The 121,073-nt window shown below is 39.3% G+C and overlaps 1 protein-coding gene across 6 annotated transcripts; it reads right to left on the bottom strand.

Moving 5' to 3' along the window:
• Window positions 1-19,775: 19,775 nt before the first annotated feature.
• LOC129771129 (G-protein coupled receptor 52) lies at window positions 19,776-116,645 on the bottom strand. 6 transcript variants are annotated; one of them, XR_008742293.1, is made up of 5 exons: window positions 87,556-88,142; window positions 42,566-42,946; window positions 42,249-42,507; window positions 26,954-27,727; window positions 19,776-26,242 (listed from the first exon to the last, which is right to left on the bottom strand). XR_008742293.1 is itself a non-coding variant. In XM_055774499.1 (5 exons), exons 3-5 carry the CDS (start codon window positions 42,696-42,698, stop codon window positions 27,151-27,153), a joined length of 969 nt encoding a protein of 322 aa, XP_055630474.1. In that variant the 5' UTR covers window positions 42,699-42,706; window positions 42,784-42,946; window positions 87,556-88,142; the 3' UTR covers window positions 19,776-27,150. The 6 variants fall into 6 exon arrangements, 5 of the variants coding, with proteins under 5 accessions (XP_055630474.1, XP_055630473.1, XP_055630471.1 ...); XM_055774499.1 differs by having other exon boundaries at window positions 19,776-27,727; window positions 42,566-42,706; window positions 42,784-42,946; XM_055774498.1 differs by having other exon boundaries at window positions 19,776-27,727; window positions 42,566-42,706; window positions 42,796-42,946.
• Window positions 116,646-121,073: the final 4,428 nt, after the last annotated feature.

Genomic DNA, 121,073 nt, shown 5'->3' with positions numbered 1-121,073 from the left:
CGGCAGTTGCAGCCCGGGGGTCTTCCAACTTGCTATAGAAGGCAAGTATCGTGACATTTCAGTCTCTCCGTCGCCTGATATCGCTTTGAGTTCTAGCTGCATATCTGCCACTCCAACTTTTACGCCTGCTCGGGCTTTGATGACGAATCTACTACCTCAGCAAACATCCGATCCGGGACGCATAATGAACAGCATCTTGGAAGCCCCCGTCTCCTCTGCCTCAGTCGTGTCTATTCCAGTCAACGTTCATCATAGTCGTCTCGGACCTGATGGCAGAAGTAGACCGGGGTTTTCCAGTCTGCTGCAGCCTGATACCGCCTTGAATTCTAGTTCCATAACCGTGATCTCGACATCTGCGTCTACTACTTCGCATTCCAACGTTCACTCGTTCAGCCGCCACCAGGAAATCGTCATATATTACCAGAATATCGGCGGCATCAACAGCAATATCGACGATTTTCGACTAGCTGTATCGGATCAATGTCACGATATCGTTGTGCTTACGGAGACTTGGTTAGATTCACGTACCCTCTCGCATCAGGTGTTCGGCCACGATTATGAAGTTTTTCGTTGTGATAGGGACGGTGATAATAGTCGTAAGACTAGGGGCGTAGGTGTCTGTAGAGGCGAGGTCTGTAGTAAACCAAAAATGGACTTGCCTAGAGCAGGTATGGACAGCGATCACACTTGGTGACCGTACTTTATACCTATGTGCGTTGTACATTCCTCCCGACCGAATACGAGAACGCGAGCTTTTCGAGATCCACTGCGAATCGGTTTTCTGTGTTTCGGGAACCGCTAAAGCAACAGACGAAGTCATCTTGCTGGGCGATTTTAATCTCCCGAGAATTTCGTGGAAGAAATCTCGCAACGGCTTTCTTTATCCGGACTTGGGTCATTCGGCTATCCACCCCAACGCTTCTTTCCTGCTTGATAACTACAGCTTAGCCACGTTCTCGCAAATTAATTACGTCACTAATCAGAATGACCGTAGTCTGGATCTTTGTTTTGTGAGTGCGCAGGACATAGCCCCATTCTTATGCGAGGCCCCTGCTCCTCTTGTGAAACATACCCTTCATCATCCACCTCTGCTGGTTACCGTTGATATAAATGGGTTACAGGATTTTGATATATCATATATATTTTATAGACTTTCGTAATGCCGACCATCGCGGTATCAGCCAGTTGTTCTCTAGCTTCAACTGGGGCGACATATTAGACACCGTTAACGTCGAATCTGCAGCTTTAACATTCTCCAATGTCCTGGCTTATGTTATCGACAGATATGTGCCGAAGAAGAAGTGTCACAATGCGTCCCGCAAACCTTGGCAAACCCGCTTACTACGACGACTGAAATCCATAAAAAGGACTGCATTGAGAAATTTCACAAGACACCGCACACAATTTCTTCAATGTCAATATGCGAGAATTAACCACGAATATAAACGTATCGCGAAGCAATCTTTCTTGCATTACCAACGTCTAGTACAAAGGAAAGTTAAATCACGTCCCAAACAGTTTTGGAAATTTGTCAACGAGCAGCGCCATGAAGCTGGTCTGCCATCGTCTATGACGTTCAACGGAAGCGTGGCCTCAACTCAACAGGATATCTGCAACCTTTTCTCAAAAAAATTTGCGTTTTTACCGATGAGAGATTGAGCGATGACCGTATCAGGCGTGCCGCTAGTTACTTTCCTCTTTCCAACAAAACCCTGAGTAGAGTTGACATCAGTACAGAGATGATTTCCAGTTCATTCCTAAAGCTGAAAACTTCATTCAAACCGGGACCTGACGGAATCCCATTAGTCTTCCTCAAAATGCACATGAATGACTTGTTGACCCCGCTGCTCCATATATTCCAACTTTCCGTGGCCACTGGTGTCTTACCGACCTGTTGGAAGCTCTCGCATATGTCCCAGTCCATAAAAAGGGCAACAGACGAGATGTTGATAATTATCGTGGCATCACTTCGCTTTGCGCTTTGGCGAAACTGTTTGAGCTCGTTATCATCGAACCGCTAGTCGCTCTCAGCAAGCCGTACATTAGTACTGACCAACACGGATTCACGACGGGCCGCTCTACTATCACAAATTTACTGGGGCTCACCTCTTACATTACCGACAGTATGTTGAAGCACTCTCAAGCGGACACCATCTGTACTGATTTGACTGAAGCTTTTGATACACTGAACCACCGTATAGTTGTCGCTAAACTGGACAAGCTTGGGATTAACGGCAATCTTCTGCAATGGTTCCTGTCATAACGCACCGGTCGCCGACTAGCCGTCGTAATTGGCGATTGTCAATCCTCCTTTTTCGCTGCGACGTCTGGCATACCACAGGGTAGCCATCTGGGTCCGCTGATTTTCTTGATTTACTTCAACGACATAAATATGGTAATTGAAGAACCACGACTGTCATATGCTGATGATCTGAAAATTCACCTTCGGGTTTGCTCAATTGAAGATTGTCGTTTCCTCCAAAGACAGCTGGATGCTTTCGCCGACTGGAGTACCCTTAACCGAATGGATGTGAACCCCGCTAAATGCTCAGTTATCTCGATTTCGCGCACGAGACATACCATACTGTATAAATACGTCCTGCACGACACAGAAATCGAGCGCGTTAATGAAGTTAAGGACCTGGGAGTAATCTTGGACACGCAACTCTCATTCAAACCGCACATCTTGTTCATGATTAATAAAGCATCTAGAACTCTGGGGTTCATCTTCAGGATTGCCAGAAACTTCGCGGACATCTACTGCCTCAAATCACTTTACTGTTCTCTGACTCGTTCTGTTTTAGAGTATGGCTCAGCAGTTTGGACTCCTCATTACAACAACGGTGTCGAGAGAATTGAATCAGTTCAACGACGGTTCGTAAGATACGCACTTCGTAAATTGCCATGGACAGACCCCTTCCGATTGCCGAGTTATGGGAGTCGCTGCCAGCTGATCAACTTGGAATCTTTGTCGGTCCGAAGAGACACCGCCAGAGCTTTGCTGATAGCTTTGCAAGGACGCATCGACTGTCCCGTTCTATTGGGGAACATAAATATCAACGCTCGACCTCGAGCTCTCCGAAATAATGCGATGCTACGATTACCCGTGCAACGTACGAACTACAGTATGTTCAGAGGATTCAGTGGTTTGCAAAGACTATTCAACCGAGTGGCCTTTCTGTTCGATTTTCAGTTAACCCGAACGCTTCTTCGCCGTAGATTTAGTTCTTTTTTCTCAGAACCAGCTTAGTTTGCCTTATAATTTTAGTTTTAATGTTAGTTTTAGTATGTGATAATTTTTCTATGTGATGACTTTATGTAGTGTACCATTCATGTTCAGATTTAAGTTCTATCATTGGGACTTTCACAGCCTGTTGATAAATTGACAATAAAATCATTGCCATCCGGATTTTATGAACCAATTATCACGATGGCTTTGTTGCAAAAAACTGCAGTAAATGGTTATGAAGTACTTCGTTGTACTCCTGACGGTTCATTCGTGTTGGTGAACAGCTATTGGAACCAGGCCTTTCTGAGAAAATTCTCCCAAACCGTAAAAAATCCATCTCCAATCGAGATATCATGAGAAGTGATCGTACAAAGAGTAGATATAAATAACAAGCAATTTGAAGTTTTGAAGAGCTGAAACGAGTATCTTGCGTGGAATGAGATACAAACTACAACATGCCGCTTCCTAGTCGAAATCACCCTGAATAGGTTGTTTGAACTGATTGAGAACTAAAGACGACCTACGAATTAGAAACTTATTGTACTTCAGTCGAAATAGATGTAAATTATATAAATTCTATAAAATATATCCTAGACTATATACTTCATTCCAATCGAGATCTTACATCTCTGGAATCTCAAAACAGTTGTGTGGTTCTAATGCTATGACACGTAGTGTACAACAGGGGGAGGGGTATAGTAAATGTCCACGCTTGTCCACGGAGGGGGAGGGGGGAGTCTAAAGTCATGCTTTTTGTGTCTACGTGGTATGTGGACAGCCCCTAATATCACACGAATGATTGGACGTTTTTGCCTCTAAGGAGCTGTCCACATACCACATGGTCAACTTTAGGGGGTTATGGTGTACAAAAGTGTCCACGTTTATCCACGACGAGAGAGGTGGGAGTATAGATATTGTTCACGTGGACACATTAGATAAAACTTTCTAAATTATCACATTTATATTCAAAAACGAAAGACATTTGTTCTACATTTTCAATAATGTTTATACTTTTGAACATTTTGGGTATGTGTTCTGCATTTAATACCTTGTCGAGCTTTTCGGTCGAAGACTCATATCGTTTTTCATATCGTTAAACTTCTATACTGAAATATGTATTCTTAAAGCAACGCACAAAAATCAAGGGCGATCGATTTGTTTTCATTCACAGTAAAGCATCATTCATTCCGCCAAGGTGAAGATACGACCAAATGATGGTACTCAACTAGTTTCGTAACATCGCGTGAATAAATTCATCTATAGCTATAGATCTCCCTAATGTAAACCTGCCAAAAAAAATGCACGATATTGTTTCCTTGAATGCAGGTTTCGATTCATCTCCCTCTTTAGTTTAAAACCACATGATGCCTATTTGTCGGCAACTCTCCTGGATTTGCAAAAATGGAAGTCGAAAAACAAATTCTTACACAGGTGCACGCACTGAATCTCTGAAGAAGTGTTCATAGAGGTTTGCTTTATCTTCATTCAAATGATTTCAGATTTTAAGAATTTAAAGCTGTCTTTGGGCCAGCTAATCTGATCTGGTGAGAGTAGTAAGCCTCTAATTTTGTATCCAGATATCAACATTGTATCGTTGTCATCGCGGATACACTTCATTTCGTTTTCACCGTGAAGTGTATACGGAAATAAGGTCTTATAATTCAACTCTGACATCGTTTAAATACTAACAGCACTGTACAATGTTTCCCTCTCTTTGGGAATTGATCACAGAACGTAACAGAAACGAAAATACGAAATATGAATGCCACTATTAGTCAATTTTGAATATATTTGGCAACACTGTAAAAATGTTGGAAATCCTATTTTTGTATATTTATCTTTGTCAACTGTTTTCCTCATAAGTCAATCAGGAGTCGAGTTGTAAGTGGTCCGATTTTGACAGAAAAAGTGGTCCGGAATCGGCCCCCCTATTGTCATGTCTCGTCTCAGGATCAGATAACTGGCTTCTTACTTTTCTTCGTCGTCCACAACCGAAGCCATGACACGAAGATGCCAGAATTGCCAAATATTATAAAATTTCGGATTTTTTTAGTTTCTGTTTTAATAAATCGTAACATGTGGTTGGTGCGAATTTAATGATTTTGCAAATTTTCAATTAGGCAAAAATATGTTTAAAAATGATAAAATAAGTCTTTTAAATATCCATATCTATAATATAATAATGATATCCATAAAGAACATCTTTTTGGATTGATGGTCTTACTATCAAAGCGGCGAGAAGAATGTTCAGCCCAGAAATTGATGGACAGTGAAGCAGCATCGACATCATATCGAATTTCAGCTTCATCTAATTTTAGTGAGAATGTGGATGACATAAATATTGAATTCGAGTACAATATTCAGAACAGAACAAAATTCATTGCCAAATTAAGCTTCTGAATGGGTATTCATGCACCGTCTGGTCGCTAGAAGAATGACTGATAAATCTTGAATGACTAATCGGTGACTTTTGACGATCGATCAATTAATTTTCGTGAATTCAAGCATTGTGTCCGGGTTGAATGTGGCGTCAATTTGCAGCTAATTTAAATCCGAATGTGAGGAAGGTATTTTTCAGCTGTGAGATCTCTGTTATTCGATGAAAAACTGGAAGAGAAAATGTGTTCATCAGCGGTTGCAGTCGACACTGCCATCACTGCCACACTGGATTTTCAGTAAGTTCAGTGTTTCAGTGTCGCTGTTTATATGACAGTAAGCAATCAACAGTACATGTTAATTCTGAGAGTTAATTTGAAAATCTGCTTAAATTGGCATTTTCTTGTTGCGAAAAACGTTCGCGCTCTTCACTCAATGAAACCATTCGTTCAACGGACCTTGTCAGTGCTGGCCAATGTTTGTACTAAAGAGTTTAATTCTTGAATTTCTATAATATTTGTTTCTCGTCAGACATAATTTCGTAGTCCTATTTTAACAATGCGGTTGTGTCTTGGACACGACTCATATTCATTTATTTGCTTGTTTGTTTTGTTATTTGTTTTTTTTGCGCCCCGCATCACGACGACTAATGGCAGGTTTACATTAGGGAGATCTATAGCTATAGATGAATTTATTCACGCGAAAATAGATGTAAACGGGAGAGAATATGTATGATACATTTCTTCGAGGTATATATAATCACTATGAATGGGATAAATTCAGGCATATGTAAACGCTGGTGAATTTCTTACTGGTGAGAAATCACTAAAGTTGGAAGCAGTTCTACTTCAGGTGAATAAATTCACCGAAAATGTGAATATATTCATCATATAAGTTCGCGCTAGTGTAAACGGTTAATGCGATTTCTATAAATCTCATCATATTTATTCACATGAATATATCCCAAGTCTAAACCCACCGTAACACGTGTGTTCGGCGCTTCTGACAAATGGTTGAGTACAGCAACACACAATGTTACAATATTACATTGTGTAATCTGATCGAGTCAAATTCAATCGGGTTGTGTAAATGTGGCAGCCTTTCCACACAATTCGACATTGTCAACACTGAGCTTCGTGTTGTGTTTTGTGAGACGCTTCTTACTTTTCTTCGTTGTCCAAAAACGAAGCCATGACATGAAGATGCCACACAGCTGCCAAATATTATAAAATTTCGGATTTTTCAAATTTCTGTTTTTATGAATCGTAACATTTGGTTGGTGCGAATTTAATGATTTTGCAAATTTTCAATTAGGCAAAAATATGTTTTAAAAGGATAAAATAAGTCTTTTAAATACCCATATCTAAAATATAATAATGATATCCATAACAACTCGTCCAAGATTGTCTGGAAAGTCTTTTCTCGTTGATTCCATTGCAATTCAGTAACAACTTCAAAATTGTGACTCTTTCGCAATACATGACCATAGTACCGGATGCTTCGTGAGACGAAAATAAAATGGATTTTCATTAAAATTTTAACATTTTAAAACAGTGTTCGGGATGAAAAACAGTCGAACCGCTGGCAAGGATCACTTAACCGGCGAACTTTTTAAGTTTGGGAAGAGAAAATGGCGGAGCGCTATGTACAATAGATCAAACTAATGGTCGCAGTGGTACAATGCTCCTACAGAAGATGGCGGAGCGCTTTACTGGGTTATTTCCAAGACCTAGGATGAGGAGAAGATGCTACAAGTTTGTATGCATGTTATTGTGTGCCCGATCTACAAAACATACGATAAGTTGGACTGCAGCAATTATCACAGCTCGCGATATTTACGCTCCGATGAATTCTTAAAGAATGTCGGAAGGATAATATATCCATTCAGGGATACTGTCGGATACTTTCGAATTACGCCAATCTATCATGTTTGCTGTTCACATCGCCCTGGAGGGTGGTGCACGAAGAGCAAGCATCGAAACGATTTTCGCAAGAGTCGTTCAGCTGCTTGGCTTCTCCGACGACGCCGACGTTATTGCGCACAGTTTTAGAACAGTGGCGGAAGCGTACATCAGACCAGGCGTTGCTAATCGCAGTAGATATGACAGCGATAAAAACCAAGTGCATGAGATTAAGAGACTCTACAGACGAAAACTGTTATTGTTGACGGAAACGAACTGAAGGTGGTGGACGAGCTCGTGTACTTGAGGTCGCTGATAGTCCCAGGCAACGATATAAGCAAGAAAATTCGGAAACGCATCTCAAAGGAAATCGTGTTTTTTTTCGGATTGCGCATAATCCTACGATCAAATCGAACGCGTCGTTGTACGAAGTTCACCCTGTACAAGATACTCATGAGACCGGTTGTCCATTACGGACATAAAACGTGGATAATGCGGAGAAGACCAGGGAGCACTTGGCGGTTTCACTGAAACATTTAATTACAACATCTTCCTGGAGAACCAGCCATCGAACACATCACAAAAGTGGGATAGCCGCGATGGGCGGGACCAGGATGTCAGGACCCGTTGAAATGATTATCCTCATCAACCCAAATTTGACGGATTTGACGGAGAGGAACCCGTCATATTTGAGGGTTCAATCAGATTTAGGGAGACTAGCGGATAATACACTGCCTAAGTAATTGACGGAGCATAGCCCACTATCGAGTAGAATGGAAGCCTGCCAAAAGCAATTAGGATTTTTTCAATTGAAGTTTTATTTTTTGTTTCAATCATGTTACATATGTCTTGGCTATTAAGTTGTTGTAATATTAATTGTGCATAGAATAGTGAATAGTTGCGAACAAGTTCTGAAGGGATTGAATTCTCAAGCGTGTTTTAAGATGACGTACGAATGTTCAACAAAACGGTACACATATAATAGGATGAAGGTATGTTTACATATAAACATTATTATTTTGACGTTTTCCAAAAAAATGCGAAAGCATTCCTGACAACCCAATAACTGTATACAACTGATTCTGAAATAAATAACATGAATTTGGCAATCATTCCCTGTCGGACTATTTATTTGTTCTACGAGAGAAAATCGTAAACATGGTGACAAACAGGTTTATTAGTCTAGAATGATCCATGGTTATCTGTTTTGTAAGTTTACATGTTTTTTTTTCGAAACTTATTTAGATGATGTGCTGACGACACGCTTCACATATTGAACGGAAAACAACCATTAATTCCATCATCGTTCTTTTCTTATTCATAGAAAATCTACTCTTCCATTCTTCTGTTTCCAACTCTGCCTGCGAATAACGGATCTCTATTGTAGCATGTCCGGAAAAGAATCTGAAACTATTGAGAATCAGAGCAGAGGATCTAAAGCCCCTAAGGAAGATGGGTGTAATAGCTGTTATTCATAGTTATTATGCAAAGAAAGAAATGGATAAACTCTTAGTCACATGACTCACCATAGTGAATCCTGAATCTTACTTTGCTTCACTAACAACTATCAGTTCCTTGATAATCTCTAGGGAACTACGCAAAAGAGGCGACCCTTCTGGCCTCCGGGCGGCGAATGTCATACTAACATTCCTACTCTTCCCCTGGTGCCTGTAAGGATTTAGCCGGCATCGTTTTTGACTATTTAAAGCTCGAATCACCGAAACATGCTGCTGATAAAGGGACAGAAATGAATCAAACACCGCTGTAGTAATTAATCTTCTGTTTATTCTATCATAAATAAAACATGTTTCTTGTCTATACTTTCTCTGTTGCTTATCTGTACGTAATTTTCGTTTGTTTTGCTTCTCATTTTGTAGTACGATATTTACGCATTTAATATGCATGGTTTAAGTTTCTTCTCTTCATGCCCTTACATAAATCTTATATATTAGCTTCGCGTGACCAGTGTAATTGAAATTTTGGAAGCTTCTACAAAATATGTACGTGTTCAATCATAACATTTCCTTTCAGTTGTGTTGTGAACAGAACTGCTCTCTTCCAGGCGCCTTCCAACGCTTGATATTGTTTTATATGTTTCAAAATAAACATATTGTTGTCTTTATTCTATCTGTTTGTTTACACTTTGTTTACCACTTACAACTGTGTAATGCTAAACTGTTACACAAGGTAATAATTTGTTCGCTACTTGCTTGAAGCAGCAAACGAAACTTTGCTCATGAATGAAAAACCTAACGGATCAACAGAACAACTGTCAAACGTTTGACATTTGGGTTCACTCACACGTGAGCATTGTTCGATTTTGTTTACTTATTTTTTTCGTTACAATATTACTTTATACAGCCACACAACCTAGTCTGCACAGCCTGCTACGAATACAAAGGTTGCTCTGGTATATAATATTATCGGTAGAAACTCATGCAGAGATGAACGAAATAAAAAACGGTGTCGCATTCTACGCTGAATAAGGCCCGGCAAATGAAATAACTTGAACCATTTCTTTATTATTGGTAATTTTCCCCGTTGCAATTCAGGTTATTATTACATTTTTACTCAGTGACTGTTGTTGGAGATATATTCTGATTTTTTTAAACATTTCCTTGATCGTTAATATTCAAAAGTTCATATTTCAACAATGTACACACGATTACTGAACGAAGATTGGTTACACTTGAGAAAAAAATCTATTCTACGAAAGCGAAATTCGTTCAGTTTTCTATCTTTTGTAATGATTGCTAGCGATTTTTGTTTTGCTTTTGATTGTGGCATCCACACTACAAGCCGGGTATAGAGTAGCATGTAAATTTCTCACATCATCGCATCTTCTTGACTAGTATATAGTTAAATTTTGGAAACATTGAATAGATTTCATCGTTGGCCTGTCACTACAAGGATCGAATAATTTTCTCGATAAATATGTTTCAGATCATCTGTTTATGAGTGACATTTCCACTGGGCGAGCTTTGGTTATGGAGATTTATCTAAATAATGGGACAACACATGGTAATCGTATAGGTTATATAGTGTCCATAGCTCGCTACGATGACTGAATGCTGATAAAATTCGTACTATCGAAGCCAAAGTTATAAAAAGGTTATCGATTCCTTCCGTGGATTTGGAAAGGCCCACAATCACCAGTGCTCCGTTAAATATTTATATTCTCTCTCCTTACTCCTGGGAAGAGCCAAAAATGATACACTAGTGATCTGATAGTTGACAGTAAGGTTTGTCACAATAAGATTCATGTGTTTTTATATGGTTGCTTACGTAGGCCTTGTGGAAACATATATGCCAAAATATGACAGATAATGGTGATTAACGGAAAGACGTCTACAGAAGAAAGGGGAAATCAATATTGTAGGATACATATTGTGTTTGAGCAAGGTATGTGGAAGGGAATCGTGTGATTTTGTGGGTAATATTTTGAAACATTCCGTTATACACTGTCAGCATTTGTCTGAGATTGACTTAAAGTTGATTTCCACTTTATATATCAAATGGCTGGCTAAAATTTCTCCAGATACCACCGGACGAACGTATTGACTATGAAATAAGCCTTCAACGGAATTTAAATTAGAATTATTTATAATTCGAACAGTCATTTCTATCATGTTTCACATTAGTAATTCCTGCAATGAATCAATCGAATTCGAATCCTTACTCTGCCATTTTATTTTCAATATTTAATTCAACGCTCGAAATTTTATCTCTGGAGAATGTTACCAAGATCGTTTTGGTAGTTCCAGATAATCTTACTTAAAATGCTGTTTCATTATTGTAATCGATTGTGGATTGAGTGAAAATTTATTATTGTGAACTATGAAGTTTTCAATGGATTATAAAGATTCCGTTCAGATACGTACGAAATGTGTGTCGATGCTTATATTGGATAATGAGTAAACATATATATCACACCCAATCTCGTTCACCTAAACATGTTCGAAATGCTGCAAATGAATGTGATCTCTAGAAACAAGTAATACAAATGTTTTTCTTTTTGTTTACTTAACTCTCAGATGCATGTTTTTCTGTTTGTTTGATTTTTTAAGCAAGTAGGTAGGGAAAAAACAGTATACAGATTTTTTTCTTTAAGGAAATCATCAAAACCGCTACAAAGATATTCAAAGAGAATAACAAGTGTCATCACCTGCTGTATATTTCACAAACTAAATACAGAGTTCATAAATACAGCACTGTAATCTTATGTACAGTATTGGACGAAACATATGCAACTGATATTGAACAACGATGAAAAACATTGAGTGAGTGATTGGTTGTTTACGGTTTATTGCATTTATCTAGGATAATGTTCTAAAATTCAGTGGGAAAGGTTTTGTGTTGTATTATGTGATCCTCTACCAACGTGAGGTGAAGTCGTCACATCGAAAGTGCAGTGCCGACATTTACCAATGCTTTGACTATGTGTGTAGAAAAGGTACTCTTTTCCAGAAGTTTTTTTCTGACTGCTCATATGTCACTTACTATCCTGAGAAAGCTTGAAACACAAATTGCTGACCCGTATTCAATCATTTTTAGATGAATTTAGTAATAGTATCACTAAAATCTCATTATCATTATGTGAACCATTATCAGCCACTTAATGTCGAGCACCAGAATTCTCTCTTATGTCTGTTCACTTTCTTCCTGTCAAATAGCTAGTAATACACTGCGTTTCACAACTATAGAACCACTCATTTTTTCTGAGTTTCCAGAGATATGAGAGAAGTCGGTTGAATTGAAGTATATAGTGTAGGATATTAGCATAACTATCTTCATTCAAAATACTGACAATTTGAACGTTATTGTTGTGTTCAGGTGCGAAACAATTAAAAAACTAAAATTCCAGTGTTTCATAACTATCTAACCCGAAGGAAAAACACTCACTTCTTTACAAAATAAACGTCAATTTCAGATAAAGTACAATAAGTTTCTAATTCGTAGGTCAACTTTAGTTCTCAATCAGATCAAATAACCAATCCGGGGAGGTTTTGACCAAGTTGCGCCATGTTGTAGTGTGTATCTCTTTCTAAGCAGAGGATACTGCTCGTTTAAGCCCTTCAAATCATTCATACTGCTTGTAAACTGCATCTTATATTCGTACGATCACTCCTCATAAGTTCTTGATAGGGTTTTGATCTGGTAAACAAGCTGACTAGTCTTAAATCTGAAGCCCCCATTCAATAAACCACGCCTTAACTTTCCGGATGTTATGAATTGATGCCAATTTCATTGTGTTTTTGATGCAAAAACACAAGTAAATGATTCTGAAGTACTTCATTGCTCTTCTGACTGTGCAATCGTGTTAATGAAAAGCTATCTGAACCAGGCCGTTTCGAAAATATTTTCCTCAAACTATCAAACTGCCGCCTGCAAAGTTACGAGTTGAAAAATTACATGGCACGTTCCGTAAGTCCTTCCAGTATGAAGAAATTCTATTCAAGTAGGATTTATTTTTATTAGAGAAGGTCTCCTGGAATAGTGAAACCCATGGCATTAGCTTCCACATTAGTTTTTGACGCGCAACTTTGGAGATGGGATTTTCATGGTTTGGGGAGAGTTTTCTCAAAAAGGTCTGATTGAGAGCTTACCATCAACACGAATGAACAGTCAGCAGTGCAATGAAGTACTTCAGAATCATTTACTGCTATTTTTACATCAAAAACAATATGATAATTGGGTAATTTGACATCAATTTATAAAATGCGGAAAGTCAAGGCAAGGTTTGATGAATAAGGGCTTTAGATTCTGGACTGGTCAGCTTGATTAACAGAACTTATAAGGAGTGATCGTACGAATAGAAGAAGCAGCTTACAAGCAGTATGAGTGATTTAAAGAGCTTAAACGAACAGTATCCTCTGCGTAGAACGAGATACACACTACAACATGGCGCAACTTGGCGCAAAAACCACCCCGAATTGGTTTTCTTATCTGATTGAGAACTAAAGATGACTTACGCATTAGAAACATATTGTAATTCATGTGAAATTAACGTTAATTTTGTAAAGGAGTGAGAGTTTTTCCATCTGGTTCTATAGTTATGAAACACTGGGATTTTAGTTTTTTGAATGTTTCGCACCTGAAACCAACAATAAAGTTCAAATGGCCAGTCTTTTGAATGAAGATAGTTATTACATCCTACACTATATACTTCAGTTCAACCGACTTCTTACATATCTCTCGAAATTCAGAAAAAAATGAGTGGTTCTATAGTTGTGAAACGCAGTGTACAATCAAAACTCAACACACCCGACTCCCGTAAATCTTCCCACCTCCTATCCTCCTCCTCGTTACCTTATGTAAAAAAAATCCAAAAAGAAATAGTGAACAACTAGAAGTGGGTTATATCTGTGATATAACTGCAAGGTAGACGTAGGACTGCCGTTGGCTTTGTAATCATTTGATTCAAATTGCATCTGAATCAATTCTCAATGAATGACTGCTGAAAGATTTCCTTGTTAGTGTGTGAGTGGATGAGTATGAATATGAAATCGTTATTGACATGAAATTGAACTATTTCGAACTTGTTGGTGGTCCAGAACCGTTGGGTTTGCGTGGTTTTGCAAAAGCAACTGATGAAGTTTGATACATAATTCTCGTGAGAATAATATACGAGAGCTTTCATGACCACTCAACGCGGAAGCTGACGTTCTTGGATACATCACGGGAACTGAATGTGCAAATCTTCCTTTGCTCGAGCGCATTTGCAAGCGAGTAAGAGAAATCACAGCCTGTATGTATTCGCAATGACAGTTTCTCCAAGTGCCTTGATTTTGCGTCCGTGTTCGGGAACCCATTCCGATCACCATAAAAGCAATCATCATCAATTAACTAGATTGTAATGATTTCAATAGCCTGTTTTCAAAGCAATTTTTAAACTATTGAAATGATTTTTTGGGCCAATAAGTGACAATTATATAACTCTTTGGCATTTTATTTTTCGAATGAAGTGATTATTATACCACTCCATTCAGCCGGTAAAGAGGTGCCGGTTAACGTGCAAAACCTTGAACTCTGGCGTCCCTCTCTCGTTTTCGAAACTTTGAATTTACATACCGGTACAGAAGTGAAAGAAATAGTCGTACGTCAAAACTACTCGTACGTCTAATTAGCGAAATCGTTTAATGTGGCCAAATCTGCTCTCGTGATCATAATCAAAGTGTTCGGGGAACTTTTATCGAAAGTCAGAAAACCTTGATCGAGAGAATATCGAAAGCTGGAAGCCGCAGCGAGGACAAAAAGAGTGTTCAGTGCTGAAACCTTAAGTATCATCTACAACTGTGCATAAGGCTAAAGAACGAGCCAGATTCTGAGATTGCTCAATCCCTGACAATGAGAAGGCGGACACTCTCGCAAAAGTGGGTGCCTCGGAAAGCGAATTGTTTAATAGACAGATTTCATACGATAATTTTTTCCAATTTTTGCGTCATAGTTCCCTCTTGAGTTGGCAAACCGATTGCGACACTGGAATTCTTGGGTGGTGGTTACATTCAATTATATCAAATGTTTCTTCGAGAGCGTGGTTCAAAAGCTTGGATGCAAATCGTGACTTAATTCAGGGAATGAGTAGATTTATGTCCGACCATTACTCGCTAGATGTGCATTTTCACAGAATAAATCTTGTTCAAAGAAAGGATTACGATGGCATCGATCACTCAGTTTGGCAATGTACGGATAATTACGCAGCCAGAGAGTACCTTTTGAATACCCTTGATGCTCAAGGGAAACAACCCTATTTTCCTATCAGAGACGTTTTGGGAACTCGCGACATCTGCTATATGCAGTCGATCTATGTGTTTGTGAAACGGTCTAGTATAGGAATTTAATGCGTTATCAGTATGTTTGTCTTGTCCCCTCATCTCACCGTCGTCCACCCTCGACAGCCAGTCGGACACCAGACGCTATTCCTGGTCATTATGCACAATGCTACACAGTGCGTATGGCAACCCTCGGTTGAAACAACGGTACCCCTTATCTATATCCCTAGCCTGACCAGTCCAACAAAAGTTGTTGCCCTTCTAACCTCGAGTAAACTGCGAGAATTCGGTCGAATTCTATTAAATGTAGAATTGAGACGAAATTTTCTGTAAAAAAATTAAATTAGCGGCTCCGCAAAACTTATGCGACTGAGCTTTACAAATCAATGAATTGAAAAAAAAAAATTGTTGCGAACGGATTTCGAAAATTCTTTAGGATTCGTTTGATATACTTCACATTAAAATCCCCTAGTCTGTAAAGGGCTTAAAATGATGGAAATAAGAATCATTCTTACTTCCCTAACCATTTGTTCTACTCATTTGTGTGCTTACCTACCCGTATCGTCAGAAAGGAACAACTGCAAATTCCAGCTGCAACTTTGCTCACGGTTGCAAAGCAAGCATACCCGTGAAATCTGTCATAGTCCTTAGGGTCATACACTGATTGACCGGAGCCAGTTTTTTGACACAGAACACGACAAGCAAATATTCAGTTACTGAATGTCTATTTTTTTAACTGTTCGTCAAACCTGTTAGCAGTGTTGCCACATTTTTATCTGTACCAGAGGGGTTAAAAATCTTTCTCATCTGTACTTTTTCTTCCAAAAATCTGTACCATCGAAAATATTCGTTATAGAAAAAATATATTTTATTAGAACGAAAAAAATACTCATTTATTTTTCTACAAACACTACATTTACATTTGCAAGTCATTCGTGTATTTGATGATAACCACTATATTTAATCAAATCTTTTGATCTCAAAATAACGTCCATCGCATCGTTGCTGAGCCGATTTCGAAACTTATTTTTGTTTTGATTACATTCAGAAAAAAAATGCCGAGGAGTGACGCGTAGTTTCTGAAACTGTGATTCCCTTACGGAGTAACTTTACCTTCAGGGTACGGAATTCATTCTCCAGATCTTGCATATTCCCATCGTAGAACCCTGGAAACGCCTCTAACACAACGAATTTCGGCCTTATGAAACTGATCAATTATTGCATTGTAAATGCTCTTAAGATCAGCAGCATCAAGCGATACTGCGCCGTCAATGTCATCAAAGTCGTTCAAATGTTCAAATATGAGAAATTTCACACGCGGAAAAAATCTGTACCTTTCCAGATAAATCTGTACGTGTGGCAACACTGCCTGTTAGTACTTGGTTGCTTTACGTTAAATATTCCAGTCAAATTTTTTTCCATGTTCGATGTGTGATATTGTGTGCCACTATTGATAATTAGAGAGTGGCTAGCAACATAATGGGCCCTATTATGTAAATCGAATCGACCAGTATCACTTCACATTCATATTCGTATTTTTTTAATCAAGAGAGTCTTATCGAGTCGAGCTTTTGCTCCGAGCTTCATGCATTCAAAGCGTTCCTAAAATGTTTCCCCAAGCAACATATCAACGATGCAAACAAAACAAAGCTCATTCTCCAAAGCAACATAAAGAAAAGCCGAACCACATACGATGTCATAGTTGTGAAATTTCGTAAAACTTCAGACAATTATTCCTCCATAAAGTTGGTATATGTTCTTATTATCTTATATTCTCTGAATCATTACATTTAGAGTTTAATAGTATATTGCATACTTCCCCACCATGATAGTCAAAACATGACTGTCATTTTGTATTTAAAGTAGAGAACACGACAATATGGACAGAAATGTAAATATATGAATTAGAATTTTAGAAACATCTTTTGATTGCTGTGTAAAATGACCCTTTCTCTGCGGCGGGAGAAATAAACACATCGTCAGAATCAAAATTCTGAATGAAAATTAAATTCTTCATGAACATTCTATGTGGAGGTTGAACGAGTTTTTCACAAGTGGTTGAAAAACGAAGCGTAAATAGTGTGAAGTAACGTTTTTTTATGCGTTTTCTCATGAGCCATTATTGGCAGAAAATGAAACCTCCAATTTATTCATGAGTCTGGTAGATATTTTCAACTTCGCTGTCGGAAGAAACCCTTTGATTGACAAGACCAGACCATAGGGGGTCGATTTCGGACCAGCTGCTGATTGGTCAATTTTAAAGGGTTGCCAATAATATTTGAAAATACATTTCGAGATAATGTGCTCATGGTATGTATTCTCACACTAGTTTTCATGATAAAGCATAACAGAAAAATACAATTTGTTGTGAAATACGCTACAATTTTGCGTTACATTATCCAAATGTAATTATTCATAGAATATATGATACGAAATGTGAAAAAATAGTCTTCAGAAACCTTATCTAATTTAGAAACTTGACATCTCGAGTGTTCATCCCTGTTGCTCGAACTTGGTCAAAGAGTAAGACCTAGGTGACATTGGCCCGGAGTACGCATGAAAATTAGTTTGTACGATAACTGACGAAGAGAAACAAAAAAAAAGTTCGATAGAAGCTGACGGATTCGACAAAAGCAAGGGGGAAGCAATATAACCACACCAATATAATTCTATGTAGTTTTTTACTTCTCACGATTGCATGCGTTTCGTGCAGTCACATTTTCGTAAGAAGCTACAGGCAGTGTCACCGCGGCCTAAGGGTAAGTTTACATTGGCTCGGAGTACGCACGAAAATTTGATTGTACGAATAGAAACAAACAATTTTGTTCGATAGAAGCTGACGAATTCGAACGAACCCAGGGGGGAAGCAATGTAACCACACCAATACAACTCAATGTGGTTGTTTACTTTCACTATTGCATACAATTCGTACGACCACTTTTCTGCATCCAGTGTCACCGCCGCCTAAGAGTAAAGGCTAGTTTGGAGTTCCCGTCGTGAATTCACCTTCATCTCGATTCCACGATGGAAATTCTGGATCGTAGTGAAATATTGAATTATTCAAAATTGAATTAATAATATGAATTGTGTTTAAATATTTTTTCAACTACAAAAAATTCTTTCTATCGTTTAAGATGTTTTCCTCACGTTTTGTATATGGACTGATTTTACAAAAAAGTGTTTGTTCGCGTTCACGTTCACGGGAGCTCTAAGCCTGCATTGAGAAGCCAGCCAGTGCTCCCTTGGCCGAGTGGTTAGCGTCACAACTAACATGCCGGGTGTTCGGGTTCGATTCCCGTTCTGGTCGGGGGAATTTTTCGTCAAAGAAATTTCCTCCGACTTGCACTGTGATCACGCGTATTCTAGAGCTTGCCACTCAGAATGCATTCAAGGCGTGTTACTTGGCATGACGCAACGTAAAAATGACGCAAGTAATACTACGTTGAGACGGCGAAGTTCCTCTAGGAACGTTAGTGCCATTGAAGAAGAAGAAGAAGAAGAAGAGAAGCCAGCTGTAATATCTTGTCTTATGGTGCTCATAAATTATTTGGCCGAAGCTAAATATTTGTCTCTTTTTGTACGAATACAGTATAGCTTCTGCGCTTCTTGATATCGGTCCCTTTAACAGTGCCGCTTACATCGACGGTGTGGTTGATACCGTTCAGCACCATGACGCCCCGTCGTTTCCGCTACTACATCACATTCCAACGTTTCCCCGGTATTCACCAAGAGGAGATCATTGTATATTATCAGAACGTCGGCGGTATCATTAGCAATGTCGATGGTTTCCGATTAGCTATCTCTGACCAAAGCTACGACATCGTTGTTCTCACGGAGACCTGGTTAGACTCACGTACGCTCTCTCACCAAGTGCTCGGCTACGATAATAGTCGCAAGGCTAGAGGCGGAGGGATTTTAGTGGGCGTGAACTCTAGACTCAACGCGAGAGCTGTAGAAAACCAACAGTGGATTTGCTTGGAGCAAGTATGGACGGCAATCAAACGTAGTGCGTAGTACATTCCTCCTGACCGAATACGAGAACGCGAACTTTTTGAGATCCACTCCCAATCGGTTTTCTCTGTTCTGGAAGTCGCTAAAGCAACCGATGAAGTCATTGTGATGGGCGACTTTAATCTTCCTAGGATCTCGTGGAACAAATTTCACGACGGATTCCTTTATCCGGATTTGGGTCACTCGGTTATCCACCCCAACTCTTTTTTTCTGCTGGACAACTACAGCTTAGCCACTCTCTCGCAAATCAACCACGTTTCCAACCAGAATGATCGTAGTCTGGATCTCTGCTTCTAAAGTGCGCAGGATACAGCCTCAATCCTATGCGAGGCTCCTGCTCCTCTTGAGAAACTAACCCATCATCATCCACCCCTGATGGTCATCGTTGGTACAAAGCTGTTAGAGAATTTCGATGTTTCAGCCACAGCCGTTTTCAAAGACTTCCGCAATGCCGACCATCATGGTATCACCCAGTTGCTATCTAGCTTCAAATGGAGCGACATATTAGACACCAATAACGTCGACTCCGTTGCTCTAACAATTTCCAACGTTCTCACAAATGTTATCGACAGATATGTGCCGAAGAAGCAGTGCCCCCATGCATCCCGTAAACCATGGCAAACCGGTGTATTGCGAAGACTAAAATCCATAAAGAAGGCCGCATTGAGAAAGTTCACTAGACATCGCACACAAACACTCCAAAGCCACTATGCGAAAATCAATCAGGAATATAAACTTATTGCAAAGCAATCTTTCCAGCATTACCAGTGTGGAATACAAAGAAAACTCAAATCACGTCCCAAACAGTTTTGGAATTTTGTGAACGAGCAGCGCCATGAAGCGGGCCTGCCATCCTCTGTGACGTTCAACGGAAGCGTGGCATCTACCCAGCAGGATATCTGCAACCTATTTTCAGGAAAAATCGCCAGTGTTTTCACCGACGAACAATTGAGCGTAGACCATATCGAAGACCATGCCGCTAGTTGCATACCTCTTTCTAGACAAACCCTGAGTAGAGTTGATATCAATATGGATATGATTTCTAGGTCATTCTCAAAGCTCATAACGTCGTTTAATCCGACTGACTGGACGGAATCCCATCAGCATTTCTCAAAACACACATGCATGACTTGTTGATTCCGCTGCTTCACATATTCCAGCTTTCCGTGGCCAGTGGTGTTTCTCCGACCTGTTGGAAGCTATCGCATATGTTCCCAGTCCATAAACAAAAAGAAATACAGTAGAACCCCGATTATCCGCGAATAACGAAAATCGCGGATAACACGGAAAAAAGATATTTTAGCATGAAAACTATGTTTCATCAATACAGAAATTATTGAACTATCCATCTGTAAGGTCGTGTACACCAGTGTTCAAATAATGTGAAAGCCAAGACCAAAACAAAAGAGAGCGACCCTACCACTCACTGACAAATTTCGGGAAGGTTTGTAGAATTACTAAGGAACTCGCTTTCGCGGATAATCCGCATCGCGGATCAATGACTTCAATGACGTAAATCTGGTAATTGAAAGGACCACGACTATCATATGCAGACGATTTGAAAATTTACCTTCGGATCTGCTCAATAGAAGACTGTCGCTTCAATGACAGCTGGAGGCTTTTGCTGATTGGTGCACTCTTAACCGAATGGATGTAAACCCCGTCAAATGTTCTGTTATCTCGTTTGCGCGTACGAGACAGACCATATTATACAAATATGTTTTGTTCGACACGGTAGTCGAGCGCGTTAGCGAAGTCAAGGATCTGGGAGTTATTTTGGACACGCAACTCTCATTTGAACAGCACATCTCGTTCATGGTTAATAAAGCGTCCAGAACTCTGGGGTTCATTTTCAGGATTGCCAAAAACTTCACGGACTTCTACTGCCTTAAAGCCCTCTACTGCTCTCTAACTCGTTCCATTTTAGAGTATGGTTCAGCAGATTGGACTCCTCATTACAACAACGGTGTCGAAAGAGTGGAATCAGTTCAAAGACGGTTCGTGCGATATACACTTCGTATTGCAATGGACAGACCCCTTCCGATTACCGACCTACAAGAGTCGTTGTCAGCTGATCAACTTGGAATCTTTGTCGATTCGTAGAGACACAGCAAGAGCTTTACTGATCGCTGATGCTTTGCATGGACGCATAGACTGTCCCTTTCTCTTGGAAAACATCAATATCAACGTTCAACCTCGAGCTCTCCGTAATAATTCGATGTTACGATTGCCTGTACTACGCACGAATTATATTCGGTTCGGTGGATTCAGTGGTTTTCAACGACTCTTTAACAGAGTAGCCAGGCTGTTCGACAGATTTAATTCTTTTTTTAATGATGGAACTGCCATGTGATAATTGGTTTATGTTATGACTATGTGACGACTTTTATGTAATGCAATATTCGTATTTAGAAGTAAGCTACATCATTAGGGCCTTAAAGCCCGTTGGTGAATTAACAAATAAATAAATTTTGACAGATAAAGTTTGATCAACGCGTACTGATTAAACATATTCGACCAAAAACACGTTGGTACATGGTTAGGTTACCTTAAATATTTCAGTCATTTTTTTCCATGTTCGATGTTTGACATTGTTTGCCACTGTCGATAATCAACGAGTGACAAACAAAATAATGTTTGTACAAATATCAAACCAAATTTGATCTGTCAAAAAGTGTCAAATGTGACCTCCGGGCAAATAGTGTACGGCCACATTAAGGACTTTTTTCATGCGTGTTTTAGAATTTGTCATTCATAATACATTCAAGGCGTGGTATTTGGAAGAAATCTCAACTGAGTACTACTAATAAAAATGACGCAGGAGACCATTGAACAAATTTCAATTTGCCTACGAAGCAAATAAATCAACTGAAACAGCGCTTCACACGTTAATTTCAAAAATAGAAAAGTCTTTTGATGCTAAAGAAATCTCACTTACAGCTTTTCTTGATATTGAGGGAGCATTTGGCAATGCATCCTACAACTATATAAATAAAGCTATGAAAAAATGTAGTTTTGACATGTGCATCTCCAACTGGACACATGCCATGCTAACCAACCGACTAATAACAGCTAAATTAGGAGGATCTACTCTAACAACGAAACCAACTATAGGTTGCCCTCAAGGAGGAGTTCTGTCTCCTCTGTTGTGGTCACTACTTGTCGACGATCTTCCTCATAACCTGGCTAATTTAGGATACGAAGTCATTGGTTTTGCTGATGACATAATCATCTTAGTGAGGGGTAAATGTGAATATACTATTCCCAATAGAATGCAAACAGCCCTTAACTACACACTCACATGGTGCAACTTGGAAAGACTTAGTGTTAATCCTTCAAAAACAGTCATAATTCCATTTACCAAAAAAAGAAAGTATAAGATTCCACCTCTTAGATTGGGAGGTGTACAATTGGAGCTTTCAAAACGAACCAAATATTTAGGTGTCATGCTTGACCAAAAACTAAATCGGAACGACCAACTGGAGTAAGCAATATCTAAAGTCCAGACAGCGCTCTGGAGTTGTAGTAGTATATTCGGGAAAAAGTGGGGACTAAAACCTAGAATGATTCACTGGTTTTATTCGGCAATTGTGAGACCCAGACTAACATATGCTTCGCTAGTGTGGTGGCCTAAAATTACACAAATATCAGCTCAGAAAAAGCTCGATAAACTACAACGTCTGGCATGCTTATCAATAACTGGAGCAATGCCTAGCGCACCTTTCAAAGCCCTAGATGCTCTTTTATACCTTCTACCCTTGCACCGATATGTGCACCTTTTTGCTCTTAGGCTGAAACGTATGAAACATTTTCTAGAAGGAGATCTCACAGGGCATTTACAAATCCTGAAAGATTTTCCACTGAACACTATACTAAGCATGAATGAAGACTGGGTGGAAACAAAGACTAACTTCAGTGTTCCCTTCAAAGTGATTGAATTCAATCGCAACGAATGGGAAGAAGGTGGTTCCAAAACTCGATGGATCTAAAATCGGTAAATCTACGGGAGCTCGTATTACTGGACTAGGAATCGACATGTCAGTTCCAATGGGAGAGTGGCCTACAGTTTTTCAAGCAGAAATACAAGTTATTCTAACATGTACAAATATTTAAATATTTTTCTGACTAGAAAATACAGGTATGCCAATATCTGTATCTACTCAGATAGCCAAGCAGCTCCTAATGCAGCAAAAGCATACACATGTCAGTCAAAGCTAGTTTGGGAATGTATTTTATCCTTAAAACAACTAGCTGCTACTAACGAAGTTAACCTATACTGGGTGCCTGGTCACTGCGGTATAGAAGGTAATGAAAAAGCCGATCTCTTAGCAAGATTAGGATCTTCAACTAAATTCGTCGGGCCTGAGCCATTTTGTGGATTATCACATCAGGCATGAAATCGGAGCTCAAAACCTGGGAAATATCAATGATTGAAGCCAACTGGAGGGCTCAATCAACACCAAGATAATCCAAATTACTCATTACACCTTGCAACAGAATAACACGCAACCTAAATACTCAGCAGATTTGAGTACATTAATCGGTCTATTGACCGGACACTGTCCGAGCAGGTATCACCTTAAAAAATCGGAAAACTGACAGATGAGAACTGTCGTTTCTGCAATTTCGAAGCTGAGACTTCGAAACATTTACTGTGTCAATGCAGTACACTAATTCAGCGAAGACTGCGTATTCTTGGAAAGGGCATTCTTATGCCTAACAAGATTTGGTCTGTTGAGCCAAACCAGGTAAGGAACTTCATAAAGGAAGTCATACCTTCGTGGGGGGATATGCAAAGTCCTGATGTAACTATCACTTATTCCCTGAGTGATGGAACGAACTGACACTGCATACATAGCAAACTGGAGTGCACTACAATAGATCAAACTAATGGTCGCAGTGGTACAATGCTCCTACAGAAGAAGGAATACCTACGTTGAGACGGCATAAAGTTCTTCTTGGAACGTTAATGTCTCCGAAGTTGCGGTTTTTTGATGTTATTTTCAGGCCAAGTTGGGAAATACCAGGGAGTAAGTCCCCTGGTATTTCCCAACTTACAGCGTACAGTCAAGATACGTTTGATAAATATATGGGACGAAAATCCACAAAACGCCGTGCGTGTTAGACTGTGAGACTTCCAAAAACTGATGCGGCTTGTCATTAAGGCAAAGGGACGAAGAATCGTACCTGTTTAACCCATGTCGAAGGAGATAAAAACTGCTTTTCAAAAATAAATTTACAATGTAAATAACTAGAAGCGTGTTCTCTCTGAATCACCCTGTACAAGCACACCTAGATGAAACATAACCCTTGATTTTTCATTATCGTTTGCAAATATTTCGTTCAATTCTGTGTGGTTGCATCAGTTGCTTCTGAAACATTACGATCGAATATGATACAGCATGCACCTGAGGGCTGAACACAGAAACTGTAATTACATAACCACGAGACCGAAAAATCTATCATAATTAAAAATATAACAAATCACATATTTCTTTAAAAAAGGGAGTCCAGACCAAATAAGTCAAGACAATATGCAAAAAAAAAATTGTGCTGATATATTGAAATTGCTAGGCTAGCAAAACAAATTTTTGTTTGAAAATTTTCATGCGAAATTCTTTGAAAATATTCATTCATAGCGTGTTTGTTGACCTCTGATTAGACTTTTCTATTGAAAAATGTGGTTGTTCTCATCTGTATAATTATTGTTTGCAAAATTAACGTCGTTTTCTTCCGAATTCTTTTAAACCTGAGAAGTTTCTGTTGACTCAGTTATTAATTTTTTCCGAGACAACTGTACAATTTTGATATTTCACTGACTGACTTCAATACAATTTACCTAAGTCTTTGAGATTGTCGTTCAATGTATTAGAAAATTGAAGAATTATATTTGCTGTCCGATCAAGATTCACGAAGATATCAGTATTGCTTGGTTCAATATGTTTCGATTACAAACCATCTGTGTGGCCAACAGCGTTCCGTGTCTGTTCAGTGGCACCGATCGGAGTCGTAGTTCTTCACAATGTATTGAGAAATTGATCCAGCGTAGTCACACTGAACTGTGTGTTTGGCAAATTATCTATTCGGTTTGAAACCCATTATCATTATGTACTCAATCATCTTACAAAACTAGATAACAGAACTTACATTTTATTTTAAAATTTTGAGTCGAGTTAGTTGCTCTTAATGAATGTGTGTTCACCGAAAACGAAACAATAGTTTTAATTACACAACTATTGCATTGTGCCATAGAAAATAAGTTTATCGTGTTTACATAACTATCTTTCAGTGTTGACTTACTGAATAACTTTTCTATTTACAGTGGGTGTTTATAATTAGCAAAACCATGTTCTCATATACTTTTCCGTTGGATACAAAATATTTAATCGCTGAACAAATTTTGGTTTGGGATTTCACTGTTTCAGTTCATCTTACTGTGAAATATTTACATGGATATGTTTACTAAACAATTTCTATCCAATTCACGTTTATTTTGGCTTTTGGCCGTTTAACAATTTTTCGGCTTCTGTTTTCGCAAACAATTAACTGTGTTTGTGGTGTTTGCAAAACGTAATATTTTCTTTCCAGTTCTCCCTTCTTCCGTTCACACGGGGTTCTAACTAAAAGAATACTTAACAACTTGCTGCAGCTATTGAAGCACATGTTTGCTCTCATCTGATTCTTGCTACCCTTTACGACTCGCTATTTATTTCTTCACGGATTAGGAAATATTTCTAACGTAGTTTTTGTTTCTTTATGTTTTGAACTAATCTCACTCTTTCAAAATCTAGAAAATAGTTCTGCTCCAGCATACTTTTGCTTCGTTATATTGTTCTTGTTACATTTGTTATAGTTGCGTGTTGTCTCATGCTCGTTCATTTGTGTTCTGTGTTACGCCCTGAAGGTGTTCTTACTTAGTGCTCATAACTTCCTTGTGGGTTGATGTTTCTCGCCTAAAAAGTATTATTATGCGTACATTACTTCTCTGTGTAACTGATGTAATTGCAGCATGTTAGTTTTCTTCTCATTTAGAAATTGATACAATCAATATAAAGAAGAGAAGCTACTACATTGCTATTACTTTTTTTTGTATGTAGGTGTGCGTGTGTGGAACAATAAACAGTGTTGCCATAATAATTGAGGTACATGTTTTTTTTTATCTGTATTATAGTGACTTTCAACAATTTTGGTTGGTTTGCCACTTTTACTTCCATTTTTGGAAGAATGTCGGCAGTTAGAATTGAACTCGTGACCTACAGCGTGAGAGGTATGGATGTTACCCCTACGCCAGATCGCCTCCACAAAGGTACATGTGAAAAGCTGCATTTTTATGAAAAAAATGGAAAAAAAAAACATCATAAACTTAGTTGCGCGTCTAATACTGCGTTATGATATACATAGCGCCTTTCTGTTATGTCGAATTATGTGAATATGATACAAATATTAGAAAACAAAACTGTAGATAAGACTTGTTTGGTCTACAACAATTCCTCGCAAATGGCAACACTGTTTCTCGTTGCACTCCTAGTTGTAGATATGCCTACACGTTTTTTTGTTGCAAAAAATGATTGTTCTGAATGTTTTTCACATTATTCCAATCGCTTATACATCGCGTCTAGCCTATTTTGTAGTAATTAAATAGTTAGTATGTTTGATAAAATTACAATAGTTTAATTGAAGTTTCCTCTCGGCTGTCTGTCTCCTTCATTGTGTCTCGAAAGAAGTCACTTCCAGCAGGCATGTTCATGCCTTTCTCAGTTTCTTCTCGGAAGATGATGGCTATCACTCACAACTGTATTGTAGTGAAATTATGTTAATCTGCCCACCCAGTTGATTGTGATGCTTTAGAATTGATGCCGCCTTAGTCGTCCGGATCGAGCCCAATCAGCTCGGCCTGCAGTCGTCCTTTCGTCTTGCAGCAGATGGTGAGGAAGAGCAACCGCACCAGCAGGCGGAACTGCTGCGACATGCTCGTCATGATGATGATCTTCCAGAACGAGTTGAGTATTCCCAGCCAGACGGCACCGAACTGGATCATCGTGTTATCGTACGGTTCTTTCATCACCAGCTCGTAGATCCGCAGCCCGATGTACGGACCCCACGAGACCCAGAACGAGAACACCAATGCAAATGACATACAGTGGCTCGGATTGGCCAGATTTTCGGCCAGTGCCGTGGCGTACTCCTTATCATGAATCGGTGCTCCCGATCGCACTTTACGCATCATCGTGAAGATGTAGCCATAGTTGTAGACGATCGAGATTACACTCGGCCCCAGGACCAGGATTGCCAGCGTTGCACTATAGGCAGCCATGCTGCCCCACTCGAGCATACAGACGTGGATGTCTTTCTTGTAAACGGCCTTGTTGTCGCCGAGCAGCGGTGGACAGCATAGCAACGCGGCCGAGATCCACGTGAAGGCCATCCAGCATTGGCATCTGCGCATTGTTGTTTGAATCAACAATGTAATAAAAATGGTGTGGGTCACACGTGGAGCGGTACCGGTACATTGGTGGGCGCGATGAGAGAACGAGCGCACGATGGGAGCGGTAATGAAAGAAGAGAAAATGCAAAATAATGTGTCATTTAGGGAAAAATAGTTTTTTTTTAATAATTTATCTTACAAAGAAGTTCGAAGCACACACAAATCATGAATTCAGTTTGTCTAAGAGAAGAAAGGGATACAAGTTAATCTCAATCCGACATTTACCAGCTGTCAAATATTACTGTACAAATGTTATCCATTCCGTATGTTTGCTTCAAACTTCTAGCCTTACGATTAGAAAAATATTGAGGGCGAAAACTAAGTGCGAAAGAGTGTAGTATTATCGAACCGCGGCTCTACAGTGTTTTCGTACTTTCATGCAGAACAGATAAAAGCCACTACATATTTACGTGCAAGATCTACCCAAAATCAAGAATTGAGACTCGATTTTTGCGTTCAGCATAATCGACTAAGAATCATCGACCTAATTGTGAATAACTAAAAAGCCAGTATTATCTTTCATCTATTATATTTTTTGTACAGACCTTATGAACACGTATTATTACAAAGAGACTAATAGATCTTTGTGAACAGATCTTAGACTTGATCAATAAATTGGACTCAGAACAAGAAAATACGAAGGTGCCTACCCAAGAAGGGCACTTTTACAGCTTCCTACGGTTATGCTAAGACAGATTTGATCATTTTCAGCTCTAGAATATGGTTGTTTAGGCGTCGTGTCATTCTTAAATGTAAAAGCATCAACTTGCAATTTCAGTAATGAAATGAATACGAGGTGCGTTGAGAAAGTATGATTTTTATATTTTTTTGAAACAAATATTTATTTATCCATCTATATTAATGTTGTTCCTTTCGAAGGAACCCCCTCAAATATATTACGCTCAAAGTGTAGAACGATCAAAATGGGTTATGGTGGTGAAATTGGATCAACAATGGAGAAAGTAACTATTGATAATATCTTGACAAATATTGCGAATATTTCGGAAAGCTGTGAGTCGTTTAATAGGTGACATATTTCCACAACTTCCAATGCATAATACTTAACTGTAGTATCAATAGTTATTATTTAATAATTGTATCGCCTAGTTGCAAAACCGACCAACTCCACAATTTAGAAAAAAAATCGGTTTTCTAGACCTTAGATACATTTTTCCACTTATTGGTAGCGAGAAACAGCACCAATATCGATCAATTCCCTATAAAACACGCGTACGAAAATCATGATGTGCTGCAAAACAGGTGGCATGATGCAACAGAAAATCGTCTTTCCTGTAAAATTTGTCTGTCCTGTAGAATTTGTCTTTTTGGAGTTGGCCGGTTTTGCAACTAGACGACACAATTCATCAAACTTTGATGTATAAATAGCCATCAAATAACACCTCAGGAAAAATATCATGCCCAGCATTATACAGAACTACTAAAATTGTAAATATTGGATAGAACGATTCTTGCCAGATGAGTCAATACGAATTTTAACATTTTCAAAATAATCTCTTATTTACACTGAGTGGGGGTGAGAATGGGTACAGTTCAAAATTGAAAACAGGCCAGACCGATATAGTGATTGTCAGATTTTCATGAAAATTGGTAGTTTTATTCCTCATCGTAAAATATTAGACCCATATTTTTTTATTTTTTTATTACTATTAATTACTATTAATTTTATGGTGGTTTTTCAAAAATTCAGAACTTTTGAACTACTGGACCGATTTAGATGATCAATATACCAAATTAAAGCCAATGAGCTTTCATGTTTAAAATAACGCATCTCTGAGTTTTGGATATGTTATCTAAAAAAAATCATAGCTTTCAATAAAAAATATGAAAAAAATATGAAAAAACTATAGAAACCATAAAAAAATACAATCAATAATTACAAGAACAAAATCCAAAATTCCTGCGCGTATAATATGTTTCAAAAAGAGACTAGCTAATTGGCTTTCATTTGATATGTCGATCATCTGAATCGGTACAGTCGTTCAAAGGTTATGAATTTTTGAAAAAGGTAATTTTTGGAAATAAGGAGGAAAAATTGATTTTTCGGACCACCATAAAATGAATAGGGCCACCCTGATGAAACAAATAAAAAAATATGGGTCTAATATAAAGGGTGTGTCACATCAAATTGCATCACGGAAAAAACGCTGTAGAAATTCGCCCAGTAGACCGATCCTTTTGAAAATTTTAGACAGTAAAATAAAAACTATTAAACAACTTTTGGCATTTTCTTTTTATTCATACTTCGAGCCCAAGCCCGTATGCTCGCACCTTCCTCTTTACCCCGTCCATAAGGTTCTGTACAACGTCAGGTTGTAATTTTTTTTTTAACAGAAATCCATTTTCTCTTGAAGTCCGCCTCCGATTTGACAACTTTTGGGTTCTTCCGGAGGACCTGCTTCATAATCGCCCAATATTTCTCTATTGGGCGAAGCTCCGGCGCGTTGGGCGGGTTCATTTCCTTTGGCACGAAGGTGACCCCGTTGGCTTCTTACCACTCCAACACGTCCTTTGAATAGTGGCACGAAGCGAGATCCGGCCAGAAGTTGGTCGGGCCCTCGTGCTGCTTCAATAGTGGTAGTAAGCGCTTCTGTAGGCACTCCTTAAGGTAAACCTGCCCGTTTACCGTGCCGGTCATCACGAAGGGGGCGCTCCGCTTTCCGCAAGAGCAGATCGCTTGCCACACCATGTACTTTTTGGCAAACTTGGATAGTTTCTGCTTGCGAATCTCCTCCGGAACGCTGAATTTGTCCTCTGCGGAGAAGAACAACAGGCCCGGCAGCTGACGAAAGTCCGCTTTCACGTAGGTTTCGTCGTCCATTACCAGGCAATGCGGCTTCGTCAGCATTTCGGTGTACAGCTTCCGGGCTCGCGTCTTCCCCACCATGTTTTGCCTTTCGTCGCGGTTAGGAGCCTTCTGAACCTTGTATGTACGCAGGCCCTCCCGCTGCTTGATCCGCTGGACGAATGAACTTGACAAATTCAGCTTATTGGCGACATCCCGGACCGAACTTCTCGGATCACGTCTAAACTGCTTAACTACGCGCTTGTAATCTTTTTCACTGACGGAGCATCCATTTTTGCCGTTCTTCACCTTCCGGTCGATGGTTAGGTTCTCGAAGTATCGTTTTAGTACTCTGCTGACCGTGGATTGGACGATTCCCAGCATCTTACCGATGTCCCGATGTGACAACTCCGGATTCTCGAAATGAGTGCACAGGATTAATTCACGACGCTCTTTTTCGTTCGACGACATTTTTCCAAATTTACGAAAAATTGACAGTGAAGCATGTCCAACGGGATCTATACACTCTTATCTGATTATAAGCGAAAGCTGAAGATATAATTCCTAAAAATTAAATTTCTACAGCGTTTTTTCCGTGATGCAATTTGATGTGACACACCCTTTATAAGTCATTTTTGGAAAAAATTGATGATTTTTTGGGCCACCCTAAAATGAGAACCACTATTGATTTGTTTATTTGGACTATAGGCTGTAAGCCCGTTAGCCTTCTTCAAATTAAACATGAATACAAAAAACATAAAACATACAAACTTAAAACTTATACATTCAGTTGGACTCTAAAATATAATCTTTTCTTCTTCGAATTTCTTCTGATGTCACATTTACAGAAACAACATTTTTCAGCACGTTGAACTCACGCATAAATCTGGCTTCATGCTGGGTGTAATTTCTGTTCCTTAGGGGTGGGTCAAACATCCTCCGTCGACGAAGAGAAACGGGGCTGGTGTTAAAACGAATCCTGTCGTAGAGACGCGGACTCGCAAAATCGAGTTTGGATCGTACAAGCAAGTGTAAATTTTCAGGATTGCGTGCGGATCGGTAAAGTCCTGCTCGAATCAACGAGTGAGTGCAAATAGTTTCAGCGCTTCATTGACAATTCGCTCTATGTGGCAATTGAACGAAAGAGATCGATCCATCGTCACGCCTAAGTCACGAACATTCTCTACTTGTTGTAGATTCGAACCTCCCAGTCTATAGTCGAAGCTTATTAGCTGAACTCTCCTCGTAAAGATCATAACGGAGCATTTGTTGGGGTTTACGCTCAATCCATTGTTCTCGACGAACCTCTCAAAATTGTCCAAATCCTGCTGAAGCAGATGACAGTCAGCGATGTGTTTCACTGGCTGGAAAATCTTTACATCATCCGCATAAATAAGCACTACTGCGTTGGTCAAGAATGATGGAAGACTATTCATGACCATGACAAACAGGATAGGCCCCAAATGACAATGTTGTGTACTTTCGCATATTGCGTTCTGCTCTCCAGATACGTCCTAATCCATTCAAACATTTTACCGTGAATGCCGAAATCAGCCACTGCGCGCATTATGCTGTTTATCCCTACCACATCGAAAGCCTTGCTCATATCTGTATAAATACAGTCCACCTGATACCCTTTGGATATACTGTCCGTGACGGTAAAGCAAAACTCGCATAGGTTCGTGACAACTGACTTTCCTTTCAAGAAACCATGCTGTGTTGGTGAAACACGGTCGGCAATACGTTCGTAAAGGTGGGAATAAACAAGCCGTTCGAATAATTTTGGCATCGCAGACAGGATTGCAACGCCCCGGTAGTTTTCAGCATCCGAGCGAGGGCCCTTCTTATGGATAGGAGTAATATGGGAAATTTTCCACAACGGCGGGAAGTAACCGGACGAAAGTGAATAAGGTAGTCAGGGGTTCAATAAGTTCATCCTTGAATTCCTTTAAATATTTAGCGGGGAGTCTGTCTGGTCCTGCTGACTTATCTCTGACTATATCGGTTCGCCTTGGAATGGCTGTATATAAACATTTTTATCGCACTTCTATAAGGTTTCACGGTAAGTTTCTTCGGTTTTACAACAGATGGCGTAACTTGATTATTATTCCAGTGAATAAAATTTCCAGACATTCGTTGGAAAGCTACTGTCATTGCGCGTCTTTTTCAGTATATGTCAAAAAGTTGAAGCGTAAACAACATAGTTTTTTGCCTCTTTGAATATGTCGAATTTCGTACCAACGAGAGTGGTTTTGTGGAGAGTGTTTCTTCATTACTTCAATATGAAGAAAAAGTTCCAAAGTTACGAGCCAATTAGTGAACTCTGCGTAAGGAGCGCGGATCTAAAATTTAAAACGCGTTTTGCAAACTGGTGGGAGTTTTACCTCCGGAGCGGTTCATCTGATTTTGATGAAATAGTTTTTCCCAGATTACCTACTAAATTTCCTGTCATCGTACGTAATTTTTTTTTTTATATTCTATAAATTAAATTTTGGTGAATGTTTTTGTGGAAGTTTATGGTAACCATGCTCCAACTGCTTACTTACTATGCTAGGGTGGAGTTTACTTCGTAAATATTTTCGTTTCGCTATCCCCTTCATTGTTTTTATTCTAGCGCTGCATAAGTGGCCAGTTATTGACAGCTCTGTTCAGGAAAGCACACAAATGGACAGAACAAATGTATGGGGAAATGGGAATGCTTCCAATTTTCATCAATTTAAACCATATGTAGACTATGGGATTGTAATGTACAGCATATCACAAATCATAGAAAATTACCGATTCGATTGGTATGCAAATCGTTAAAATCCGTTCGCAGCAAAAATAGATATTAACGTTAACTTTATTTCATAAATACGTGACCTGTTTTCTGATTTGGCACCCTTAATGTAAGACGTAGTCCTACGTCAACAAGAAAAAAGAAAGAGATGTCTGCTCCATACATATAAACATTTTAAAGCGTTGGGGACAGATGACATTATTTGTCTATTTGACGCTTCAAAGCACGAAATGGCATGTTTTCTGTCGAAAATGAAATGTATTCTGAAAACGCTACGTTGGGTGTAGAGAGTTCGTAGCGTGCCTGGATCACAGAATTCTCTGCCAATCCGAAAGATAATTCTAAGCTGACGATACGCTTTGTTGATGATATAGATGTAGTGTTGTCTAAACAACATTGGGCTATCCAAAACAACACCGAGATCCGTGACGATGTCACTACGCTGGAGTAACGATACATTAATGCTATAGTCAAAAACCATAGGTTGTTTTTTACGGGTGAAGCTGATACACCCTAAATTGATTTTTAGCTCATGTTTTGTCATCCCGATTTATTACATTAAATGAGACATAACATAACAGAAAAAAAATGACAAAAAGCTGGTAATCCTGAAAATCTTTCAAAAGAAGTGACTTTTTTCAAACAAAACCCGGAGTTTTTATCGAAGAAGAGAGATTTTCTGACCCGATTTGGCAAGCTGGCAATATACAATTTCTACCAAATAGCGGTAAAACGACAACAGCGTTACTGTGTATCCCTAGAAGTGTAATCTGGACCAGGGCTGGGCAAAGTCATATTTAAGTGAGAATAGTCAAGAGACTATGAAGCCTTCGCATTGAATTGGAAATGAGTTTTGGCTTCTTCGAGTAGTTTCTCCGTCAAAATGAATGAAAAGTTTTCCGAAGCAAACCCCCCCCCCCTGAATTCGTTTCTCTCTCTCTCTCTCATTCGCAAATTGTGGATGAGTTCACAGTGGGTAAACAATGGATCCATCCATGAATGGTGTAACAAAGAAATCTAGTTTTCGTTTCATTTTATATGTATGTAAAGATAAGATTTTATATAGGGGCTACGACATACATGTTTTGGGTGGAATAGTAGTGGTAGAGTGGTTGAATGAAGAGACAGATTTGCGTTCATTTGTCACGTCAATTAGAATAACAATTTATACTCCAGCGCAGTGACATCGTCACTGACGAGCGTTAAGAACGAGAATAACTTATGAACTAGTCATGTTGACGACGAATACCGAAGTAGCCTTATTCGAAGCGAAGCGACTGAGAAGAAGGTTGAATTCATGTTTCGAAAATGTTGGACCCTGATCCGGTCAATACCCCGTGGCTAAGGCAGATTAAGAAATACTGGTCGACAAACTGATGAAAAATAGTTGGACCTGTAAGCACCGAGAAGCAGTTCAAAAGCCAAATTGGAATTTTGTTGCAAAACAAATGGTGCATAGGAGGATGAACCGTAATCGAAGGTAAGTTTAAGCATCAGGCTAGGGTAAGAAGTGGGTGATTGCATAAAACCCAGTAATAAAAACTGCGTTTCACAACTATAGAACCACTCATTATTTTCTGAGTTTCGAGATATATGTAAGAAGTCTGTGGAATTGAAGTATATAGTGTAGAATATAATAACTATCTTCATTTAAAAGACTGGCTATTTGAACTTTATTGTTGTGTTCAGGCGCGGAACATTCAAAAAACTAAAATTGAATTACAATAAGTTTCTAGTTCCTAGGTCACTTTTAATTCTCAATCAGATCAAATAACCCATTCTGGTGATTTTGACCAAGTTGCGCCATGTTATAGTGTGTATCTCGTTCTACGCAGAGGATACTGCTCGTTTAAGTTCTTCATATCACTCATACTGCTTGTAAGCTGCTTCTATTATTCGTACGATCACTCCTCATAAGTTCTTGATAGAGTTTTGATCTGTTAAACAAGCTTAGCAGTCCAGAATTTGAAGCCCTTATTCATCAAACCATGCTATGACTTTCCGGATTTTATGAATTGATGCCAAATTAAAAAAGCATGCGTATAGCGAGATACACACTACAACATGACGCAACTTGATCAAAATCACCCCGAATGGGTTATTTGATCTGATTGTGAACTAAAGATGACCTACGAATGAGAAACTTATTGTAATTCATGTTAAATTTGTAAATTTTGTAAAGGAGTGAGAGTTTTTCCATCTGGTTCTATAGTTATGAAATACTGGAATTTTAGTTTTTTTGATGTTTTGCGCCTGAACACAACAATAAAGTTCAAATCGCCAGTCATTTAATGAAGATAGTTATTATATCCTACACTATATACTTCAACTCAACCGACTTCTTACATATCTCTGGAAACTCAGAAAAATGAGTGGTTCTATATTTGTGAAACGCAGTGTATATCCAATATTTGAATTTTTCGTGTTCAAACTGAGAAACTGGCTTGACAGAAAATTTTGACGGCGTATTTTGTGTGTCCCATTTTGTTATCTCGTATGTAAAGTATCGATTTTCTTAATGTTTCTCTAACTTTCTATTATTAATACAATCACCGGCCCATAGAAATACACTGAACTATTAATTTTTTATTTTTTTTAAATGATTATGTTACGGAAGCATTTATTCTTCATATTTTTGTTAACGGAACACGAGAGCTTGCATGTGAATGATTGAATCTCCTATGACGGAAGAAAACAAAAAAGGAGAATTATAATCGGTCGTTTACGATTTTGTTGGAACTCTATACATAGCCGATTATTTCCATAAACATGCAATTTGGTCATGGAACCCAATAAGTGTTTTGAATGACACGAATGGAACGTAATACTATTGAAGACGAAAGAGGAAAACAGGACCCAGTATCACGGGATAATGGCGATTCTACGTGAAACCTTAAGAATAAAGCTTTCTCTAAGAGAAATACTTTTAGATTCGACTTTTTTTTTTTGTTGGCTACGCACATTGGGTATACATACGTCTACACTCTGTCCAATTTCAATAAGACCCGGTGATGATCTTGCTGCTTTGTGTCATTGTAAACAAACAATGCTTCAATTTATATTCTAGTGTGTATGTATTGATGACTGCCATACGCATTTTCATATGTGTGTGTGTGTGTGCAAGCGCTGAGCGCAAACGAATGTTTTCGTATTTTCAACTGTCAAGTTTCTATAAGACCAGTTACATTTTTCGTTGTTTTTGTTGCTTTTATCAATTAAATCTGGAAAATGCCGAAGCGAAAAGTCCTCCCGGAGGGAGAAGAGGCACAAATCGATGCATTTCACCAAGAAAATGTTAGTATCAGAGAGAATTCTCGTCGGATTGGACGATCCCATCAAATAGTGCTCAATTATTTGGCGAACCTCAAGGATACGGTAAGACGGAGAGAGCTCCACGTAAATCGAAGCTCTCTGACCGGGATAAGCGGGAAATAGCTAGAGCAGGATCGAATACCTCAAAATCGCATGTGCGAATAAAGCAATATTTCAACTACTCAACTGCTCGGGCGACAATTCGTCAAATTTTGGTTGAAAAACCTCAAATGAAGAGGGCTTAAAAGGTTAAAACGCCTCATCTTACACCATCTCACATCAGAAGACGTCTGAGTTTTGCCAAAGTTCACATGAACCGACAGGGGGACATGGTATGTTGTGACAAAAAATGTTTTCAAAAGAATATTATTTTTCAACCAGGAATTTTGGTGGAGGATTGTGCATGGTTTGGCCGGGATTCTGTGGAACCGGAAAGCTGAAGATAGCTTTCACATCATTCAAGGATTACACACATGTTCTGGAATCCGCTCTCCTACCGTTTTTGCGTGGATATCGTCACAAAAAATACACACTCATGAAAAACAATGCTACTATTCATACCAGCAAGTAAACTAAGCAATGGATTAAGGACCAAAAACTTAATTTTTTGGACTGGCCGGCTCGCTCTCCCGACTTGAATCCTGTTGAAAATCTTAGGAGGGATCCTTGTACGCAGAATCTACACTGAGTGAAAACGGTACACCACGACTGAAGAGCTTAAGGTCGCAATTTTGGAAACATGGAAAAATATCGAGAAATCCGTTCAGCCGAATTTGATAAATAGTATTCCAACACGAATTTTCAAGGTTATTAGTAGAAATGGCAAGGTATTGACATGTAAATCAGCCGATCGTTTTGAATTTTTCAATGATAATACTTATGAATTTTGAAGTGGTGTTATAGAAACTGGACAGCTGAAATTATCATATTTAAGCATAATAAATAAACAACTTTGGCGTAGGATTACGTCTTTCGGGAATATATTGGGGTACAAATTGAAAATCGAAAATCGAGTACATCGTGAAAATGGTCCAATTTCAAACGCTTATTGCTCAGTCATTTCATGATGGATTGATGAAATTATTGCGTAAATCAATTTCGACACTCCATAACATTTTTTTATATTGAAGAAAATTATATATTATATGTTATGAAACTAACTATCGAACAATTGAAAATTATCAACCCCTATCCTAACGGAAATACCCACTTCTGATTGGTCGAAATTGACGACACATGTGGAGGGTCCCTAACAGGGTCCCTGGGAGAAATCGGCATTGCAAATACATAAAAGTAGGGGGAACTTTTGCTCCCACCAAGATGTGTTTCCTAACAGAGACATCCAAGCCAAGCTGCCTGAAGGAAATCGGCATTGCAAATACATGAAAGTAGGTGGAACTATTGTTGCTACCGAAATTTGACATCAAAACCAAGTTGCCTGGGGGAAATTGGCTTTGCAAATATTAGGCTGTCAAAAAAGTCCTTCGCCCGCAAGTACATGATTTGGCAGGGGATATGCAGTTGTGGACAGAAAACCAAAGTCTTTCTCACTGACAAGACAATGACATCAGAAGTCTACAAAAAAGAGTGCCTACAGAAACGGATTCTGCCGTTTATTCGTGCCCACGACGTCCAGTAATATTTTGGCCGGACCTCGCAAGCTGCCATTACAGCAAAACGGTTATGGAATGGTACGCAACGAACGGGGTCAGCGTAATACCGAAGGACCTCAACCCCCCAAACTGCCCCCAGTTCCGGCCGATAGAGAAATACTGGGCAATCACGAAGCGGAGGCTTAAAGCAAAGGGAAAACTTGTTAGGAACATGACTCAAATGAAGAACTGGTGGAATCAAATCACCAAAACGGTGAACGAAAAGGGTGTGCGCCGCCTAATGTGCCGTATTACGGGAAAAGTACGAGAATTTCTTCGAAACAGCAATGAATAATTTTTTTAATTTTTTTTTATGAAAGAGTAAAGAAAATGCTACATTTGTATGAAAAACAAATTATGAATTCGTTAATAAATGACTGAACTACACGCGATTGTTTGTGTTCCAATATTAAATGAAGCAGACTTTAGTTGTATTCATTGTATCGAGTCATACTATAGCTTGTTGGAAAGGTATTGCGCTATAATATAGTCCTTGACAGTGTTTTGTTTGGTTAAGTCGTTCGTGAGTTATAGTGTCGCAAATATGGAGCAAAATAAAGAGAAAATCCGACATATTTTACAGTACTACTATGACAAAGGCAAAAATGCACCTCAAGCTGCCAATAAAATTTGTGCAGTTTATGGACCCGATACAGTTTCCATTTCCACCGCACAACGATGGTTTTAACGTTTTCGTTCTGGTGTAGAGGTCGTCGAAGATGCGTTACGCTCCGGAAGGCCTGTCGTCGAAAATTGCGACAAAATCGCTGAATTAGCCAAGAAAGACCGGCATAGTAGCAGCCGGTCAAGAGCTGGGGATAAGTCATCAAACCGTTATTAACCATTTGAAGAAGCTTGGATTCACAAAAAAGCTCGATGTATGGGTGCCACACACGTTGACGCAAAAAAAAACATCTTTGACCGTATCGACGCATGTGAATCGCTGCTGAATAGCAAGAAAATCGACCCGTTTCTGAAGCGGATGGTGACTGGCGATGAAAAGTGGGTCACTTATGACAACGTGAAGCGCAAACGGTCGTGGTCGAAGCCCGCTGAAGCGGCTCAGACGGTGGCTAAGCCCTCATTAACGGCCAGGAAGGTTCTGCTGTGTGTTTGGTGGGATTGTCAAGGAATAATCTATTATGAGCTGCTTCCCTATGGCCAAACGCACAATTCGGACCTGTACTGCCAACAACTGGACCGCTTGAAGGTAGCACTCATGAAGAAGCCATCTTTGATAAACAGAGGCCGCATTGTCTTCCATCAGGACAACGCCAGGCCACACACTTCTTTGGTGACGCGCCAGAAGCTCCGGAAGCTCGGATGGGAGGTTCTTTTGCATCCGCCGTATAGTCCGGACCTTGCACCAAGTGACTACCACCTGTTTTTGTCCATGGCGAACGAGGTAGGTAGTCAGAAGTTAGCCACAAAAGAGGCCTGTGAAAATTGGCTATCCGAGTTTTTTGCCAATAAGGAAGCGAGCTTCTATAACAGGGGTATTATGAAGTTGGCATCTCGTTGGGAACAAGTCATCGAACAAAACGGCGCATATTTGACTTAAAACAAAACAAAAATTGTAACTAATTTTATGAACAAATAAAAATTCAAAAAAAAAAAAACCGCAGGACTTTTTTGACAGCCGAATATATGCAAGTCGGGGGCATTTTTGTAATGCAAGTAAGCTGAGTGATACGATTAATTCTAGCAAATAAAATTTAAATTTGGGACTTTAATGTTGGCTGCTCCGTGAAATTTCATATCAATGACCGATCATGTATTGTAAAAAAAAATAGCACAAGTGTAAGTGTAAAAATGTATATGGTAGCAGTTGTGTTAAAAATGACTTGATATATGAAACGATTTATCTCAATTTTCATAAATAAAAACCAAGGTGTGTTTCCGCTCGAGAACGGGTTGTCTGTTTTGTTGTGTTCATTTTCACCCAAGGAAAGTTTATACGAGAAAAATTGTAAAAGTGAAGGAATATTCGAAAAAATGATTTCCCATATGCTCTACATATCGTGTTTGGTGCTGTTAGTCCAATTAAAATTTGCATTAAGGCAAATGTTACGTTGGGTTTGAAGCGAAAATGGAAATGGGTTGAAAAAACACTCAGAAAGTAAAAATTATAAAAGAAAATTGCCTTTTCTGTTTCAAATATGTTTTCTCTATGATAAAGTAACATGTTTTTTTTCTGGTGAGAAAAATTGATAATTGTGTTCGATAGTAATAATTATCTAATATTACACTGATGAGTTTTTTTTTATTTAATCCATACACAACACAGGAGCCATCTCGTTCAGGGTTACAGATGGCTGCTTTCATCATATCTCATTCCACTTCGGCATCTTCTATCACGATACGCACCATATAACTACTAATAACCATTCTTCTGTCATCATCACTCGGTTGTAAACACTTATGGAGTGAACAAACAATACCCAACAGCCAAACAAAACAGCCCTTTTCAGAGTCATCAAGTCATTATCAAATAATTTAACGATGTAATTCTTCAAACGTATCCAATATCAGCATGCAACAGCCTAACGGAACCCTACGTCAACTATGCGGTCGTGTCTCGGACACAACCCTCCTGTGACTTTTTTTTTGAACGGAATTGACGTTAAATATACTTTATTCTAAGCATTCAACAATGTGTGAATGTATGAATGCATTGTTGAAATTCTAGTTGGACAGAGTGTAGTTTCAGTTTCTTAAATACTTTATTATATGTGGATTCTACATATCTTGTGCACATTTTGTAGCAAATTTTGCGATAAAGCTGATCCAAAAAATGGGTTAACGAAAGTAAATATTAGATGTTCTTCAGTGTAATCTAGTTGAAATTAGATAGGATAGCCTATCATTATGATATTTGGCGTAACTACAGGGTGGCGCATAAGTCACGCAACCGATTTGCACAAAAAAATCGTATTAAAAAATGTCTCAATGTCAAAATTTTTATTCTCGAATAAAAACGATACGAAGTCGACAATTGAACCGCTTAGGAACCAACACGCTCGATAGTTGCAGCGCGATCGTTATTTTGTTTTCCTTCAGAGAGCGTTGCGTAACTTTTGCGCCACCCTGTACATTGGGAAAATATATTCGACATTCTTTGGTCGATAGCAAGCATGCGATTTGGATTGTAATTCTATCTAAAAACAAAACTACACAAGAAAAGAAAGTATTTAGCTACCACGTAGAAAAAACTAAAATAAAGGAACTAAATATCAAACCTTCCATTCCTATAATTTCATAATGTGAACAGTAATTAGCATAAGTAAAATAAAAAATAGAAGTACACCAATTAATAGTGTTTATGTGTTGGGAAAAGTGTATGGAACATCAGTTTTTGATTTTTTCCTCTCCCGTTTGTGAAGAGGAAACCACTTGTTAGTAGAATAATCAGAGAGAAGATAAAGTAAGAAGTGAAAACACGTATCTGAAAAACAAAACATTGAACACTCAAGTGTACTGAAACTTGTCACAGCTATATTCTACAGCATCTCCAAAATCGCAAGACTGTGAATTTTAACTCCGTTGATTTCCAAAAAGACTGCAATTTTATCTCAGGGGGTGTTATGTATAGTATTGTGCATGCATCGTAATCACAGTCAATATATAACATTGTAAGAAACACATTCACACACGCCAGCTTAACTACTAACAGGAAGGGTAAAACACACACGTGGGTGCAGTGTTCACATCGAAAATCGTGGATTTTTTTTCTCCAACAAGAAATACACTCAGGGGGAAACAGAGGATCCGGCTATTCTCCGTAAAAAAATGTGTTAATTTTGAGGGGAGGAGAATCTAAAGGTTAATTTTACGGAGCCGATCATTGCGATCTGTTAATAGATGAGAAGTTTGGCCCATCGCCATCGTGGAGCCCGGGAAAAGTGAATTGTCCCTACCGTCCATTTACCTTGTTTTTGTTTGAATCGTTTCGTAGCGCAGTGGTTTCCTAACTGCAAGGTACCGATCGACCGATATCCACATAAAGGTATAAACCGAAATGGACCAGAGAGTGACCTCCAGATAACCGACCATCTGGCACATCACCTCCCCGTAGACCCAATCGCCATAAAAGCTGGGATACACAGACAGGGGTACTATGAACAGACCACATAGCAAATCGGCGACGCCTAACGACAGTAAGTAATAGTTTATGACCTCATGCGGACCTAAAAAGAGCCATCGTCTTCATTTGAGCAGTCCGGTTGATTCGGTGGATATACATACCCTTAAAATTCAGAAATGTGGCGACTACAATGAGATTTGCTACGATGATTGCGACCGCTAAGATGAGAATGATAGTAGCAAGCGTAAGTGCCTCCAGGGTTGAGCCGGATTTCAGGTGACTCAGCCCGTGCATCGTAACTCCTGAAACAGAGACGGACGAGATGAGCATCGTTGACGTCCGGTAGCATCACTAACTACTAGGGCTGGGCAAGGTCCACCTTACAGTTTACCTCGCATCCGGTCATGACGTTTTGGCACCGGAAGAGAGAAAATTTTCGTTCGGTTCGTTGCAAACGGCTTTTCCGCTTAAACTTTCATCCACAACCATTGGCGATCATCAGCTGATCGAAATAAATTCTGCTGCTCTTGCTTTTCACCAATCTGTAAAACAAAAAAAAAATACAACGATTAATATCGCTCGAAAATATTGTGTCAATGTCATCGCTGTAATGGACGTCAGAGCGGATAATTTTCCCATCAATTAGTTTTCTAAAACGCGTAAATTTAATTTTCTCTTGTTGCATTCTCTCAGCATGGACACATAATCTGCCTACTGATGCAATTTATTCGCAGCTGTGCGGAGACAGACTAGCGGAAACCCTTCGGGATCGGTCCGGCGAAAGCCGTAATGAGATTGGACAGATAAACTATATGCACACATAGGGAGTGAAAGAGACGGGACTGTTCTATCTGTTCTTTGTTTCTCATCATGAAAGTGGTCATTCCAAAATTATCTCTGGAAGAAGGGACACTAAATTGCGCAAATGGTGTCGAATGCAACATCACCGACCGGCAGCCGTTATCAAGAGACTAATGAATCCCTAGGCGATAGTTGGATGTACCCTCGAAATGTTCTGTTCGTGTTATTGAATTATAACAAGTTATTGGGCAGCTCTGGGAAAACTTCCGCACGATGATTAGCAGGAAAAAAGACGTGATTCCGATCGCTTGCATGATAGACAACAAATTAACTAACAGCATGATACAGTCAAGATTCGACCAGAGCTGCATGATGCCAATTCAAAGCATCAATAGTGAATATCGGCAGCAGATTTTTTTTTGCGTATCCAATTTGTTTATTTTTTTTGACAATCGAAGGTAATTGGATTTGGAGCGTAATGAACTTATGACTCATTCAATGAAGTTATGCACCAAAGAACCAAATTTCAAATCAAGATTTAAGACAAAATTTAAAACGTTATCTGAATAAGCACTAGTAATAAAAACATAAATTCTTTGAAACTAATTTAATTTTTATGCACCATCCTTTGAGCGGGGCGAGTTTAAAAAACTACATAATTAGATTTAAAATATTTTAGGTTTTCACTATTTTTATGTTTTTTTTTGAGAAATCTCTGCATTTGCTTGACCAAACTTCAATGTCTATATACCATTGGATCGATAATTAAATACTTGTTTAAAGAGCCGTGGGTAGACCTAGGTTTCATAGTGTAATTTATAAGAAACAACAACCACAAGCATTTGAAAAACTATTTAAAGGTACAGGTATTTTGAAGCGTTGTCACGTCACAAAAATAGAGCATTTTTTTAGTTTATCAGACGAACTTAAGTTCCTCTTCGCGCACCCATGGATATTTGCCAACATTACCATTCACGATCGTATTGTGGAATTTCATGCCATCCCCGGTCTTTTATATCCGTTCTTAACGAATCGGAAGTCACCATCCTCGATTCCAAAATGGCATCGGAATACGATACTCGACTTCCGCTGGTAAGCCCATATTGTATGCGTTTTCCATATTTTTTAGCAATCAATGCTATCATCAGCAAACCGCAAACAAAATAAGATTATATCATATATTATGGAACTACGTTCATATATTGTTGATAAAACATAGGAGAATGATCATTTGTATGTTTTGAAACGGAACTGTAATTAATTGAATTAATCATTAATGTTCAACAGTCCGAAACAGCAAAAAGTCAGGTGTTGCCTCGTCACAAAAGTATTTGACTGACAACGAGCCAATCTAACTATAAAACATTCTCCAACTGATGATTCTTGTTGGAAATTTTCTTAATTTTACTATAACATCGTTTAATTTTGTGTGCTTTATTCATGAAAACGCATAAAAAGTGTTTGTAGTGAGTCAAAATGTTGTTACGTCACACTGGAATGGTATACGATCCATTTCGTGACGTGACAACAACTTCTGGAGACAGTTGATATTGCTCTATTTGTGGACCGATCTAAACCAAATTGTGTGGGTTGTTGACCTTCATTGTTTGCTCAGAGAAACTCAAGTATAAAAATGTTAGAACCTATGTTCATCTAATAAACTAAAAAAATGGTCTATTTTTGTGACGTGACAACGCTTCAAAATACCTATTTTCAAATGCTTGTTTCTCATAAATTACAAAATGAAACGTAAGTCTTCCCACGGCTTTTCAAACAAGCATTTAATCACCCATTCGATTGTATATAGACATTGAAGCTTGGTTAAGCATGTGCAGAGAAATCTCAAGAAACATAAACATAGTGAAAACCTAAAATATTTTAAATATAATTATGTAGTTTTTTAAACTCGCCTCTCTCGAAGGTTGGTGCATAAAAATTAAATCTGTTACAAAAAAATTATGATTTAACTTGTGCTTATTCAGATAACGTTTTCAATTTTCTCCTAAAACTAGATTTGGAATTTGGTTCTCTGGTGCATAACCTCATTGAATGGGTCCTATGCAAAATTTCAATTTAATCGGACTTAAGGAAGAGCGGCGCAAAGCAGTCAAAGTTTGAGTTTTTTGAAAATCGAAAAATCACCCAAGGGATTAATGAAATAGAGGTTTTCGAGAAAAAACAAATTGATGCCAAATGTCTTAAAATTGCCATCTTGAAAAAAAAAATTGCCAAAAATTGACACTCTGGAAGACCGAAGAACGGACCGAAAAATATTTTAGGCATCCAATAACTGTATATTTGTATGTCGGGTCGATTGTTTACAGTAGCATTTTTTTAGTTACCTCCTTAGGTTTCCAAAAAGAACTTCCAGCCGTTGCGATTGGAATTGAATAGGCGCACCCGCACCCGCACCCGAATACATTGAAGAATCGAATGGTTTCAAAGGAGTTATCTTGGTTACCTTCTCAGGTTTCCCACAGTTAACTGTCTGCCGACTGGCGATTGGAAAAAGTACGTGTGATAAATAATCGGATACATAGCCAATCCCATTAATTTTACAGGTTTTCCTTCTCAGGATACCTAAAGATAATCCTATCCTATCTCTATCCCTACTAACAACTATCCCTTCCATGATAAACGCTAGGGAACCACGCTATAGAGGTGACCTTTCTGGCTTTCGGGCAACGAATATCATACTAACATTCCTTCCCTTCCCCTGGTGATTGTAAGGAAGTGGCCGGCGTCGTTATTGACCATTTAAAGCTCGAATCACCGAAAATTGCACAACGAGAATGATTTGCTAGTCCCCTAGCGTCATTCTGTGTGTTCTTTGTGCAATATGGTTGGTTCAGGTCAATCACAGAAAGCAACTACGATGTGTACAGTCTACTCAAGCTCAAGCTCAAGCTCAAAATTGACACTCTGGGACACTTTTCCGAAATATCAGTAGATACCGACGTTTCGTGCAATTATAAGACATTTGGCATAAAAAAAAATAATTTAAAACCCCGATTTCCGGTGATTTTCCGGTTTTCAAAAAACTCAAATTATAACGTCTGCGACACTAAAAAATGAAATCCGATTGAGCTAATATTTTGCATTGGGTATATTATCGTGCAAACCAACATTTCGCAGCAAGTTCCGAATGAAAAATCGAGATAATTTTATTGGCACCCATAAGTTTTGCCTCGCATTCCAAAATCGACCCAATCCATGTGTCAATTTTTGACAATTTTTTTTTTGAGATCACAGTAGTTCTCGACGTTTCATGCAATTTTAAGACATTTGGCATCAAACAAAATTTTTCGAAAACTTCGATTTCCTCCCCCCTTGGATGATTTTACGATTTTCGAAAAACTCAAACTTTTACCGCATTGTGCCACTCTTCCTTAACCCTTTTACTACGGCAGTGTGCTCCGTAGTAGTGCTACCGCTGAACGGAGCACTGCGCCGAAAAGTATGCATATCGGGCTGGTGTGATCGATGTGCAGTATCACCCTGATAGACGAAACTCGTACACACATGTCGTCGCGCGGATGTCGCCTATAGACGACGCTCGTAGCGAAAGGGTTAACTCCGATTGAGCTGATATTTTGCACAGGGTGTTTTTTCGAAGTGGAGAACATTTTTATGGGGTAACTTTTTGAATTCCGAGATGATCATTTTCATTGCCACCCTAATGTATATGTTATACTCGTTGCATAAAATAAAATTTATTTGCATGCAATTTTTTAAATGGTTATATTGGACTATTGGTAACGTTCATCCCGAGCTTCCATGTTACATGTAGGCCATCCGTCAAAATTTCGTTATAAAACCTGGTAATATTATTGTGTGACATCCAACTCCATCAGGAAATCCCCCATTACGCCATTCACTGTCTGGAATCCTATCACTTGTCTTACCAGTTTGGCTGTTAGACTCTCACTGCGGAGCTGTGTGCAATTTCTTACTACACATCAGCATATGCAGTATATAATGCAGGGTGACATACAGTAGTTATGTCGTGTCCCACACATCCCCCTTTTTCTCTAGAGAAAATAAAACAATTTGAAAAAAAGCTATTATACATTGCAAAGTAAAATCATTAGGATAAATCAAAGTCTGCATTGAAAATTTATGCTGACGACACAAACCGATAGTTTCCGCCCTGATGAAAAATTTTGTCGCTCAAGGAAACCATCCCTGGCCGAACCTATGGGATTAGATCATTCTGGACCTGGACCTTCTTGGTATGCGTAGCATGACGCCTCACATGATGACCTCCCAGAATTACAAAGGATCAAGCTGCCGTTTCGTTCATGCATCACAGTAAAACGCATCGCGCTGAACCTACTTTCACCTCTATATCGGAAAGGGAGTTCAACGATAACTATATCTCATGGTTTAACCTTACTCGCCTTTGCACCACTGTGAATATCCTCTCGTTGTTTCGAGAGGAGTTTAGTCTCACGATTTCTTGCATCCAGTAGCCGTTCATCGTGTTCCGATTTACCATAACTTAAAAGTGACAACCAACGCTTAATTTTGCGACCATTTAACACTTCTTCCGGAGATATTTTGGTTAAACTGTGATCTGCCGCGTTATAAGACTGAACTGCAACATGCAATTCTTTCTGGTAGCTTGTTTCTGTTGGAAATGCAGTATACATGGCTTTATTTACAACTTTCATAAAGCTTTCTACCAGCCCATTCTGCTGGAGCTAGAAAGGTATCGAGAATATGGTAATGCCACGCTCCGAGGAATATTTAACGTAATCTTCGCCATTGAATGGCAGTTCGTTATCCGACTTCATCGCCCTTGGGAAACCCTCCCTGTCAAAAATAAAATCCAATACTGCTCTCCTGTGCTCAAATTTTGTTGACTTCACAGGTCGCGCTATAGTGTACCTGAATCTGAGATCTATGATAACCAAAATGGATATTCCCCCTAGTTTTATGTATGGTCCGTTGAAATCAAGAGCGGTAGTTCTCTATACGACTTTTGGGGCAAATGCTCTTTGCACGGGAGGTGGTTGCATTGATCGTCCGTTTACATAGCAAATGGCGCAAGATTTTACCCATTTTTGACGTAGGACTACGTCTAACCGGAAGATATAGGGGGTGAAATGGAAATCTAGGCACTGAACAAGTAGGAAAAAATGCAAGATTTGGAACGCTTATAACTCGAGCATTTCTCAATAGATCGCAAAGGTTTTTGCATCAATTGATAGGAAATATATCTACGCATCTATCATAACGAATAACATTTCATTTTTCTTGAGATAAATAATTGAATAATTGTGAAATATCAAGCATTGTCAAAATGCACTATGTGCCCATTTTTGATTGGTCCATTTTGTGCTCCTCAAATCGTACCGACAAAAACGGGCAACCAGAGCAGCAGCGAAATAGAATAAAGCACGATTGGAAAGGAAAAAGAAAACAATGAACGAAACATTGGTCGCAGTCTCACACATGCGTAATTCTCGAGCCTGCCAGTCAGCTTAAAAATCCCCGCTCCGCTGCCGTAACGATCATTCTCATTCAAACCGACACCACATCGGTTCGCATCACAACACATCAACAAACCAACCCAAGCAGCCATGTCTGGACATGGTAAAGGAGGAAAAGTGAAGGGAAAGGCAAAATCCCGCTCGAACCGTGTTGATCTGGAGTTCCCCGCAAGGGTAGCTAGGCCGAGCGCGTTAGTACCAGTGCACCAGTCCACCTAGCCGGCGTTATATAGTTTCGGCCGCCGAAGTGATCGAGTTAGCTGGTAAAGCTGCTCGCGACGATAAGAAAACCCGCATTCGGAACAGAACACATTCGGTTCTGTGGACATCAAGACAACAACAGGCAATTGCAGCGAGTGGCGAGTGGCAAACGCAATCGCAAAACGGCATCAGGTAGCAGAAGAAAAAAGTTTGTCCTTCATACACACTGCTTTGGTGGCAAATCCAGAACAAGGCGGCATCGAGGGCGTTCGAAATGGTTTTTTTCAAAACCACGAGTACTAAGTTTTCTAAATTGGAACCATTCCATAAAACAAGGCGCTTTTCAGGGCCATTAAACCTTCCAAAAAAGAGTTTAGGAAATACAGTTCAATGCTTTCTAAAACAATATCCAAAATAATAATAAAACACAAATTGATTTTTTCATAATTTGTTTGCCAGGATATGATGAGTATGTGAATTTGGCAGTTGTTCTGAGCTTATTGATTTTCACCAATTCTTAAATTGATTCTAGATTGAAAGTACAGTAATTTACACTTATCTCGACATTTAGCTAATTGGACGGACCAGTAATGCGACATATTTAGTTGGACATTTTTGTAAACATAGAGTTCGGGGTCCAAATTATGACCCCACATTGAAGGTCGACACTGTACCACTGTCATCGCAAATGTTCAATTACAGGTTAAAATTACCTCCAATCCGATACTGAGTGGTGGTAAAGAAAAAAAAGGAAAAAGAAAACAATGAACGAAACATTGGTCGCAGTCTCACACATGCGTAATTCTCGAGCCTGCCAGTCAGCTTAAAAATCCCCGCTCCGCTGCCGTAACGATCATTCTCATTCAAACCGACAACACATCGGTTCGCATCACAACACATCAACAAACCAACCCAAGCAGCCATGTCTGGACATGGTAAAGGAGGAAAAGTGAAGGGAAAGGCAAAATCCCGCTCGAACCGTGTTGATCTGGAGTTCCCCGCAAGGGTAGCTAGGCCGAGCGCGTTAGTACCAGTGCACCAGTCCACCTAGCCGGCGTTATATAGTTTCGGCCGCCGAAGTGATCGAGTTAGCTGGTAAAGCTGCTCGCGACGATAAGAAAACCCGCATTCGGAACAGAACACATTCGGTTCTGTGGACATCAAGACAACAACAGGCAATTGCAGCGAGTGGCGAGTGGCAAACGCAATCGCAAAACGGCATCAGGTAGCAGAAGAAAAAAGTTTGTCCTTCATACACACTGCTTTGGTGGCAAATCCAGAACAAGGCGGCATCGAGGGCGTTCGAAATGGTTTTTTTCAAAACCACGAGTACTAAGTTTTCTAAATTGGAACCATTCCATAAAACAAGGCGCTTTTCAGGGCCATTAAACCTTCCAAAAAAGAGTTTAGGAAATACAGTTCAATGCTTTCTAAAACAATATCCAAAATAATAATAAAACACAAATTGATTTTTTCATAATTTGTTTGCCAGGATATGATGAGTATGTGAATTTGGCAGTTGTTCTGAGCTTATTGATTTTCACCAATTCTTAAATTGATTCTAGATTGAAAGTACAGTAATTTACACTTATCTCGACATTTAGCTAATTGGACGGACCAGTAATGCGACATATTTAGTTGGACATTTTTGTAAACATAGAGTTCGGGGTCCAAATTATGACCCCACATTGAAGGTCGACACTGTACCACTGTCATCGCAAATGTTCAATTACAGGTTAAAATTACCTCCAATCCGATACTGAGTGGTGGTAATGCGACGTGCCATTGAATGTAATTTACTGTAAAATATGTCACAAGCTGGATGGGAAGAAATTTTCCAACTGTGAAAGCTGTGGCGAGTGGCAAATGCAATCGCTAAACAGCAAGGTTTAGCCGAACAAGATGGGGATATCGAGTGATAACAAAACAATAAACTATTTAAATTGAAGATAATTTTGTGATCCTGAAAAGGACCCTTTTTAGCCTGCATGTGAATCCAACGAGCGAACAAATCGTAATGAATGTATTTTTTTGCCATCGCTCCCTTTTAACGCTCATTCGTTCGTCTCGTTGGACTCGCCCCTCTGGCTGAGTCTGCCGATTTGTCTCTTTCCTGTGAGTGTGTACCGCTAGAGTATAAAACACGCGGACCCCAAAAAAATATCTTATTTTCTTTCAAACCGTAAACCCGTGTGGTTGTACGGCATCGGCATCGTGGACGTAACAAAGGAGGACAAGTTAAGGGAAAGGCAAAGTCTCACTCGAACCGTGCAGGTCTCCAGTTCCCTGTTGGTCGCATTCACTGATTGCTCCGCAAGGGTAACTAGGCCGAACGGATTGGTGCCGGAGCACCAGTATACCTAACAGCGATTATAGAATTTCGTCCGTCGGAGTGCTCGAGTTGGCTTGCAAAGCTGCTCACGACAATCAGAAAACCCGCATCAAGAACAGAGCAGCTTCGGTTCGGCGCTCATCAAGGCAACAATTAGTTTCAGTGAGTGGCAAAGTGTTTCTCCGGCACGTCGCATCAAATGTAATTTACTGAACAACATGTCACAAGCTGGATGGGAAGAAATTTTCCAACTGTGAAAGCTGTGGCGAGTGGCAAACGCAATAGCTAAACAGGAAGGTTTAACCGAACAAGATGGGAATATCGAGTGATAACAAAAACACAACACCAAAGGTTCTTTTCAGAAACATCAACATATTCATGAAGAGTAAACAGTAAACTAATCCATTTTTAAGGTAGATAGGTAGGTATTCACGTAGGAGGAGAAAATAAAACAATATATTTAAAATATATATTTAACAAAAGCTGTCCCTTTTGTATAGTCCTACGTCACTCCGGTTATGTCCCCGACATTACCCACCCGTCTTTTTTTCCGCATCAGCACTCATCCTAGGTCACCATACACGCTTACGAAGAATGCTTTTCATATTAGCTTCAAGTGGATTCCTACATAAGCTACCTTCAACGCTTTTTCACGAAGTGCTGAGAAATAACAGCACACCCTTTCTTCGTTATGAATCCACCGATAAAGACAAGATCGTCCGCTTCTGACATGAATTAGGACAAACTTTTTGTGTGTGTTTCCATGGCACGGATTACACCCGTCAGAGTATCGTCTTGCTCTGTGTTCTCACGGATTCCCTCCTCAGTGAGGAATTCGCTCTCGAACGGTTCTAAGTGACAAAGTTCCCATGCACTGACCTCTTCATTGAATGCGTCATCATCTCCACAATATAGACACGACGAAGGGTCCGCTATATTGCCCATTCCTTTTATGTACTCAATGTCATAGTTGTACGGGCTGAGGCGTAGAGCCCATCCAGCGGCTCTTGTCAATGCTCGTTCCGGCTCTTTACGCGATTTATTGAAAATGATGGTCATTCTGCCCACACTGTGTTCTAAGCTTTCCACTGGTTTTGGGCATACTTTTCCGCACTAGACATGTTGATTTTTTCGTTCGGATGTGGCGTTCGAGTAATAGAAAATAAATTGTTTTTTTCTCAATGAGTGTCTACTTCCTACTGTTCAATATGATATTAACTTAACCATGAATTAACTTACCCATGAGCTAACAAGAAAAATAATAATAGACGTCACGATGTGAAAAGTAGCTATGGCAGCGCGTGCTATCACGAACCCTATACTCGCAAACTTTTCCATCTTCTCCACCTATTTCTGTTCATGGACACTGTGTAATGGCGGCTCGCAGAAAATAATTTATACATTATACTTGTATCATTAAACCATTACACAAACTGTTATAAGGCAACCGTCATACGTATATGTATATTTTATTCAACACTATTACATACGGCCATAGTTCGTTCGTATCAGTTCCATATCCCTTCTTATAATATGCAACATGCCCTCATGTATATTACGTTATACAAATACTAACAAATGAACCAAATGGATCGTCTAATAACTCCGTGCTTGCTGTTCTTTTCTTTCTGCTGCAGATAATACATCACTTCAACGGTACTCTCAACTCGCTATGTGTTTACGTTGGACTCCTCTCACGCACACAGTTCTTTTTTCCAATATTTTGGTATGCGGTTCTCACAACGCGCTTTGTGGGCTATGCTTGCGCACAAATTTTTCTAACCTTTTGTTATGCGGTTCTCTCAACGCGCATTTACAAAATTTAGGCCAAATTTATTATCATTGCGGTTCTCCCAACACGCTTTGTGTGTTCTTCTCACACATCTCTCTAATCTTTGTAATGCGGTACTCTCAACGCGCATTTACAGAAATGTAAGGCAATTGTTTTATGCGGTCCTCTCAACACGCTTTGTGGGCTTTTCTCATGCACACATTTTTTTTGTCTTTTTCTATGCTGTCCTCCCAACGCACATAGACCTGAATCATGACAAACTATGTTTTTTTCTCTGCGGCTCCCTCAACGCGCAATATATTCTCTCTCACTTTTTTGTTTTCACAAGGCACATTGCTTCGATTCGCAATGGGGGATTTCCTTTCTTCCTGAATATCGAATATATGTGGTTAATTTAAATGCTGCAAATTATCAGCAGCAAAACCTACCACGGTCGCCAAATGTGTGACATCCAACTCCATCAGGTAATCCCCCATTACGCCATTCACTGTCTGGAATCCTATCACTTGTCTTACCAGTTTGACTCTCACTGCGGAGCTGTGTGCAATTTCTTACTACACATCGGCATATGCAGTATATAATGCAGGGTGACATACAGTAGTTATGTCGTATCCCACACAATTATCTTCTCTCGGAACATATGGTTTCAACTTCCTGATGTCCTCGATTTTTTTTATATTGATCGGAGCGTTTCCATCTGGATAAGCTGGACTGGCAGGGAGATTCAATTGTTCCGGTTAAAATTACAAAAGCCGAAAAGTACTACTGTGTTTGTCACGTATGTGTTTTCTTGCCACCACCAGGTCCTTGAATTCTTTCGAGTGAGAAAACTGGTTGTACTGCGAAACATTGAAGTAAACTTTTTGGTCCTTTGGGGTATGCCGGCCACTACTTTCTAACGAAATAGGCGTTTTCTTGTAGTGGAATGGCCACCAGGATTTAAAGTCTACAATATCCTTCGCCTCAACAATTTCCGGCTCAAATCTATCGTTCTTGGAGCCTGATTTGACAAGATCTGCATACTGCTGTACTGTGTAGACACGATCCATCATATTAATCTCCTTCTTCAGGACTGCGAAGTCTCTGTCGCATGGCAGGAAACAATGTCCTCTTATCGGGAAATATTGGTCAACAGATTCAAATTTCCCCAGGGGGACCAAGGCTGAACACATCCTCACCATCGTGTTATTTTTGTTTTGAGCTGCGCATGAATCGGAAAAGAAGTGGAGGTGCTTAGCGTTTTCCAGATTCTCTGTGATGTACTGCATCAAAAACGAGCACACTTCGTTTGGATTCTGGGAGCCGTCCTTTTTCGTGGTACACGAAGAATTTAGCACTACCCTCCTTCATTGTGTATACCGAAGACATTCACCGTGAGCTGTCCCAAATAAAACGCATTCTGGACGGGAATATTATTAATCCATGGCAATAACTGCAACGATGTCATCGGATTGTTGGCCAAGTTCCGTCATAAGGGAATAAAATACCTTGGCTCGGTGTGAAGGTGATCTGGCATAGTGGTAACATCCATACTTTTCACGCTGAGGGTCATGATTTCAATTGTCACTCCCGACATTCTTCCAAAAATGGAAGTCACAGTGACGAACCAGCCAAATGCGTTCGGCGGTCAACGATTCGGTAGCACTGAAGAAATTCGTGACGCAGTTACATCGTATTTCAAAAAGTTGGACGCTACACACTTCACCCTCGGAATAGAAAAACTCATGCCACGCTATGGAAAATGCCTCCAACGTTATGGCGATTATGTAGAAAAATAGAAAAAAAACGCAGATTACCAAAATCATCTTGTTTTATGTCCTAACTTTATTTTTCCGCGATTTCTGCTGCTTATTCGGTTGTTTCATTCTGTACCGGACTTTGAAAAACTTTGAATAAATCAAAGCTTTGAGGCACCCCTAAATCATGTCCGATCGAGCTGAAACGTTTTTTTTATTAAATCGTTTATTTTTACAGGCTCAGTTACATAAGTTTAAAGGAGCCAAACTCCTATCTGTATAGTTACAAGTATATATAAACATTTTTCATGTTAATGAAGTAGAGAACCGATTACTCGCGGTTTGCTCGAGTTTAGAAGGGTGACATTTTTTTCAGGAAAAGGATGGGATATAAGGATATGTTGACAATGTTCACACTCACATTCGCACTCACATTCATCATACTCAATTCTTAAGCCTATCTTATATCTAATATGTATTTACATTTCACCTTATTCTATTGTTAGTAAGAAGGGATTTGATTTCTCGTGGAGGAAAAGGAAAAGGAGAATATAAGGATATAAGGACAATCACACACGAAGATCGATAGCTTTCAGGAAGACATATATTTGGGAATTGAGCAATGTAAAGAGACCCAGACAAAGGTAATGAGATAACAGCGTCTGGTTAAAGAACTCAAAATTTCTCGTATTCTCTCAAGGAAGTACGGCGAGTGCTTTTCCGGCCTCACTGAACGAATAGCTTCGACAGATGTAAGACTATCCGTTACAATGTAATAGTGTTCAACAGGTCGTGAGGCGACGCTGTCCAGCGCCCAATGTATTGCTGCCAATTCAGCAATATGCACTGAGCAAGGATTCTGAAGACTGTGGGAGGTGCTAAAAATTTCGTTGAATACTTCAAATCCTGTGGGCTCATTCATAGAGGTAAAGTACATATTATCACAATTGACACGCCCATACTTTGCATTGAAGATCGCAGGAACGATCCCCGATCGATGATAATCTGGAATTTCATGGATTTTCTCCTTCATGAACAGATCAAAATGCACAGAGGAATTGATGTAGTCAGGAAAACAAACACGGTTAGGAATATACGAAGAAGGATCAACCTGCATGGAGATGAATTCATGATATGAGCTCATGAATCCAGAATGAAAATTTAGCTCGATAGGCTGCTCAAAATTTCCAATCACCAATGGGTTCATAACCTTACACCGGATAAGGAACCGAAGAGATAATAAATTGAAGCGATCTTTCAGTGGGAGTACGCCTGCCAAAACCTCGAGACTCATGGTGTGCGTTGACGGCATACATCCCAACGCAATACGGAGACAAAGATACTGAATTCGCTCGAGTTTAATGAGGTGTGTTTTGGCAGCTGATTGAAAACAGAAACTGCCATACTCCATCACTGAGAGAATAGTTGTTCGATACAACATTATAAGATCTTCTGGATGGGCTCCCCATCATATGCCGGTAATTGTACGGAGAAAGTTTATTCTTTGTTAACATTTTTTACTCAGATACCTAATATGGACCCCCCAAGTACATTTGAAGTCGAATCAGACCCCAAGATACTTGAATGACATAGCATGAGTGATCGGTTTACCCAAAAGTTGAAGCTTTGGTTTTACTGGTCTATGCTTCCTAGAAAAAACCACCATCTCTGTTTTCTCCGTGGACGATTCGATCCCTAGCCCAATGGCCCAGGTTGAAAAATTGTTCAAAGTATCTTGTAAGGGTTCTTGCAGGTCGGATTCTTTTGATCCTACGACAGACACCACTCCATCATCTGCAAGTTGTCTTAAGCTGCAATTTTGTGTAAGGCAATTGTCAATGTCGCTTACATAGAAGTTGTACAAAAGGGTGCTTAAACAGCAGCCCTGAGGGAGGCCCATGTAAGAGACCCGACTCACTGCCGAATCTCCGTGAGAAAAATTCAAATGTTTCTCACAAAGCAAGTTATATAACATGTTATTCAATAGAGGCGGTAGACCCCGAGGGTGTAATTTGTCTGACAAAACCTCTATTGAAACAGAATCAAGGCCCCCTTTATGTCCAAGAATACTGAAGCCATTTTTTTTTCGGCGTAAGCCATTTGAATTTCTGAAGAAAGCAACGCAAGACAATCATTCGTCCCCTTGCCCCTGCGGAACCCATATTGTGTATCTGAGAGTAGGCCATTCGTTTCAACCCAACGAACAAGGCGAAACAAGATCATTTTCTCCAACAATTTTCGTATACAAGACAGCATTGCTATTGGGCGGTACGAATTGAAGTCGGGCGCGGGTTTTCCGGGTTTTTGAATAGCTATAATTCGCACTTGTCTCCAATCATCTAGAGCAATATTATGCTCCAGAAACCGATTGAATACATTCAACAAGCGATGTTCCGCCACATCAGGGAGATTTTTCAACAAGTTGAACTTAATTCTATCCGTTCCTGGAGCCGAGTTGTTACAAGAAAGGAGAGCAAGAGAGAATTCTACTATCGAAAACTCGGAATCAAGATCGCACCTATCTTGCACAGGAGCGGAATCGGGACAAACCTTCCGTGCAAAATTAAAAATCCATCAATGTGAATATTCTTCGCTTTCATTCGATGAAGAGCGATTTCTCATGTTTCGAGCCACTTTCCATAATTTTTTCATTGACGTTTCTCGTGACAAACCTCCCACGAAATTTCGCCAATAAGCACGTTTTTCTCTTTGATCAAGTTTTTAAATTGATTTTCAAGGTCCAAATACGTTTGAAAATTCTCAATGGTTCCACGTTTCCGAAAAGCTTTAAATGAACATTGGCTATCCCACCATGGATTGGGAGGCCTTTGACGAATAGTGGAGCTTGGGATGGGTTTCGTTTGAGCGCGAACAGCGCTGTCGTATATCAAACGAGAAATGAAGTTATACTCCTTCAATGGAGGCAAACCATTTCTGGAATTGATGGCTAGAGCAATTGCGTCCGCTTTTTTTTTTCAGTCAATTTGTCTTGTAAGGTCATATCCCATGTTTATAGATTCAGAAGAATTCGACCCAATGGTGATGAAAATTTTGATTGGCAAATGATCACTACCGTTGGGGTCCTGGATTATATTCCACTTGCAATCTAACGATAGTGAATTCGAACAAAGCGAGAGGTCAAGAGCACATGGGTTAGCAGGAGGTTTAGGTACACGTGTTGTTTCCCCAGTGTTCAAAACGGTCATATTGAAGCTGTTACAAAGGTCAACAATGAACGATTGTCGTCGTACTGTTCCCCCCAGGCAGTTCCGTGAGAGTTGAAATTTCCCAAGATCAATCGTGGCCTCGGGAGGAGTGAGCACATGTCAACAAGTTGCTTGCGGCTAACCACAGCTCTCGGAGGCCAATACAAGCTAACAATACAGAGGTCTTTGCCTCTGATGTTTGCATGACAAGCAACAGCTTCGATCCCTCCAATAGGTGGAAGGTCAATTAGAAAAAATGAGTGGCACTTATTGATCCCCAACAGCATCCCTTCGTATCTGTCATCACGGTCCAAGCGTATAATATTAAATTCGTGGAAAGAGAGATCATCTCGCGAAGAAAGCCAAGTTTCGGACAGAGCAAAAACATCACAATTGAACTTATGAATTAAAAATTTGAATGTATCCAATTTAGGGATAAGACTACGACAATTCCACTGTAAAACAGTGATATCTCCGACCTCTCTATTTAAATTAGACATCAAGAGAGATAATCATTGCAAGGAGGGGCCATGTTTGCATCAATTGTTGCAAAATTGTCTTTAATACTGGAAGCATTGAGATGACAATGGTTCTAATGGAGTCGGAAACGTTAAAACACATGAAGATTTGATCCACAAGGTCAGTCAACTTTATAAATGCCGATTGGGAAGTTGAACTGGACGGAAAAACAGGGACAGTTGGGGTTTTTGATGTCCCCTCGAGTGCTGGGCCATTCGAAGGTGAATTATTCCCACGGACACCAGGAGGAACCTGATTTTGCTTGTCCGCTGCACTCGATTTTTTAGGCATGCTAACAGGGGGTATAACCGGAGGGGCTTGTCCTTGAACTTTGGGAGTGGTCACATTTTTGCACCGGGGGTTCCCTTGGAAAATGAACGCTGTGCCCTCGTTAGCTGTGTCCGCTTCCATTTCGTCAACGGGCAACGTGGCGAAGACATTTTGTGTGTTGATTGGTTGTTGTTGTTGGGCCAGTGGAGAAGCGTCCTTTAAAATATCCGCAAAAGTGCGTTTCGAGCGTTCCTTCAAAGAGCGCTTCTGTGTCTCCCAGCGACTCTTGTAAGTTTCACAAACTGAGAGCTCGTGTGGGGATCCCCCGCAATGTGGACATTTATGCTCAGTCGCACTGCAGGATTTCACCTCATGTTGCTCTCCACAAGTGACACAGCGCTCCTTGTTGGCACAATAATCTGAAGTGTGACCAACTGACTTGCATTTTTGGCAAGTCATGGGCTTTGGCACGAAGAGTCCCACAGGCAGTCTCAATTTGCCCACCATGACGTAGTCAGGGAGAGCGGAACCAGCAATAGTTACTCGAAACGAGCCTGACGGCGTGAATTTATTTTTTCCCTCTTCTTGGGATACTTTATCTAGTTGGCGGCTGTCCAAAATTTTAACGCCAACCAAAGGGAGTATTTTGAATTCACCAACTCCTTCTTTTATCCTTTCGCACGTCAGACCCGTTTCAGTTACCATCCCCGAGATTTCTACGTCATGGGAGGGCACGTAGACACGATACTCTAGGGAGAATCTCTCGTCGATCACAATTGCATTTGCGTGTTTCCGATCACTCACGACAACACGCAGTTTGTACGGTTTAACCCTAGAGATTTCGACCACGGAGGAATAATATCTTGCCAGATCTTTCGAAACCTAAATGACATTGATAGACTTTCCTTTTGGTTTGGGCCGGAAAAAAACAACCCATGGACCAGCTCCAGGTGCATCGTCTGGATAGACCTTGACACGAGGAGAGGAAACAACTGAGGGGGAGGACGAGGTCGATTGTTGAGCGGGAGCGGGATCAGTAGGGCTGGGAGGCAAGTTCGGGAGTTGAGCGGAAGCGGGAGCGGGAGATTGAGGGGGCGAAGAGGAAAAGTTTGCCAATTTTTTTGAGGGGGGCTTGTTAAGGTAGATTACCTCTTTCTGAAGAGACATCTTCTGAGGGAGGAACGCGTTTAAGCGACTTCCCAGCCCCCGTTGTAGCTAGTGAGGAGGAAACAGTAGTTTCAATCTCCATGTCAACATGACCTTCTGCCATTACGGCAAATATAAAATAATATAATTTTTAATTTTTTTTTGTATTCCTAAATCTAATATATATTATACCTAAATCGCAACCCAGTGCGAATGAGATGAAACGGTGTCCCAATCGAAACGCGTGGCAATCGCTCGGTACAGATGCAACGGTATATCGCACCACAACACGATGATGGAATCGATGGCGATGATAAAGCACACACAGCGATGATACGGCACACGCACCGCGTCCGCCGTGGAGGACTTTTTCCTCACGCTGGTTGTGATTGCTGCTCTCCTCACTTACGCAATAAAGAGAACCCCGTTAGGGCGAAATAACTTCACCAACCACGAACTGATAACGGTATAATCTCCACTCTATAATAGATGCGAACAAATTTGCGACCGATGTCTTCGGACTGCGCGAACTGAATCAAGAGCTGGAACTTTGCACAGATCATTTTTTTGAGCCAATAAACAAAATGTACATGGTCGGTTTTCGAAATTTGACATGATCGTTTTCGCTGCCACCCTAATGTCCATATTACCAGCATCGAAAAAAAATCCCGTACTTTCCGGTCTGTTTTAATTTCAGTAAAAACATTGAAAAACACTTTTTTTGTAAAACCTTTGGCTAATTAGGTAGAAAAACAGTATATTGAAATACAAGAAACTGCATTAAAGTTTTGGGAAACATGAGTTTTCAAATAAATTATTTAAGTTCTTTTAAACATGTCCGTATTATCCCCGCCTTCCCTACATATGAGATCTGTTCAAAAAGTATCGCGACTTTCGAATTCTAGACTTTCCGATTCTACTCATGTCTCTCACTTATGCTGACAAGTACGGCTATTTTGAATGTTCAGTTAATTTTTGACAACTGCTTCTCTTACACGTGTTTTGGTTCATCTTCGATTTTTGCCTATTGTAAAAATGGATCAAAGAATCTGTATCAAATTTTGTGTGAAAAACAAAATTAAGTGCGCGAACACATTCCGAATGTTGATTGTGACATCTGGTAAACCTACCTTCGAAAAAATGTTCTCGGAGGGTCGAAAAGATGTAAACGACGCAAAGCGTGCCGGAAGTCCGAGCACGTCAACAATTGAAATCGAATATAAGTATTCGTGGGTATACAAAAATCGTAATACTTTTAGGACAGATCTTGTAGATGCAGTGGATCACTCTATCCCATTCCATTAAGCATTTTCATAGCCATAGCCGATTTTGCTTCAGCACTACGAAGGGATTTCTATAGAGATAGATAATAGGCAAAAATCGAAGATGAACCAAAACACGCGTAAGAACATTCATTCATTTTTTTAAATTTATGATGGTGATAACCCACCCCTACAAAAGGTTTGAACTGGCCGATTTATCTACGAGATAATATTTATGTTTTTCAAATTAAGATATCAGTATTATAAAACAAAAATCAAAGCGAACTGACTCTGTTGCAGGCATGAATATCTATTAATCGAACATTATAAATAGGCAAAAACTTTAAAAGAAAAACAATGGTCCTATCCGTATCGATATTATCATGATGATAATTCCAGCTTCAGACCCAATGTTTTTTAAGGCATGTAAAGCAAATTTTCAACCCGGGAAGATCCTTGACAGATTGGGAATCGAATCTAATATCTAAAAGTGTCTACTTAGAACATGATAGAGATCTGCCACATTCAGAAATACTCGATATAACCATCCTATAAAAAGATAGTTTACGACAATTCTTAATGAGCTATCCCCATTCCAGTTTCCACTTCAGACCCACATAAAAATTTCATTATGTATCAGTGTTCTGCCAGACTTCCCTTAACATAGTCCAGGCCCACCAAACGCGCGCGAGGCTCAAACTTTCGTAGACAACGCGTATTTTTTTAAAATAAACATTAACAAAACAAAAAAAAAATCATCATCATCAGTACGAACATGGTAGTTTAACCTGTAAATAAATGTTATTAATTTTATTCAATTGAAAACATAAATGAATGATTTAGGAAAAAAAAATTATAAAACCTGTTTACAAAACTGATTTTACGTGTGAAATACACATTTTCTTGAACTCTGCCATTATTGCCGCACGTTTAATTTCTCTGGGCATCGAATTGAAGAAATTTATACTTTATATAACACAAAGTTTGGTGTTCTTGCATCATTCGCGTTTCTTGTATTGTATCTATAAACATCACTTCCTCTTTCAATTCGATCACACACATATCGAGGTAGCATAACGTTTAAAATTTTGAAGATGAACACCATTGTCAAGTAATAAATTCTCTGCTTCACAGATAGCCAATGTAGCGCGTCCAACATAAAACTAGAGGAAGTGTATCTACTACATCTTAAAATCAAACGCATTACTTTATTTTGTAAACGCTACAATCTCGTTGATTGTGTATTATTTGCAAGGAATAGGATGGACGAGCAAAAATCTATGTGCGGCGAAATCAATGATTTATACAGTTTAATTTTACTGTTTATACTTAGCTGTAGCATAAGTGAGAAACATGAGTACCAACATAATGCCACAAATTCTAGAAATCGAATATACGTAACCCACGTAAATTCGAAAGTCGCGATACTTTCTGAATAGACCTCGTATTTGATGTTACCCTCCGTTGCGTTGATTTTACGTTGACGTTAAGTTGCACGCGTCACACTTTAACATTTAAAGAAGCAGAAGTTGAGTCCAATAAGAACTTATTATACTCTTACTAATACTTTTTTTTCTTATTCCGTCCCGCCAATGTTCATTATGTTGTCAGCATAATTGCTGCAGGGAAGAGCATGTCTACAAACTTCGGGAGCTGCAGATTGAGAAATTCGATTAAAATAGGTCGAGGTCATTCACATACTTTCTCATCTATGCAAAAATGTTCAACCCACACAATGAACCAATATCCGATACATGTATAAATGTCTAGAATGGATTGATATTTTTCCCCAACACTCGCTCTCTCCCAGTGCATAACATTCCTAATTAATAGTCTACACAATACTATACGCAACAGTTCTTCGGCAACAAGCGGAACATCTGGCAGGATTTCCCACAATGAATAAGTTCTGACTTTCGTTTTCCATTGTTACGATATCCACTTCTGCACACTTATCGGAGGATAACATAAAACATCCGATTAACAAGAGGACATTGTCTTAATTTTTTTTTGTATTTTGCAGACATCATCCGTGTCCGAAAATACGGTGAATGACATTATCCTCGTTATTCTGAATTAACGTAAAGTTTACATCTTCGACCAAAACAAAAGAATCGATAATCTTTACGCATCGATTGTGACAGCGAGTGGGTGTGAAGGTATTTTGTTTTGTTTTTTTTTCCAAGAGTTACCGAATCGATTGACATTTCAACCCTCGAAAGCGACAAAATTTCCCAATCATTTCTTCGCTAACGAGTGGCATTAACGTTATTAGCCAAGGAAAATCATACTGCGCGGGGGAGCTTGGGTTCCTGGCCGAGGAAGAAAACAGTTATGGAGAGAAAATAGCGTTTAGCGAAGGACTCTCGAATATGGTCGGTCACTCACTAATAAAGTTTCTCTCTACGGGGTTGAGCGCCTTAACAGTTGGCATTATTTGTGAAGTTTCCCACACGCAGTAAAGGCATGTTTCTGCTAGTGGGTGGCAACCTTTACTTCGCGGTATGGATGCGAAACAACGAAACTGGGCTTCGCGATTTGCGTTGACAAAATGTATTAGAGTATATCGCTTTTCTTAATATTCCATTTTTATTTATTATTGGAAAATAACACTCATGAGCCACAGTTTGAAATGAATCACAGCTTGTTCTTTCCAGTACTAAATAATCTTCTGTTTGAACTATTTTCTCCTCCTTTCGCTTTCAGTACCTTTTATACCTCTCGGCTTTTGGAAAGTTTTCAGAATAGTTCTGTTTGTTTATGACTCTGGCTTATCGACGCGAGCATTGAGATTGGCCCACTAATCATTGGCTAATCATGGCCCATTTTGTTATCAATACCTCCAAACATTCACGTTTTCTTACTTCTTCTTCTTCTTATATGGCACTAACGTTCCTAGAGGAACTCCGCCGTCTCAACGTAGTATTACTTGCGTCATTTTCATTAGTACTTAGTTGAGATTTCTATGCCAAATAGCACGCCTTGAATGCATTCTGAGTGGCAAGCTCTAGAATACGCGTGACCACAGTGCAAGTCAGAGGAAATTTCTTTGAAGAAAAATTTCCCCGACCAGAACGGGAATCGAACCCGAACCCCCGGCATGTTAGGTTTGACGCTAACCACTCGGCCACGGGAGCACCAACACATTCAACACATTCTGCGATCCATTTTTATTTATATAGATAGAAGAAGATATAGGAGTGCGTTTTATCACATTAAAATCCATTTCCACTTTCGAACAAAAATCAATTTCGTTGGCGCAAACATCAAATGGGCTAACAATTAATTCTTGAGTTATAAAGAAATTTGTGTTGTATTTGTATGGTAGCACTCCTCCTCTCCCCTCCCCCCTTAGAGAGGGGGTAGGAGTGTCTATCCAACATAGAAACATTTATTGCACCCTAAAACCTAAGCCAAATTTGAGTTCGTTTGCTAGATCAATTCTCTAGTTATAAAGAAATTTGTGTTCCATTTGTATAGCATCCCCCTCTTAGAGAGGGAGGAGGAGTGTACATCCAACATAAAAATATTTATTGCACTCTAAAACGTTTACACGCCGAATTTGGGTTCATTTGCTTGATTAATTCTCGAGTCTCGAGTTCAAAGAAATTTGTGTTTCATTTGTAAGGCAGTTCCCCCTTAGAGAGGGGGAGGAGTGTGTATCTGCCATAGAAACCTTTATTGCGCCCTAAAACCTGCACACGCCGAATTTGGTTCCGTTTGCTTAATGTATTCTTGAGTTATGATGAAATTTGTGTTTCATTTGAATGGCAATTTCTGATTTTAGCCTCCTGTATTTTGTTGTATTCGTCTCTTCCCGTAGATCAATATAGTGGAGAGAAAAATCGGAAAATCCTGAAGGAAGGTCGAAAAATTCGGAAAATTGAATTCCCACATGTTCGAAAATTACATCATAATAAGCGTTGTTAGTCCATTCGATATTTGCGCTATCGAAATTGACCTTTGTTCGTATGTGGAAATGGATTTTCAGGCGAAATAACGCATCTCCATATCTTATATCTATATAAATAAAAATATAAGGCAAAATCTGTTGGTAAGCGGAAAACCCAGAGAAGGGATGATCCGATTTTAGCCTTCTTTATTTTGTTATATTCGTCTCTTCCCATTAAAGATTGGATTTCGCTAAACAGCACATGGATTGGAAGGCAGAGTGGGATGAAGTGATCTTTCCCGACGTGAAAAAGTTCAATCTTGATTGTCCCAACTGCTTCGCGTATTATTGGCATGATCTACGAAAAAATCTCGAAGTGAAGTTGAGCAGGAATTTTGGTGGTGGAAGTCTCATGGTGTGGGCTGCGTTTTCAAGAAAAGGGAAGACTTCTATCGCCACTATTTCGACAAGGATGAACTCCGACAACTATATAGAGCTACTGGACGGTGTTTTGGTGCCATTTACAGAAGACATTATGGACGACAACTTCATCTTCCAGCAAGATAATGCTGCCATTCACGTTAGCAAGAAATCATTGTCATGGTTTCCCGAAATAAACATTCAGGTTATGGCCTGGCCAGCTCGTAGCCCGGATCTCAATCCCATCGAGAATCTCTGGGGAATCCTGGCAAGGCGAGTCTACAGTGGTGGACGGCAATTTGCAACAGTTCGTGAGTTGGAGAGATGTGTAAGGGACGAGTGGAATAAAATTCCACATGAAATGTTGGATAATCTGATTGAGTCAATGCCAAACCGTGTCTATGAAACTATTCTGAAAAATGGTAAACCAACCAAATATTGAATGCTGTCATTTTCATGTATAAATCGAATTTCTACCTTGAACACACGTTTTTCTCATTCTGAATAACTGTTGAGAATAGGATTGAAGCTTTTCTTGGCAAGATAAACTTGATGTTCGAAGGTCATTTAAATCCCATGAAAATATTTTGGAAATATATATCTAGTAAATCTTACAGCCAAAATAAACATGTGCGCTTCTAGGAATTTCTCGCACTGTATAACAAAAATGTAAGGCAAAATCTGTTGGTAAGCGGAAAACCCGGAGAAGGGATGGTCCGATTGTAGCCTCTTGTATTTTGTTGTATTCGTTTCTTCCCGTAGATCAATATCATGGAGAGAAAAACCCGAAAATTTTCGAAAAACTTTGAAGGAAGGTCGGAAAATTACATCATAATAAGCGTTGTTAGTCCATTCGATATTTGCGCTATCGAAATTGATCTTTGTTCGTAAGTGGAAATGGATTTTCAAGCGAAATAACGCATTTCCATATCTTATATCTATATAAATAAAAAATGTAAGGCAAAATCTGTTGGTAAGCGGAAAACCCGGAGAAGAGATGGTCCGATTTTAGCCTTCTTTATTTTGTTATATTCGTCTCTTCCCGTAGATCAATATAGTGGAGAGAAAAATCGTAAAATTTTCGGAAAATCCTGAAGGAAGGTAGGGAAATTCGGAAAATTGAATTCCCACATGTTCCAAAATAACATCATAATAAGCGTTGTTAGTCCATTCGATATTTGCGCTATCGAAATTGATCTTTGTTCGTAAGTGGAAATGGATTTTCAGGCGAAATAACGCATTTCCATATCATATATCTATAAATAAAAATGGAAGGCCAAATGTGTTGGTAAGCGCAAAACCCGAGGAAATAATGGTTCAATTTGAGCCATCTATATTTCGTTGTGTTCGCCTCTTCCCGTAGATCAATATAGCGGAAAGAAAAATCATGAAATTCGGAAAATTGAATTCCCATATGTTCTACAATTAGCTAAGCGATGTTAGTCCATTTGATGTTGGCGCTAACGAAATTCATTTTTGTTCAAAAGTGGAAAAAGGATTTTCAGACGGAATAACGCATTCTTATATCTTCTATCTATATAATCGAAAATGGAAGGCCAAATGTGTTGGTGTGCCCTAAACCCAAAGGAATGGTCCGATTTGAGCCGTCTTTTTTTTGTAATATTCTCTGTATCAAACATGTATTCCATGCAACGGAAAAACATGTTATTTGGAAATTGAAGAATTGAAGAATCTTGAACGAGAATTGTGTCTGAAAATAATTTTATACTATAAGGACGAAATTTTGTAGAAGTACTAGACAATTTATAGTAAAAGGAAATTGTAAAGGATCAAAGGGTAAACAATCAATGAAGAGTTCAGTGATTGGACTCACTAACGTTCACTTAGTAAGAAAACGTGGAAGTTTGAAAGTATTCAAATCAAAAAATCTATTTTGGGTGGGACGAAGTTCGTCGGGTCAGCTAGTATATATATATATAGATTCCAAGAGTTTGATACGGCATGAACGAAAGAATGACTTGAACGACTTCATTTTTCTTGCTGTTCATTTAGGATCGTTGTCTTGCTGAAACACAAACTTTATCTGTTTTAATCAATTGAACCTCGAAATTCTCACGCAGAATGTTGATGTAGTAATCGGCAGACATAATTCCATAATTACGACGTAGGACTATGTCTTTGATTTTTATATAGAGGGTCACTGTACGAAAAATGTAACGAAAAATTATGGGATTTCAACTGCATATTACACAAAACCGTTATTGCTATATGACGGATTTCATGCCAACTCGTCCTAGAAGTTGGCAGCACCAAATGCATACTTGAAATCTTCTAAAAAGAATTAGGCTACTTTTTGAAAAGTGTCAAACAATTTTTTCTTTGTTTTTTACATAAAATTATAACTCAAACACAATTAATTTTGTATGGATCATTGATCGTGTAAGATGTCCAAAATATCAGAAATTTCCAGCATAAATTCTATTATCTATCAAAAATTGTCCAAACCCGTACGTAATTATCCTTCGTAAAGAGAGGTTGATCCTTCAAATCACAACCTCACAAAAAGTAATGATTTACATAGTGTTCCATGTAGGCAATCAAAACGGGAGCCAAGTTCCAACAGACTACCGTCTATGTTGGACAGTACACATATCATCTCAACCTTTGTAAGCGTTTTTTTCAGTTGTCTGCATCCTTCCGACTGCACTAATTTCCCCACTGCGGAAAAACTGACAGTGCAGAAAGCATACTCTCTTAATTATGTAACATACGAGCATGACAAAAACTTCTCGTCCCACTGCTCACACCAGGTAGTACACTTGTTTGGCAAAATGTGTCCTGATTTCTGGCACTGCTGCTGCTCTCTCCGGAGTATCCGGAGTCTCTGTTGAATAGATACAAGCTCGCTCACCCTCAGCATTGGTTGGGGTGGACGCGGAAAAAAACACAACCATTTACCTCCTCTCGGCGGGGGAGAATCACGCAAACGGTTTTATCGTGTATCTGAACCAAAAGAAAAACTTTGAAATAAATATCAACGACAGCGAAAACAAAATGTTTTATTATGTTTATGTTCGAAGGCCACATCCAAGGTTGAAAGATATGTGTTTTATTCCCGCGAAAAAATCGATTTTTATGGAGCTTTCGTAACGTAATGTTGAGTCAAATCCATTTGGAATGTCCTGTGATGGCACATGTAGCACTCCTGATAAGGATCTACTAGGTATTGATGAGTCAAACGGGTGGAATGGAATCAATTGATGCCGTTTTTGTCTAATTTAATCACTAAAAAAGTGCTGTGAAATTCTAGACAATAGAACGTTTGTGAATTTGATATTCAGAAATTGTTATTTATATCCAGCCGGTTATCGCTGTATTGATCCAACATTGAAAGTATGAAAAATGGCTGAAGCTCATGTCATACGATGTATTGTACGTCAATTTCCAATTTAATTTTCCTCAGTTGCCTATTTTTGGTAGGTATGAATCAATTGGATTTTTCGATTCCCTATCCTGAAGTGAAGCGTATCGCGATGAGGATATCTATCAAATGAAATGTGATAATAATAAAAAATTATGCTGCAAGGCAATGAGGCAATGTTTCCAATTCTCTTATCCCCAGAAGATTTTTAGCTAGTAAAACAACATAAAGCCAAGCGTTGTTATGATGGATTATTATGTCTTGGTCCTAGCTACATACTATGATCATTTTTAATATAATGTAACATACAAACAAATAATTTGTTGCCTAGAGTGCTCTCTCGGAATGTTCGACATGACTTGGAAGCCAAAAATAATCTGTAATCTGTAACTACAGATTAGTGGTTTCGAAAAGTCGGACGGTAACCCTGCTCTAATTACTTACTTTTACGTAGTATTGACTGGAATACCCAAATGTTTGAAAAAACTTTTAATATACAGCCATTTCATGCCAAACCGATATAGTAGTTCTCAGATTTTCGTCAAAAGTGGTAGTTTTGTTCTTTATCGCAAATTATGAGACCCGTATTTTTTTATTTTTTGTTAGGGTGACCAGTTCCATTTTAGGGTGGTCCAAACAAAAACATTTTTTCGAATTTTTGCCAAAAATGACTTTTTCAAAAATTCATAACTTTTGAACTACTAGACCGATTCAGATGGTTGACATATCAAATTAAAGCCAACCATCTGGCCTTTTTTGAAAAAATACTATACCTGCAGCTTTGAATTCTGCTCCCATTATGATTGATTGTATTCGTTTTTTATTGTTTTCATAGACTCGCGACCAAAGGCACTATAGTTTTTTATATTTTTTCTGGAAAGCTGAGGATTTTTCACATAACATATCTCGAAACCAGGGAGGTTTTTTTTTTCGTTTTTGAGTTGTGATTTTTCAAAGTTACCCGATGGTCCAAAAAATCATTTGCCACTTTTTTTTCCCCAAAAATGACTTTCTTCAAAAACTTATTACTTTTGAACTACTGGACCGATTCAGACGATCGACATATCAAATCAAAGCCTACTAGCTAGTTTTTTTTTTTTGAAAAAATGACACACTGATTAATTGGATTATAATCACATACATCCAGTCTTTTTTTTTCCAATTCACTAGCGGCCCAATTCTATGTTTTAATAAGTTTACCGCAAAGTCATTGGAATAGCTTTGCTGTTGCACTCAAACAGACTCTCGCAACAACGCAGACGCACACACTCTCTCACACAAAAAACGCATCGCAGCTGCTCACTGCTCACTCTCTCACTATGTTTGTGTTTACGTCAAGAATACGAACATTTACGACCGTTTACGACTGTTCACGACGACCGCGCTTTATTTTTTAGCGATTTTATTTATAGTAAGATTTATTTGTGAGACTCAAACGCATGAGCTTTGCGGAGCCACTAATTCATGATTTGTTTTTATAGAATTTCAACTTAAATCTATGTTTAGTAGGTTTCGACCGATTACTCGCGGTTTACTCGAGGTTAGAGGGGCAACAATTTTTGTGGGATGGATCAGGTTAGGGATATGGATATGAGGTATCGTTGTCTCAACCGAGAGTTGCCGCACGCACTGTAGCATTGTGCATAAAGACTGGTCTTTATGGATAGCATCTGGTGTTCGACTATCTGTCGAGGGTGGGCGACGGTGAGATGAGGGGACAAGACAAACAAACTAATAACGAAAAAGAAAAAAAAACACACAAAAGCATTAAATTCTTATGCTAGTCCGTTTCACAAACATATAGATCAACTGCATATATTAGATGTCGCGAGTTCCCAACACGTCTCTAACAGGAACATAGGGTTGTCTTCTTTGGGCCCTAAGGGCATTCAAAAGGTACTCTCTGGCTGCGTAATTATCCGTACATTGCCAAACTGCGTGATCGATGTCATCGTAACCGTTTCCACACCGACAGACGTTGCTTTGAACAAGATTTATTCTGTGGAGATGCACATCTAGCGAGTAGTGGTTGGACATAAGTCTACTCATTACACGAATGAAGTCACGACTTACGTCCAGACCTTTGAACCACGCTCTCGAAGAAACATTTGGAATAATTGAATAAAACCACCGCCCAAGACTTCCAGTGTTCCAATCAGTTTGCCAACTCAAGAGGGAACTCTGACGCAGTAATTGGAAAAATTCATCGTATGAAATCTGTCTATCAAACAATTCGCCTTCCTGGGCACCCACCTTTTCGAGAGTGTCCGCTTTCTCATTGCCAGGAATTGAGCAATGAGAGGGGACCCATACAAAGGTTAACTTATAAGATCTTTCGATCAGTGCACTCATCTGCTGCCTCACTTTTGTGAGGAAATACGATGGGTGCCTACTAGTTTTCATCGACTGGAGAGCCTCAAGCGAACTGAGACTATCCGAGAAAATGAAGTAATGGTCTGCAGGCTTGTTGGAGATCATCCCCAATGCGAAGTCGATTGCTGCCAGCTCAGCAACATAAACGGAACAAGGTTCCTGCAGTTTACGGAAGGCGCTCGAATTTTCATTGAAAACACCGAAGCCAGTGGATCCATTGAGGCGAGACCCATCAGTGAAGTATCTTTTCATGCAATTGACTTTTTGGTACTTTCGGTTAAAAATACGGGGAATGAAAGTTGGTCGAAGCTGATCTGAAATCCCAAGTATTGCTTGTTTCATCGACAGATCGTATTCAATTGAGGAACTGCTGATGGTGAAGTGAGCACGATCTGGAGTAAACGATGGAAGACAAATATCTGACGAAATATAGTGGTAATAAATTCTCATAAACCGAGATTGTATATTTAGATGAAGAATTTTTTCAAAGTTTTCAATCACAAGTGTGTTCGTAACTCCGCATTTCACCAGTATTCTGAGAGAAAGTTCCCAGAATCGGTTCTGTAGAGGAATTACTCCTGCCAGAACCTCGAGACTCATGTTATGCGTTGAGTGCATACAGCCAAGGGCTATACGCAGACAATGATATTGAATTCGTTCCAATTTTAGAAGGTGACTTTTAGCTGCTGAGAGAAAGCAGAAACAGCCATACTCCAGAATAGATAGAATAGTTGTTTTATAAAGCGTTATGAGATCTCCCGGATGAGCTCCCCACCACGTGCCGCAAATCGAACGGAGAAAGTTGACCCTCTTTTGACATTTTTGCTTCAAATACGTAATGTGGGTATTCCAAGTGCATTTTGAATCAAACCAGACACCAAGGTACTTGAATGTAAATGATTGGGTAATGCTTCTGCCCAAAAGCTTGAGTTGCAGTTGGGCTGGGAACCGCTTTCGAGTAAACACTACCAGTTCTGTTTTCTGCGGCGAGAATTCGATCCCTAAGTTCCTTGCCCAGGAAGACAAGTTACCTAGGGAATTTTGCAATGGTCTTTGCAAGTTTTCGGCATGGGGATCTCTGACGGAAACCACACCATCATCTGCAAGTTGTCTTAGCGTGCATTGTTCTGCCAAACAACTGTCAATATCTTTCACATAGAAATTATAAAGAAGGGGGCTGAGACATGAGCCTTGGGGTAGACCCATATAACTATTTCTGGAAGTTGTCAGTTGTCCAAGGGTAAAGTTCATTCGCTTTTCTGACAACAAATTGTACAAGAAGTTATTCAAAATTCCAGGAAGTCCACATCTGTCCAGATTGTCTGACAGAATTTATATGGAAACCGAATCAAAAGCTCCCTTAATATCCAAGAATACTGAAGCCAGTTGCTCCTTGTGCGCAAAGGCCAGTTGAATATCCGTAGAAAGCAACGCTAGACAATCGTTTGTTCCTTTGCTCTTACGAAACCCAAATTGTGTACTTGATAGCAAATTATTTGTCTCGATCCATTGATCGAGTCTTCGAAGGATCATTTTTTCCAACAATTTTCTAATGCACGAGAGCATAGCAATCGGACGGTATGAGTTATGGTCAGACGCTGGTTTGCCAGGTTTTTGAATTGCTATTACTTTGACCTGTCTCCATTCGGGTGGCACAATATTGTTTTCTAGTAGGGTATTGAATAAGTCTAGCATGCGTCTTTTCGCGATATGGGGAAGATTTTTTAGAAGAACGAATTTAATCATATCGCTTCCGGGTGAAGAGTTGTTCGATGAAAGAAGAGCCATAGAAAATTCCAGCATTGAGAATGGTCTGTCCAGAGGTCCACCGCTTAGAGACGTTTCTCGAAGAATATGTTGGGCTGGAACTGAGTCTGGACAGACCTTTTTAGCGAAATCGAATATCCATCGGTTGGAGTATTCCTCACTCTCGTTAGTAGATGAGCGGTTACGCATGTTGCGAGCTACCCTCCACAAGGTACGTACTGAGGTTTCACGAGAAAGACCTTCAATGAAATTGCGCCAGTAACCGCGTTTTTTTGCTTTAATTAATTGTTTCAGCTGTATTTCAAGCTTTGAATATTCCTCGAAGTGTGTGGATGTTCCATGTCTACGAAAAGCTTTGAAAGCATCAGATTTTTTCAAATACAATTTTGTGCATTCGTCGTCCCAGCCAGGAGTGGCTGGTTTTCTTTTAAACGGAGCACTTGGAACTTTTCTTTTTTGTGCTTCCAATGAGCTTTTATACATCAAATCTACAAAAAATCGATATTCTTCCAATGGTGGAAGTATATCTATTGATTCGACACCAATTGTTACCGCCGTTGCAAATTTTTGCCAGTCGATGTTCCTTGTTAGATCAAATGGAACTCGAGATGGTTCAGTGGATTGCGGGCTACACTTGATTGATATATTGATTGGCAAGTGATCGCTACCATGGGGATCATTGATGACCTTCCACTGACAATCTAATGATAGCGAGCTTGAGCAAAAAGATAGGTCGAGTCGACTTTCTCGAGCCGGAGGTTTTGGAATTCGTGTAGCTTCACCAGTGTTCAAGATAGTCAAATTGAAATCGTCACATAAATCGTAAAAAATAGCCGGTCTAGCGTCATCATAAGGATCACCCCACCCAGTACCATGGGAGTTCATGTCACCCAGTATTAGAACTGGGGATGAGAGAATCGAGACTAGATTCCAAAGTTGACTACGGCAAATGTTAGTATTTGGAGGAACGTATACTGAAGCTATGCAAAGTTCTTTATTCTTTGCCGTTATTTGACACGCGACAATTTCGACGTCTGATAGAGCTGGGAGAGGAATTTTATAGAAAGAGTAGCACTTTTTGATCCCCAAAAGTACTCCTCCATAAGAATCATTTCTATCCAGGCGAATAATGTTAAAATCGTGGAAGTTGAGTTCTGTATCAGAAGAAAGCCATGTTTCAGAAAGGGCGAATATATCACAGTCATAATTTTGAAGTAAAAATTTGAACGAGTCTAGTTTAGGCACTAGACTACGGCAGTTCCATTGTAGCACATTGATCATATCTCCTACTACGTTAGGTGAACTATCCATCGAAAGATATGATTGATCCAAGGAGGGGCCATGAAACAGTCAATTGCTTAAGATAAGACTTCAGAGATAGAAGCAAGGCAGAAATAAGGCTTCTAAGGGGGTCTTGAATATTGAGGGTGTTTAATATAAAGTCCACAATGCCCGAAAAAGCTATCAATCCTCGATTGGACGCGAATTTTCTATGAGAAGATCGAGGGGCAGCGTTTTTGTTTCTCTCTCTTCTGGGTAACGGCGTATAATCCTTACTGCAACCAGGAATTGGCTGAGAAGGAGTCTTCGGATTAGTTTTTTTTACCATTATCCTTGGAATTAGACAATCTTCTGAGGATCATTTTAGCTTTCTTACGGAACATCATTGGTGAAGAGAGTTTTCTTTTTTGAGAATCATCCTTTGTCGAAGATTCTGGTGCAGCCGTAGTGTGATCCTCATCAGAATCAGAGTCCAATTCTTGAATTGACAAAACCGAAAATTGGTTTTCATCATGAGCGGCTGATGCGGCCTTGAGCATTTCAGCATAAGTCCGCTTGGAGCGTCCTGTGATAGAACGCTTCACTTTATCGGAGTGCTGTTTGTACCTTGGGCACTCCTGTAGTGCGTGAGGATTCTCGCCACAGTGGATACATTTTTCCACTGTTTGTGTACAAGAATCCTCACTGTGTTTTTCATCACATTTACCGCAGCGGAACTTGTTGCCGCAATGGCTGGAAGAATGTCCTAAATTTTTACAGATGGTGCAATTATAGACCCGCGGTACAAACAAGCGCACCGGAAAAAAACACTATCTACTTTCACATAGTTCGGGAGAACACAACCAGCGAAAGTCACCCGAAACGAGTGTGAAGGCTTATAGACTTTTTGGTTATCTTCCAAAGATGCTGCATGTAGTTGCCTAACATCCAGAATCTTCACAAGCTCACCAATTAGGGAGTTTTTAAAACAACCCGATGCTTTTTTCAATTCTTCAACACTCAGACTCGCAACGGAGACTACGCCTTCTATCTCCACATCTCGAGAAGGGATGTAAATGTGGTACTCCCTGTTGAAAATCTCGTGGTCAACAATCTTGTTCGCCACATCAAAAGTCGGTGCTTCTACACGCAGTTTGTCCGGTCTCTCTTTACGTATCAAGACATCCGGATACTTACGCAGCAAATCTCTTGAAATGTCAAGAGTTCTCAACGATTTCTCCTTGGGCCGAAAGAAAACAACCCATGGTGCCTTTGAGGACTGTTGGTAATAGCGCGTCCGCGCAACAATAGCATCAGCAGACGCCATAACGGTTGCGCAAACGGTGCGCAACCGTCTATGAAAAACAAAAAAAAACTTTCTCACACACACGCACACACACACACACGCGCGCGCAAAAACTCAACTTAAAACTAACTTAGACTTAAAATTAACGTAAACTAAAAAAATATTTCAAAACTAAAATTACTTTCCAAAAAAAAAAATTCTTCAAAAAAAATTAATTTTAAGTGTCAACAAGGTAAACACTATAGCGCGACGGCAAAATCTATTGTTGTACTTCTCTGTTTTGTTGACGGCGTTCAGTGGAACGAATGAACAGGCCACCGATCCGGGCTTGCCAGAGAGGCGCTTCCTGTTGCTTTTGGTGCACTTCACTTGCGACGATAGCAGAAAAAAAACCAACTAAAAACCACTTTAGAAAAAGGAAAAAAACAGCTTCGATTTATTGCTAACAGAGCACGAACAATAGACGTCCGGCTCTTACAATTGATCGATGAGGAATGGTTTGATACATCCAGTCTAGTCGCATAGAAATGTTGAACGAAAACTGAAAACATGTTGACTTTGAAAAATCATAACTTAAAAACGAAAAATAACACCTCTCTGGTATTCGGATATATTATGTGAAAAAACCTCAGCTTTCAGGAAAAAAAATATGGCGCCCCTGGTCCCGAAACGATGTAAGCTTTAAAAAAAAACAAATATAATCAATAATTACGAAAACAAAATCCATCTTTATTCAGAGTGTAATATTTTTTCAAACAAGACTAGCTCATTGGATTTTATTTGGTATGTCGATCATCTGAATCAATCCAGTAGATCAAAAGTTATGTTTTTTTGTAGTAGAAAAAATGAGGAAAAAATGATTTTTTGGACCATCTTTGAAAAATCATAACTCAAAAACGAAAAAAAAACGCTTCCCTGGTTTCGAGATATGTTGTGTGAAAAATCCTCAGCTTTCCAGAAAAAAATATTAAAAACTATAGCGCCTTTGGTCCCGAGACTATGAAAATAAAAAAAAACGAATACAATCAATAATAACGAGAGCAGAATCCAAATTTTCTGCATTTTTTAAAGCAATTCATCTGCTGACCAGGTGAATTGCTTTAATTTGATATGTCGATAATCTGAATCGGTCTAGTAGTTCAAAAGTTATGAATTTTTGAAAAAAAGTCATTTTTGGCAAAAATGCGAAATAATTGGAATTTTGGATCACCCTAAAATGGAAATGGTCACCCTAACAAAAAAATAAAAAATACGGGTCTCATAATTTGCAATAAAGAACAAAACTACCACTTTTGACGAAAATCTGAGAACCACTATATCGGTTTGGCATCGAATGGCTGTATACTTTAGTTTCAAATGGGGATGGATTTGTTTTTGCGTTCATCAGTGTATCTTTTCAATGAGTATTCGTATAAAAACTGTTGTATGTATTGTACTGTTAGAGTATGAAGTGGGAATTGATATGAACTTCCATTGTGTCAAACCAGCCGAATGAAATTGTATATTTCAGTACATATAGAACTTTCGTATACATGTGTATTCACTATACAAGTGTGATTTGCTAGAGTTGCGAACATGGTTTCCATATGGATGATTCCCGGAGAAGCACTTCTCTTGAAAACCAGAAACAAGCGTGGGAAACTAGTCATCATGAGAGGTAAAACATCGTCATTCCCTAATAGAGCATCTTTGCTTACACTTGCGATGCGTTAACCAACGTCAACTGTTGATAGAACTTGCATCATACCACCATTATACCTAACGGAGAACGGAAAACTCCTCACATGAGGGTTAACAAGGCGGAACTTACGGGAACGTCATAATAAAATTGCTAATATATTAGTGAAACGGTGGCGGATGTCGTGATTCAGTACCGTATGGAAATGACCCCTTCTTCGTAATCGGTCCAGAGAGAAAGGTCCCACACATTAAGCCTGCTTCACAGGTTGAATAATTTTACAATTAAATAACTGCATTCAAGTAGAGCTGCATATTAAATTGAGCGGTCAAGTTCGATCTGAGCGTAAAGCAGTAATTGTTGCTCATGGCGTGATAGTAAAGGTTTGTGTTGCTGCACCGCTTGTTTAAACTTTTCCCATTGCATAAGTATCTACGAGTACCTTAATCTTGGAATTTTCCATCATATTTGAACGCACTGAGCTAAAACATAATTCTTAGCTATTCCATGAAAAATTAAATTGTTCAATGTTGGTGTAACAGTTCGACTGAAAAGTTTATAAGGTAACACAGTAAAACAATTTTTTTTTTTGCAAAATTCAATTTTATTAATCAACATAATTGCCTTCGAGGGCGATACAGCGATTATAGCGATCTTACAACTTTTCGATACCATTTTTATAGTACTCTTTCGGTTTTTTCTCAAAATAGGCCTCAGTTTCGGTAATCACTTCATCATCGGTCTTAAATTTCTTGCCAGCAAGCATTCTCTTCAGGTCTGCGAACAGAAAATAGTCGCTCGGGGCCAGATCTTGAGAATACGGTGAATGCGGAAGCAATTCGAAGCCCAATTCATGCAATTACACACAAAATTCGGATTTTTGCATTTTTTTCACTCTCAATACTGTAACTCACGAACCAATCGACTGATTGATGTCAAATTTTGACACGTATCCATTGAAAGATGGTGCTTTGTGATAGTCAAGTAGATTTTTGCAAGAAGTGCCATCTAGACGTCAACCTTATGAACTTTTCAGCCAAACTGTTAGAATAATTGGAGCTCACGAGAAATTTGTATAGTGTTCAGCAATGGATCATTTATATCGCTACAAGAGAATATATTTCTGTAGCGGTAGATTTTTTGTCCGTAGCTACATTTTCTACACCAGATTGAATATGTTGGGGACTTCTCTTCGACCTCACTGGCTCAGCATAGAACTTCTGCTCGAGAGGTTACCCAAAATCCATTCTCCCGAACGGTCCGTTGTCCATAATAAAGAATGCTTGCTGTCTCGTTAGAATGTGGTTGAATCTTTTGTTAAAATCCTTTAAAATCTAAATCTATCGTTACAAAACTTTTTCTTGAATGGCGTTAACGTTCCCTGTGGAACTTTTGCCGTCTCAACGTATGCATTAACTAGCGTCATTTATTAATACTTAGTTGAGATTTCTTAAGCCAGATAACACGCCTTAAATGTATTTCGAGGGGCAAGCTCTTGAATACGCGTGACCACAGTGCAAGTCGAAGGAAATTTCTTTGACGAAAAATCCCCCGGCCAGAACGGGAATCGAACCCGAACACCCGGCATGATAATGTGAGACGCTAACCACTCGGCCACTGGTGCACTGGTGCATCGTTACTAAACATCCCCCAGTATAAGCACTGCAGCAAAATGTGCAGAGCGTCCAGAACGTGACAAGGCTTCAACCCCTTCAGGTAAGATTGACTTGAAAAATCTCGGCGAGTCGATGAAGCCATAAATTGCAACGTCTGTGCCGTTTTTGAATAATCCGCCACTAATATTAGGTTCCGGAATGTTTGCAAAATTGATCTAAATTTAGCATAGTTCTGTGCACTTTGCTTACGTGCTCCTTTGGCGTATTATTTATTTTAAAATGAAATTCTACAAGACACGCAAATATTATTCAATCTTTGATTATTTACCTGCATACTTCGGTAAATGAATGAGGCGGAAAACACATAATTGGGCCCCTAGCTCCATAGAACTCAATGCTGATACAATGCATTGTGGACTTTGGTCATGAACAGCAGATTTTCTCGGGGAAATAATATTCCAACATGGTGCTAAACGTCGTTGCATGCTTTCTATCCGGAGCGGACTTACTTCGCATCGAAAGCTACATATATTGCAATTAAGCTACTGCAGCTAAAACGATGAAAATTGAATGGATCATTTTCATACTTCGCCAGTACCATTTTAACTCAATATGTTTTACGGGAATAGGATGTGATAAATTACCAAACTCCCCCCTATTATTGAAATGGATACATGCTTGTATCATGCTAAAGCTTTACGTTTTACTCCCAATGAATGTGTGAAAGTAAATCATGGAACAAATCATTATTTTTTGGTGACTTCCACTTTAGAATCAGACATGTGGATAAATAGAACCGTTTGAACAAAACAAATATTATCACCGCGACACCTAACTTTCATCACCGAGAACATCATCTCCAATGTGCAGACGAATGTATCCTACTGAGATGGAGGTTTCTGTCAAAACTGGTGTTCGGCCATTGCTCACGTAATTTAAAAATATGTTTTAAATCTTAGCCAAAGTAATTGTTGATAGTCAAAAATATCACATCAGTATGTTTGAATAGCAAATATTTACAACGCTTTAACAAAACGATGTGATGTGTTTTTCGCACTATGCTGAGAGCAAATTTTTTGAAGTGTTGTATTATATTCCAAGCTAAGAAATATACGCCTTTACTATAAATCCAAGACGAACAAAAAGAAAAATCAGAAGGAAAAAATTCCATGCCTCCCGAGGAAATAAAAGCAAAGATATATTATGGTGTTTTGTCGTTGTTTTTCATCGTCCAGTTTACAGAACACGACTAAACTGTTGTGCGCCAGTCGTTGTCGTCGTTCATTTTTCTCTTTTTCCGTTTCTCCTCGCTGATCCTGGGGGCTGTCCCGCAGCTAAACTATTTTTGGAGTCGGCCGGAAGAGGGTCGGAGGATTGCAGCCATGGGACACAGCGAGGAAGTGAATTGCAGCCGAACACGGCTAAATGGCACACGCTGCCTTTTTCGTTCGAAACGATGGCAAAAAATCGCCCCTTTTAATGAAACAAGTCGGATGCTCCGGGGTGAATATCTATTGTTTTGAGTTAAAAATTAGACGGAAGGAAAAAGTCACATAGTGGCATAAACATAGTTAATTTTTTGCTCAACAAATCGTTTTAATTGTAGCGCGAGAAGTTTAGAAAGCTTTACTACAATTAGTGACGGATTAAACCTACAAAAATATGTCTAAAGTAATGTTATATTTCCTGAGTGAAGTTTTGTGCAACCATTGTTCAAGTTTTTGTGATATTTTTTTGGCGAGTCATCAATACGGGATTGAATGATACTAACGTTCCTAGAGATATTAGACGTCTCAACGTATTTTTAGTTCCGTCATTCGGAAGCAAATTGTTCACCGGGTGAAATTGATCAAACGTTCTACTGAAAAGAAAATATATTGTTTGTGGGATTATGTAGCTAAATTTAAAACTTTTTTATATGACACTAGCTGACCCGGCAAACTTCGTCTCGCCCAAAATTTGTTTTTTGTTATCAATACCTCCAAACATTCACGTTTTCTTACTAAGCGCAAGTTCATGAGTCCAACGCAGATCTGTTCATTGATTGATCTTCTAATCGACCCCGTTGAATTAACCTTTTACTAAAAAATTCCTAGTACTTCTACCAAAACTCATCATTATAATATTAGCTTATTTGCAGACACAATTCTCGTTCAAGATTTTTCAACCACTTGCAAATAACATGTTTCTCCTTTACATGGAATGAATGTTTGATACAAAGAATATGATAGAATAAAGACAGACCCCTCCCCTCTTTTCCCCTTAGAGAGGGGGTGGAGTGTCTAATCACCATAGAAACATTGATTGCACCCTTAAACCTCAATATGTCTAATTTGGTTACATTTGCTTGATTTATTCGCGAGAAATGCAGAAATTTGTGTTTCATTGGATGGCAGCCCCCCCTAAGAGAGGGAGGAGGAGTATCTAACCACCATAGAATCATTTATTGCACCCTAAAACCTCCACATGCCAAATTTGGTTTCATTTGCTTGATTAATTCTCGAGTAATGCAGAAATATGTGTTTCATTTGTATGTCAGCCATTTGTATGACAGCCTTCCCCCATCCCCACCTTAGAGAGGGGGTGGAGTGTCTAATCACCATAGAAACATTGATTGCACCCTTAAACCTCAATTTGTCTAATTTGGTTTCATTTGCTTGATTTATTCGCGAGAAATGCAGAAATTTGTGTTTCATTTGTATGGCAGCCTCCCCTTAGGGGGAGGGGGGTTTGGAGTCTCTAACCACCATAGAATCATTTATTGCGCCCTAAAATCTCCATATACCTAATTTGGTTTCGTTTGCTTGATTAATTCTCGAGTAATGCAGAAATTTGTGTTTCATTTGTATGGCAGCTCCCCCTCAGAGAGGGGGTGGAGTGTTTAACCACCATAGAAACATTTATTGTACCTTAAAACCTCCATATACTTAATTTGGTTTCATTTGCTTGATCAATTCTCGAGTAATGCAGAAATTTGTGTTTCATTTGTATGGCAGCCCCCCTTAGGGGGAGGGGTCTCAAACTATCATGAAAACCTTCCCCGGCCTCAAAAACCCCTACATACCAATTTTCGTGTCGATCGGTTCAGTAGTTTCCGAGTCCATAAGAATCAGACAGACAGACAGACAGAAATCCATTTTTATATAGGGGTAGTGGAGGCAAATTGGTCATGGGAGCAAAGTGGTCAACTGCTTGTTTGGTAGTATAACTATTGACGATATATGCCGTATTGATAGTCACCTTATGTTTGAAGAATTTAATGACTTTTGAGACACCCTGTACTTCAGTAGAGCTGTCGCATGTCAAAATACAATTAAAAACAGAAATTACTCTCTCGATAGCCATTCGGCCGTGCGCATGGTATCTAAGGAATTTCTCGCGAAATTTAGTTCATTCAATCTGATATGTTTATACCCTCCTTTCCTTCCTTTGCGGGTAATTCGTCCCCTTGCTATAAATAGTAGAATATATTGAAAAGTAAATACACTATAGATATACGAATAGATTTATGAAATGAGTGTTCATAAACATTGTTACAATTTCCTTATATCCCATCCTTCTCCTAAAAATATGTCACCCTCCTAAACTCGAGTACACCGCAAGTAATCGGTTTTCCACCTTACTAACCATAGATGTAAGAAAATTGTTTATATATATATAGTTTTAAAATTATATTTAAGAATTCGGTTCCTTTAAACTTAAGTAACTGAGCCTGTAAAAATAAACGAAATCATAAAAAAAAATCTGATATGTTGGACAAATCATCAGTTTGGACGACTGTTAACATATTCTAGGAGAGGTGAACAGATATTTTGTTTAATCTCAGCGATTAATTAGCATAGAAATTATTTTCATGTTTGGGGGCAAAGTGGTCATAGATGAATAACAACTTACAATGTTCTGTTGACTAAAGCTGATATATATCATAACATTCTGCTCTTGAAGAAGATCCTTTTGTGGATTTGACTCTGGATAAATATGCCACTCCAACTAAACCAAGCCTCATTATGCGGAACGTTATGTGTTTCTTACTACGTTTTGTATGCAAGAGAAAATTTAAATTGAGACTCTAGGTGAATAGGTCAAGCTTATTTCATACATGTGCCTACTATAACAAATATGATTTGAACAAATTTGGACGAAAAAAATCCATAAATCTATCCCATTTAGCTTGATATGAGCGAGTAACCACTTTGCCCCCACTAGGTGACCATTTTACCTTCAAGCAAAAAAAAAGTTCGATTTTCACCTTTTTTCTAATGATGAAAAGTGTACTATTTTGAATTTTTATAGTAAAAGCCGTTTGCTATCTTGAAGAACAATGAGTTGAACTATAAGGTTCTTCGAGAAACGGGAACTAAATCGGTATGTGGTCGCTGGAAATGGGCATATTCCTTAGGGTGACCACTATGTCCCCACTTCCCCTATATAGAAGAAGAAGATAGAAGATAGAAAATGTTTTATAATCAGCTGCACTCTCCACTGAAGAAAGTAAACTTTCAAAACAAACTGATATCAAAAGATTACTGAACTAGAACTGACTAAAGCTTTCATAGAAACTAGATGGACAATTAGTGTAACGATAAATCGTCCGATATATCTATTGTTGGCTCAAAGATTCATCTTCATTATAAAAAGCAAAGGGGGCTATACCTAGAGGTACTGACGGAAGCTTGACGTAGGACTGCAATTATTGCGGACAGCTGCTTTTGAATGGTGTTTTGTAGCTATTCAACAATCCGTAAATTTAATTTGTTCACCTCTCAAAATCACACAAAAAAATCACTTTTAATAAGATCGATCGTTCATCTGTTTTCTCTTGTTTATTTAATTTGGTTGATTAGGATGAGAAGCCATCATCCCCATGAGTCAGCAGAACTGTGATGGCGAAAACAACTTTTTGAAGTACGGCGGTTAACACTGAAGAAATTCGTGACGCAGTTTCATCGTACTTCAAAAAGCTAGAAGCTACGCACTTCGCGCTCGGAATAGAAAAACTCGTGCCACGCTATGAAAAATGCCTCGAACGTTACGGCGATTATGTAGAAAAATTGAAAATAAAACGAAATTAGATTACGAAAATCACCTTGTTTTTTGTCCTTACTTTATTTTTCCGCGAGTTCTGAGGCACTGAAACTTATTTTTTGAACGACCCTCGTACAACATCTTAGCACTATTGGACAACAATCAGAGCATCGAAAGAAAGCCCGGTTCAAAACCGCCAACGGCCCTGAGCGACAAGAAGCTCCAAAGGATGCTGAAAAGGAAGATCGAGGGAAAAGTGGCTACATCGCTGCGTGCGCTTGGTCGGGAAGTGGATTCAACCGGCCAAACAGTGAAAAAGTACCTGCAAACATGGACATGACCTGCAAACATGGACGAGCTGTTCTGTCACGTTTATTTGTATTATTCGAGATATTAAAGGTGCAAATTTGAAGAATTTGAAATTCCAAAAATATCAAGAAATCATTTCTTCTTTGACATATAGCTATATAGAACTAATTTAAGCGAAATATCCGTTACTTCTGGGACCATGCACTAGTAAGTTTTCCAACAGGCGGGCGTGTAGAAGAAACTACTACTTTTTACTGGAGCAGCACGAGGGGGCTTGCATAGCTGCCAGTGCTAAAACTTCACCAAACAGAGGGCAGCAAAAATGACGTTGCAGTGGCGCCCAAGGCGAGTAATCCGGTTGATACTCCGGGCTAAGACCTATTGTGAAGCACATACTGGAGAAAAAGGATAGAATTGTAATTGAACTAGAAGTTTTCAACCGGCAATTGAATTTGGTAGCCAAAAAAGGAGTAGCAGGGCTCGTGCAAAAGAACTCCTAATTCGGACACAACAGTTAGATTGTCTGAAGGAAACAATCGCCTAAAATCGGCCAGCTTATTCTAATTGAAGGAGAATAGTGTTTCATTAGGAAAATGCTAAAGGGTGCGTCACATCAAATTGCATCACGGAAAAAACGCTGTAGAAATTCGCCCAGTAGACCGATCCTTTTGAAATTTTTAGACAATAAAATAAAAACTATTAAACAACTTTTGGCATTTTCTTTTTATTCATACTTCGAGCCCAAGCCCGTATGCTCGCACCTTCCTCTTTACCCCGTCCATAAGGTTCTGTACAACGTCAGGTTGTAGTTTTTTTTGAACAGAAATCCATTTTCTATTGAAGTCCGCCTCCTATTTGACAACTTTTGGGTTCTTCCGGAGGGCCTGCTTCATAATCGCTCAATATTTCTCTATTGGGCGAAGCTCCGGCGCGTTGGGCGGGTTCATTTCCTTTGGCACGAAGGTGACCCCGTTGGCTTCGTACCACTCCAACACGTCATTTGAATAGTGGCACGAAGCGAGATCCGGCCAGAAGATGGTTGGGCCCTCGTGCTGCTTCAATAGAGGTAGTAAGCGCTTCTGTAGGCACTCCTTAAGGTAAACCTGCCCGTTTACCGTGCCGGTCATCACGAAGGGGGCGCTCCGCTTTCCGCAAGAGCAGATCACTTGCCACACCATGTACTTTTTGGCAAACTTGGATAGTTTCTGCTTGCAAATCTCCTCCGGAACGCTGAATTTGTCCTCTGCGGAGAAGAACAACAGGCCCGGCAGCTGACGAAAGTCCGCTTTGACGTAGGTTTCTTCGTCCATTACCAGGCAATGCGGCTTCGTCAGCATTTCGGTGTACAGCTTCCGGGCTCGCGTCTTCCCCACCATGTTTTACCTTTCGTCGCGGTTAAGAGCCTTCTGAACCTTGTATGTACGCAGGCCCTCCCGCTGCTTGGTCCGCTGGACGAATGAACTTGACAAATTCAGCTTATTAGCGACATCCCGGACCGAACTTCTCGGATCACGTCTAAACTGCGTAACTACGCGCTTGTGATCTTTTTCACTGACGGAGCATCCATTTTTGCCGTTCTTCACCTTCCGGTCGATGGTTAGGTTCTCGAAGTATCGTTTTAGTACTCTGCTGACCGTGGATTGGACGATTCCCAGCATCTTACCGATGTCCCGATGTGACAACTCCGGATTCTCGAAATGAGTGTACAGGATTAATTCACGACGCTCTTTTTCGTTCAACGACATTTTTCCAAATTTACGAAAAATTGACAGTGAAGCATGGCCAACGTGATCTATACACTCTTATCTGATTATAAGCGAAAGCTGAAGATATAATTCCTAAAAATTAAATTTCTACAGCGTTTTTTCCGTGATGCAATTTGATGTGACACACCCTTTAGGCCACACACTTTAATATTGATTCTCCTGGAACTTGGTTAGGAGGCTCTTAAGCATTAGCCTTGTAGTTCGAACTTGACACCACGTTAGTAGTTATCTTCACGGGCGTACGATGCATGATTTTTCGAGGAAAAGTTGGGATAAAGTTAAAATTGATTGCCAATAGGCAAGAAAATTTATTGCATTCAGATCATTATCAAGTTATCTATTTTTCACCAAACTAATATTTTTTCAGAATATTTATTTTCCGTGTTCTCGTGAACATATCTCACTCTCCTTCTCTGGTTACAGTGTCTTTTTTCCATTATACAGGAATTGTCACAAATGATCAACAAACGATGTAGTAATCATGATTAGATCAAACGAAATCATAATTATTTACATCAGAATCAGGTCAAATACAGAGTTTTAGCTGGAACGCCGTTGACAACAATCTAATGAGAAGAATAATAGTCGTATCTCCATACCATTAGTAGCTCTGTTGATAACAGCTTACAAATAAATATTTGTCATACGATTTGTATTGATTGATATACGCAGTTGAAATATACCTAGAAGAAGTACGATTCAATGCATGCTTCGAAATGTTTTCTTCAAAGTCAAATTTATTTTCAGTACATTTTCAAAAATATTGGAATTTATCATAATGCTAGGAAAAGCAGCAGATAGAACAAACTATGTTCTGAGTTCAAATTTTGTATGGAGTAAAACGCTAATACGAAAAAATAGAGAAACTTTGAATTTGAACCGTACCGAAATACTATAATCATATATTACATAATGTACTCCTTTTCATAAAACAATGTTCTAAGCCGTTGTTTGCATCTGAATCGGTAAATGTACTAGTTGCATAATTGATTCTGGATGTTCGAAGAAAGGGTTGTAAGATTCCGAACGAATGGTATAAGTTAATATCAGTTAAAGATTTGTAGAAACATCAGATTGATTAAATCTGATGCTAAAATCAGATTGATTAATTCTCGTTGACCACCCACGATATTTGGCAGCACTGACACAACACTATCATTTCAGGAGAGCATTTGCCTTCAGCAGAGTTTCTTTTGTCCATTTTCAACAACTTCGAATTACATTTGGACTGAGTTTATTTACAGCATGGGACCCCAATGAATATTTTTAACACATATACAGCAAAGAGCGCTTTAACATCAGACTTTCTTTATGTAATACCTCACCCTAGTTGACGTTCGAGTGAGTGGTCGGACTGGGAGGAGAAGAAAAAAAATAAAGCCAACATTCGATCCATCACTCAGCCAGTGGAAAAACCAACACCTGCGGTCAAACAGAGAATTCTGTGTGGGGAGCCTATGTTTTCACCTGTCGACAATTTTTCACTCCGTTCGATTTCGCATCTCCTTTTTAGTTGACTTTCGTGAATGATATGCCATTTTTCGAGCTGAAGACAGAAAAACCCACAAAACCCAAAACACCCCCACAATCAACTCACTGTTGTGGAAATTTCTTCACACTCGGGTACTGTATCCTCGAATCCTTGGGATTTTCCGCTGGATAGCAATGCTTAGCTTTGCTCTCGCACACTTATCTACTGGTATCTTTTCCAAAATTTGCGACCATCCTACTTCAGCTTCACTTTGAATTCACACACAAGCTTCACTGTCGAACTTAGGTTTCTACTGCAAAACTCGTTTTTTCCCACACGATAAAATCCTCATCGTAATCCTCACTTCCTGCTTGCCAGTCTTGCTTCTTTGTGGTAGCTTTTTTTTCCCTAGTGACGATGGGAATATCCTTCCCCCGTTATTCTTGTCAGCGTTTAGCTTCTATTTCACTGCTCAGCCATATTATTATCCTGTCGTCGGAAGGGAAATTCGCCCACTACCCATTTATCGATACACACAATCGCTTCACCAGGTTTGCTGCTGAGACTTAACTAGCAATGTTTCGATAATCGTAACCGGATGAATCTTTTTTTTATCAGATTTTCAGCAAATTATAACAAAGCACACCTTCACACCAGAGTGAAACAACCTTCCGTACAGAGGCAAGCTTTTCCCCCTTTTACTCACGACGAACTCTCACTAAGGACTAATGAGCGGAAGTTTTCAACGTGTCACTGCTGTCGCTAGTGCTGCGGATGAAAAAGGATCTTGGCTAACGAAGGACATTTGCTGAGTGCCCGAGAGAGAGAGAGAGAAAGGGAGTGAGTGCCAGTCAAAGGATGAGTACGCCCCCAATCCCGCTTTTGAGAGGAACTCGTTCTCGCAAACGAGGTATTTGGAGCCATGTGAAAATAGTTGTTTTCGTCACTGATAAGGATGTAAACAAGAAGTTCAGATTTGCCTCCAGCTTTAATCGTTCAATGTCAGTTTCTACTCAACTGAGTGAACGGGAGCAAATATTTGGATTGAACGGATTTTTGTTCTTACATTCTTTGTTTTCGTCAGTATATTTATGTAATCTGGTCCGAGGATATTTTGTGATAAAAGAAAGAGATACAAATTCAATTATTTCGATTGATAGGGCTTTTCATTTTATAAAAATTTAGACAACGACAGATGACATAACGATTAATTATTAAGAAATTAAAACCGGCCCAACGGGCCGTTTAATACTCTAAACTAAAGGGTATTGATCAAAATTCAAAATTCGGTCAAAATTTGGTCAAACAAGAATGAGTGTAAATGACTTTTTTATTTAAAAAAATTAATTGTTTTTCTTTTAGAAGTATATTGAAGTATCAAACATAGAAAAAAATTAGCTAAGCTTCCGGTTCACCAAATTCGTGTGGTTGACGTAAGTCATGAATATAGCGTCCTACACTCTGTCCAACTTCTATAAGACCAGGTGATAATCTTGCTGCTTTGTGCCATTATAAATAAACAATGCTTCAACTTATATTCTAGTGTGTTGGTATTGGTGATTATCATACATGATTATCATGTGTGTGTGTGCGAGCGCTGAGCGTAAACCAAAGGTTTTGTATTTTTCAAGTGTCAAGTTTATATAAGACCAGTTACATTTTTCCGCTGTGTTAGTTGTTTTGATCAATAAATCTGGAAAATGCAAAAAGGGAAAAGTGCTCACGGAGAGAAAAGAAAGACAAATCGATGCATTTCATCAATAAAATGTTGGTATCAGAGAAATTTCTCGTCAGATTGGACGATCTCATCAAGTAGTGCTCAATTATTTGACGAATGCTCAAGGATACGGTGAGAAGGAGAGAGCTCCACGTAAATCGACGCTCTCTGACTGGCATAAGTGGGAAATAGCTAGAACAGATTCGAATACCTCAAAATCGCTTATGCAAATAAAGCAATATTTCAATTTGAATGTTACTCGGGTGACAATTCGTCAAGTTTTGGAAAAAAATCATCACATAAAGTGGGTTTAAGCTCCTCATCTTACACCATCTCACATCGGAAGACGTCTTAGTTTTGCTAAAGCTCACATGAACCGACAGTGGGACATGGTATGTTGTGACAAAGAATTCTTCCAAAAGAATACATTTGCTATATACCATAACGTAAGTTCGTCGTCAATGTATAGGTTATTCTCACTGACGAAAAAAAGTTCAATTATGATGGTACTAATGGTTTCAACGGGTACTGGCGTGATTTACGGAAGAAGGAAGTATTTTTTCAGTATTTTTCAACCAGGAATTTTGGTGGAGGCCCGTGCATGGTTTGGGCGGGATTCTGTGCAACCGGAAACCTCAAGACAGCTATCATATCATTCGAGGATTACATACATGTTCTGGAAACCTCTCTCCTATCGTTTTTGTGTGGATATCGTCACGAAAAATTCACATTTCAGCAAAACAATGCGACTATTCATATCAACAAGGAAACCAAGCAATGGATTAAGGACCAAAAACTTAATTTTTTGGAATGGTCGGTTCACTCTCCAGATTTGAATTCTGTTGAAAATCTTAGGGGGATCGTTGTACGCAGAATCTACACTGAGAGAAAACGGTACACCACGGTTGAAGAGCTCAAGGTCGCAATTTCAGAAACATGGAGAAATATCGAGAAATTCGTTCAGCAGCATTTGGTAAATATTATTCCAACTTGAATTTTCCAGGTTATTAGCCGAAATGGCAAGGTTGAGAATCATTGACAGGTAAATCAGCCGATCGGTTTGAATTTTTCATTGATAATCCTTATGGATTTTGAAGTGGTCTTATAGAAACTGGACAGCTGAAATTATTATATTTAGGCAGAATAAATAAACAAACAACTCTTTTGAACGAAATTAACGTTGAATATACTTCATTCTAAGCATTCAACAATGTATGAATCTATCTTGTTGAAATTCTAATTGTTTGTGTTTCAACGAAATAAAATCAGGGTGGTCTTATAGAAGATGAACAGAGTGTATAAAGCTAGGAATTGACGATACACTTCGAGATATTCAAGAATAAATTGCAATTTATTATCAGCGTTGTTCACTACCATCACGACATCACGACAACCAACTGACTCCAACATTGTTGGCCTCATACTCAAAATAGAGTAGCCATCCGAAACGAAGACATGTGATGACGCAAAACAAGATAGAACAAGCGATGTTTATTGCTTCATATTTGAACGATACTGAAAGTTTGCTCCAGCGAGATCCAATATTTATGTTCTAGGCAAATATTCTCCTTCGTTCTTTCTCTTCTTCCTTTATTGACGTAGGACTACGTCTAACCGGAAGATATAGGGGGTGAAATGGAAATCTAGGCACTGAACAAGTAGGAAAAAATGCAAGATTTGGAACGCTTATAACTCGAGCATTTCTCAATAGATCGCAAAGGTTTTTGCATCAATTGATAGGAAATATATCTACGCATCTATCGTAACGAATGACATTTCATTCTTCTTGAGATAAATAATTGAATAATTGTGAAATATCAAACATTGTCAAAATGCACTATGTGCCCATTTTTGATTGGTCCATTTTGTGCTCCTCAAATCGTACCGACCAAAACGGGCAACCAGAGCAGCAGCGAAATACAATGAAGCACGATTGGAAAGGAAAAAGAAAAAAATGAACGAAACATTGGTCGCAGTCTCACACATGCGTAATTCTCGAGCCAGCCAGTCAGCTTAAAAATCCCCGCTCCGCTGCCGTAACGATCATTCTTTGTGTGGATACCGACTGGACAACATCGTTGCTGGACGGGCTGGACGGCGAGGGATCGAGTGCCTTTCTCAAGGCAGGAGGGTGGAGGTGGTGGCGCTGGAGTAGAGTAGAGTAGAGTTTTCAAAGGGCCTTTCTCAAGGCTAGAAACGAATGAACTGCAAAAGTTTAAAGTTTAAAGTTTAAAGTCTATAATACAAGACCTTCCTTCCTTCCGTAACGATCATTCTCATTCAAACCGTACACCACATCGGTTCGCATCACAACACATCAACAAACCAACCCAAGCAGCCATGTCTGGACATGGTAAAGGAGGAAAAGTGAAGGGAAAGGCAAAATCCCGCTCGAACCGTGTTGATCTGGAGTTCCCCGCAAGGGTAGCTAGGCCGAGCGCGTTAGTTCCAGTGCACCAGTCCACCTAGCCGGCGTTATATAGTTTCGGCCGCCGAAGTGATCGAGTTAGCTGGCAAAGCTGCTCGCGACGATAAGAAATCCCGCATTCGGAACAGAACACATTCGGTTCGGTGGACATCAAGACAACAGGCAGTTGCAGCGAGTGGCGAGTGGCAAACGCAATCGCAAAACGGCATCAGGTAGCAGAAGAAAAAAGTTTGTTCTTTATACAAACTGCTTTGGTGGCAAATCCAGAACAAGGCGGCATCGAGGGCGTTCAAAATGTTTTTTTTCAAAACCACGAGTACTAAGTTTTCTAAATTGGAACCATTCCATAAAACAAGGCGCTTTTCACGGCCATTAAACCTTCCAAAAAAGAGTTTAGGAAATACAGTTCAATGCTTTCTAAAACATTATCCAAAATAATAATAAAACACAAATTGATTTTTTCATAATTTGTTTGCCAGGATCTGATGAGTATGTGAATTTGGCAGTTGTTCTGAGCTTATTGATAGTTGGGGACTTTCCTGATTATTCAATTTTCACCAATTCTTAAATTGTTTCCAGATTGAAAGTACAGTAATTTACAATTAGTCCGACATTTAGCTAATTGGACGGACATGTAATGCGACATATTTAGTTGGACATTTTTGTAAACATAGAGATCCAAATTATGACCCCACATTGAAAGTCGACACTGTACCACTGTCATCGCAAATGTTCAATTACAGGTTAAAATCGCCTCCAAAGCGACACTGAGTCGCGCTTCGGCACGTCGCTTTGAATGTAATTTACTATATAACATGTCACAAAGCTGGATGGGAAGAAATTTTCCAACTGTGAAAGCTGTGGCGAGTGGCAACAAATCGCTAAACAGGAAGGTTTAGCCGAACAAGATGGGGATATCGAGTGATAACAAAACAATAAACTCTTTAGATTGAAGATAATTTTGTGATCCTGAAAAGGACCCTTTTTAGCCTGCATGTGAATCCAACGAGCGAACAAATCGTAATGAATGTATTTTTTTTGTCATCGCTCCCTTTTAACGCTCATTCGTTCGTCTCGTTGGACTCGTCCCTCTGGCTGAGTCTGCCGATTTGTCTCTATCCTGTGAGTGTGTACCGCTAGAGTATAAAACACGCGGACCCCAAAATAATATCTTATTTTTATTCAAACGGTAAACCCGTGTGGTTGTACGGCATCGGCATCGTGGACGTAACAAAGGAGGACAAGTTAAGGGAAAGGCAAAGTACCACTCGAACCGTGCAGGTGTGCAGTTCCCCGTAGGTGTATCCGCCAATTGCTCAGCAAGGGTAGCTAGGCCGAGCGCGTTAGTACCAGTGCACCAGTCCACCTAGCCGGTGTTGTATAGTTTCGGCCGCCGAAGTGATCGAGTTGGCTGGTAAAGCTGCTCGCGACGATAAGAAAAACCGCATTCAGAACAGAACACATCAAGACAACAGGCAGTTGCAGCGAGTGGCGAGTGGCAAACGCAATCGCAAAACGGCATCAGGTAGCAGAAGAAAAAAGTTTGTTCTTTATACAAACTGCTTTGGTGGCAAATCCAGAACAAGGCGGCATCGAGGGCGTTCGAAATGGTTTTTTTTTTCAAAACCACGAGTGCTAAGTTTTCTAAATTGGAACCATTCCATAAAACAAGGCGCTTTTCAGGGCCATTAAACCTTCCAAAAAAGAGTTTAGGAAATACAGTTCAATGCTTTCTAAAACATTATCCAAAATAATAATAAAACACAAATTGATTTTTTCATAATTTGTTTGCCAGGATCTGATGAGTACGTGAATTTGGCAGTTGTTCTGAGTTTATTGATTTTCATCAATTCTTAAATTGCTTCTAGATTGAAAGTACAGTAATTTACACTTATCTCGACATTTAGCTAATTGGACGGACCAGCAATGCGACATATTTAGTTGGACATTTTTGTAAACATAGAGTTCGGGGTCCAAATTATGACCCCACATTGAAAGTCGACACTGTACCACTGTCATCGCAAATGTTCAATTACAGGTTAAAATTACCTCCAATCCGATACTGAGTGGTGGTAATGCAACGTGCCATTGAATGTAATTTACTGTAAAATATGTCACAAGCTGGATGGGAAGAAATTTTCCAACTGTGAAAGCTGTGGCGAGTGGCAAACGCAATAGCTAAACAGGAAGGTTTAACCGAACAAGATGGGAATTTCGAGTGATAACAAAAACACAACACCAAAGGTTCTTTTCAGAACCATCAACATATTTATGGTTTACATATTTATATATTTATATGGACACAATCTGCAAGCACATCTCTATCACATGAACCTTTAAAAAACGATATTTAAAAAAACACACTATTTTTAAAAAATCAGGAAACGTAAGAAAATACGTTTTGAACCGCATTTTGTTTCTCAAACGTCCGCCATTTTGTCAAGAAAGATTTTTTTGACTTGTCCGAGGTTCATGTGATAGCGGCATCTTTACTGATTCAGAATATGTTCGATTTTTTTTGTTCCAGATAACCAGGACAACTACAACTTTTTTTTGAACCCTCTCACCCTCTCATCAGCTTTTAACTATTCTAGTTAGGCGTCGTGCCTCCCCCCCTACGTAACGCTATTTCCTATCTCTGATACACAGAAAGTAACGCAACCTCAAAAGGGTGTGTCACATCAAATTGCATCACGGAAAAAACGCTGTAGAAAATCGCCCAGTAGACCGATCCTTTTGAAAATTTTAGACAATAAAATAAAAACTATTAAACAACTTTTGGCATTTTCTTTTTATTCATACTTCGAGCCCAAGCCCGTATGCTCGCACCTTCCTCTTTACCCCGTCCATAAGGTTCTGTACAACGTCAGGTTGTAGTTTTTTTGAACAGAAATCCATTTTCTCTTGAAGTCCGCCTCCGATTTGACAACTTTTGGGTTCTTCCGGAGGGCCTGCTTCATAATCGCCCAATATTTCTCTTTTGGGCGAAGCTCCGGCGCGTTGGGCGGGTTCATTTCCTTTGGCACGAAGGTGACCCCGTTGGCTTCGTACCACTCCAACACGTCCTTTGAATAGTGGCACGAAGCGAGATCTGGCCAGAAGATGGTCGGGCCCTCGTGCTGCTTCAATAGTGGTAGTAAGCGCTTCTGTAGGCACTCCTTAAGGTAAACCTGCCCGTTTACCGTGCCGGTCATCACGAAGGGGGCGCTCCGCTTTCCACAAGAGCAGATCGCTTGCCACACCATGTACTTTTTGGCAAACTTGGATAGTTTCTGCTTGCGAGTCTCCTCCGGAACGCTGAATTTGTCCTCTGCGGAGAAGAACAACAGGCCCGGCAGCTGACGAAAGTCCGCTTTGACGTACGTTTCGTCGTCCATTACCAGGCAATGCGGCTTCGTCAGCATTTCGGTGTACAGCTTCCGGGCTCGCGTCTTCCCCACCATGTTTTGCCTTTCGTCGCGGTTAGGAGTCTTCTGAACCTTGTATGTACGCAGGCCCTCCTGCTGCTTGGTCCGCTGGACGAATGAACTTGACAAATTCAGCTTAGTCATCAAATCGTTATTAACCATTTGAAGAAGCTTGGATTCACAAAGAAGCTCGATGTATGGGTGCCACACACGTTGACGCAAAAAAACATCTTTGACCGTATCGACGCATGTGAATCGCTGCTGAATCGCAACAAAATCGATCCGTTTCTGAAGTGGATGGTGACTGGCGATGAAAAGTGGGCCACTTACGACAACGTGGAGCGCAAACGGTCATGGTCGAAGCCCGCTGAAGCGGCTCAAGCCCTCATTAACGGCCAGAAAGGCTCTGCTGTGTGTTTGGTGGGATTGTCAAGGAATAATCTATTATGAGCTGCTTCTCTATGGCCAAACGCTCAATTCGAACCTGTACTGCCAACAACTGGACCGCTTGAAGGTAGCACTCATGAAGAAGAGGCCATCTTTGATAAACAGAGGCCGCATTGTCTTCCATCAGGACAACGCCAGGCCACACACTTCTTTGGTGACGCGCCAGAAGCTCCGGGAGCTCGGATGGGAGGTTCTTTTGCATCCGCCGTATAGTCCGGACCTTGCACCAAGTGACTACCACCTGTTTTTGTCCATGACGAACGAGCCAGGTAGTCAGAAGTTAGCCACAAAAGAGGCATGTGAAAATTGGCTGCGGTATAAAATTGAACAAATGAAAATTCAAAAAAAATACCGCAGGACTTTTTTGACAGCCTAATATATATATATATATATATATATATATATATATATATATATATATATATATATATATATATATATATATATATATATATATATATATATATATATATATATATATATATATATATATATATATATATATATATATATATATATATATATATATATATATATATATATATATATATATATATATATATATATATATATATATATATATATATACGTAAAACATTGTAATATCGTCGATGGGGGTGAAATTGGGACAAAAATTGAGAATGTTACGATTAGTAATATCTTGACAAATATTGCGAATATTTTTAAAAGCTGTAAGCCGTTCAATAGGAGACATATTTTCACAACTTCCAATGCATAAAATTTCACTATAGTACAAATAGTTATTATTTATTAATTCATCAAAGTTTGATGTGCAAATAGCAATCAAATAACACCTCAGAAAAAATCTCATGCCAACCATTATACAGAACTACTAAAATTGTAAATTTTGGGTAGAATGATTCTTTAAAGTCCTGCCAGATGAGTCATTACTGACTTTGAACATCAAAAAAAATTCTCCATTCGAATTTCGATATTTTCGAAATAATCTCTTATTTACACTGAGTGGGTGTGAGCACAAAATTTCATGAAATTTTGGTAGTTTCATTGCTCATCGTAAAATATTAGAGCCGTTTTTTTATTTTTTTCATCAGGGTGGCCATTTCCATACTATGGTGTTCCGAAAAATAAACTTTTTCCCTTTTTTCCAAAAATGACCTTTTCAATAATTCATAACTTTTGAACTACTGAACCGATTTAGATGATCGATATATCAAATTAAAGCCAATGATCTAGTTTTGTTTGAAAAACATTACACTTGAAAAAAAAACCAGATTTGTCTCGTAATTATTGATTGTAATTGTTTTTCGTAGCTTACATGGTTTCGGATCTAAGGTCACCATATTTTTTATATACAGAGAAGTGTCTTTTCGTTTTCGAGTGATTTTGCAAAGTTAACATGTTTTCAGTTTTCGTTCAATATTCCTATGCGACTGGACAACATCTATGCGACTAGAATTTCAATTGTTATGCATATGTGGTATTTCATGCGGCTTCAAATTAGTATATCGATCATCTGAATCGGCCCGGCAGTTTAAAAGTTATGAATTTAAAAAAAAATCATTTTTGGAAAAAAAACCGAAAAATTGTTTTTCGGATAATCGGTTAGTTTTCAAAAATCATAGCTCGATAACACAAAATAACGCATCTCTGAATTTTGGATATGTTATCTAAAAAAACTCAGCTTTCAAGAAAACATATAAAAAATATAGCGCCCTTTGTCCCGAGACAATGTAAACTATGTAAAAAATACAATCAATAATTGCAAGACCAAAATCCAAAATTTCCGCAAGGATTATATTTTTCGAAAAGAGACTAGCTAATTGGCTTTAATTTGATATATCGATCATCTGAATCGGTGCAGTACTTCAACAGTTATGAGTTTTTAAACAAATTCGGACCACTCTAAAATGGAAATGATCACTATTTAATTTGATATGTAGATCATCCGAATCGGTACAGTAGTCCAAAAGTTAGGAATTAAAAAAAAATTTTTTTTTTGAGTAACTAATATGGAAATGATTACCCTAATGGTAAAAAAATTATAGGAGGTTGTGTCCAAGATACGACCGCATTGTTGACGTAAAACTACGCTGTTATTTTATATAAGTCGCTTGTTTGTACCATCGGATATTATTCTATAATGCTGTGAAATTTTAGAAACAACTGCATAGTTGAATAATCTCTGAATTGGTTTTTTCATTGTAGAATCAGTTGACGATAATTGATTGATGATTCATCCTTTCTCTCGCAGAACAATACTTTAGCTGATCTTATATTGCAATTTATTTCATGTCAATGCATTGAAAATTTACTTCGAACGCTATTCCGGTAGCTTTTTTCGCAATTGACATAGACTCCAGTCGATTATATACATGTTGCACCAACACCATTATTCCACATCTCATAACTACATCAATATATTTTTGGCACCGCATGGACGCTTCTGTCAATATTACTGGCCTCGAAAAAAGTTGCATTATTTTCTCATTCTCGAGAGAAGCGCAGCTGTTGCCTTTAGTGGAGGAAGTTTTGCTACTGGCAAGCGAAACCTAATCACATACAAAATTTCAGAACGACATTTACTTTCTTGGTGACTAAATAAGCGAGATAAACTCTTTTTGTTGATATTAACAACCTCGAAAGCAGTAACAATGCTTCATTATGATCAATATTAGCGCAAATGTAATCCTAGTTGAAGGCAGTTTTGCGACTGGCACGCGAACCCAAATAACTTCCAGTAAGACATTCAAGATGCTTGGTATTCCCCAAATAAATTCTTGGCGCACAACCTTAACGCCTGCTTCACCATAACGTCAGTTTAATGCATTCATGCAATGTCAAAGGCACCAACGAAGCCCTTATGATGACGGAAAACAAACAATGTTAATTGCTTGGAAAAAGACTGAATTATGCCACACAGCTTGTACTCGGCTGTAACACCAATCGATGCGAATTCGCTGATGAGTTTGTCAAGAGCGACCGCCTTCACCACCAGCGGGGGGAGTTTGATTTCGGTTGCTGCCTGGGTAACGGCGTTTACGTTTTCGACCGACGCGTCGAAATCGCCTACTTCGCTGTTGGTCGATGCGGTGTCACACTCGCGAAGGCTCGGTTCAGTGCGAGCGCTTTTCACTGCACCAACATCGCGTGTATCATTAGATGACACTTGCCTCGAAATTTTATTGCCCCTGGCAATGCGTTCATTTTTTGCAGGGATCGAGCCTACCTTCCTCTTCTTCTTGCTCATCACACACTACGCGAAGCGTCCAATTTATGACGCGGAAAGAAAAACACACGATACGAATAACGCGAAAAACGAACAGAAGAACCAAACGACGATATCCAAGTTGGATTACCACTGGCGGGGTCCAATCTTAGATCGAAGCGCAGCGAAAGCAAAGTGAACTGGATGGCTCAACAGTCCGATGCCGAATGAAAGTTTGCCTCAGCGAGATCCTCTGTTTATACTCTAGGCTCTATTCCCCTCCATTCTTCTACTTTTCCTTTGTTCACGGAGATTTTAAATCCTATGATTTCCCCTTCGTTGGTCGTCGATAAGTTGCTCGTTATTGACAGTTCTGTTCGGGAAAGCACACAAATGGACAGAACAAATGTATGGAAAAATGGAAACGCTTAAAGTTTTCATGAATTTTAACCATTTACCAACCAGTGGATTCTAACGTATAGCATATTAACCAAATCTTAGGGAAATTCCGATTCGTTTAGTATGTAAATTGCCAAAATCCGTTTGCGGCAAAAATAGTTATTAACGTTAACTTTATTTCATAAAAACGTGACCTGTTTCCTGATTTGGCACCCTTAATGAAAGACGTAGTTCTACGTCAAAATACGGGTCTAATATTTTGCGATAAAGAACAAAACTACAACTTTACACGAAAATCTAAGAACCACTATATCGGTTTGACATGGAATGGCTGTATATAAACATTTCCATCGCACTTCGTGGTGGATTGACACTATTTTCGCAACTCAAATAATCATTCAAGACACTTACATGTTGTTAAAATATCTTGAAATTATTGAGAAATTGATTTCTAAACACAATTCTTAACATAAAGTAATATTCACTACTTTGACCTATTGTCACCCCCTCTACGGGGTGAGATTGGGTCAACTTTCATTGATTCGTAGTTCAGTGAAAAATTAATATTATTCAACAATTCATCGAACACTTACGAGTGTTCATCGTTAGAGAACATTTCTACGTAATCAGAATTGTGTATTACTCTAATTTACGATAGTTATTCAACAAAAAGTTCAAAACAAAATTTTCACCCCCATCGACGGTACCTCAATTATAATTTATAAATTACGAAAATCAGACAATTTTTATAAGTCACTTTTGGGTCGCTTTTGTGAAAGTTATTTTTTTTAGTAATATCGATTTCAAAAAACACAAAGCCCCGCTCACAAGAGAATATTATCCATTCAAGAAAACTAGAAAAATATGAGTATGCGAAGATGCTCAATAGCTAATGTCTTCACATCCACGAAGTTTGAATGAATTCTGAGACAGGAGATCAGTTTATACTCCATCCGAAACTAGCATTGTCTAGGCGCCGAGCGTCCTTGATTTTCCCTAAGTTCTAAATCGTTTTCTGTGTCCTAAATTTGCAACACATGATTTTAATTAAACCCGCTGTGTTGTATCGACTGCTAGGGAAAAAAAGTCCAACTGTGAATGAAAACTGATTTCGGCTATAGGTGGGCTCCTGTTCATTCAGTAAAATCTACACAAAGTGATTTCCGCTCAACACGATGATATCCGCTCGATCTGGCAGACACACTACACACCGAACTACCGAACCATTTTCCAATCTCGTGCAGCCGATTACTTTCCTTTGACATTTTCGATTCCAGCTGCAGGATATAAGCCCTCCTACCGTTCCGTACCGTTTGGCAGTTGGTTGTGCCGTCTAAAAATAACAGTGCTTTCATTCGTTATCAATGAAACCGGTGGGATGACAATATTGCATTGAGTATCGTATTTATGGATATGTACACTTGTATGTGAGAATATGATACTCGCTAAATGTGCGCTGCATTCAGTAGTATACACTCCTTCCAGAAGTACGCTGGAAACACAGGATACTTAAAACCCGTAGCAAAAGATAAGTTTCAGGTTCACTAGTTGAATCCCTTGTTTCGTAGCTGGTTGGGACAAACATGCTCTAGGGTGGTCCCTACAAAGCAATAACTCAGCAATAGAATTGAAAAAAGGAAAATTTGCTGCCTTCAACGAATTTTAGTCACGTTTATTACTGTTTCTGTGTTCAGGAGCATGAAAATATGTCCTCTATTTCATTCAAACAGCATAGAGTATCGTATCACTAGTTGCTCCCGTAACTTTCCTTCCTTGTGAACCGTTGCAGGAGATATTAGCATCGACGTGAATAGCACCGAGTTTTTTTTTGCAGCTGTTTCCTCTTCCCGTCTCTTCCCGATGACCCGAAATGATGGAATAAAATGTGAAACACATTGTTATCTCCTACCTTGAAGGACATTTATGTATGGATTCCCATGTAATAATAACATTTACAGCGTCTGTATAGCAACAAAATGCACCGAATCGCAGGAAAAAGCCCGATGATGCACAATGTGCGAAGGAGGGGAGGATTGACGGAGTGGGAGTGAGTATCCTGTGTGGTGCTGAAAAGTAGTATGCCATCATCCAGGTCAGCGATTGCGTCACACTTTTGGTGGGTGGGTGCTAGCGCCAGTTCTGGTTCTGGAGGAGTGCATCATATGACATTCGCTGCATCGAGGGTAGGTGTTTCATCGCTTCGCTCAGAATAACATTATAACACCCCGAGAACAGATGGAATTCAATGATGTCACCCATAATGGAAGCGTTTATAGCTACCGATGATGTATGACAACGGGTTTTGATATCTAATGTTTAAGGGAAAAAAGTCTATGAAAAAATTAATTAAATAAATAAAGACTACTGATGGATTTGAGAAGGTTAACATGGATTCGTATAGCGACGATTTGGTTGGAAGGAAAACAAGTGTCACTGTGACATTAAACCCTCCTTGATCTCGTGATTTTACTGAAACAGTATTTTTTTCAATTAGAATTTGACCGCAAGTAATATCTACAATTTTTGCCTACAACACTTTTCGACACGATTTCGAATCTTTTAATTATTCTTAAGCTTAAACTTATTTACTATCTTCTATCTATTGAAGTTCATTATGCAATTTCGAATTTCTGACCATTCCGATCTTAAAAATATCAGTACGCAAACAAACTAGTATGAATCGCGATTAGCAATCCTTCTAAGACTAACTCTGTTATTTATATAACGAAACTATATTTGGAATTTGGCTAAGGGGTTGTCCACATACCACGTAAACATACCACCATTTGCAACAGTAATGACAATACTTTGTTCGTACTATCAGCTCAACCCCGGAGCGAGGAAGATGAACATCGTGGGGCACGTCGGATATAGTCGATCCGACGTTCCCAACATTCTCTATCTTCTGAAGAAAGGCAATAGCATTGAATTTTGGGCCGGGAGGTCGAGGCAACCGACCAAACTGTGAAGAAGTACCTAGCCAAAATCAACTCTTTATGCGGAACCGTTGGTTGAGGCCGGCCTTGACTGAGCAGCAGCAAATGATGACGTTCCCTAGGAGCTGAAGGTCACGAGTTCAATTCTCACTCCCGACATTCTTCCAAAGTAAAGTGACGAATACGCCAAAAGTGTAGAAAGTAACTATATAATACAGAGAAAAAAAATTATAGGAGGTTGAGTCCAAACCACGACCACATTGTTGACGTAGAACTACGCTGTTATTTTACTCAAGTCGCTTGTTAATAACTTCGGATATTATTTTAGAATGTTGCAAAGTATTACAAATAACTGTTTGGAAGAATGGTTTGCTCGTCTTGAAAAGCTTTTATTGTAGAATCAGTTGACGATAATTGATTGAAGATTCACTCTTGCCCTAGCAGAACAATACACAAGCTGATTGAATGTCACATTTTGTTTCATGATAATGTATTAAAAATTTACCCCGAACGCTGTTTCGGTGGCCTTTTTTGCAATTGACATACACTCGGCTACAGGCGAGAATATACTTGTTGAACCAGTACCATTATTCCACATCTCATAACTACATCAATCTTTCTTTGGCACCGAATGGAAACAACAACAATGATAATGCAGGTTGGACTCTATTATATATGATTCAATCATAAAGAGTTTTGGACTCGATTATATGCAGTTTGAAAAAAAAATTTTTTTTTGTGTTTCAAATATGACTTATTTCAAGAAAAAATGTAACCTTTCAACGTTGAGGTGAAATATGCTATACATAAGGATTACGAAGCACGCACGTAGGCACACAAAGCCATATATCGATGGCTTTTTTATCCCATCTGTTTATTAGGCTCATTTAGCAATTATGCTGTAACAGAGCCGAATTTATTCGTGTACATTGTTATCTCAAGATTACTTTTGTTGCATATTACACTGTTACCATTTTTAGGCGTAAGAGTATTCCTATGCAACGATAAACATTTGTTTTATCTATTACACAGTAGCTGTTTAGGCCTAAGACTATTACTATTCTATCGATACACAACATATGCCGCCTTGTTCGGCGTAAGAATATTCCTATTGTTCGAATGAGGCTTCTATTGTTGTATTATTAAAAGTGCCAATTACCGACGCTGGAGATCGTAATGTGAGCGGTAAGGGGCTGGGATTACCATCACATGATGATTGTTGCGTGGACATAGTAGCTAGAATAACACATAAAGATGGTCAGTTGAGGGACCTTAAGTTATGAGCTCATACGAAGACTCCCTATGGTATGGCTACGATGGCTTGAAGCAAACTAAACATACACACACTTATCTCCGCTGTGCGCTCTTCTCAACAGAAGCCCTTTCTATTAATATTTCCGGTCTCGATTACCTCAGTTGCTGGTGGAGATAGTTTTGCTACTGTCATGCTAAACCAAATCACACACAAAACTCCGGAACAATTATTTTCTTGGTGAGCCGATGATACCTAGTTTGATGATCCCTCACAAAATTGTGTAGTTCAGAGCCTTAATGGAATGGTGTCAGTTTCATGTAATGATTGCAATGCCAGGGAAATCAGCGAGTAAGTAATTTGGTCGCGTCCACAGCTCAATCCGAAACGAAGACATGTGATGACGCAAAACAAAGAACAACAAGCGATGTTCATTGCTTCGTATCTAGAACGATACTGAAAGTTTGCAGCAGCCAGATCCAATATTTATGCTCTAGGTAAATATTCGCCTTCGTTCTTCCTCTTTTTTTTAATTCTTTGTTTCGGAGTCTTCAAATCATTCCTCTTCCTCATTCCTCTTCGCAACTTCGCCGATAAGTTGCTCGTTATTGATGACATGGGTAGGGAGGATCAAAAATGAGCAGAGCGAGTGTATAGGAAAATGGAAATGTTTCTAGTTTTCATCAACTTTAAACCGTTTACATACCAGGGGTTTGTAATATATGGCATAAAAACAAATCTCATGGAATTTTCGATTCATTTGGTATGCAAATCGACAAAATCCGTTCGCGGCAAAAATAATTATTAACGTTGACTTTATTTCATAAAAACGTGACCTATTTTCTGATTTGGCACCCCTAATGAAGGACGTAGTTCTACATAAAAAAAATCTATTTTTCACCTTGTTGATCTCACAAAACACATAACATTGTAGACTTTCTGAAGCGATCTGGCCTGGCGGTGGATGTAGCCGGTTGGCAAATGTCATGTGTGTTTTTTTGCGCTAGGGATTCTCGAAATATATATATATATATATAACTCGATATGTGGCTCCTTTGGTTCAATAGAGGTTCAATTTGGACGTTACCCTTGTGTGTTTTTGTATCTGAAGGGTTACCATCTGCCCCGATTTAGCAATACATGTCTTGAATTCAGGATCTACACACAGAAGAACAGAGAACAGATTGCGTAGTCGGAAATTTTAAGTGATTTTTGACGTGCTGTAACTTCGTGAAAAAACAACGCATATCGATGGGATGCGCATCAATTTGAAGCTACTCGGGAATAGTATATGTTACGTACATATTTTTATCTTGGTGTGTGAAGGTGTAGTGGGTAACAATATCGGGAAGTAATGAAAAACGATTTTTCTCATATTGATACGTGCACCGGTTCTTTCTAGCCGATTTTTCAAAATTTGGAGTAAATTAGAGGAGCATTGAGTCGCAAATCGTATCAGAAGTACAAAATCCTACGCGACTCTCAGAATGAACGATTCGTAACTTTCGTTTTCATGCGTTTGTACTCTTCACTCTTCACCCACAAACTTATAAAGACGAAAGTATCGAATCGTTCATTCTGAGAGTCGCAATTTCCGACATCGCACTCTGTTCCTCTATTTTTTTGTCGAGTGTATTTGGGGTGCCCTGATTTATTTTCTACCATATAGCCTTCGTCCTGATTTTCACGAGAAATTATTTTTAGTGTATTATGTTTTATTGGTAAAACCTTTTGTATTGAAGTCCAAAGTTTTGTGAGCATAGAAAGAAAAGCAGTTGGATCTTCCACGTGATCTTTCAACTATTTTCGTTTAGAGATTTCGTTCCACTGGCCGCGGTGATGTTTTCGTGTTTTGTCTCGATACTCCAAGTTATTTTTTTTTCAAATTTCTAAACGAAAGTGTCATTTTACTGACGAATTGCGCCAGAAGTACCCCTTTTTTACAAATAAACTTAAGGGGGGACCCCTGCCGGGAAGTTCGAAACGTAATGTATTTTCGTGATTTTTTTTCGGATGTTAGCAATGAAGTGAAGTGTTCGGGTATTTGACTGTTCAAGGTATATTTGAAGATGTATTTTCCATTTTTTTTTTGAGTGCACGAATAATTAATACTACGCTGGGGACAGCTGGATGCGTATATGCTGTCAGCAAGTCGGTACCTTGCTGGTGGTATCGGTTCTGAAGCAGCGGGGTGTTATAGAACGATTTCCAATTAATATTTCGAAACTTTAGGACAATACCTAAAGCGTTACATAGGGGTTTGGGAAAATTCCAAAAATTTCCAAAACAGCGGCCATTTCTGTTGAAAATGAGTTATTTTTCATGAAAAATCGCTGTTAAGAAGCTTATAAAAAATCAAAAAATGAAATATCAAAAAACGGCTATAGATAATTCATTGTTTGTCGGTTTACGCCAATGTTCGCCAACATGCTGATGAAAAATTTCAGCCAAATCGGTCGAGTAGATCCTGTGACCTCATACTTTCGGATGTAATTTTCCAACGAAATCAAATACAGAAAAATCCCTTTAGGACAACATTTCTGAGGGCATAAGTTTTTCAAAAATACAAAAAACAAAAAAAATCCGACCCTCCAGACCGGGGTCTCCCTTTAAAGATTATGAGACCAACGCTGCATATGTGATGCATAAGTGTCGGTGACTCATAGCGGTATTTGGATTTAGCTATTTTGTTGAAACAGAAGTTTGGAATCAGTAATGAAACAGGTAGATCTGATTAGGAAAAGCATACCCAAACACCGAAACATTGCCCGAATATTCTATGTGCATCCACTTCCAAATCCATGCTGAACTATGTGGTAAATTTGGGTTGCAGAAGGAGCTCTTGAGTTGCATACCCGTGGCTTGTACTTCGGTACTATTGAACTTGATGTTTGATGACTGAAACCGCCATGTCATTTTGTCCTGATTTTCAACTCCGACCAGATGGTATCCCTGTGTATCTGGTAAGTTTATTTTCGCATTTTTTTCGATTTTCATGTTGTCTGTCAGTCAAATCATGCGTCTCATCTTTTTTTTCGTCCCACCTTTCAATCTTCACGATCTTTCCTATGGCTTTCAAACGAGAAACGGTTGATTGATTCAACATTCAATTGTTCTGCACACTGGTATTGAGTTTGACAATCGTCTTCGTCCAATAAAGTGCGCGATTCGGCGCCCTCAGTCATTTCTCACGTCGCTCACATCAAATTTATCGCTTTTAATCCTTTCGCTACGAGCGTCGTCTTTAGACGACATCAGGGTGAAATTGCACATCGATCATACCAGTGCGATATGCATACTCCGACGGAGCACACTGCCGTAGTGAAAGGGTTAAACTTATTTAACCACTCATAATATTGCAATTTGACGAAAGCAAGCTTCTACCATCATTCTATGTGAATCGAAAGCGGATTTTTCTAGTTTCCAGCAAAAAATCAAAAAGAAGCTCGCAGATTTATCATTCTCGTTCGTATGTGTGAATATTAATTCGGGAATTCCGTTTTTAATATGCATACTCTTGGTATACCGAGCCTGCTGTTCTGGCTAGCTGTGGCTGTTCTGTTAGCTACTGGGTATTAAATTTAGAAAAGTGGGCGAAGAGTGGAGTTTTGAGAGATATTGAAACTTCTGAATTCAAATTTGAGTAGAATTAATCATATAACCCAAAAATTAAATTCAAATTTATAATTTTAAAGAGTTCTAGGTTCTAGTATGTCTAAAATTTTAAAAAATCGCAGAATCGCGGAATTATTCTCTAAAAAACTCTTTGGAGCTTGTAAGTGATGTTCAGGTACGGATTTTAGTGGGAAGCAACATGCTGGTTGAGTCTTAGCTGAATTATGGAGTAAACCGTGTCGTCTGAATATTCTCCGATCGGTAAAAGTTTTGTACTGCGTTCACGACCGCCAGCTGTGATACCGTTGCTAGACAGGACCACAGTTGAATAAAGTGTATCGTAAATGAAGATTGAAATTGAACCAGCATAAATAACAAGAATAACTAGAATTATCAGTGCCAGCTGCAAGAAAAAAAAGACATCAGACATCAGATATCATTCACTTTGTTGAATCCTTTTTTTTTGTTTTAATCAATAGAAAATAATAAAATAAAAAATAAATAAAATTCAATATGGGCGCATCTTTTCCTCGATTTTTAAAACAAAAAATATGTTCACGTGGACAACAGGGGGAGGGGTAAGTCAATGTCCAGGCTTGTCCACGGAAGGCTAGAAGGGAGTCTTTTTTTATTATTAAATCGTTTATTTTTACAGGCTCAGTTACATAAGTTTAAAGGAGCCAAACTCCTGACTGTATTGTTACAAGTATATATAAACATTTTTCCTTAATTCTAATGTTAATGGTGTAGAAAACCGATTACTCGCGGTCTACTTGAGTTTAGAAGGGTGACATATTTTCTTCAGGAAAAGGAAGGGATAAAAGGATATGTTGACAATGTTCACTCTCACATTCACACTCACATTCATTACACTCAATTCTTAAGCCTATCTTATATCTAATATGTTTTTACATTTCACCTTATTCTATTGTTAATAAGAAGGGATTTGATTTCTCGCGAAGGAAAAGGAAAAGGAGAATATAAGGATATAAGGACAATCAGACACGAAGATCGATAACTTTTAGGAAGACATACATTTGGGACATGTAATCAAGGTCTAAACCAGCCAACACATCTCTCACCGGCACATTGGGCTGCCTTCCTCTAGCCCGAAGAGAGTTTTCTAAATTCGATCTGGCAACATGATACTCCTCGCACGACCAAACAACGTGTTCGACGTCGTGGTAACCTTGGCCGCAGGCACAGATATTGCTGTCGGCAAGGTCAAAACGAAAGAGTAGCGCGTTTAACGAACAGTGATTGGACATGAGTCGGGAGAAGGTGCGAATAAAGTCCCGACTCAAGTCCAGACTTTCGAACCATGGTTTGAGGCTAACCTTAGGGATAATTGAGTGGAGCCACCGGCCCAATTCATCTTCGTTCCATTTGCGTTGCCAGTTAACGATGGTATTTTTACGAACTAAAGAATAAAATTCATTGAAGGCGATTTGACGCTGATAAATTTCGCCTTCAATTGCACCTACCTTTGCTAATGAGTCAGCCCTCTCATTACCCGGAATTGAGCAATGTGAAGGGACCCAGACAAAGGTAATGACATAACAGCGTCTGGTTAAAGCACTCAAAATTTCTCGTATTCTCTCAAGGAAGTACGGCGAGTGCTTTTCCGGCCTCACTGAACGGATAGCTTCGACAGAGCTAAGACTATCCGTTACAATGTAATAGTGTAATGAACTTTCCCTGACCGTGACAAGCCACTAACGCCGAGGAAGGCTGTTACCAGACAAAGGTCCAGCTAGAGACCAGCAGGGCGGACTGTTCACGGGTCTCAAACACCCTCTTCCATGCGGTTTCATTTCACAGGGGCGTTCCTACCCACAATGAGGCAACTCAGAAGGGGGGAAGGATGACATTTCGCGGGTATAGAGTTTATCACTTCGGAATAAGGGTTTCTCACGGCACTGTGGTAGAGACTGCCAGTCACCGGATGTTGCGGCTCAGAGTTGAGGGAAACTCGGGGAAACTGACACTGCGTCCTTGAGCTCGGTCCTCCTGGTCGGGTGGGAAACTCTCCCACAATTCACTCGGGTAACACTCCCCACAATCACACGCACGGACACCCCGGACACCGACTCGGACCTTCCTTTTTTTCTACCCGGCGACCTCTTTTCTTAATTCCGTCACGCGCTTCAAATCTCACCACTCACGGCTTTGGCGCTCCCCAAAAAAGTGTTCCGCTTTTCAATCCTTTTCTTTTCGACCTCTCCTTCTCTCTTTTTCTCCAAACTTTCTCCCTTTCCCACTTCATTGTCCTCCTCTTTATTTTTTTGTTCCGTAGGTTCGCATTTCCGTTCAACGTAAACGTCGCAGGGAAGATTGAGTAGAGATTGGAATGACTCAAAAACGAACTTATGCAACTTCCCCGTCGACGTTGAGATGGCGCTAGTCGCATGCTGTCAGTTTGTGGGATTAACGCTACGTTACATATCCGCCCACGCCAAAAAAATAAAAATTTTGAAATATTTATTATTTCAAAATTTTCATACGTGGATTTTCTTCTTTCCATTTTCATTCTTTCATTATTTTTTTCTCGTCTACTGTTTTCATAACTATCTTTCCGAACTTGTTGTTGTTCTGTTCCATCATATTTTCTCATAAATATCACATAGCCTTATTTTTATAGGAGTCTCTAAAATTTTGTCTACAAGTTTCCATTTTTTTTTTCGCAATAACTTCAGATACAGCTGACAAACCTTACGACCTTCTCGTATAACTTCAGTATTTACTGAAATAATAATATCAATTTCTCAATCATCAGTAATCACTGATCAATTTATTTATTTCACCGAGAATTCCAGTCTGACACTGAAAAATTTTCTATCTACACATACTCAAGTAAATTCGGTAATCACCAAAAGACAAATTAGGCACATTTTCCTAGAAACTCCAGTAACCACTGAAAATAAGTTGTTTTTAGTATTTCCTTAACTCTAACACTAATCACCGACTAAACAAATTGAAAGAACAATTTTCACCCGATTCGTAATTTAGGGATGACCTAATCCTAAAACCTATTATTCCAACTTCAGTTGGACACCTTATTTCTGACGTACATTCTCTCAACAATTTTGCTGTGACAGCAGACGCTAAACTCTACTTCAGTAACGGGTAAAACACAATGGTGAAACAATAGTGTTCCCGATTTGTTCTCTTTCTCCGCCATTCCATCATTAGCTATCAAGCCGACATGAGTTGCTGACAGGAAAGATAGTAAGGAGCACGTAAGTAATAATAAAATATATTTTGTGATCTATCTAATTCATTTATTTCAATAATTATACAGGTATATTTAACGAAGATCATGATCAAAAAATGAACTGACTAATGAACTGCTAGATGACCCAGTGACTGAAACTTGAAAAATTTCTTCAAGTGTATTCATACTTCGTTCAACTATTTCCGGTAAATCTGATTTTCCACTTATGCCTTCTTAAGAAAAGATCCGTGATACGTGCCAGGGATTATGTTTCCACCCTCATCTTTCAGGATGTAAGTATTCGTACCAAGTTCAGAATGTACTTGTGCTTTTCGATATTTGTTCCCGAATTTCCCAACGAAGTTTTTCGCTTTGTCCGATAAATGTACTTCGCGCTTATACACCCAATCGCCTTTTCTAAAGAAATGTTTTTTGTTTGCTCGTAAATTATAGGGTTGAGCATATCGTTGGTAAGCTCTATAGAGATTGGATCGAACAATCTCGTAGACCTTCCGGGAATCTTCGTTATGTCGAGCCGGATCATGTTCCTTCCCATCATCCAATTCTCGGAGGTGCTCGTATTCCGATCCATGGCTGATCATATTTCGTCCAAAGCTTACGAAATATGGAGAAAAACCCGTACTATCATGCACACTTGTTCGTATGGCCATTGCGATTTTCGGTACTGCTTCATCCCAATTTCGGTGGTCTTTCTGTTCATTTAGGGCACACCGTATAGCGGTGACTATGACCCGATTTACTCTTTCTGTTGGATTTGGGCTCGGGTGGTACACGGCTAAATTCCATTGAGTTACTCCGTAATTTTGGAGCACTTTCCTAAATAACTCAGAGTGAAAGACTTTAGCGTTGTCAGTAATGCACACTGCTGGAGCACCGAACAAGTTGAACACCAAGTTCTCGATGACTGTGCACACTGCCGGAGCAGTTGCGGTTTTCATACATTGGATCAGGACAAATTTGGAGAAAAAATCACAAATGACCAATATCCACAGGTTACCCTTTTTGGATTTTGGGTATGGTCCGAGGAAATCCATGGAAATCATTTCCCACGGTCGGCTACGAAATTTTGGTTTTCCACATGGCGGTCTCACATTTAAGTTCGGCACTTTCGACTCTTTGCATATGACACAACTGTAACACAATCGTTTTATTTCGCTCGCCATTCGTGGCCAATAAAACCGCTCTCGCACCTTTGCGAGTGTCTTAACAAATCCCAAATGGGCCTCATTGTGGATTTCTTCTATCACTGCCTTTCTTTCAAGTTGAGGTACCACTTGTTTCCATCGTTGTGCTGAATCTCCAATAAGAGTGGAGTTAGAGACGAACTTGAAAACTTTTCCGTTTACTATTTGAAAGTCTTTGTAACGGTCCGGATCCTGTTCTATTTGTTTTTTCAATCCTTCGAGGTATGGGTCAGGCAGCGCACTTTGTACTAAATAGATGCTACGGCTAAGGGCATCTGCTGGAATATTTTCAGATCCCTTTTTGTATTGCAGGTCAAGATCATACTTTGATAGCTTGAGAGCCCACCGAGCTATTCGAGGACTTTTCGATTCAATCGACATTGTCTTCAAGAACGTTAAGCTCATAGCATCAGTCTGAACCACGAATTTACTTCCCTCAATGAAGTGTCTGAAGTTTTCGATACTCAGTAGCACCGCTAAGCAATCCCGTTCAGTAGCACTGTATTTTCGTTGAGTACTGGACAGTTTTTTCGAATAATAGGCGATGCACTTTTTTTCTCCTTCTTGTATTTGCACAAGTACGGCACCCACTGCTAGATCGGAGCTGTCGGTTTCAATAATAAAAGGTTGTGAAAAATTAGGGTTCGCTAATATAGGTGCTGTCACCAGTGCCTCTTTTAGTTTTTGCAAGGCTGCATTTGCTTCTTTCGTCCATTCAAACCTTTTTTGACCTCTTTTCAATAAATTTGTTATTGGCGTTGTCATATCGGAATAGTTCCGTATGAACTTTTGATAAAATCCGGCAAGTCCCAATAATCGTCGCACGTCTTTTAAAGTTCGAGGCTGGGCATAATCAAGAACAGGCTGGATTTTCGAGATATCCATTGATAGCCCATCTTCTGACAAAACATAGCCCAAGTATCGAATACTTCTCTGGCAGAATTTGGATTTCAGAATATTTATAGTTAGCTGGGCCCTACTCAGACGTTTCGCCACCTCCTGTATTAATTGGATCTGCTCATCGAACGTTTCCGAAGTGATGATGATGTCATACATAAACTAATGGTTCCAGATCATGTCCCAGAACTTTTGCCATGAGCCGGCACATCGTGGCGGGGGCGTTGGTTAACCCGAAGGGCATAACATTAAATCGATAAAGTCCTCTGTTCGTCCGAAACGCTGTTTTATTTTTCGCCTTGCTTTCCAGTTCGACCTGGTAATAGGATTCAGTCAGATCGATTACTGAGAAATAGCTGACTTTTTTGATTCTCTGAAGTATATGTACCATATTAGGAATGGGAAAGTCATCTTTTTTCGTCATAGGATTCAGTCAGATCGATTACTGAGAAATAGCTGACTTTTTTGATTCTCTGAAGTATATGTACCATATTAGGAATGAGAAAGTCATCTTTTTTCGTCATAGAATTCAGCCGCCGTGAATCTAAACATATTCGCTATTTACCGTTAGGTTTTCTAATAGGCAATAATGGGTTAAGGAAATCGGCTGCTATGTCACACTCTTCGATAACTCCTAAGTTTTGCAATCGTTCTATTTCATCGTTTATGACGGATTCCACCTTGGGGGACCACTTATAGGATGGAACTCGTTTTGGTGTAGCACCCGGAATTAATTCTATGGCATGCTTTATGAGATGTGTTCTTCCTAGATTTCCTGCACTTGTGATAGGTAGCAGTTGAATTGCCTTGAATAAGTCTAAGCGTTGTGATGAAGACAGAAGATGCTCTGTCTCGATGTCTTCTGGTTGTTTCCATGTGATGGTTGGTATTTCCACAGTGGGCATTTCCAGACTTTCATCTTCCTCGTTAAGCGGTTTCGAAACTATCCTGTCCGTACTCGGAACCACATGAAAGCAAATTTCCTTCCCATTATCTCCGAAGTAATCATCAATCCTAATCAACTCTCCCTCTTCGCTGACAGATGATGGGCAATCTGCAATCAGCTGAAAGTTGAAGGCTTGTAGAAAATCAACCCCAAGTATCAAATCTTTCGAAATCTGCGGTACCACCAGAGTGGGAATAATTTTTATCCTATTTTGGTATTTAAACGGAATGTTGACGTATCCTAGACACGTATACGTAGTTTTATCGGCAGTTAGGATTTGCATATTGCTTGGTTGTATTTTCAGTTTCAACCGTGCTATTAATTTTAACGAACTGATTATGGACACACTCGCTCCGGTATCAGCTAGACCTTCTACATCTTCGCCAAGAATTGTAACCATCAGGTGAGGACATTTATTAAACCTTGTATTTATCGTGAATATTTGGTTGAACTGTTGGAAAATAGTTTCGGGAATCTGTTGTACATTAGGATGAGGAGATAGGATTCCATCACTCTCCCTCCCTACTCGTTTTTTTGTTTCGATTCAGGCATTTGACGCAGACTGTGCTGCTGGGGACACCTGTAAGCAGTCGTATTAGGTTGACCACACATGTGACAAAATATGCTTTTCTTCTGATCACATTCTCGCCACAAGTGCCCTATCTTCCGACAATTCCAGCATTGGGGCCTAGCGTCCTCATGGGTCTGTGTTCGATCTGGTCTTTTGTTACGAGAAGTTGCACCCGTATCTTTTCCTCTCGCTACTTGTATTTCAGTTACTTCTCCCCTTTCAATGTCCGTACCCTCTGAAAAGTAATTTGGGTCCTCGTTCTCGAAAGTAATTTCATTCACGACATGTGATTTAATTTGTCCTCGGGGATTAAACAGATGTCCTTCTAATGCATCGAACCGGTAACAAAGTTGTGCTAAATGTTCTATCGAATTGATTTGTTCCAGTGCTAACCGTCGTTTGTAACTCATCTTCATATTTTCAACAATTAAATCGAACTTTTCTTCGTTCGACATTTTCCGCATCATGCGCTGGGACAGGGTTTCAATATCCGTTAAATAGACGCTGAATAACTCATTTGGTCTCTGTTTCCGGTTCCTCATTTCTTCCCGTAAAAAACGGTCCCGATTTGGATTATCGTATCGCATGCGAAGATAATACAGTAAACTGTCCCATGTGTTGAATTTGGGTTCATACGCCGTATACCAAACATACGCATCCTCCTTGAACAGTAGATGAGCATGCGTTCGCAATTCCTCCTTAGTGATCTGGTATGAACGGCACAAAAGATCGATTTGACGCAAAAAATCTGTTACTGAGAATGAGTTTGACTCTCCGGAGAATTTTGGCCATTTTTCCATTATGTTGCATGTTTGATGTGGAAGACGAGAGCGTCTGAAAGGATATCCTTCGTCAGTGAACTGTTGCTCTGGTACTTGTAGCGGTACTCGCGCCTGCGAGGTAGGATGGGTTTGATTCATGTCAAAGGTAACTTCGTTCTTCGCATTCGTATTTTGAACCCGAATCGGACTGGGAAATGTTGGGAGTGAATTTCGATACAACTCGTGCAAATGAGTAGGACTGACAGATGTATTCATTACGTTCTCTTTACTTTTAGGATTGCTACCTTCTGGCATACCCTGGTGCAGCCTTCCTGAGTTTGCAACAGCATTGTGTTTCCTAGGAGTTTCATGTTGATCTAAATGCGAAAGTCTATACATTTCCGAATCATGGATCCCCACATCAGCGATTTGCCGGGCTAAATTATTGACGAGTGTATCTCTCACAATTGGTCTTCCAGTTTGAGAGCTTAGAAGACTGCCTAAATAAGTTTCCACATATTGTTCAATCTCTGATACGTGAACATAATTCAGCAGTTTCCGATCCTCGCTTACACGATTAGGATTTTCGCCTGGTGGTTGACTCGGCCGTGCTTGTAATAATTGATGAGCGAAGTCGCTGGCAAAGCTTGGCGTACGAAGCAAGCTTTCTTTGGACTGTGCACTGCTTGTATGTGTGGTATCCACGTTATTTTCAGAACGTGTGCGTAGTGGGCTGAGCGATCGTGTTATCCGACCGGACGTTTCACTGATTCTCGAAGAAGGATTCACCGTTGAAGCCTCGGATATAAACCACGGTGTTCCTGACGAATTTGTCAATTGGACGTTAGCTCGCGAAGATGTTGCAATCTGATGGATCGGAACTGGTTGGAATCGTGTCGTATAGCTAGAAACCTCTTTCCGTTGTGTCGCTGAAGGTGCGGCTAAATCTGGTTGATCTGAAGGATCTAGTCCGATCAAATCGTTGGATTTGGAGAGCGGGTGCTCAAGTAGGGATAGAAATGGATCTCGAGCTCCCACTGGGTCTCCACCACCTACTGCTCCCTCAGTGTCTTCTATAGTTAAAATAACGTGGTCTGTAGTACATCTTGATGGGAAATTACCAGAGTTACCTGAAATGACAGCGTTCATTTGGCGATCGAGGTTCCTCAAATCTATTTCGAAATGCTCCGACGTCAAACGTATGATATTATTTAGTAACGTGTCCTTATTTTCTTCCTCTGTTCGGTTCACTCCTTTACATCTTTTTAGGCGACGATAATAATGGATCAATCTTGACCGACTACCAGCTGAACGACCAGCACGTAGAACGCTTTCTATTTCTTGGACATTACGCGATACAATCAGAATTTCATCCCTTAATATTCGGCGAGTATAGTATTCATTGGATGTTTCACTCCGGAACCAGCTCCGCAGAATACGGCGATTATCAGAGATACTTCTGCCACTTAGATCCCGCAGTTCGAGTTCATACTGTATTTCATCATCATTCAAGTCATCGGCTCTTATATGAAAATTTTCCATAGTTAAAACAATGAATAACAAAGGCTTATTAGTTTCCTTAGACTGGAACAGAACAACACACAATTTGTAAATTATAGGACAAAAATTAAATCCTTTGTTTGTTGGGTAACCTTAAATTGTCAGTCAAAATAAATTCTTCTCGTGAACAGGGCCCCACGTTGGGCGCCAAAATGTAACGAACTTTCCCTGACCGTGACAAGCCACTGACGCCGAGGAAGGCTGTTACCAGACAAAGGTCCAGCTAGAGACCAGCAGGGCGGACTGTTCACGGGTCTCAAACACCCTCTTCCATGCGGTTTCATTTCACAGGGGCGTTCCTACCCACAATGAGGCAACTCAGAAGGGGGGAAGGACGACATTTCGCGGGTATAGAGTTTATCACTTCGGAATAAGGGTTACTCACGGCACTCTGGTAGAGACTGCCAGTCACCGGATGTTGCGGCTCAGAGTTGAGGGAAACTCGGGGAAACTGACACTGCGTCCTTGAGCTCGGTCCTCCTGGTCGGGTGGGAAACTCTCCCACAATTCACTCGGGTAACACTCCCCACAATCACACGCACGGACACCCCGGACACCGACTCGGACCTTCCTTTTTTTCTACCCGGCGACCTCTTTTCTTAATTCCGTCACGCGCTTCAAATCTCACCACTCACGGCTTTGGCGCTTCCCACAAAAGTGTTCCGCTTTTCAATCCTTTTCTTTTCGACCTCTCCTTCTCTCTTTTTCTCCAAACTTTCTCCCTTTCCCACTTCATTGTCCTCCTCTTTATTTTTTTGTTCCGTAGGTTCGCATTTCCGTTCAACGTAAACGTCGCAGGGAAGATTGAGTAGAGATTGGAATGACTCAAAAACGAACTTATGCAACTTCCCCGTCGACGTTGAGATGGCGCTAGTCGCATGCTGTCAGTTTGTGGGATTAACGCTACGTTACAATAGTGTTCAACAGGTCGTGAGGCGACGCTGTCCAGCGCCCAATGTATTGCTGCCAATTCAGCAATATACACTGAGCAAGGATTCTGAAGACTGTGGGAGGTGCTAAAAAATTCGTTGAACACTCCAAATCCTGTGGACTCATTCATAGAGGACCCATCAGTGAAGTACATATTATCACAATTGATACGCCCATACTTTGCATTGAAGATCGTAGGAACGATCCCCGATCGATGATAATCTGGAATTCCATGGATTTTCTCCTTCATGAACAGATCAAAAAATACAGAGGAGTTGATGTAGTCAGGAAAACAAACACGGTTGAGAATATACAAAGAAGGATCAACCTGCATGGAGATGAATTCATGATATGAAGTCATGAATCCAGAATGGAAATTTAGCCCGATCAGCTGCTCAAAATTTCCGATCACCAATGGGTTCATAACCTTACACCGGATGAGGAACCGAAAAGATATTAAATTGAAGCGATCTTTTAGTGGGAGTACGCCTGCCAAAACTTCGAGACTCATGATATGCGTTGAGGGCATACATCCCAACGTAATACGGAGACAAAGATACTGAATTCGCTCGAGTTTAATGAAATGTGTAGGGAGTCTTACATGGTGCTTTTTTCTGTCTACGTGGTGTGTGGACAGCCTAAACGACATAGTGCTTGGCTTTACGATTTCTATCGTATGAGTCTACGATTTCACAAAACCAGAAATAAACTTTGATTGTCCGGTAATGTTTTACCGAAACAGGATGAACGTTATCCTTAATACAAAAAAAAACAAATAACAAAAACCAAATAAAGACAATTTAGTAGAACGGAAATACACGTTAAATTGTACCACCTATCCGAGTTCTAGCTATGGAAACACATAAGCCTCCTTCAACTAATGGAGGCAAATTATATGTACCGCACAAAATGCAGATAACAACTTCGTGCCACCAAATCGATGACGTCATTCCGTCCCGGGAAAAACCGGGGCAGCGTAGGAGAAAAGTTGTTCAGGAGAAAAATGAGATTAACTCTCACTCGCTCCCAAAACCATTCCAGAGAGTGTGAGTTACCCACAATCTCATGACACAGAGTTCTGAAGGGACAACAGAGCGACTATTATCACGATTGCCATTTTTTACGCTCCATATGTGTATGTGTGGTGGGAGTTAGCATTGATTAGAAAAAAGCCAGCAAGGCTCCCGAAGTCGGCATGGGGGCTTGGAAAAGGCACAGTCAGGGGGCATGTGCTCGTCGTCGTCGTCGTCGTTGTTGATGACGAACTCGTTTGTGGAATTGCGGTAAGTAACGCCACATTTTCTCGGACAAATTCCATTTCCGAGCCGTTTAGAGTGGGACCGTTTTCGGGAAATGATTTAATAATCGCCTTGGCAAGGAGTTTCGTACTCAGCCGTTTGGAAATAATTACCATCGGTGATCGTGATTTCACGACAGCTAGTGAATCAATTTCTTGTGTAAATTGGACAGCCAATAGAGTACCTTCTATCACGGACGTATTTGGCATGGATTTCTCGCGATTTCAGTCTAAACGTTTGTTGAAATTTGCGCCGTTTACACAACCAAAACTTTATTGAAACGTCAAATGTTGTGTGATCAAGTCGAAAGAGGAAGTGATTTTCATAGATATAATACTAGAAACGCGAATGAATTAAGAACACCTCATTAGTTGTCATGTGCTTCACAAGATTCATTGTACTTCAAAGGAATAAATGTTTTCAACTCGATGCCAAGACATATTAAATGCGCAACAACATTTACAGAGTTCAAGAGGCACTGTATTTAAAAATGTATTTTCTTAAGGGAGTATTCTAGTCTAGAAATTTGAAAAAAAAATCAAAAAAAAAATTCCTTAATATTTCTGTAGTTTAGGTGTAGGTGTAGTTCAAGAATATACCCTAGAAAGGACTTATCGAAAATTCTATTATTTACCGCCATTAGAGCCATTTTAGTGATGCGGTGTCTAACCTGTTACGGCCATAGCAATGAACTTCAAATGCGTTTTTCTCGAAACTAGTTTTATCAAACTGGCGTACACGATATCTCAAGTTCTACTGAACCGATTAATGTCGAAATCACATGGATACAATCTGCAAGCATCTCTCTATCGCATGAACCTCTGAAAAATAATATTTTTAAATTTTTACTTTTTTTATAAAATCAGGAATCGTGAGAAAAAACGTTTTAAACCGCATTTTGTTTTTTAAACGGCCGCCATTTTGCCAAAAAACATTTTTTTTACCTGTCCGAGGTTCATGCGATAGCGACATCTTTACTGATTCAGAATCTGTTCGATTTTTTTTGTTCCAGATAACCAGAAGGCTGGAATCGTGTACGCCACGGCACAACTTTTTTTTTAACCCTCTCACTTCATCAGCTCTTAACTATTCTAGCTATGAATATTTTTTCTCCGTTCAATTTTTGTTTTATTGTTAAAAGATAGATGAACAAATAATGATATAATGGAAAGCAAAAATATTCTTTGTTTTATTACTACACTAGAATACCCCCTTAACAGCAAAAAAAAAGTTTTATATTTTTTTGGATGAAGATTGTAACTGACGAAATTTTCTGTGAACGGATTATACTGTGTAGAATTTGTTTTTTTAAATATTATTTTATTTTAAATTGTTTTTATCAGTACCATCTTGGTGGTAATGAACTATTTTTATTTTTTTTATTTTGATGTTTTATTTTATTTCAGTTTTAAAAAAAAGTAGTCTTCAACAGTTGAGCTTTGCGCGCGTCGCAAGGATATAAAATAATAGTTTTGTGAAGACCGGTTTAGGTATTTTTTCCGTGAGAAAAATTTCTCGACTTCTCCGCCGGTTGGATTTATGCTCTGGTGGACCAATTGGCTGGACCGTATCGGCTCTGTGGCGGATAAAACTGAATATTGTCTTCTTTTTTGATAATGTATTTTTTTAAACTTATATCTGTAAATAAGTTCGTACTTTTTTGTGAAACTGATTTCAAAGCTGAGGGAAAAAAATAATATCTTCTAGATAACTCGTCTTGCTCAAACCTCTGTAGCCCTATTATCATCATGTTGTATGTATAGGATGATACTGTGATTTTCAAAACCTTCTTATGAGTCAAGGAAATTTATTAATAAATAATCTAATCAAGATTTCAACATTGACAGTCTGTCATAATCCACATGCGGTTAAACAGCGGATTCATTTAAATACTAATCAAAAATTCTGGTCGAAAGATAGCTCGCTAGTTAGGAATGCCCCAGTCATTCATGCAATGTATTTCCATGTAATGTTTCCATAACAAGATAAACATAACCAGCACAATGATCTAGTGCAGGAGGTTTCAAATGGCCCCGAAGAATGAAAGTTTGCCTCAGCGAGATCCACTGTTCATACTCTAGGCAAATATTCCCCTTCGTTCTTCTTCTTTCCCTTTGTTCACGATGACTTTACATCTTACGATTTCCCCTTCGTTGCTCGTCAATAAGTTGCTCGTTATTAACAGCTCTGTTCGGGAAAGCACACAAATGGACAGAACAAATGTATGAGGAAATGGGAATGTTTCCAATTTTCATCAATTTAAACCATATACAGACTATGGAATTGTAATGTATAGCATATCAAACAAATCTTAGGGAATTTCCGATTCATTTGGTAAATAAATCGCTAAAATCCGTTCGCGGCAAAAATAGTTATTAACGTTAACATTATTTCATAAAAACGTGACCTGTTTTCTGATTTGGCACCCGTAATGAAAGACGTAGTTCTACGTCAAAATGATTATTTGGCACATAATTAGATATTTTGACGCGGCCAAAAGTATACGAACCAAACACAAAATCACTAACGTGTCAAAATGATTTATTTGCCAAAAACTAAAAAAATGTAATAAAAGGGAACTAAACGTAAGTAGTTTAGTTTTCCCCAGAGACAGGATAGTAGTTCTACACATACAATGATATTGCAATGATTGAATAGAATACTTAACGTAATAGATGTATATAATTAATGCAATGACTTGAATCATTTAAGTTGGTAATTGTTGGTTTAGAGATTGTTTTATGATTGATCAAGGCACGCTATTGAACCGGAAAATTGTAACAATTTCCTACAACAATAGTCATCATAATTAAATATGTCGTCAATAGAATCTAAAGAGACATAAAAGTTACCACTGCCCTCTACCCAAAGAGA

Source organism: Toxorhynchites rutilus, chromosome 2 (assembly GCF_029784135.1).
Source record: "Toxorhynchites rutilus septentrionalis strain SRP chromosome 2, ASM2978413v1, whole genome shotgun sequence".
NCBI classification, from domain to species: Eukaryota; Metazoa; Arthropoda; class Insecta; order Diptera; family Culicidae; genus Toxorhynchites; species Toxorhynchites rutilus.
This window is presented reverse-complemented; position numbering and strand designations above follow the sequence as displayed.

Excerpts from the sequence above, each read along its gene's own strand:
- LOC129771129 (XM_055774496.1), bottom strand. The coding sequence starts at position 42,734 with ATGCTCATCTCGTCCGTCTCTGTTTCAGGAGTTACGATGCACGGGCTG. Across the intron at positions 42,508-42,565 it reads CACATTTCTGAATTTTAAGG|GTCCGCATGAGGTCATAAAC; the intron begins GTATGTATATCC and ends GGCTCTTTTTAG. Across the intron at positions 27,728-42,248 it reads ACGATTCAAACAAAAACAAG|ATGCCAATGCTGGATGGCCT; the intron begins GTAAATGGACGG and ends AACAATGCGCAG.